Source organism: Manis pentadactyla, chromosome 4 (assembly GCF_030020395.1).
Source record: "Manis pentadactyla isolate mManPen7 chromosome 4, mManPen7.hap1, whole genome shotgun sequence".
Lineage (NCBI taxonomy): Eukaryota > Metazoa > Chordata > Mammalia > Pholidota > Manidae > Manis > Manis pentadactyla.
The window spans coordinates 72017902-72162080 of record NC_080022.1 but is presented as its reverse complement, the minus strand read 5'-3'; the positions used below and the strand labels follow the sequence as shown (position 1 = coordinate 72162080).

The window sequence follows — 144179 nt, the reverse complement described above, 5'->3', positions numbered from 1 at the left end:
ATGAGCTGCTGCTTGTGTTCATCTCATATCCCTGATGGACAGAGCTCATGATGGGATGCATTTTAGCGTCATTCTGACTGAGTACAGAATATTATTTTCCCATTTTGTAGGATGACTAATGGGAAATAACAAGCAGGGGTGACATGCAGTTGGGGTCACTTTTCTCTTACCAAAACCAACAGTATCAGAGAACAAGGCACCGATGGGCTTAAGGAATGAAGAGACAAGCAGACTTGTCCAGCACCAGCCAAAGGCTTGAGTTGCTTCTGCAGCTTCCAGGCCACTGGTGATTCTGCCCACAGTGGCTCAGCAATAACCTAACAGGCCTTCCAAAATTGTAAGTGGTGCTCAAGTGTGAATTGCCAATGCTTCCAGAATAGTTGCGTCTCTCACCCATGTAGAGATCTCTGCTGACTTCTTGGGGAATTTTAATAACGTGTCATTTAACAAATTAGAAGGTGAAGCAAATTAAATATGGCAATTCAGTGTAAAGCTTGAAAAACAAAGCAGAACTTTTCAAAGCATGCAGATTTGAAAATGTAAGGTTTCCAAACCATTAGCAAAAAAAGGAAAAAGTTAACATAGCAACTCCCAGTCTACCTAACTAGCCTCCACATGCCTTCAAATTGTTCTGCTCTGTGGAGGGGGAGAGGTGGGAGATGTCTGAAGGCAGTTTTTGGATTTTTTATAAATAAAGGAAATAAATTTAAAAGACAAAATAAGTTTAGAGGGTTGTGATTCACCTATCAATACCAGGAACAGCCTTTTCTTTTTTTTTTTTTGAGAGGGCATCTCTCATATTTATTGATCAAATGGTTGTTAACAACAATAAAATTCTGTATAGGGGACTCAATGCACAATCATTAATCAACCCCAAGCCTAATTCTCGTCAGTCTCCAATCTTCTGAAGCATAACGAACAAGTTCTTACATGGTGAACAAGTTCTTACATGGTGAATAAGTTCTTACATGGTGAACAGTGCAAGGGCAGTCATCACAGAAACTTTCAGTTTTGATCACGCATTATGAACTATAAACAATCAGGTCAAATATGAATATTCGTTTGATTTTTATACTTGATTTATATGTGAATCCTACATTTCTCCTTTATTATTATTATTATTATTTTTTTTAATAAAATGCTGAAGTGGTAGGTAGATGCAAGATAAAGGTAGAAAACATAGTTTAATGCTGTAAGAGGGCAAATGTAGATGATCAGGTGTGTGCCTGTAGACTAAGTATTAATCCAAGCTAGACAAGGGCAACAAACCATCCACGGATGCAGAAGATTTCTCTCAGAACAGGGGGGGTGAGGTTCTAAGCCTCACCTCTGTTGATCCCCAATTTCTCACCTGATGGCCCCCCTGCGACTGTGCCTATCTTAGAGGAACAGCCTTTTCTAATGCAAAAATTTCTGTAAGGGAACCTATGCCTTGTATAGGGATGATTGACCGCTTGGTGGCGCTGTTGTTCCACTGCTGGCTTCTGCAGCGGCCTTTCCCTTGCTAATGTGACATTCTCTCTTTACAAGTAGGTGTTCTTTTCGTAGGCTGCCCTAACAACCATTTATTCAAAAAATATTTTTGATGTATCAACCAGAAACTGTGGGTCTCTGGGGTAGGATGGTGAACAGAAGAGTTTGTGGAGCTCATCAGCAAGACAGACAAGTAATCGAGTGAAATAATTACATGTTGTGATTAAGTCTGTGAAGGAAAAGATCAGGCCCCTGTAATAGGAAGTAACGGTGGGCAACTGCCTTTGCACAGGTGGTCGGGGAAGACCTTTTTGATCAGTGCTTAGGCCGCACCTCCACCCCTGAGGGATGAAGAGTGTACCGAGCAGAGGAACGGGGCTCCCCCTTGACAGGGCGCAGCAAGGAAGAGACGGGTATGGAGAGGGATAAGCAGGTACAGGCCAGATCGCACAGAAACGTTTAGTCATGGTAAGATCTCAGTTCAGATTTTATTCTTAGGGCAAAGGGAAGCCTTTGAAGAATTTCAGCAATAAAGTGAGGTTATTCAACTCAAATATTTTTCTTTCCACAATGTACTGTAATTCTCGTGTTATCATCCTTATTGTAGATAAGTGTAAGCAACTTGAAAAACACATATTCAGTATTATAATCATTTTACATTGTTAGTGGTTTTTATAACAAAAAGTATACAAAAGCTTAACAAAATCTTTGCTGGTGGGGCAAAGTTTAAGAAGTTTGGTGGAGAGCATCGGGTTATGAGGTGAACCAGTCAGCTGCCCGCTCCTCTTGGCAATTCTCATACTATGTTGTCATTACTCTTTACTTTGTCTTCTGCCTCACTAGACTCTGGATCACAGACAGTAGACCCAGTCCATTTCAGACAGGGACTGCCTTTGCCATCTTAGTGACCACAGTGATGAGCTTAGGAGCACAGTAGCTGCTCAGTAGGTGTTGGGTGGATGGCGGAATGGATGAGCAGGGGGAAGGTAAGAGGTGTGGAAATGCCAATGCTGAATAATGAGATTCTACAGAATTGTAGGGACACCTCCTCAAAGATAAATCATTTTCAACTTCCAAGTATAAGACAAAGCATTTCTCTGGCCTCCGTGCATAGGTACCAAATACCAATCGAGCACCTACCATGTGTAAGGCAGGCATTGTGCTACAACAGGGACACAAAAATGAATAAGATATCCTAACAGTCCTCAAGCAACTTATAGTCAGTAAAAGAGATAAATCCACAGTTTGGGAAGTGTTATGTATACAAAGTAAGGGGTGGGTTAAGTGCTGTAGGTGTGAAAAAGAGGGAAAGAGGATGTTCAACTGTAAGAGTTTAAGGAAAGTTTCATGAAAGTAACACTGGAGCTTCATCTCAAAGGATGGGAGGTTTCTTCCTGGATGACAGAGCTCTCTGGGCCTCCATTAAGGAGCCAGGAGTGGCAGCTTGTTCCTGCATATGCTGTGCTAAAGGAGAAAGAACGCCAAGCCCTCTCCTGTCCCTGCTCCCACCTTGTGAGGCCAGGGTGCTGCCCCACTAGTGTACCCACACCACCTAGCTTCCCAGGCCACAAACTGCAGGCCATCACTGATGACTGTGTTCTGGGGATGGATATTCTGGACCACAACATTTCCAAAGCTCCCAAGCAGTCTTTGTGGCTTCCTATTAGAGTCATTAGTTTGGGGACACTCATCATTTTTCTACCTCAGTATTTTTCCATCTGAAGATCACAGTCCATTAGTGGGTCATCCAATCAATACAGTAGATGTGACCAGCATTTTAAAAATGGAAGAGCAGAGAATGGAGACTATTAAGGTACATTGTGTAGTAAGGGAAATAACATTTTGTGAAAACGATTTTAAGTTAAATGTAACTTGTGAACGGTGGCAGCTCTGCTACATTATCCTTTTCTTAGAGGCTCCAGGGGACAAATGGCCTCCCCAGAATATTGGTATCCTATTCATATGGCTATTTCAACCTTTCACAGAATTGAGGAGAGTACTCCCAGTTTAAACTTCTGTCTCCTCTAGGGTCCATGAATATGTAAATTTGTGTCATAATTTAGTGGAATCAGAATACTTTTTGTGCTAAACATAAATATGTTTTGGAAAAAAGACATATTTTTTGGAGCCACTAAGATATTCTCAATTCCCCATCTTGTGCATGTGTGTGCGCACATGTCCCCCTATGCCTGTCAAAGCCTTCTGCCAACACTCTGAGCAAGTGCCTCATCAGGCAGAACAACACTAAAGTACCAGGAAAAATTCTAGCCAGGGAGTTATCCAGAGCTCCACAAAGACTTTTAAAGTATCTCCATTTTGTTACAATTGTTTGCAGACATGTGATTTCCTGCCACTAAGATTTGAGTCAGATTCCATAAGCTACTGTCTTCCACGTCATTGATGTCTCACAGAGTCCTTCAAGTGCAGATTGTGAAACCATGGAAGCACAATTAAATTTGGATAGAACCAAGTAACTATAGCTTGGCATTAAGTTGATTAATTCTTTGATTCAATTAACACAAGCGCCCCGTATGAGCAAAGCACTTTGGAGATCCAGCAAAAGACAGCATCGTCCCACCCTCAGTAAACTCAAGTCTGACCAAAAATTCAGCAAATCACTGTGACACTCTTCATTTTGGAAATGGGATCATGGAGAATAATACACTTGGAACAAAGATGACCCTCATCCCTTCCTAGACAAATAGAGGCATTTCAGGATTGTATCACAGCATCAATAGTGCAGGTAATACCATGTGGCTATTTTAAATGGTTGCCCCTCCTTTATATAAGACCCAAACAAACTCAGGAATTAACAAAAGTACATTATATGCCGTGTGAAACACAGCAGGAGAATTTGGGGTGCAGGAGAGCCTTGGGGGACTGGGTGCAGCAATGGCTTCAATCCTCCCTCTCCCTATAATTCTTACATTCTTCCCACAAGTTGCAGACAACTTGCAGCCAGTAAGATTGCAAAGGCAAAGAGTCAGGTTCACCTTTACTCTATCAGTGTTGGCTGTCAGGGAGAGGCAGCTAACTGAAAACGTGGCAGCTAAGCTGGTGGAATGGATTCAAATGAACATTTATTCACTTCTTCATGTACAATTTCCTAACTTTATTAATTCCAGATACAGCAGCAATAATTTTCCAATGCTGCTGCTCCTGTTTAATAGCCTTTGCTGGGAAGGGGAAGGGGGTGATCGGTGTAGCTGTAGGTACAGTGACCCACAAGGACTAGGTACCCGTCACTGTGGATCATATCAGGGCTGGAGGCTGGGAAAACGCCACGGATGCCATGTCATGCCAACCCATCTTGAAGACTCTGACTCGCTCCCTGCCATTGGCCGAGGTCACCTCTATTCTAAGACTCCTGAGTCTTTCTGTTCAGTTGGAACCCGTGGATCTTAGCAAACTCTGACAGCACATCACAGAGGCCTCCCAAGCCCACCTGCTGTCTTCTCACCATTCCTAAAGGCATCAAGAGCAGAGTTAACCTGCCAATGATCCGCTCTTGTGTCATTGTCTGAAGTCTCCATCTGGATCCTTCCATGGGGTGTGCTAGAAGCCCCCTGATCTCAGCAGATAAGGTGACCTGACTCACTCAGTCTACACCAGTTTGTATCCAAGAAGCTGGGCAAAGCGGGTGTGAGTTGTGGGAAGCCGGTGTTCTCCTGCTTCATTAAGGAGATTCTTGCTGGTCTTGATGAATAGGATTACCTATGGCTGTATTCTGAAATGAAACCACAGGTGACAGAGCAGCGCTGGCCTGCCTGAGCACCCTCATTGGTGACTGGGACAGAATCACAAATTTCCTGTACACTTTCGTCAGTAAAGTCAAAACATTTTTGTTACAAAATTGAAGCTGACTGAATAAAAACTGGATGAACTGAAGCTCAATGAATCCAGAACAACTGGTTTGCCGTGTGTGGTGGGAGCTCCTGTATGGATTTTCATTTAACTCCTTGAAATCTGCCACTGAAATTCAAGATGTTAATGTGGTATCACAGCCACAGTGACTGTGGGAAAGAGGAACATAAAGGCCTGACTCCCTTTTATCACTTGGGAGGAAGGAGGGGGTGCTCTCTATTTGGCCATCAACATTCGCTTATACTTTTCCTCTCCCCTTAGCGATGCTAGCATGGCATGGACAAATTGGTACCTGTGAAAACAGGGGCCTTTGCTTTAGAGGCCCTAACCAAAAGCTCCTTCTCAGTGTTTCTGCTTCTTAGGACAGTGTCCTGGACTGGGCAACTCCCCAGTGGGTGGGTCCAGGCATCTCCAGATGGCAGCTTCTGACACTGTCCACCCCCCAGAAGGATGCTGCGGACTCACCAGAGCTGTGATCACACAAGCAGATTCCCGGACTCCCCTGAGACTGGCTGCTGATACGCTCAGAAGAGGGGGTGGTGCCTCGGGAGCCTGCGCGCTGCATGCCGGGCACGCGCCACAGGTGCTCCTTATTCCACCTGAAATTTGAAAACCACCGCCTGGTGGGAACCAGAACCCTGGCTGCACACTGAATCATCTGGAGAGCTTTGAAAAATACCCGTTTCCAGGTCCTACCGCAGACCACCTGATAAGAATTCCATAGGAATGTGTTCACAGATTTCCAAGTGATTCCTGGGAAGGTGTATAAACTCAATTTTAATAGTGACATTAAGATACAGAATTTGCTTTTAATCAAGATAAATTATTTTTTCTGTCTTTCCTTGCTGGAGTTAAATATTAGAAATAAATTCTTTCTAGATAATGAAAATAAAAATAATCTGATTTCAAAAGATAGGAATTAAGCATAAGTGGTAAACATACAAACTATTAGTCTCAGGGAGACTTGTCTTTGAATCGTTATCTTGACATTTAAAAACCTGATGGTTCTTTTAAGGTCTCACAGAATCCAACCTTGACTGGCTTACATTGAGACACTTCTATAATTCAAAATCTTAGTTATTACCCAGCAAAAATTTTTAGCACTGATTAAATGCCAGGCACTATGTCAAGCTAGGGGTATAAAATGAGCAAGACAGATCTCAGCCCTAAAGAGAATAGGGAATGTAGATAAGTAAACAAATAAATACAAAACAAGGCAAAGTTAGCACTAATCAAATATTAGGTGCTCTTAGAGATGAAGGATCTGTTCATGAATGCCTACCTGAGGCAACCAAGTTGATCTGGGTTTTGAAGGCTGAGTAGGAGTTTTCTAAATGGGCCTGACAAGACACCCCAGGCAGACAAAGCAGTATGTGCAAAAAGTACAGATGAATAGATCACCTTTGGAAAACTATGTTTTCTATTCCTGCTATTAAAAAAATTACTATAAACTTAACAGCATGAAACAACACAGATTCATTATCTTACAGTTCGGGAGGTTAGAAGTCCAACATGAGCTAAAATCAGTGTTGGTGGGCCTGCATGCATTTCTGGAAGCTCTAGGAGAAAATCTGTTTCTAGGCCTTTTTTAAGCTTCTAGCCACTGTCATGTCCCTTAGCTCACTGCCTCCCACTAGCAGGTGGACTTTATTGAAATAATGCCTCTGAACCTCAGAATCTTTGACTGTGAAATGAGGATAATAATATACATTTTGCAGAATTTATAAGGATTAGCAATAATGTACTGAGGTGGTTAAAATATAATAGGCACTCAGAAATGGCTGCCACTATTATTATTGTTACGGTGGTCATGAAGTTATATGAAGGTAAAGGGTGGTAGTGGGAGACATGCAAAAACAATAAGAAAGGAGAATAAATTTGACTCCTACAATTTTGGACTTGGGTAACCAAATGAGTGAAAAGGCCATTTGCCCTAGTAGAAAATACATGAGGAGCAGTGAGCTGGGTGTGAAGGATGAGTTTTAATTATGAATAAGTTGAGTTGAAGATGAGGGTGGGACTTCTGGGTGGAATGTTCAAGGAATAGTAAGATATACAGGTTTGGAGTCAGAAAAAAGGAAAACTGGTAAGAGCTATAGCAGTTTTTCCATAGATCTGAAAACTTTTAAAAGATGTCTTTGAACATGAGCCGCAAAACTGTAGGAATCAGAAGAACTACTAATTCATCAAAGCCTTTTTACTGCTTAAATCATATTATGTATTGTAATAATGCAAAAGTAATTACAATGTTCCTGTTTAAGTAATAACACCCTGACAATTGAAAAGCATGCTTAGACAACTGCAAGGCCCTAAACGTTCATTTTGAGCCCTCGCAGAGCTGTTCAGTTTATGATTTTACAAGTTTCCTGGAAGCAGGGTCATGAGGAGGTTAATAGCCTGGGCTGTAATTCGTCTGCGATCATTGGCAGCAGCCTGAGCCCGGGTCTCTGCTTCATACTTTATCACTTCACTCATTTTCTTGCTTTGTTAACCCAAGGCTGGACACTCCCCATGAAAGCATTCCCTGAATGGTTAGTGTGCCCTCTCTGGGGTCTGCTAATGTGGCACTCCTTCATGCCGGAGCTCTAAAGTGCCCGTTCCTTCTGTCCATGGATTCCAGGACTTGGGAAGGGGTCAGTGTAGTGTTTCTTGCTGGCGTCTGCTGACCTAAGGATGAAGTACCTCTGGGTCCATTTAGTTTCCCAGACACACTGATTCTGGGATTTGTCCTTCATTTCCAGACCTTTCCTTTCATGCTCAAAGCTTCCTTAGTCCATAACTCAGGATCACCTAACCGACACCTCCTCTACTTCCCTCTCCAGTGCCTCCAGCCCACCACCAGCAGTGCCCAGGACTGGGAACTGGGATTCCTGGGAATAAGTCCCTGCCCTCCCACCTTCCAGCTGGGTGACCTGAAACAAGACATTTAACCCCTCCGTACAGCAAGCTGTGCTCAACCCAGGTTCTCATTTTACTATCTTAGATACAAGTTCCCAGTTCAAATGATACATGAAGTGGAAGCCCAGAATATGAACAGGGAACAAGGCAAAGTGCTCTGGAGAAGTGGGGACGGTAGTCCCGGGGCCTGTTCACTTTCCCCAGCAGAGCCCCGAGGGAGCCCTGGGCATCTTTACAGGTGCCCTGCAGAAGTTCCTTAACACTCTGGGTCACTATGTCTGAAATTCTGCTCATTGCAGCTCCATACTGGAACCTGCCAGTTGCCTTCCAATGGCCCAAAGACTGTGTCTAAATTCATTAATCTCTCATTTAAGTTCCCCACAGCCTGACTCAAACTGACCTTTCTGACTTTAACTTCTATTACATCCCCCACAGCAACCCTCTGGTCTAATGACTGTCCTTAAATCATACTTAAAATTTCCTCTTTACACTCAACTCCTCTCCCTGATTTATACCCTGTATTAGTTTTCCTATTGCTGCTGTAACAAATTACCACCAACTTAATGGCTCAAAAATATAAATTTATTGTCTCCCAGTCTGGAGGTCAGGAGTTAGACACAAGTCTCTCAGGGCTCAAGTGTGGGTGTTGACAAGGGCTGCTTTCCCTTCTGGAAGCTCCAGGGGAGAACCTGTTTCCTTGCCTTTTCCAGCTCCTAGAGTCAGCCACCATTCCTCAGTCTTCAAAGCCAAAATACTGCATCTCTGTGTCTTTCTTCTTGCATCCAGCTCACTCTCACTCTCGTCTTCTGCCTCTGTCTCCTCTTTTAAGGATTTTTGTGATTATGATCACACTGAGCCCACCAGATACCCAGGACAATCTCCCCACCTCAAGATCCTTAATTTAATCACATCTGTTGAGTCATGTAACATAATCACAGGTTCCAGGGATCAGGACAACTTTGGGGCCCGCTACCCTGCCCACCATGCAGCCTTCATACATGTAATGAGGAGCAAACTCTACTCAAAGTTGGGGGAGATTGCAAGGGTGGCTTTACTGGGGCTACGCAAGCAACTTCAGATTGACTCTCAGACGTCCCCAGTTGGCCTCCCCCCGCCGCAAGTGGCTGCTGGCCATTTCACCTGTGTAGCATCCTAGCCTTATTCTACCAGTCCTTGCCCTCCCCCAGCTCCTCCTTCCTGTGCCTCTCCACTCACACCTCCCCTCCTGTCCCTGGAATCAGCTGAGAACTCCCAATTCTTCTCACTCTGTTATGCAAAATGATTTATCTTTGTCCAGCCCTGGCTTCCAAGTCAACTCCCACAAACTGGCTCAGCTGAAAAAAATGGCCCTCCTTTAATGAGAGCTACATCCTTAGAATGTGATTATGGCTGTAAATCCCAGTTCGTTCCTCCACTGTAGCCACATGGTACATGTCACCTTGCCCATGGCCTTGGTGCATTACCTACAGCCGTACCACGTTTGCATGTTTGCTTGGCGTCATTTAGGTGATGGTACCTTAGAAAAATGTCTCAGGAATCATTGCCAGCTGGGGTAAAAAAAAAGTCAGAACTTGATGCTTTTGCTCCTAATAATCTGAAAGAAGAGGCAGATGCTCATGTGAGTGATGGATCTAAATAAAATGTGGAATTTTTAAAGATTAGTTCAAAGCTATAAGATGCATCCCTCTGTGGTAGTCAAGTGGGAGCCCTCACCAGACTATTAGAATGTAAGATTGGAGGCCCTGTTATCCAATGTCATGTTCCCAGCATCCTAACAAAGTATCTGCCTGTAACAGATCCCTCATATGTTTTCATTAATATATTTAATAGATGCAGTATAAAAATATATTATTTATACATATTGGAATATAAATTTCTCCCTTAACAAATGTAGCCCTCTTTTTCTAACATGGAAGGGAGTTCTGGCATATTAGAGGATGGACAGTGTTTCTTGCCAACGGTTGAGAATTGGTGTTCAGGGAGTTGAGTAATACAGGAAACCTCCACAGGGGATGCTAGAATGGAACATTGGTGTAGTGGAAGAAGTGTTTTAAAGCCACACATTAGTATTAACATCTGTGCAAAACAAGCTTTCAAACTGTGAGCCGAAAGGATTTACAGCAGACTGTTAATCTTCATTCTCTTCCTGACTTAACAGAGATGTTTCTTCTCAACAGTGAGTCACTCACAGGCATGAGCTATGAAAAGCAGCAATCGGCAGCAGCCCAAGAAACACAGGGGAAACAACTGAAAATCAATTGTCACTCCTGTAATTAAGCACAGATCTTCCTTCCTTTATGAGGAATTATGTCCTGGTAAACCCATCATAAATGGAAAATACGGTAAATTAAAATGCACTTAATACACCTAACTTATCAAACATCATAGCTTAGCCTAGCCTTCCTTAAACGTGTCAGAATACTTAAATTAGCCTACAATTGGGCAAAATCACCTAACACAAAGCCTATTTTATTATAAGGTGTTGACTGTCTCATGCAATGTATTGGATACTGTACTGCCAGGGAGACGCAGAATGGTTGTAAGGGTGCAGAGTGGCCACAGGTGCATTTGTGAGGGCGGCCGACTGGGAGCTGGGGCTCACTGGGCTGCCCAGCACCATGAGGGAAGATCACATAGCATAGCGATAGCCTGGGAAAAGATCAAAATTCGCAATTCGAAGTATGGTTTCTACTGCATTTATATCACTTTTACACCATTGTAAAGTTGAAAAATTGCAAATTGAACCATCAGAAATCAGAGACCACCTGTGTAACATTTCACATTTTGTTGCATATGGTTGGCAAATATAGCCCCTTTCCCACATATGGTTTGTAGACCAAATTTGAAGCCTTTCTCTGTATAGTGGGGACCACTGAGAGGTCTTCAGTGGGGAATGGGAGGGCACTGCATTCCCTCTCCAGTGAGATGTGTGGTGACCAGGAGGGCCCTGCTCACAGTGGTCAGGAAAGCAGTGGCATTGTGTATGGGGAATGACAAACGCTTTCACTTCTAAAAGTGCAGCTAACTCATCACTATTCGTGCTGACAGAGAAAGGACAAAGCATGGTTAAATTCCCTAACTTCATAAAGTAAATTATTTTCATATCTTTATCGCTGGTGCCCACTGAAAGCAAAATGGGCCAATTTTGAGTGTCGCCTTCATTCCACAGTAATTGACTATTCATTCCATTCATCTATTTGGCAAATACTCATCATGCAGGTGCTGGCACTGTGCAGTGAAGGAGAGACGTACTTGGTGATGTGAACACAGAAGACTAGTACTTAATCCAGGCCCTGGGGCTGTAAGGAGAAGGTGTTACCTTGAGGTAATGACTATAGTGTTGGGTCTTAAGAGATGAGAAGAGTTGGGGTGCCGGGGGTAATTCCATACAGGAGAAGGAGTCAGAAAAGAGAAGAAAGGAGGAGGGAGAAGCTGCAGGGCAGAAAAACAACTAGATCCTGGAGAAGGGGAGGAGAGTTTGAGGTTGAGGACTCGAGACTGCTGATTGGCAATGGATGGAAGGAAGTGGTTTTCCTCAATCCTTTGTCTCTAGTAAAGATGCCAAAAAAGCAGTACTTTATGTAAAAGTAGTATGTAAGAACCCGAGGATAGAACTGAGCAGAAGTGAAGGATGGAGGAACCTCAGGAGCCCTGGGCCCCACAAGGGGCAGCCCAGGACTGCTTGGCTCACAGCGGAGAGTGGCCACGAGGGTGTGTCCAAGAAACACTGAGGGAACTAGGCGCTCAACCTGCAAAGAAGGGATGATGTAGCTAACAAACTCAAGCACAAAATACAGGTGTTCAAGAACCACTGGGCCAAATTCTGGGAGCAGCTGCACCAGAGGTTGGTCTGTGTTTCTAGGGAATGTGGAGCTAGGGAATCCAGGCAGTTATCTGCAGGCTCTGCCTCTGCCAGGCCTGTTGTCCCAGGGTCTTAGGGTCCTGCAGCTCCCCTTGCCCAGCCCCTGGGGAATTCCAACAGGAGAACCTCTGTCTCCATCCACTTCCAGCCCCAGGAGCCCCAGTGAACAAGGACCCCAGCAGGGCCTCTAGTGGCCTCAGTTCTGGGGCTAGCCTCTGACTTTCAAGCCATAGACTATAAATCAGAACCCAACATTTCTCCCAGCTACAGACTCCATCAGTGACTTCAACATGTACCTCCTCTCCATGACACCTCAGTTCCAAAGGGGGGCTGACTCTCGGGTAGAATGGCTCATCACCAGGATGTGCCTGAACTTACCCACCCATTCATCCACTGAAACAGCCTGTGCTCCCTCAGGGGGACCCTGATGAAACCCTGTGACAACCACTGTCTGAGAGGTTCCCCTGTGTAATTGTGCAACGCTGTGGATTATTTGTTTTCATTCCTGTTTGGTGTTCCACAGTGTGAATATACCAGAATTCATCCGTTCTTTGGATGATGGATCAACATTTGAGTTGTTTCAATGTGAGGCTTTTACAAACAGTGCTGCTCTGAGAATTTTTTCACCTGTCATTTGACTGACTATCTGTGGCGTGTCTGGCAGTGGGGCTGCTGGCTCATAGCACACGGGTACACTGAGCTTTGGTAGATGCATCTTGTCAGAGAGTTTTCTAAAGTGATTTCACCAATTTAATACTTTCATAAGGAATATATGAGAGCATTTGTACCCTCAACCAACATTCAGAATTGGGAAGCATAAATACTTACTGATCTGGCAATCATGTGCTTTTCATTAAGGTTTTCATTTTCATTTCCCAAATGAATTTCTCTCTTCTAGTGTGCTGATGGGCCATCAGGATTTCCTCTTAGGTGAAGTGACCATTCCAAAGTTTTGCCCATTTTTCTAATTGATTTGAATGAATTTTTCACGTATTTTAGATATTAGTCCTTCGTGTTGTGTGTTGCAAATATTTTCTTCCAGTCTGTGGCTTGTTTTTACACTTTTTACAAGCAGAATTTCTTGATTTTAATGTAATCTATTTCAGTGCTTTTCAAACTATGGCAGACACATTTTTTGTTTTTTCTGTTTGTTTGCTTATTTTTAATTTGCAGTCATAGACTGGTGTTTCTGTGACATGCAACAAAAATCAACCAATATAAAACTAAATAGAAAACAAAGATATTAAAATATTTATTTATAAGAGGAATAAATATCATTTAAAAGAAGAACAAAGAGAATTAAGGGATGCAAATGTTCCAGAACCAAGTGTGTGGTTTCAAGCTTCCTCATAATTACCTTTGTCTACACCAGACCCCAAGACCCACTGGCACAGGCCTCCCTGGCCTGGAAGCCACAGGATAGGACCAGAACACTGTCAGTCAGTGGTGGAGCCACCCTTTAAGGCTCTTGTCACCTCCCTCCTCATTCTCCACATCAACAACTCACTCTTTACCTCACTCAAGCCTCCTCTCGAGGGCTTCCCTTTATTTGGACTGAGAAAAATTGTCAACCCTCGAATCCCATGACAGTTCTTGGCAGATTTTGCCTGTGTGATGATCCCAGTCTTAAGTAGTATAGTGATTGTAAATATGCATCTCCTGGGAGAAAAAAGTACTAGGAAATGTTCCTGCCTCTGAGAATCCCACCTATACAACTTTCTTCTCTTCTTGATGGGCTGTAGCAGGACAGTATATTTCTCAGGCAGTTGTAAAAAGAAAATGGGAGTGTAGAGGCAATTATTGTCAAAATTAAACCAGTGCTCTCTATTCCTTCCACTCCCCAAACATGATTTAAGTACTGGCTTGGAGAACTATAACGTATGCAGTCATTTCCTATAACCATGACAAATAACTACTATAAGGTCAACATTATTTGGGCTGTAAAGCAAAATTCCAGAATGAGTGTGAAGCTGTATCTTCACAGTGCAGGCAAAGAAGCTAAGGCTCAAGAGGTTTAAATAATGCCATTCAATCAACAGTAATTTTTTACAACTTTTTATTGTGAAATAAAACAAAAATATGGAAAACCACACCAAACAAATATACAGCTTAGTGAAGTATTATCAGCCAGACACTCTTGTAATCAAGATGCATGTGAAGAAATAGAACTTTGCCAGCACTCCAGAGAGCCTTCCATGTGCTCTGACCTCAGAAAGTCATAACCTACATTTCTCCTAAAGTAACCATTCTATGGACTTTATATTAGTAACATCCGTATGGTTCTTCATGGTTTCTCACCCAAGTGCAGGTCCTTAGATACTGTGATTTAGTCTTGCCATTAAAAAAGTTTTGAAATAACTCTTTTCATCTATAGATCTCTCCTCCATCCCTTTCTTTTTCAAGCACTTCATTGAAGAACCCTGGACATCTGAATTACAGCAGTGGTTCTCCACCTAAGCCTGCATCAGCATCACCAGGAGAGCTCATTATAGCGCAGTTCAAGAGTTTCTGATTCAGTAGGTCAGGAAGGGTCTGAGAATTTGCATTTCTAGCAAGTTCCCAGGTGATATAGGTGTGGCTTATCTGGGGTCCCACTTTGAGGATCACTGACCTGTGGATGTTTCCACAGTTATGATTTTGCATTCAGTATGTTCCTTTTTTGTGCATTCAGTATGCTCCATTGTCATCTGTGTTTCTTGCGGACTGAGTGCTGGCTCCAGAGGCGTGACCAGTCTCAGGTTCTAACCCTTTGGCAAAGATGTGGTTGCGTTCTTTCACTGGGAGGCATGTAACATCTGGATGGTTCTTTCTTATGATGTTAGTAGTTGTTTCTTGTTGGTGTTTATTTTCTAGACCCATTTATTCATTGGTGGTTACAAATTAGTGATAGTCGAGTGATATAATTTATTTTCATTTTTTAGCTGGAATAATTTTGTAAAGTCGGGGGGCGGAAGATGGCGGCGTGAGTAGAGCAGCGGAAATCTCCTCCCAAAACCACATATATCTATGAAAATATAACAAAGACAACCCTTCCTAGAATAAAGACCAGAGGACACAGGACAATATCCAGACCACATCCGCACCTGAGAGAACCCAGCGCCTCGTGAAGGGGGTAAGATACAAGCCCCGGCCCGGCGGGAGCCGAGCGCCCATCACCCCAGCTCCCGGCAGGAGAAGAATAGGCAGAGCAGGAGGGAGACGGAGCACAGGACTGCCAAACACCCAGCCCCAGCCATCCGGGCCAGAGTGCAGGGCCCTGGATACTAGGAAAACAGGGCAGAAAGAACAGTGAGCGGGCACCGGTGGCCTGGCGCTGGAGGAAACCAGAAAAGCGAGCGTGCATTTTTTTTTTTTCTGTTTTGCTTTGGTGAGAGCTATTTGGAAGTCTTAAAGGGATATAGGGACCAAAATACTAGGGAAACAGGGCAGCAAGACCGGTGAGCAGATGCCTGAGGCAGGCGCCTGAGAATAAAGAAAAACGAGCGGCCACCTTTTTTTTTGGTGGTCGTTGTTCTGTTTTGGTGGGTGTTTTTTGGAAGTCTTAAAGGGGCAGGGCGGGACACTTAATCCAGAGGTAGGGAACCGGAGATCTCTGGGCACCCTAACCCCTGGGCTGCAGGGAACAGGGAGGCCCCTTACGGAGATAAATAGCCTCCCAGCCGCTCCCGCTCTAACGTGACTCCACCACTTTGGAGTAGCTGCTCGAGCCAGGCCACGCCCACAGCAACAGCGGAGATTAACTCCATAGCAGCCGGGCAGGAAGCAGAAACCCTGTCTGTGCGCAGTAGCCCAGCACAAGCCACTAGAGGTCGCTGTTCTCCCAGGAGAGGAGGGACACAAACCAACAAGAAAGGAAGTTCTTCCAGCCATCACTCGTCCCAGCTCTGCAAACTATTCCTATCACCATGAAAAGGCAAAGCTACAGGCAGACAAAGATCACAGAGACAACACCAGAGAAGGAGATAGACCTAACCAGTCTTCCTGAAAAAGAATTCAAAATAAGAATCATAAACATGCTGACAGAGATGCAGAGAAATACGCAAGAGAAATGGAATGAAGTCCGGAGGGAGATCACAGAAATGAAACAAACTCTGGAAGGGTTTATAAGCAGAATGGATAGGATGCAAGAGGCCATTGATGGAATTGAAACCAGAGAACAGGAACGCATAGAAGCTGACATAGAGAGACATAAAAGGATCTTCAGGAATGAAACAATATTAAGAGAACTGTGTGACCAATCCAAAAGGAACAGTATCCATATTATAGGGGTCCCAGAAGAAGAAGAGAGAGGAAAAGAGATGGAAAGTATCTTAGAAGAAATAATTGCTGAAAACTTCCCCAAACTGGGGGAGGAAATAATCAAACAGACCACGGAAATACACAGAACCTCCAACAGAAAGGATCCAAGGAGGACAACACCAAGATACATAATAATTAAAATGGCAAAGATCAAGGACAAGGAAAGAGTTTTAAAGGCAGCTAGAGAGAAAAAGGTCACCTATAAAGGGAAACCCATCAGGCTAACATCAGATTTCTCGACAGAAACCCTACAGGCCAGAAAAGAATGGCATGATATATTTAATACAATGAAACAGAAGGGCCTTGAACCAAGGATACTATATCCAGCACGACTATCATTCAAATATGATGGTGGGATTAAACAATTCTCAGACAAACAAAACGTGAGGGAATTTGCTTTCCACAAACCACCTCTACAGAACATCTTACAGGGACTGCTCTAGATGGGAGCACTCCTAGAAAGAGCACAGCACAAAACACCCAACATATGAAGAATCGAGGAGGAGGAACAAGAAGGGAGAGAAGAAAAGAATCTCCAGACAGTGTATATAACAGCTCAATAAGCGAGCTAAGTTAGGCAGTAAGATACTAAAGAGGCTAACCTTGAACCTTTGGTAACCATGAATTTAAAGCCTGCAATGGCAATAAGTACATATCTTTCAATAGTCACCCTAAATGTTAATGGGCTGAATGCACCAATCAAAAGACACAGAGTAATAGAATGGATAAAAAAGCAAGACCCATCTATATGCTGCTTACAAGAAACTCACCTCAAACCCAAAGACATGAACAGACTAAAAGACAAGGGATGGAAATACATATTTCAAGCAAACAACAGCGAGAAGAAAGCAGGGGTTGCAGTACTAATATCAGACAAAATAGACTTCAAAACAAAGAAAGTAACAAGAGATAAAGAAGGACACTACATATGATAAAGGGCTCAGTCCAACAAGAGGATATAACCATTCTAAATATATATGCACCCAACACAGGAGCACCAGCATATCTGAAACAAATACTAACAGAACTAAAGGGGGAAATAGACTGCAATGCATTCATTCTAGGAGACTTCAACACACCACTCACCCCAAAGGATAGATCCACTGGGCAGAAAATAAGTAAGGACATGGAAGCACTGAACAACACAGTAGAGCAGATGGACGTAATAGACATCTATAGAACCCTACATCCAAAAGCAACAGGATATACATTCTTCTCAAGTGCACATGGAACATTCTCCAGAATAGACCACATACTAGGCCACAAAAAGAGCCTCAGAAAATTCCTAAAGATTGAAATCCTACCAACCAACTTTTCAGACCACAAAGGCATAAAACTAGAAATAAACTGTACAAAGAAAGCAAAGAGGCTCACAAACACATGGAGGCTTAACAACACGCTCCTAAATAATCAATGGATCAATGACCAAATCAAAATGGAGATCCAGCAATATATGGAAACAAATGACAACAACAACACTAAGCCCCAACTTCTGTGGGACACAGCAAAAGCAGTCTTAAGAGGAAAGTATATAGCAATCCAAGCATATTTAAAAAAGGAAGAGCAATCCCAAATGAATGGTCTAATGTCACAATTATCGAAATTGGAAAAAGAAGAACAGATGAGGCCTAAGGTCAGCAGAAGGAGGGACATAATAAAGATCAGAGAAGAAATAAATAAAATTGAGAAGAATAAAACAGTAGCAAAAATCAATGAAACCAAGAGCTGGTTCTTTGAGAAAATAAACAAAATAGATAAGCCTCTAGCCAGACTTAAGGGGAAAAGAGAGTCAACACAAATCAACAGTATCAGAAACGAGAAAGGAAAAATCATGACGGACCCCACAGAAATACAAAGAATTATTAGAGAATACTATGAAAACCTATATGCTAACAAGCTGGGAAACCTAGGAAAAATGGAAAACTTCCTAGAAAAATACAATCTTCCAAGATTGACCCAGAAAGAAACAGAAAATCTAAACAGACCAATTACCAGCAACAAAATTGAAGCGGTAATCAAAAAACTACCAAAGAAAAAAAAATCCCGGGCCAGATGGATTTACCTCGGAATTTTATCAGACATACAGGGAAGACATAATACCAATTCTCCTTAAAGTTTTCCAAAAAATAGAGGGAAAGGCATACTCCCAAACTCATTCTATGAAGCCAACATCACCCTAATACCAAAACCAGGCAAAGACCCCACCAAAAAAGAAAACTACAGATCAATATCCCTGATGAACGTAGATGCAAAAATACTCAACAAAATATTAGCAAACCGAATTCAAAAATACATCAAAAGGATCATACACCATGACCAAGTGGGATTCATCCCAGGGATGCAAGGATGGTACAACATTCGAAAGTCCATCAACATCATCTACCACATCAACAAAAAGAAACACAAAAACCACATGATTATCTGCATAGATGCTGAAAAAGAATTTGACAAAGATCAACATCCATTCATGATAAAAACTCTCAGCAAAATGGGAATAGAGGGCAAGTACCTCAACATAATAAAGGCCATCTATGATAAACCGACAGCCAACATTATATTGAACAGCGAGAAGCTGAAAGCATTTCCTCTGAGATCGGGAACTAGACAGGGATGCCCACTCTCTCTACTGCTATTTAACATAGTACTGGAGGTCCTAGCCATGGCAATCAGACAAAACAAAGAAATACAAGGAATCCAGATTGGTAAAGAAGAAGTTAAACTGTCACTATTTGCAGATGACATGATACTGTACATAAAAAACCCTAAAGTCTCCACCCCAAAACTACTAGAGCTGATATCGGAATACAGCAAAGTTGCAGGATACAAAATCAACACACAGAAATCTGTGGCTTTCCTATATACTAACAATGAACCAACAGAAAGAGAAATCAGGAAAACAACTCCATTCACAATTGCATCAAAAAAAATAAAATACCTAGGAATAAACCTACCCAAAGAAGTGAAAGACTTATACTCTGAAAACTACAAGTCACTCTTAAGAGAAATTAAAGGGGACACTAACAGATGGAAAATCATCCCATGCTCGTGGCTAGGAAGAATTAATATCGTCAAAATGGCCATCCTGCCCAAAGCAATATACAGATTTGATGCAATCCCTATGAAACTACCAGCAACATTCTTCAATGACCTGGAACAAATAATTCAAAAATTCATATGGAAACACCAAAGACCCCAAATAGCCAAAGCAATCCTGAGAAAGAAGAATAAAGTAGGGGGGATCTCACTCCCCAACTTCAAGCTCTACTATAAAGCCATAGTAGTCAAGACAATTTGGTACTGGCACAAGAGCAGAGCCACAGACCAATAGAACAGACTAGAGAATCCAGACATTAACCCAGACATATATGGCCAATTAATATTTGATAAAGGAGCCATGGACATACAATGGCGAAATGACAGTCTCTTCAACAGGTGGTGCTGGCAAAACTGGACAGCTACATGTAGGAGAATGAAACTGGACCATTGTCTAACCCCATATACAAAAGTAAACTCAAAATGGATCAAAGACCTGAATGTAAGTCATGAAACCATTAAACTCTTGGAAGAAAACATAGGCAAAAACCTCTTAGACATAAACATGAGTGACCTCTTCTTGAACATATCTCCCCGGGCAAGGAAAACAACAGCAGAAATGAGTAAGTGGGACTATATTAAGCTGAAAAGCTTCTGTACAGCAAAAGACACCATCAATAGAACAAAAAGGATCCCTACAGTATGGGAGAATATATTTGAAAATGATACATCCGATAAAGGCTTGACGTCCAGAATATATAAAGAGCTCACACGCCTCAACAAACAAAAAACAAATAACCCAATTAAAAAATGGGCAGAGGAACTGAACAGACAGTTCTCCAAAAAAAGAAATACAGATGGCCAACAGACACATGAAAAGATGCTCCACATCGCTAATTATCAGAGAAATGCAAATTAAAACTACAATGAGGTATCACCTCACACCAGTAAGGATGGCTGCCATCTGAAAGACAAACAACAACAAATGTTGGCGAGGCTGTGGAGAAAGGGGAACCCTCCTACACTGCTGGTGGGAATGTAAGTTAGTTCAACCATTGTGGAAAGCAGTATGGAGGTACATCAAAATGCTCAAAACAGACTTACCATTTGACCCAGGAATTGCACTCCTAGGAATTTACCCTAGGAATGCAGCAATCAAGTATGAGAAAGATCAGTGCACCCCTATGTTTATCACAGCACTATTTACAATAGCCAAGAATTGGAAGCAACCTAAATGTCCATCAATAGATGAATGGATAAAGAAGATGTGGTACATATACACAATGGAATACTACTCAGCCATAAGAAAAGGGCAAATCCAATCATTTGCAGCAACATGGATGGAGCTGGAGGGTATTATGCTCAGTGAAACAAGCCAAGTGGAGAAAGAGAAATACCAAATGATTTCACTTATCTGTGGAATATAAGAACAAAGGAAAAACTGAAGGAACAAAACAGCACCAGAATCACAGAACTCAAGAATGGACTAACAGGTACCAAAGGGAAAGGGACTAGGGAGGATGTGGGTAGAGAGGGATAAGGGGGTGGGAGAAGTAGGGGGGTATTAAGATTAGCATGCATGTGGGGGTAGGAGAAAAGGGAAGGCTGTACAACACCCAGAAGGCAAGTAGTGATTCTACAACATTTTGCTATGCTGATGGACAGTGACTGTAAAGGGGTTTATAGGGGGGACCTCGTATAGGGGAGAGCCTAGTAAACATAATATTCATCATGTAAGTGTAGATTCGTGATACCAAAAACAAAACAAAACAAAACAAAACAAAAAAAGGGCAGTTCCTGTGTGGTAACCTCCAATGAGTTCTACACAAGGGTATAAAGGGCATATAAAATTGTAGGCAAAGGGTCTGTTTGCATTTATACAGAAGATCAAAGCCTAATTGGGCTACCCCGAAAATGAACTAAGATACGATATGAAAGAGAACTTCCAACATCAGCACTCTCTGGAAGACTCATGCCAGAAGATGATCATCAAAAAACCCCAACAAAGATCCACGCACTGCTGCAGCTGTAGATGCACTCATCCCACCAGCTCCTGGACTTGCCATGGGAATGAAGGAGATATCTAAGCTGGCCTGTGCATACAGTAAAACAACAAATTTGACTGGATCTATACTGTTGGAACTCAACAAAGAATTAGGAGAAGTGCAAATTGTAGCTCTCCAAAATCTTGCAACTACAGACTATTTACTGTTAAAAGAACATAAGGGATGTGAACATTCCCCAGGAATGGGTTGTTTTAATTTGTCTGATTTCTCTCAGACTGTTCAAGTTCAGTTGGACAATATCCACCATATCATAGATAAGTTTTCACAAATGCCTAAGGTGCCTAACTGGTTTTCTTGGTTTCACTGGAGATGGCTGGTAATTACAGATATGCTTTGGTTACGTAACTATACTCCTATAATGTTAATGTGTGTGCGCAATTTAAGTAGTAGCTTAAAACCTATACATGCTGGTGTTACTCTACAAGAAGATAAGGCAAAGAAATAATCAATCTTCCCATGTTTTCTTCCGCCTGCTACTTCTATAGCTTTTCTTCTACATTCCTAATTACAACACTTAAATAGAATTCATGCCTCATATCAAATTTACCGAGTATCATAATTCTTCCAAGTGGTAAAGATACCTCAAGACAAATGCTGAGCATAGAAGCTACAGGGCATAAATATGCAAAGAAATAAACAGCTAACCATTTCAAACAATAAGGCTTCTCTCTCACTTACCAACTTTACATTTCCCTGTATGGCCCCGGAAGATGACTGGTTAGCCAGAGATGGGTAAGATTCCTCAAGGGAGGAACATCCTAAGACAGGCACAGTCGCAGGGGGGTCATCAGGTGAGAAATTGGGGATCAACAGAGGTGAGACTTAGAACCTCACTCCCCCTGTTCTGAGAGAAATCTTCTGCATACGTGGATGTTTTATTGCCCTTGTCTAGCTTGGATTAACACATAGTCTACAGGCACACACCTGATCATCTACATTTGCTCCCTTACAACACTAAACTATGTTTTCTACCTTTATCTTTTATCTACCTACCACTTCAGCATTTTATTAAAAATAATAATAATAAAGAGAGAAATGTGGTATCCACATATAAATCAAGTATAAAAACCAAATGAGTATTCAGATTTGAACTGACTGTTTATAGTTCATAATGCATGAGCAAAACCAAAAGTTTCTGTGATGACTGCCCTTGTACTGTTCACTATGTAACTTATTCATTATGTAAGAATTTGTTCTCCATGTAAGAACTTGTTTGTTATGCCTCAGAAGATTGGAGACTGATGAAAATTAGGCTTGGGGTGGATTAATGATTGTGCATTGAGCATTGACTCCCCTATACAGAATTTTATTGTTGTTAACAACCATTTGATCAATAAATATGAGAGATGCCCTCACAAAATAAAAATTTTTTAAAAAGTACACACTTCCAATGGTAAAATAAATAAGTAACCGGGATGTAATGTATAGCATACAGAATATAGTCAAGATATTGTAACAGCTTGGTATGGTGATAGCTGGTACCTAGAATTGTCATGTATATAAATGTTGAATCACTACGTTGTACACCTGAAACTAATGTAATGTAATACTGTGTGTCAACTACCTTTCAATAAAAAATAATTATCTACAAAAAAAATAAATAAATAAAATTTTGTAAAGTGATGCTTTCCTTCTCTGCTGTTTGGTTATACAGGGGTAAAGTTCATATAGGACAGGCAGGATAAACATTTGATTCTTTTCACTTATTTTTCAGGTTTCAAGATAGTAATAACTGCTTCTTTATTATCCTCCAAAGGGAACCAATTACTTTTATATTTTACACATACCATTATGAGCTCTCATCAATTCAAATACATTTTATGTGTTGCCCTCATGATAGTGATTATCAGTACTGAATCTCAGATTACTCCATCTTTGACCAGTGGCAGTCTCTTGAAGCTGGCTCTGAGTCCTTTTGTTATTATAACGCTTTAGTCTGACAGCTCTCCTTGCTGTCTGGAATGACAGGATGTTCCAGGCTCATATTGTACATTTCCTGCCCCACACCTGAAAACAGTCAGTTCTCTAAGAAGAAGCAGCCCTGTTTTCTTGAAATACTATTTCAAAGCCACAGCCTGGGCACTAGGACTATACATAAGTACTTGGATTGGTCATTGTTTCTAGAGCTTTTCAGTGGATAGATAGATAGATATAGACATAGATATAGATACAGATATAGAGATAGAGATAAAGATACACACAATTTTTTTTGAAAATACTTCACAAGTTTATACTGACATTTTCCATTCAAATATTAAGACTACAAATTTCAAAACTCTTTTTTCTCACATGGGAATTCTGGTTCTTAACAGTGAGTGGTAGGATTAGAATAGCTCATAAATACTCACTTTATCCCAAAGTACAGTCTTAGAGTAACAACACTGATACTATCAACACGAATTATGACTACAGAAAACAGTTAAAATGTTTTTTGCACATGTTAATCCCCATTCTCCTTCCTTTTTTAAAAATAGAGTTGCTTTTTATCTACAGTGTCAGAGCACACAGCCATGACATAGGACACTCTCTCCAGCTTAGCCCTTATTTAGTCTCCCTTCTGCAGACAACTATATATTCTGTACTTAACCACCAGTCTATGAGTTGGTGTCTCTCAAATCATTTTGGCTGTCTCAGAGAGGGCTCAGTGGAACAATATTCTCTGGTTCTTGTATGTCGATAACAGGTTGCACCTCTTATACTTGAAAGTCATTTTGCTGGATACAAAACTCTTCACTCACATTTTCTTTCTCCGAGTATCTTAAATATGTTACTCATATTTATTATAGCATGAAGTGTTGTGGGAAAGTCTGAAGATAATCTAATCTTTACTCCTTTAAAAGGCACTGCTCTGTTTGCCTAAATGCCCAAAGGTGTTTTCTTTTCCTTTAAAATCCAATAATTTTATTGGCCATGTTGGCCGTCTTGGGCTGATATTCTCAGTCAAGTGGTATGTTCTTTCATTATGCATTCTTGATCATTTTTTATTCCAAGAAATCTTTTCTTGAATTATAGTTTTTATAATTTCATATACTGTTTCTTCTCTTCCTTTTTTTTTCTTTAGTGGCTCCTGTTATCTGTATAGATTTTTTTTCACTTGTTTTGTATTTTCTCTCCTTCTTATCTTTTTTGATTTTGAATATTTTTCTCTTTTTCACCTTCAACTTCTTTTAAGACATTATTCATTGTGTTTATTGGCTTCCTTGTTCTTCTTAGTTTAGACTTCCTATCGAAAATAACTTTCTCTTGCATTTTTCATACTGAGTTCTTGTCACCTCATTTCTGTTTTGCTGATTAATGTTGTTCCCTCATGTCTTCTGTTTTTAATTCATGTATTATAGCTTGTTTTGACATAGTAGGCTATAGTTTCAATTTATTTTAAAGTCACTATCTTTCTTATGTGCTTTATTGACTGGAGGGTATAATTCTGTTCCTTATTCTCTTTACACTTGTAACATCTTTATTTGGGATTTATCTCAATTCATATCTGTGGCTCATTTTTACTTAAAGTTAATTCACGATAGCTTTTCCAACATCACAGGGCTCCCCCTTCTGTTTATTTCTCTACTGTTTTGTTTTCAGGTCGCGTTTAGAAGATATGTTGGTTTGTTTTCTGAGATCTCCTGTCTCAGTTCCCCTCCACCACCCTTATCTGAACTTATCTGTCCTTTATCTCTGTTGTCCCTGTCCTGCTCAACTTTGATTCCACTCCCAAAAGTTTCTCCTTGGTATGAATCCCTGTCCTTTTACACCAAGTAAAATCATTGAAGAGTTTTGAAGAAAGAAGTGACACAATCTAACCTACGTTTTAAAAGTTTCAGTCTGGTTGTTCTGTTCAACAGAGATTGCAGGGGAGAAAGCCATGGGGAGACCAGTTAGGAAACAATTGCAATACCAGTATTGACAAATTTTATGCATGAGAAAACTGAGACACAGATGGTTACATAGCCTTCATTAGTCTCAGCTGGTAAGTGACAGACATGGCATTCAAATTCAGGCATTTTGACTTCAGATTCTGTTGTAAATATCTGTGAGGCTGTTCAACATGTTTCAAACACCATCTCCACATTTTGGTAGTTTTTCACATTATCAGCCCCAAAGTAACTTTTCTTAGATTCCCTTGCAGCTAGAGGGCAGAGTTATATAACTTGGGTTTCACCAGTCAGATGCATCCAGATTTAGTAAATAATATAGGATGATGCCCAGTTAAATTTTTTATTACATTAAGTTTTTATAACTATATTTCCCTGCCCTGTGAGTCCAGATGTCAGAGTGGCCAGTTCCCTGTCCACTGCCCTGCAGAGCTCTGAGGTCCTCATGACCCCTCCACAGACCTCTAGTGTCTGTCCACCCTTCACAGGTAAGGGCGTCAAATAAAGCTGTGTTTTGTGTCTGATACACACACACACACACACACACACACACACACACATGTATTTATACTTATATGTAATATATATATTATACACACACATGTATTTATACTTATATATAATATTTTATATGTATTTATATTTTTTTACATTTTTATTATCTATTTTTATTGAGATGTAATTCACATAGCATAAAATTCACCCTTTTAAAGTGTACAATGCAGTAGTTTTCAGTATATTCACAAAGTTGTGTAACCGTAACCACTATTTAGTTCCAGAATATTTTCATCATCCCTCAAAAAAACCCTGTACCCACTAGCAATCACTCTCCATTCTCCCATTCCTCCAGACCCAGCAACACTGACTTCCTTTATGTCTTCATTGATTACCAATTCTGGGCATTTTATACAAATTGTATAGTATGCACCTTTTGTGTCTGGCTTTTTTCACCTTAGCATAATATTTTTAAGGTTTATTCATGTGATAGCATGAATCAGTATTTCATTTCCTTTCATGGCTGATAATATTCCATTGTATGGTTATACCATCTTTTGTTTATCCATTAATCAATTGATAGACATTTGGGTTGTTTCTACTGTTTGGTTATTAATAATAATGCTGCCATAAACATTCATATACACATTTTTGTGTGAACAGGTTTTCAATTCTCTTGAGTGTTAAATTTGAGTTTCAGATACACAATAAATAATATTTTAATGTAAGTGTGGCTCAAATATCACATGGGACAAATCTATATTTAAAGCTATTTATTATTTATCTGAAATTCAAATTTAACCAGGAATTCTATATTTTATCTGTGAACCTTACCCAGGTGAGGCATGGATAAAGAAGTGAGAAATATGAGGCAGTGCCAATAGTGAATTCTATCAAATATTTAAGGAAGAAATAATACTAGTTCTACACAGTTTCTACCAGAAAATTTAAAAGGAGGGAACACTTTTCAACTCATTATGTAAGGCCAGCATCATTCAAAGAGATTAAAAACAAAGAAAGCTATGGACCAACACCCCTCAGAAGCATAGATGCAAAAATCCTTAACAAAAATGCTAGGAAATTAAATCCAAAAATACATTAAAAGGATAATAAATGATAACAAGATCTTGGGTCCCTCAGACCCAGCCCTTATCCCCCAACCAGGGCAGCCCTGGAATTCAAGAATGTTCAGGGTGCGTGGTCAAAAAAGGCAGTTCTAGAGTTCAAATTTTGCCCTTACAGTAAGCTACAGAGAGTGACATACTGAAACTGGATTATTTTGCTCCCTTGTAGAATTCTGTGGGTTTTTTTTTTAAGAATTAGTGTTTTAAGATATCTTATTATAAACAGTAGTGTGAAAATCATAAAGGTACATATTTCAGTGGGAATATTATTAAAGTTATTATTCATTTCATGTCTGTAGGAGTCTCAAAATCAAGGCAGACTTCTTCTCTAGACCATTTCAATTTCCTTTTACTTTATCTTATGGAGCATTCTGCATCCTATAACTGATTGGGTTCCTAGCTTTCTTTCGACCACCAGTAATACTTGGGCCAATGTGTGGCCCATCTCTAGCAAACATAAAAATGTGTGGGTAACATTTTGTGTGCTAACCTTACCTCTGACTTTATTATACTCCTATCCTTAAGAGTCTCCTATTTTTCTTATACATCTTTTCTTTAAATTGAAGTGTAATTGATATGCAATATTATATTGGTTTCAAAGTGTACACATATTGATTGGACAGTTATCTACATTAAATGGTCACCCCAACTAATGTAGTTACTATCTGTCAACATATATGATATTACAGAATTATTAACTATATTTTCTATGCTGTAGCTTCATCCCCAAGACAAATTTATAATTGAAGACTCTTATTTTAAACATATATATATATTTTTTTTAATTTTTTACTATTTTATATTTTTTAATGTTTTTAATATTTTATTTTGGTAAGAAGTATCAAATCCCTTGTAGAAATACATGATTCTGTTTCTGTGACTAGACCAGCCAAGGTTTATCTTAAGGATATACTAATGACAACTCCCAGGATATTTGAGAATTCAGATGCAGAAAATTATATGATATTTTAAATTGTTATTTTGAAGGGGAAAATAGAGTGTGATGTTATTGAATTCCAAAATTAGAATGTCAGGCCCATAGCATAGAATTAAATCTTGGAGCTCCCTGCTATATTTCAAAGTGGGTACCCTTACTCACTAATTTGTTAGTAACAAATTAATAGCAAATTCTGGTTTCTTTGTAACTTGCCATGTGGGCAAATTTTGAGGGGGTGGGAATTTCAATAAATGCAGTTTTTCTGGAGCTTTTTCATATATGTCTGTTAACTTATCCTTAAAGCCAGGAGTAATAAGAGCTATCTATGAGTTTTGTATCTTTACATTCCTAAAGAGGAAAATAAATAAATAACTCCCGGGATTTGAAGGCCACAAATGTACATTCCATTTATCCCAGAGTTAGTCTGGTTTAAAAAATAAACAAATAAATAAACTCTGTGATAGTTAATTCTATATGTCCACTTAGAGGATGTTTTGGATGAGATTAACATTTGAATTGATGAACTTTGATTAAGCAGATCACTCTCCTTAATGTGGCAGGCAGCATCATTTGAAGGCATGAATAGAACAAAAAGACCAGCTACTCTGAGCAAGAGGAAATTCTTCAAGCTGCCAGGCTTTGGAGAGCTGCACACCGGCTCTCCTGGGTCTCTGCTTGCCAGCCCACACTGCAGATATCATGCTCTTTGACCTCCATAATTGCACAAGCGAATTCTTATAATAAATCTGCTTCTATATTTATACATATCCTATTTGTTTCTATTTCTCTGGAGAATCCTGAATAAGACAAACCCACAAACAAAAACAAAATTGTATGAGCCACTTTAGAAACATTGAGCTATAATTCTACTTTATGTCAATAAAACTGAGATATAGCACATACAGATCTATTTTTCATTTTGATAGAGAAGAAAAATAATGAATTCTTCTGAAATGCTTGCGAATCTCAAAGGAGAGAAGCCTTAACATGCTTTCAGAATAACCTTACAGAAATGTTATTTGAAATACCATTGCAAGAGTAACATGTGCAAATTTTGTTTAAACAGCATATCAGTTAGAGGTTGTGTTTGGTTTGAGTAATTGAAACCTCTAAAAACAAGTGGTTTCAACAAATTAGATGTTCATTCTTCTCACAGAAACAAAATTTGGAGGTAGGGAATATGGGACCAGTAGAAAAGATGCAAAAGGCCACCAGGGACCAAGGCTCCTCCCAGCCTTAGGTCCCTGATGTTCTCAGTATGTGACTTTCATGCTCATGACCATCTCCTGGGAGATGGTGGTGGTGCCACTCCACTGTGGCCTCCATATGCCAGAGAAGAGGTAGATGAAGGGCAGAAACTACCTAAACCTACTTCCTTTTAAGAGCTTTCCAGAAGCCCTGCCCAGCAATTCTAGTTACAGTTCTAGACTAAAGTTAAAACCTCAGCCACATGGGAAATGAAGCTGGGTACATTGTCACCTTGAACAAAACTGAGAACCTCTTAGTAATGAAGGAGGGCAGAGTTACTAGGAAGGCAGTTAGCAGTGTCTGCTACTCATAATTATCTTCAGGAACTATGAGTTCGTTTCTAGGACCCAAATTGTTTGGGTATCCCTGTGCACTGAGGGCAGCGGGGGAATTAGCAAAGAAAAAAATCCAGCTTTTGTCAGTTCTTCGGTTACCTATCTTGGGACACATCCATCCTGAAGACTCTTCTGGGAACCAAAATGTCACTCTAAGCCATCAAGGAATCAGTGTTCTGTGCCTTGCTTCTATGTCCAGAAGGAGATGACTAGGAGTGAAATGATGTGAGGTGGGGCGAGATTCACTTCCTGGATCAGATGTAGGATCCAGTATGGGGATCCAGGGACTATATTCTGGGTGACCTCTGGACTCCCTAAAACTTTCTTCTATCTCCATTTTCATGATAATCTAAAAAGAAATTATTTTGTGTAATAAATATACCAATAAAACTTCTCATTTGATAATATGTAATTAAAGGGCATTTTAATAGAATCAGGCATTACTTAAGAAAGTATTTCTCAGTTTGGAGTTTGCAGACACACTCTTAAGTGGCTGTTAGAGCTGTTTTCCTTAAAGAGTCTGTACAGTATTGAAGTTTGAGCAACCTGCCCCAGGGCCTTTGAAGAGGGACCTACCTGGCATTGCTGCTGCCCATTGCCTGCTTACTATGAACAGTCTCATTGGAGGTGATGCCAAAACACTCAGCCCTTGTGCTAAGGGTCAAGGACTTCAAAAAATGCTGTCAACAAGCACCTTAAGAGAGGTACTGATGGGAGCAGGTCTTGTACCAGGCATTTGGGAAGCTGCTTCCATTAACAGGGAGCCTCTGAAGACATCTGCTCCCTGTGTCTGCTGTTGTTGAAGGGAGCAGCCAGGGGGGCTGCCCCCCTCCCCCAGTGAGTAGCTGGTAGAGTCAGGCTGGGTGGGAGGGGAACTCACAATGAATTTACTGAGGACAGGGACTCAGCTCTCATTATTGCTGAATTCGATATCGGGGCTATTGCCTTGGTACACAATAGTGTGCCTTAATCAGTGGCTTAATATTTTCAAGAATGAAAACAAATAGAATGAACAAATGAATGGTGACCAGACAAAAATGATTAATATTTGGATTCCCAATCATTTGCCACCTGCTTTCCTGAGAATTCATTTTCTGCCGGCTTAGGTTCTTCTCTCTCCCACCCTCTAAGGAGATTTCCATCTTTGACAAACTTGTTCTTCGAGCTTTTGTGATGGAAAATAGGGAAAGGGATAGGGGATAAAAAGGAAAGGAGCTTGGCTTACCCACGCTCTGTCTAATGTGCAATTCCCTCTGCTCTGCACGGGCCCTCTCCCTTCCACATCAGAACCCTCTGGGGTACTCATTAATGCAGAGTTCTATGGCCAAACCTAGATTGCTTTTGAAGTTGTCCTCCATCTCCTAAATATACATCTACTTTGTTATGAATAGTAATCACTGGATTAAAAAGCTAAAATAGTACAAATAATGTAGTGCTAGAAGGCAGAGGAGGGTTTTCTTTGTATCCTTTTACTTTTTTATTTGAAATACTAGTTGATATACAATATATATTTACTAGTTGATATACAATATATATTTGTTTCAAGTGTACAACATAGTGATTGAACAGTTATCTACATTATTAAATGCTCACCCCAGTAAGTGTAGTTACTATCTGTCAGACCAGAAAGATATTACAATATTATTGACTATATTCTCTATTCTGTACTTGCATCCCTGTGACTAATTTATATTATAATTGAGATTTTGCACCTCTTTATCCCTTTTATCTATTTCACCCACCCACCCTAACTTCCCCACCTGCCATGGTAACTACCAGTCTCTTCTCTGTATCTATGAGTTTATTTCTGTTTTGTTTGTTTTTTGTTTTGTTTTGCTTTTTAGATCCCACATATAAGTGGAATCATATGGTATTTGTCTTTCTCAAAACAGGGGAGTTTTGAGGGTTAGTTTGAGGTGAGAGACACTAGAGTGGCAGGATCTGTACAGTGGCTAAGAGAAGTGGGGATTTTACAAGTGTCAGCCTGTGTATGCTAGGATCCCATTTAGTGTTCTTTGAGAGATTTCCCTCCATATCCCACCTCCAAAATGGATAGAATTCCCTTTAGCTGTCTGCTTCCTGAATGTAAGACTGTTGTGATAGTAAACCATATAAATCTCTGGGTTTACAAGGAATAGAGAGTAAATAAATGAAGAAATGCAAGGAATGAATGGCTGAATGATAATGTCTCTCTCCCATCCTCTTTCACATCCTAGTATGAACCATCCTTGGCTTAAGAAGAGAAACAAAGATTGCTAGATTCCTGCTGTGCGGAGAGGTTAATTTTCTACCAGGTCACTGAGCTCAGGGGAAAACCTGGAGCCCAAAGAGACTCCGGGGGAGATTCAAGCCAGATGCAAAAATCCTGAATTACAACCTGGTCCATTTTTTTTCCAATAAAGGATATGCTTGAGGAAAGAAATATATCAGGAAGGCACACTTTGAAAGGAAATCAGGAACAATAGAATAGCTATGTGAAAAGAACATGACAGGAGGTAACATTTGTTTTCAATGTCTTGAAAATTCCCTGCCTTCAGAGAATTACCTGATTAATATTAATTATCTCCTTCAAACTTTCTTCCTCCACCGCTCCCAAAGCTTAATATAGTAACAACAGAAGTAATAAATAACAGTATTTTGGATAAGAAGTTAGAAAATTCAAAAGCACAGAGTCCTGTAGTCATTCAATGTTGGACAGGAAAGAGGAAAAAGGATAATTGAGTATGGATTTGGGGGATGGAGTTGATAAGTCCTGACTCTTATGAGGGGAAGGGCATGGCATGAAAAGGAGCATGTTCTGGCTCTTAAAATTAAGAATTGGGGAGTGTAAGTGTAGATGGGAGGGGTCTGTATATTACTTTGAACAATTAAGGTGTGGACTGAAGTCAAATTATTCATGTAAGTAGTCACACAGCCTTGGAGCCACTATTCCTTTGTTTGGAGAATTTCCACATTGTAATTCCCTCTTCCTCAAGCAACTACTCTTAGGCACTTCCTTGAAGCTAGGGTACAGACGTGCCCTTGCCTTAGACTGTGAGCTTTAGAAGTGAGGAAGGTTGAAGTTCAGGTACAGTAAAGAATGAAGCCATAGGTGAAGGCTATGCTGGAAACATCCCACATCTAAAGGACAGCCATGGTATCTCGGCTCCATCCCTATTGGTGTGAGCTATGTTGTCTTCACTGGAGCAGCCACACCAGTGTGGTTTGAGTCTTGTTCCTGACTTCATAGCCTCTAAGGCTGACCCTCTGAGCTGCCTAATATCCTTCAATCTTCTTTTTTAAATGAATATTTCTCCTTACACTAGAATGCATTTGCTGCTTTTACTAAGAACCCTGTCTACTTAGGGATAAATAAAACACAGATTATGTATGTATCTACAGATCCACATATAGCCATCTTTATAGCTAAATAGGTTTGAAAAATGTGAAGTTACAGGCATGATTTACATATCTGAAAATATGTTCCTCTCAGTTTTCAATTTTTTTCTCTTTAAGAGAAAAAACTTCTTGTTCTTAAAATAGTTGACTTCTAAAAATATCAATAAAACTTAAATAATGTTGGATAAGAAGGTGAAGCACAGGACTTTATAGATTAAACCAAGAAGTTATTATTATTATTTATTTTTTGGTTATGCTAATTCTAACAGCATTAAGAAGGGTCAGCTCATCCATCAGGTGTGGGTCAAGAATACTGGACCTGTTCCAGACATTCTTGGCTAAGCCTTTGAGTCACAGTGGGATGGGGGTGGGAGAGTGAGCACTGAGAGGCTAAAACCCCATAAAGCTAGAAATTATTCATTGAGAAAGAATCACCTTGGTCTAAGCAGTCAGAGCCTTCGGATCATGTCATCTCTTGCCTCCAGTTGAGAAAGAATCACCTTGGCCTATAATGGAAGAAAAAGAGAGAAGGCAAGACACTGAGTCATTGCCAAGGTACTACTGGCCAGGGGAAAGGCCAGAGAGGGTGCAGCTGTGGCCCTGCACCCACCTTACCCTCAAAACCCAGCCACTATCTTGGCAAGCGCAGCTTGGACAACACAACAAATGTGCCTGCTCCCTTCTTTCAACTCCTCCAGCATTACGATTGTGCTGGGAGTGAACATTTAGTCCTCCCTGTTCATGTGTCTATAGAGGGAAGAGAATTTCCACCCTGCCATCCAGAGGAAAGGACACAATCAACTTTGTTCTGCTCCTTCACTACCTCCTCAGAGTAGGAGGAGGACATACTAACCAGCGAATTTGGTGATGGGACTGAGCATACCTAACTCAGTCTCTTTCTCTCCCATTCTGAGATGCTCTCCTCCAGAGGTGTAGCTACCATTTCTCCTCTGTATGCTGTAAGTTACAGGTTTGTTCCTGTTGCAGAGACTCAAGGCTGCATGTCCAAGCCAGTGACATGATGGATAAACCTTTTAAAAGGAGGATCTTGGCAAGTCCGTTTTGACATAAATCTAAGGCCATTTTTATGTCTCCTATTTCTTTTTTTTTTTAGATAATTATTTTTTATTGAAGGGTAGTTGACACACAGTATTACATTACATTAGTTTCAGGTGTACAACACAGTGATTCAACATTTATATACATGATAATTCTAGGTACCAGCTATCACCATACCAAGTTGTTACAATATTTTGACTATATTCCTTATGCTATACATTACATCCCGGTTACTTATTTATTTTACAATTGGAAGTCTGTCCTTTTTTTTGGTTGTTGTTAGGGCATCTCTCATATTTATTGATCAAATGGTTGTTAACAACAATAAAATTCTGTATAGGGGAGTCAATGCTCAATGCACAATCATTAATCCACCCCAAGCCTAATTTTCGTCAGTCTCCAATCTTCTGAAGCATAACGAACAAGTTCTTACATGGAGAACAAATTCTTACATAATGAATAAGTTACATGGTGAACAGTACAAGGGCAGTCATCACAGAAACTTTTGGTTTTGCTCATGCATTATGAACTATAAACAGTCAGTTCAAATATGAATACACATTTGATTTTTATACTTGATTTATATGTGGATACCACATTTCTCTCTTTATTATTTTTAATAAAATGCTGAAGTGGTAGGTAGATACAACATAAAGGTAGAAAACATAGTTTAGTGTTGTAAGAGAGCAAATGTAGATGATCAGGTGTGTGCCTGTAGACTATGTGTTAATCCAAGCTAGACAAGGGCAATAAAATATCCACATATGCAGAAGATTTCTCTCAGAACAGGGAGGGTGAGGTTCTAAGCCTCACCTCTGTTGATCCCCAATTTCTCACCTGATGACCCCCCTGCGACTGTGCCTGTCTTAGGTTGTTCCTCCCTTGAGTATGTCTCCTATTTCTTATTTCTTAATTCATTTGAAATTCAGCAGTACCTCATGCAATGACAGATGTGGGGAAGGAACAATAATTACACCACCCTCTGTAATGGATCAACTCGGCTGACATAGTATCTGTTAACACATGCTGGTCAATAAAAAGGAAACCAGGTGGCATACTGGGGCATGCCAGAGTTTGTGGAAGATGGGATATCTGATTACTTCCATATGGATGATGAGAGAGGAGTCTAATTTAACCTTAAGTGGCCAGCGTCTCTAATTCACAGAATGCAGCTTCCTGTGCATCACCAGTCCTAAAGCAGTAAGAGAAAACCACAAGCCAGTAAAACTAAGAAGCTCCAGGAACTGCCAGTGATAAAGGCACAACCAGCTAAGACCAAACCTATAGCAGGTGTGATAAACATGGACTTTGGTGCTCTGTCAGTTTGCAAAGATTTGGAAAGACAGGAAAAGATGTCCATAATGCATCTGTTGGAAAACCAGGATGCCAGGGCTTTTCTGGTCCTACAGACAGATTTGGCAGAAAGAAGACCTAAAGTCAATTAATGCTTCTTCATCTAAGCCTAGAAACATTAAAAGAGGAATTTCTCACTTGACTTTAAACTCTGTAAGATCACTCTAATTAAAAATTCATATTTACCTGTCAAAAATATGAAGAGGATGAAGCTAGAGGCAGATTTGCTGCTTTTTCAGGGAAAGAAGAGACAGAAATGGAAGAAAGCCATAAATCTGGGCATTGAGCTAATTGGAAAAATTGAAAACAGAGTAACCTATTGCAATTAAGTCCTTGGACTGGAGGGTATGATTAAATCATACTGTTTATTACCAATAGTGTGTATAGAGCTACCTAAGAACTGTCCACTTTGTGAACCCCTGAGACTTTGTAGCTGGGTGTCTAATTTGAGGGAGACAGAAAGACTCTGAATTACCAGACCCTTTCCTCTATCAGAAAGTCTGTGGTTCTACTCCTGCAGCCTGGGAAATAGTTCCCCAATTACTTACAAACACATAGAAAAGTGTTTTATGGCTCTTGGTTAAAAAAAGGAAAACAAAATTGTTTGTGTCTTCATTTATATCTTTTCCTATGCAAGTTTTAATAGACAATAGTTTTCATCTCAAAAATGAGGTTTGAATTAAAGTGTGTCTGAAAAATAAGGGTAATTCTTATACTACAGCTTAAGTATTTGAGAAAGGGTATTTCTTCTTGCTTATCTTTTATATATTGCATTTTCTAAGTGACCTTTCCCCAGAAGAAAGTTCACCTAAATACTTACTTTGTTTAAATTTCATATGGAAATAGCTTTCGCCCCTTGACTATTCAAAAAATAATAGCAAAAGTCCAGAAATTTCTATAAGAGGACCTTTCTTTTTAACCAATGATCTGATTCATTTGGCCACAAGCCCCACAATTATCACTCATTAACAGAAATTTAACAAAGAAAATTTCAACTTTTCTCTTTGGTAGAGAAAATGCATGATATGTAAGGAAAAAGAGTGACAATTTACTTACTTTCAGTGAGCTAGAAATTCTGGAAATGTGTGAGACTGTGAAATAAGGTGACTACATGGCCTTTTGGTTCCTTAACTGTTAGATTACAATTTGTGATTTTTCTCTTGGTCTTTAACTTTGGTTAAGGACTACAAGTTCAAAGAGATGTTTGTTTTGAGGAGGAAGTTTCTCATGGGTCCAAAGTGTAATCCAGTCTGACTGTATGCTGCTTGAAAGGGCCTTGGTAATGGCAATGTATTCAGCTGTGGCAGCAGAATTTCTTTATCTTTGTTGCTCACTGGATTTGAGTTAGAATGATATTTTTTAAATTCATCAGACCACTAATAACACAGTGGCATTTAACCTGATACTCAGATGGCACAATGCATTTCATCACCATGCTCTATTCACACAGCTACACACTAATAAAGGGCCTTTCCATTCATTCTCTGCCTATTCAGCTGAGCACCACTGTTAAATGTTTTTTTCCTTAGTCACGTTTCTCTTTCCACATTCTTTAGCCCATAATAATAAAGTTTCTGCCAGAACCCTGGTTTAATGGTTTTCAAATTTGTACCCATAGACTGATCATGTTGGATTAGGATATAAAGCCCAATACATTTTGAAGAAGGACTAAACTGCCTCACTCTTAGTTGTGACTCAGTTCCTAGTACAGTGCCTGGCACATAGATACGAATATTTACTGAACGCATGAATGGATAAATAAATGAAACCACCAACATGGCATGATTTCCAAATGTACAACAGGATGAGAGGATTCAGAACAAAAAGCACAAAATTTACTTTTACTAACTTCTAAATTGTCTTTCAAAGAAAGCTGTCCCAAACCTTGAAATTCCACCTGAAACTTAAAGTGCAATTGGTGAATGCTATACGGCTACATTTCTCTTGGTCTGAGCTCATTAGCTTTTACTAATTCTATTGGGATAGATTGTAGTCTTTTTGGAAAATACTGAAGTGGGAATATCCTTTGTACCTGTAAACCATGTTGAAGAGTTCATCAGTTCTTCTGGGGGCTGAGTCAAGGGCAGACACTCAACATGATCCTCATTCTGGATATTCTGAAATACAGCCCAGGCTGTCTTTTTAAATGAGGATTTTAAAAAGTAGAATAACTCAGCTGTGTACTTTTTTCCATTCACGCATTCTTGGAATGGAAGGAAAAATAATTGAAATTCTTATGGACATATTCCCCCCATCATTTCTTTTCCCCATTTAGCCAGGTACTCCTTCTCTAATCATTGCCTCAGAAAAGGAATATGATAGGAGAAAGCAGAGCAAAAGTCATCTTTTTCCAGTATTTGAGTTTTAAAAGAGCACAGAAAGATATGTGAGGGAATATAACTGAGTAAGAAGAAAGGCTTCCCCTATTGCAAGAGAAAAAACAGTGTGGAGGGAAGTGATGGGTGCATGGGAGATTATTGGGGTGGGCCTTGAGGAAAGGAGGCCCTGCACCAGCTCCTAGGCTCAGCCTGGAATGGGGAGCCTTGGTGGTGGATGAAGCTGGGCACAACCCCAGCAAGTCTGAGATTCCAAAGAAGAGAGCATTGTCTTGTCTCTCAGATATAGATTCAGAAAGTGGGAAAATCCCAGGAAAGAAATGGCTTTGGACAGTCACAGACATAGTCCACTGTGCTGGTGTGGGGAAAATGAAAGTTCCTATGGCCAGGATTCTCTGACCTGACCCTGGTCGGCTTGCTCACTGCACACGTGTGGGTGGGCAATATGTTGTTAGTGAATCTATATAAATTCTACCTTTCCCAGATTCCGGGCCATCCAGTGTAAGAAACTGTCCCATGCCTTTCCCCCAGCCCTTATCCTTCTGTCAGTCATACTAAGGTCACCTCCTCCTCTTCCTCTCCGTTCCCAGGATCCCACCACTATCCATCTAGACTAGTATCTCAGTTACCCAAGCAGCATTTACTCTACTGTTCTGATTTTTTTAAGTCTAACAATTGCAAGACTCATGTACCACCCGTTTTTCTAAGTGCATGGCTAATGTTAGCTTAATTCCTCACAATAACCCTAAAATGCAGATACTGTTATCTAAGTTTCATAGATGAAAAAAAAAATTTGTTTTGGGATTTGATTTCTTATTTTCCTTTTTTTTTTTTTTTCTGAATTTGATTTCTTATTTTCCTTGCAAGAGCAAAAGTTTCTTTAAAATCCTTCAGCTACCAGTGAAATGATCAGGCAGGAGGAAAACTTTAGATGGAAGTCGTCTTCAAAAATACAGTTGCCTGGAGCTGCTCAAGCTCTGAACCAAACTAAAAACAAAGGCAGGGGACTGAAACATTATCTTAAGAACTCCCCCAACTGTTGGTGAGTCCATAGGGGGAGGCCAGGCCACACCGTCTCAAAGCAGGAAGCCATGTGAATTGGATCAGATCCAGTTCTGCTGACACATGCTGCACTTGACCCCAAAGCCGGAGCGGCAGAGCAGGCCTTCACTGCTGCTGCAGCTCCTTCATTCTGTTGAGAGCGCTGCCGGCTCGGAACCACTCGATCTGGGTCTCGTCGAAGGTGTGGTTCAGGAGGATGGTCTCCTGGGTACCGTTGGGGTGCCTGATGACACATATCAGGGGCTCTGGGCAGCACAGCTGCAGGAGAGCAGAGGCTGGAGTGGTGGCAGGGCCAGGATAGAGACTGAGACGGCTGTGGGGGTGGAAAGGCCCAGAGGCAGAGACTGGCTTGCTGCATTCAGACTCGCTCTGAGGCGGGCAGGATTCTAGTACTTGACCTGCCACCATGAAAATACAGCTGGGTGTAAACCCTTCCACCCCAAGAAAGTTCCATTGTCATTTTTCAGTTTCATGGAATCAGGAGGGAACTTGCCAGGTGCTGAAACCCATTGGTGAGACAGATGGGAACAGCAGTATGAGTCCCAAAGGTCTGAGCTTGATCTAGACGTGGGTTAGAGACCCTCCCAACCTGAAGATGGCCAGAGAGTGTCCACAGGTGAGTGGTTCGCATGGGGTGAGAGATGTCTCAGCCGCTGATAAGTGTGAACAGAAGACATGGAGACTCAGATAGACTCCCCCAAACCATGTTCCAACTCTGACACTTGGATCTCTAGACACCTCGGCAATTTAGATAAAGGATCTTACAGGTAAAAGTTTGGGAGCATCTTAGAACTGACAGGGTTTTTCTACCACCCTAGTAGAAAGTAGGACTGAATAACAGATTATGTTCAGTTGTAGAAAAATAGAGCTCTTACACACTTCTATTGTGAGGTAAGATTTAGACCCACCACATTTAAAAAAATAAGAACTAGTTAACATTTATTCACTCAGTATGTAGTGTGCCCAGCATCATTGTAAGTGCTTTATGTATAGTAATTCATTTAGAAAAGTGCTTCTATGTTTATGAACTTTAATTTGACTTATATAAGAACATTTAGAAGTACTACAGTATATTTTTAACAAAAATAATTTCTGTTTTATTGTTCATAGCCTGCTTATTTTTTTAAAAAACTTTTTTATTATGGATAAACTCTAACATACAAAAGTAGAGAGGATAGTATAAAGAATCACCATGTACTCATCTTCCAATTAATTATTAACTGTGGACAATCAATCATGCTTCATATTTTGAAGCAAATCTTAGACATCATATCATTTTATTTATGTATATTTTGTATGTATCTCTAAAAAAATAAGGCTTTATTTCATCAGATATCCAGGGTTCAAATATCCCTAATTGCTTCATAGATTTTTTTTTTAACACTTGTTTATTTAAGTCAAGATAGAAACAAGGTCCACACATTGCGTTTGGTCAATGTCTCATACATCCCTTTCATTCTTTAGGTTTCCCTTTCCTCTTTATTTTCTTCCTCTTATTTTATTTATTTGAAAATCCATGTCATTTGTCCTGTAGACTTGTCCACGTTCTGGATTTTGCTGACTTCCCTTTAATCACTTTGTGTGTTCCCATGACCACTGCTGATTCCTGTATTTATTGCTCATCTTTAGTTCCGTCTATTGTCTGTTTACTCCATCCTTTCAGCAATACAGATGCCTACACTATAATGGACCCCTGACTAGAAATAAAATCAATATACAACAAAGGCTTGATCGTAGGAGGTCGTCTTTATTCTAAAGCTTTCACCTGTGAAATGTGAATCTCACAGCTTCTACTGAATATTTCCCCCTTCCACTCAATGCTGTAGTCTAACCAGACATTTATTTGCAGAGAACTCACCACGTGTCTCAAAACTCTTTATTTAAACAAGGATAAACATTAACACACGTTCATTAATTTGTCCTGGCTTTTGTGTTGTACTCCTGTGTTCCTAATTTCTTTTTGTTTACCAGACAATGCCTGGTGCCCTGGGACCTGTGATATGCTAATCTGGTCCCCATTCACTGTGGGATTGAGGTCATCCCTCAGGGAACAGGCTTTCATCTGATTAGACATATTGAACGGCTGATTTATTGCCATTCAGGCTTCTGTAGAGAAGACAAGACAGTGGACTCTCCCCTGGGAGAGGGTGGGCCTGATTCTAGGCAGTATCTGACACACTCACAGCTGAGAACTCTTGAGAACAAAAGGGGGAGGGAGGGAAGGGGTTGTGTTGTATTCAGAACTCGTAGTTGTAGTTTATAATCAGATAAACTATCCACAAGCTAATGTATCATAGCTCATGTGTGTGAACGCTGAAAGGTACTATTATTATTTTATCTTTGGCCTTTTGGGTGATAATAGCATTGACTTGTATCCACTCATGTGGCCTCAGAACTGTCATCTCTAATGTTCTTTGAAACCTCTCCAAATTCTGTTATGTAAGGCATCTATGTGCTAGTCTGCTAAGTACATCTTTAAAGTGACTTTGTTATACATAATTCCCAGTGTTGCATATTGCTTCAAATCTATTTTATCTTTTTTGGAGAGTAGTTATTTTTATTGCATCTGAGTTCTGGTTTATAATGATGAATTTGCAAGCAGAAAAAAAGCTTGGAAAAATGAAAACCCAGAACCATTCTATCGGCAAAACCAATTTTCTGTTTGAATGTCAACTTTTGAGGGAAAACATTGATGTCCTCAGAAGTAGGAACCGATGAACGTTGCTGGATCCACTATCTGGACAGGGACATCAGAAGGTTGTCCCTCAATCTAAAATCCTTATGAGAAGATGAGCTTTGCTCTACTCCTGAAAATAAGCATGCTGTTTAAAGATTGGAAGGGAGTCAAAGTAGGCTGCTTGGTCAAGACTGGGTCCCATGTCCACCTCCAAATTTAGGGTCAGAATCAACACTGCTTAACTATTTCAAGGAGAGCTTGGAGAGAGGTGCTTTCCTAAGGAAATCAGGGTATTATCACCAGAAGGGAGAATAGATGCTGGGCAGGCAAAGGCAGCCTATGTTCTCTACTTTCCCATTTTCTAAAGATGGAGTTTCAGGCACCAAGACTCTTGGATAAGGGAGATATTTCTGAAGCGCTTTTTTTGGGCCCTCAAATAACACCATGTTACCACCGGCCTACTTAAAAAAGCTTTAAAGAGCCATCTGGTCTGGATTTGACTATTTTATCCATATTGCTTGCAGTTCTCGCTTGAATCCCCTGGCTCATATAATCAGGTAGCAGCACTGAAATCTGCTGAATTCTGAAAATGTTAGGATTATAAATAGTTTGTCATATTTTATAAATGCAAACAACAGTTCTGAGAACTTTAGCATCTCAAAACCTGCAGCAGGGTTTATGGGCTTTCTTGTTTTATTTTGCTTGCTTGTTCTGCATTGTTTTGTATAGATGAAAAAACATTTTATTATCAACAATTATTCTTATACTAAACAAATGATATAGCAAAACTGTATGTACAAATAAAAAATTCAAATGCTTACTTTTGTATCTTAAGGGTATGTTTGTTGAAATATTTTGGAATGTGTTCTTGTTTTTTATTTCCTATAGTAGGTTTACAGAAAGTGTGTTAAATTTAAGCCCTTATTTGTTATAAAAATGAAAAAAGAGGTGTATTAATTGTATTGTTCTAGTTTGGATATGTGGATTTGTGTTTCATGTGTTGCTGTTTGCAACATATAAATTATATTCCTTTCATCTTTTCCTAAATTTACATTACAGGACTTTGGTTTAATATAAATTCATGAAGATATTTTTTCCTGATATTATTTTGTTTTTATTATTTATATTTTATAGATGATTGGACAAGATATTGAAATTTATTTCACTGATTCCCGTCTGGTCATGGAATACAACATAATCTAAATATACTACAATCATGTTTTCTAGGATTTGTCTGCCACCCTCTTCCCCAGGATCCTGTTCCTCCTTAGGAACTATGCTGTAGGTGTCTGTTGTTTTCATTTATCCTGCATCCCTTTCTCTTTGTAACAGCATCAGCCCCTTAACTGCTCCATGTGGTTCTGGTGGGACTGCTAATCATGTCAACACCGCTCCTGGAAGAGGATTTTAGGTGATCCAGGCTAGGCCAGTTGACCAGATTCCTTAGGACCCAGGGTTGGTCCAAATAGGCAGATCATCCAAGCTGAAATATCAAATTCTCTCTCCAGATTTTCTGGAAGAGATACCATTCTCTTTGCTCTTTGGTGGCAAGCAGTAAGATGTAACCTGAGACCTACCTGTGTCCATGTTTCCTACCTCATGGAGAAATCTTGTCCACCATAGGATAGAATGAGGCCAAATGTATTGAAGGAAGCAGAGGCAAGAGGAGACAGAGTGAAGGCAAGTGTTTTTTACAGGACCCCTATCTATGTAAATAATTTGATCCAAAAATGTATATCACAAAATTCTTGGGCCTGTGCAAGGTGTAGTAATTTGTTGCTGAAGACTTAGAATACTGGGTAGAGAAGATGCACTTGCCTCTTTGTTTATTGTCAGTTTATTTATTCAGTTTACACAAAGAGTCTCTAGTGTCCAGACACCATTTCTCCTGTTTAGAAATCGTCTCTTCATCTGTATTGTCCAATGTACTGTTCCTCACTAATATCATAAACATTTATAAAAAGGTAGCATTCTCTTATTGCTCATACTGCCGTGGCTCTTTAGAATCTCAATTGTATTGAAAGAATATAGATCTTCTTTCTCCTGTACATATCAATACATCATTTATTTAATACTAGGTGCACCATGACTCACAAAGCTGCATCGTCCATGGTGCCCTCATGAATGCTGACTTCTCATAACTCTCAGAGGTGGTTCCTGGGCTACACTGAGGATGACAGCAAATGAAATCCTCACCCAGAGTGTGCAGTGAATGGTCATTTGTATTCTGGTCGTATCAAAGTTTCCATTTGTAATTTTATAGTGTTAACATGCAATAGTACTTCTTACAGCCATATGTCTCTTGAATTCTTTAGGCCATAATCACTCTATTTTAGAATGTTATCTCTTTCTATGTTGACCACATCCCTGCCTTCCACATACTTCCATCAATGTGGGCATAGGCAATGAACTCATGGGTGAGAAGATAATAGAAGCCCCATTTTCCCAGGGAATATATGTCCCTTGTCTAGCATGGCTCAGGACTGAGAAGAACACCTCAATGTATCAACTGGAGGCAAGAGACGATATGATCAGAAGGCTCAGACGGTTTTGCAGGGCAATGATCTCAGAAGCCCTCAGAAGAGAGGCATGGCCACCCCTGCAGTACTGCCTGGCATATGGTATGGAGTCTGCAGAAGGGGAAAGGTGACTGTCCTGGGTGCCAGTGGTGGGGCACACAGGTAAAGGATACCTGCCACCACCATCCCACCCGTAAGTGCTGAAGACTGCAAACAACAGTACGGTTGAAACTTGGATGGGTGATAAGTGACATGTGGGCCCATGCATGCAGCCCAGTGGGTCGTTAGTGGCCTAAAGACCTGAACTTGTCTTGTCTGCAGTGACTGAGAATCATACAAAATCAGATGTCAGCAGTGGTCTGGCAGCCACATCTCACACAGTCCCACAAATTAGCACACTGGCCAACGGGAATGATTTGCTTACTAGGCCACCTTTCTGGGACTGGGCCCAGCCTCCAAGCCCGAAGAAGATGATCGTGGATCTCATTGGGCATCTGGTTGACTCCAAACACTAGGTATCAGGTTGAAGAGCATCCCAAAGGCAAGAAACAGGGAAGGGAGCCCGCTGCAGTCCTGGTCTGGGCTCAGGTGGCTCTGCTGGCGCCAGCCGGTCACGGACGGAACTTAGAACATGTCGATGAACACATTCCTGTGCCCGGCATGCACGTGGGATCTGGTCCTGGCCTGGGATACCCTGTCCCAGTGACACTGCCAGCCCAGAGGAGGACTTGAACATTTCAAAGAAGGAATTCCAGACCTCAGATTATCTTCTTTGATCCTTTGATGCCTGAGGCTGAGGGCCAGGCACTGGTACGCAGGGGCCTGATGCTTACAACAGAAAAATTCTGATGGCCACAGACAGAACCATTGTTCCCAGCCCTTGTTCATGCCCCTCTCACTGCTCCTGGTTCCTTTTCTCTCCCCCTTCATACACCCAAGCCTGGTTTATCCTTCTAGTCCCAGGCTTGAAGGGTAGGTACTACGGATACCATCAGGACGAGAAGGGTCACAGAGAAACAACAGTGTAAGACGATATAAAGGTTCAATTCGTTATCTGCGTATTTAATGAACCTAGCCTCCAACCTTTAAACTTGTTCTGGGTGAGGAATTTGATACCATGTCTTTAATTAAGCCATCCTTTACTACTCTCCTTTCTGTATATCTTTTACTTATTAGGTAAAAACCTAAGAAATTGAACTACTTAGAGGGTATTAGATGTTCCATAGAACATGAAGGTCACTGCCGTAAGAACTGGCATTCTCGTGAAACTTATTCTCCACAACAGTTATTCCAAACCCCCATCACTGTCACCAAACTCTTTATCCCAGCTTCCCCTCACCACTCCCTCATCCTACCATAAAAATAATCCCTAACTTTGTGCCTATAATGTACATGGTGTATTAGTTCCCTAGGTTGCCGTAAGACTTGGTGGCTTGAGACAGCAGAAGCTTGTTCTCTCATAGTTTTGGATGCTGTAAGTTCATATCAAAGTACAATTTGGTGTCAGCCTCACTGTGTTCAGAGGCTTGCCTGGGAAAAGAGCTTTTCCAAACTTCTTAATCCTGTTGGCAGAATTTATCTGTGAAGCTCATAGGGACTTGCTTCTTCAAAGTTAGCAGGAAAGAAAGTGTCTGATCTCAAGGAAGGTCCCAGGCTCTCTCCTAAAAGTTTCATGTGATTAAATCAGGTCCCACTCAGGATATCTCCCTTTTAGTCACCTCAAAATGAACTGATTTGGGACCTTAATTACATTTACAATGTGTTTTCACTGTTGCCATAGGTTACTAGCTGAAAACTAGACACAGGTTCCACCCACACTTTAGGGAGTGTGTTATAAAAGATGTGATTTACTGAGGGATCTCCTTAGAGTTTTCTACCATATACTCCAAAATATAGAGGTCAGAGAAAGAAGAATAAGCAAGGCAAACTGAGCAGAATGGCAGGTGAGAAAAGATGGGGACAAAGGACATTGCTGGAGTATGGAAATCAAGTGAAGAAATGACTTCAACTATTTTATACGCTGTCTAGAAGTTGAGTAGATGAGAAGATTAGGATCAAAAAATGGCCATTGGATCTGGCAATGTGACCTGGACAGAAGATGTTTCAGTGATGAAATATAAGCCTGATTACAGGTAGATTCAAGAAGGAACTGGAAGTAAAGAAGTAGAGACACTGAGCATAGGTAACTCTGTTAAGGAGAATTCCTGTAAAGAGAAGCAGAAGAATGTGGTGGTAGTTGGAAGAGATATGGAAACAAGGGAGGATTTTAAAAAAGTGATATTTGCTTGCTCATGAGAATGATTCATTAGGAAGAGAGAATGTTGAATGTATAGGAAAGCAAGGTGGCAATTGTGAGAGTAGGGGGGAATGCTATCCAGTATACAAGTGTGAAGGGGATGGTTTTAGGCAAGAGGCTGGGCACCTCATCCATTGTAATAAAAAGAAAAGCAGAATAGACAGGGACAGATGCAGGAAGGAGGTAGATTTGGTGGTGAGTCTCTTCTATTGCTTATATTTTTCTGAGACAAAAGGTTGATAAAATAGGGGGAAAGGTGATGGAGTTTTGAGAAAAAGTGAAATCCTCAGGAAATCAAGAAAAGGAGGGAATGAGGGCCTGAGGGACGGAGATAAACAGTTAACAGGCAGTAGGGTCAAATGAACAAAGTGCCTAGGGAAGTAGAATAATTTTTTGAGCTGAGCTATGGCACGGCCTGAGCTGGAAATGTAGAAGTAAGATGCTTGAAACAGGTAATTGAGGGGATGCAGTTATAAATGACAAGGTCTAAGGATAACTCCGGGGGTTGGTGGCAGAAGAAAAGGTCACTAGAAATAAAGAGGTTGAGGAATGGAGAGGCTGTGAGATTGGACACCATTCATGATTGAAATCACCAAAAGCAATGACAGGAGAATAGTGGAGAGAAAGACAGTGAATCTGGCATTGACTTCTCCACGGAAGGTGAGGGAGTGACCAGGAGGGCAGGAGAGGACCACAGCAGGGAGGCCCAGAGGGAGGTGTGGTCTGACACATAAGCTCCTAACAGCTGATGGCCAGTATCCAGAAAGGGACAATGGTTTGGAAGTGGCAGTGAGGAGCAAGAAGAGCGCCTGTATCACCTTCTGGCCTGGTGGTACCTAATATGTGAGAGAAAACTGGCCATGACGCATGAAGTCTGCAGAGTAACCAGTGCCTTCAGGGAGAAGCCACATCTCCCTCAGAACTAGCAGGGGAAGGGACTGCTCAGAGAAGACTGTGTACAGGTATAGGGCTTTTTTCTGCTGACAGAGCAGTACAGGGGTAAGGATTTGAGTGATGCCATTTGATGCTGGGAAGCTTGAACATCTTGAGGTCATCTAAGACAACATGGGGTGTCCAGGTAGCAGCTTAAAGGAAGGGGCTACATGATTAATTCTAATTATTCTTGGAACTTGACTCAGGCCAGGAAAGTACAGGAATTAACTTCACAGAAATCCAATTCACAGAGATCCAATAATGCTACCCATCCTTCTTCCTTAACAACTTGTGTTGGTTCCATTCCAATCCCCTCTGATTGTGTCCTGACTTAGGTCCCCACTAGTTCTCCCCGGATTATTTATTACAACTGCCTCCTACTCTCTCTCACTGATCTCACCTCTTTGCAATCCACTCTGCACATTTCTGCCAGAATGCTCTTCCTAAATCATTCATTTCATCAGACATCTTTCTCCAAATCCACTGACAGCAGTCCCAGTGTTTCAAGATGAGCTCCAAATTCCTTAGCTTAGGAAGGGCCCCCGGGAGCTGACCCTTGCTCTGTCCTGCAGCCGCAGAGGCCCCTACTCTGCCCAGACTCAGGAGGTTCCCTTGGTCTGCAATGCCCAGTCCCACTTTTTCACTTGATTATCTTCTGTGCATTCTTTTAAGATACAGTTCAGATCTTTGGAAGAATATAGTTGGCCCTTGAACATGGGGGTTGGGGCTCCAACACCCCACAAGTAAAAAATCCACTTATAAGTTTTTAATGCCCCCCAGACTGAACTACTAATAGCCTACTGTTGGTCAGAAGCTTTACTAATGATATAAACAGTTAACACATATGGTGTATGTTATATGTCTTACATGCTGTATCCTTACAATAAAAGTAAGCTAGAGAAAGGAAAATGTTTTACAAATTGTCACAAATCTCCAAAAAGTTTCCCAATATATTTACTGAAAAAAGTCTGCATGTAAGTGGACCCATGCAGCACAAACCCGTGTTGTTCAAGGGTCAACTGTGCAAGAAATGGACTATCCTGGCTGTTCTGAGAACAGGTGGACAGCCTGTTGGTTGGGGGTGGGGAGGCAGGTAGAATGGAAGCTTTTCATACCTGCCCATTTTTACATTTTGAATTTTATACTATATGAGTGTATTACTTCATCTTTTGAAGTAATGAGCTTTTAAAAAATTTTAAAGCATTGAATGGACCAAAAACAAAAATTTCAGTGTGTCCTCCTCTGTGAAGCCTCCCTTAATTTGACACCTGCCTCCACTGAGCCATCACTGTGCCTTCCATATTCCTGCCTGAGAGTGCTTATCACTCTCCATCATGATTACCTGTAAACAAGTAAGAAGTCTTAATATTATCATAGCCTAGAAGCTCCTTGAGGGAAGGATTTTGGTCTCATTCACTTTTGAATCTCCAGCACCTTGCACAGCCCTGGTACACATCAGGTGTCTAGTAAAGGTTTGTGGAATTAACTAATGAGTAGAACCCTGCAGAAGGGATACATAAGTAAGCCACTTATTTTACATATGATGAAAATAAGGCCCAGTGTAGCTATTTATTAAGGACCAGCAGCAGAATAAAATGAGAATCTAAGCTTTCTAGGGCCCAATTCTGACAGTAGATAAGACTTTCACTCTAAGATAGCAGTCCTGATGTAGATTGTATCTACTTATTTTTATCTGAGGCCTTGTGTTTTCAGGAAATTTCTGATTTCTAGTGAATTTCCAGTGAATAACCTCTAAAGGACACTTTTATGTATCAGGTCATGGGTCCTAAATTTGGGTTTGGCAATCAGATAGCCTCCATATCTCATAGGCCTGGCTTCTACTGACAGACAACTCAAAGGAAAATCTTGTGGTATGTTTATCTTGAAAGCTGTGTTTTGTGTTATTGTTTTCCTGAAGCACACAAAGTATGGTAGACATAGTTACACATAATCTTTAGAGAGGAAAGAATAGCACAGGAAAAATTTCCTGCTTTGACTCAACATGTACATTCAGTTCTCATTTACTAGCATTTGCTGAATGTCCAGGACATACAGAGGAGTGGCAAACGGCTTTTTATTTTATATAGCAGCCATGTTTTTATGTGTAAAATAATAGTGTTAATGATTACATCGACCAGATTTTAAGTACCCTGGGAAGATTGGGCTTCAAGATCAATGGTCTTTAAACTTTTGCTTGCATATCTTCCTAAAAGAATTTTGAACAATTTGTATCCCTCCCACCTGTATAAGTGAAACTGAAACCTACAGTTTTTTACCTTAAGTTTGCAAATGGTATAATTTCCAGCATATTGTAATTCATGATACTTTAAGATAAAGGTGTTAGCTCACTTTTTAAAAATGTATCACGAAGAATGTAAATCCCACAGTAATTTGTTACCCAACATTCATCTTAAATATACATTAACTCACTCTTCTTTAACAAAGAAAGAAATATACATTGATCCTTCTTGAACTCATTAGTTTCACTCAGTTTTCCACAGAATGCTATCTTTTTGCGTATTTTCATGCTTGAAAATTTTTTATTGATCATTACATCATTTATTACACAGATATTATAACAATATTAACATAATTTTACTTTCTGTAACTAACATTCTAGGTGCTAAAAAAGATGTCTCTGGATGGAGTTATCACTAAACTTATTTGTAGTACACAAATGATTAAACAGTGGCTATATTATAAAATGATAACTGTTTTAAACATTAAAAATTAGGTTTTATTGAAAATACTTCTGCTAATGAAATGACAGGAGCTTTTTCTTTTCTAGTGGATCTGTGGATGAATAGTATTTGTGGACAGAATGAGACTGACTTCTGCCCCCATTCTATTCATGCATTTGACACTATTCTTACAGCTCAAAATGCTTAGTTACTCTGTTCACAGAAAAAAGTAGACTGGAATGGGAGGAATTAGTTGCAGCAGTGTTACTCAGTTCCTTGAACTCCATTCTATTATATGCCAAAAATTATGTGATGGTCTACCATTTGAATTTCTTGTAATGCTCTATTGGGTGACAGTTTTCTCCCCAGCCATCACAGTCATTCTCTTTCTCAACACTAACACAGGATTCTAATTTTCTGAGTTTTGTGCATTTGGGTCAACACCCACAGTAAGATGTAGATCTGTGAAATGAACGACTTTCTTTTGTTATGTGGAGAATGGCAACTGTGAACAGGGTGGAAAGAGACAAGCATGTTCTCAAGCAGATAAGTTTTAGGAAAGTGTAAAAATGAAAGTTGAGATGTGGAACTGATTCCCTTCAAACTGTCTATGCTCTGTACCACTTGGAGAGTCTCCATGCACCTACCTGGGCAGGGGGTGGTTACCCCAGTTTGAAGATATCTGTTCACTAATCAGCAGGCATTTGAACAGAAATGATTGGAGGGCAACAGTGATTAAGACAGTCCTAAACAGACTGGGAATGCCTTGGTGGTTAATAGAAGAGCTCTGTAAACCTTAGCTCTGAGATGTACTCAACTGTCTTAATCTGGGGCAAATTACTTCACCCCTCCCTGCTTAATTCCTAACCTAGAATAAAGGCAAAAATGGTACTTACCTCGTAATTGTGAGGATTAAATGTATATAAAGCACTTAGAATAGTGCTTGACAAGTAGTAATCACTCAATAAATCATTATCATTGATATTAGGAAATGATTATATCTGACATAAAAATGAGGATAATTCCTAAATAAGTTAAATTGATATATACTTTGCTATTACTGAAGCAAACTGGTTTAATTTGTAAATTGGATGGAAAGTACAAGTGTCCACACCAAATAAGTGGCAGAGCCAATATTCTTACCCAGGGTTTCCATTCTGAACAATCATGTTATGCTGCCTTTTGGAAAACAAGTAAAACAAAAAATAAATGAAAAAGAAGGTATGAGTAGTAAAGTTATTTTTTCCAAGACCAAAGGGTAGCCTATATTAGGCAAAATTTATAATATGCTTATTTCCAGAGGGGCAAGAAAAGTGTTTGGTGTGTTTTCCTCATCTTCTGTGACCACAGAAAGTTCCACCATTTCCGTAGGACGCCTCCCCTCCCCCTCCCCCTACACGTACACTTCTTACTAAATATATCATCCAACTTTTGGTGCTTAGAAGTCAGGGCTTTTGTCTTGCTGCTGTTACTGGGGCTTCAGGCAGATCATGTTCAACAGTTTGATCTTTGTTGAAAATTGGAGGATTTTTCTCAAAATTATTTACTTTCTCCAGTATTTATAATTGTCCCCACCCCCTAACTCCATTCTAAATTTGGGTTTTGGAGTTAATGGCATATACCAGTAGTTGCGAAACACAACAAAGGGCTTGAAAACCTTTATTTGATTCGCATCGGCTTCAGGAACAGCTGCTGAGATAAAATAAATCTAAGAGAGCTCAGCAACCACAAAGCAATTGCTCTTCTTTTTAAAGTGACAGGCGGATTCACATATGATTTTCAGTCTTAAGGTGTTATTTTAAATCAATACAGCATTTTAATTGATATTAAAGTTTTTCAAATCCAAACTTTATGTGGGTGTTTTAGCCAGTATATAGAGGATTCTATTCCCATCTATGTCAATTTGAGTGATTATCTGGTAGAGGTTTACAAGGCAGGAAATAAAATCCATCAGGAACAAAGCCTCCAGATTTCTTCTTCACCAAGAATGCAGGCAAAAAAAGACTGCCTAGAGAAACATAAATAATGAAATCAAATGGAAATTCATAATGAAGATAAAATCGAATTGCCAATTATTAGGCAAAAGGATATGAATTGTTTCATTGATTGCAACACAACAGCCTTCTGTAATCTCATTCATATTACAAAATTGCTCATTAAAGTAGTTGCACAAAAATCTGGGTTTTAAATAATAATAGATAAAATTCTTCTTTTAAGGAAGTCCAGCATATTAAAATATGATTTTATAGAATAGATAAATTATAAAGACTTTATTTGCTCTACAAAGATATCATTATTACACAAATAGATTTATCATAAATTTTTTTTTAAGCATCTTGTTTTGTTTCACTAGCACATTTATAATGTAATTTGGTTCATAGATACATTATTTACATATGACTTTTCCTAGAAAATATCTATAACAAAGCAAGTACCAGCAAGGAAACATAGCGGTGTGGTCTGAAAATCTCAAAACAGCAAATCATTTTGTGAAAAGTTGTACTTACCAACATGCTTTAATTTTTCTGGCCTAGTTAGCTTAGTAAAGAAAGAAAATACAATTTAGAAAAATGTTAATATCTTAGATATATATTTATAATTCAAAGCATTGAAACAGTCCCACACTTTCCCTGATTCTCATTTAATCATTCCATTCAGTCAGTCCCTTGTGAATAACTCTTATACCTCATTTTTCATTGATATTTTTGCTTATCTGTTTCCATTTGTGACCCTTGAGTACATGTGTGCCAATAAAATGGGAATATATCTTCAGGTCACTTCATTAGACTTCTTTTTTCAGTGTACAATCAAGATAGGATGCTTTTGGCTGGAGGTACAAACAACCTAACTATAGTGACTTAGACCAGGAAGCATCCATTGTTTACGAAACAGAAGGCCCTGAGGGCGGAAGCTCAGCGAGTTTGGGAGCTCTGTGCTGTCAGTGTGGCCCAAGTGCCCAATACAGTATTTCAGCTCAGGTAGTCTGGGCTCACACACGTATGGTATATACTTAACCTCTTCACTATGATACTTACACTGTCATTATTCTGTCTTCCTGGGAGACTGAGTTCTGTTGTGAACAGAGACCTTATATCCCTCAATGTTTGGCACATGGTAATCATTCAATATGTACTCATTAAACCATTGAGGAAATTTTCAAAAAAGAGGACTATGTGAAATAAAAAGGTGCTTTGGTGCAGAATTAAATTGGAACTATTCATTAATGCTGGATCTTTGTGCTGTGCAGTTTTTAAATAGGTCTCAGTATAACTGAAAACAATTTGGGGTTATTTATAGTCCCCCCACTTCCCTGAAGAATCTTTGTTCTAGATTTAAATTAGCAAATTTAGAAAAACAGATTGCACCAAATTGTTCTGTGTGAGAAAGGTTTAAAGACTACTGCAGTCAGCAAGGTTAGCTTTGTGCATGTGAGTGTGTGTGTGTACTGGAAGGGAAGGGGGGATTGAGCAAAAACGAGGCAGTTGGAGGAGAGACCCAAGGGGAGATAAGTATGATTGGTGAATTTTTAAAAAGTGAAATGTTATATGTTGCAGGAGAGACCCCATAAATTTTCAGTAAAAATATAAAAACCATTATACCTAGTATAATTGGATACTGAAGAAGATCAGGCTGTGTCAAGGACTTGAGTTAACATAGTTGCAGTGTTATATCAGAACTCAGGACAGTCCTCCTTAATGGTCAAATGTTCAAAATGATTGCCTATGGTGTATACTTGTTTTCACTGCATTTACTAAAGGAGATATGCTTCTTTCTTGAAAATACAGGGTTTAAGAACTACTTTGGTTAGCACCTAACTACCTTTTATGATAGTGCTTTATCAACTGAGTGATTTGTGCAAAATCAAATTCTGCATAGCATATTTAAAAATTCATAAATCAGTTTTGGTCAAAGAGGTGGAAACTAAAGTATTAGAGCTTGGTAAAATTCATCAGGCATTTTTGCTAAAAAATGACCCCTCCGAAAGAAATACTAGGGCAAAACACTCAGCCAAATCTAAAGCCCTAAGAATGGTACACCTAGAAAATGATCAGGCATTCATCTGCTGCTCTGTGTGTCTGTGTGCTGCGGGGAGGCGGTGTGGGGGGTGTTGGCAGAGGGAGGGCCAGGCACCTAATGAGTTTTCTTTTCTGGGAATTTTTCCCTTGTGGGGAGGTGGGAGGCAAAGGAAACAGCAGGGGGCTGTCTTCCAGTGAACTCAGTCAGCACTTCATAAGTGGCACAGGACTGTCATTTCAAGCCAGACTATTACTGGCCCAAATCCAAAGGAACTGGCCAGAAATGAATCATTTTTGGAAATGTAGCATTACGCAGAGAGTCACTCAGAGAGCTAGAGGAGCCAAGCCCAGGTAAGTGTAAGCCCACCATTGAGAAATCTGGAAGCTGAACTGGTGATCTGATGCCTGCCGATTGCCAGGCTTGCAGAGAATGGTTGCCCTGAGGCCCTTCTCTGGTTTTCTCCTCTGGTGAGTATTCCCTGACCACTCCAGCCCATAGGGAGGACTCTGAAGTCTTGTGGCCCCTGGAGTCTGTCCTATTCTGTTTTGTAGTTAATTACAAATAGCTTTAATTGATCTCATGAATAAAATGAGGCCATGGATATTAAAGTTCCTAGTACAATATCCAGCAAGATTTCATTTATCCACCCTGCCACCCCTGGAATAATAGTACTGACCAGAAAGCAGAACTAACGAAAGCAGGACCATTATGAAGAGGTGACTCCACCCATCTCTTCATCTGTTATAACATTCAGGCCCTGACTGGATCCAGAAATTGTTGCTGCTATTGAAATAATCCAGATGGTATGAATTACAGCAGGAAGTCTTTATAAGTTAGCCCATTATTGTCCAGATTTGAATATACATGTCAGTAGAAGCTGCATGGCCTGAATGTTGAAATGCTGGTTTCCAAGGAACACGTATGAATAAATAGGGGTAGATTATTAATACATATATTAAAGTCAGAGGCTATTTATTTTAGCAAAATTATAATATTTTAAAATTACAATAATATTCTCATTAAAATTAATATATAACAGAAGTTAATAAATTGTAAAGCAGATGTTTATTCCCTCCTATGCACTTCCCTTCCAGACTCCATCCCAGTTTGGTTAGCAGCCCGCCATTGCAGGCATGGAGGGGCTGGGGCTATAGACATAAACAGGAGCAACAAGGACCTTGCCTTCATGGGGCCAACATTCTAGTGGGAGGAAACAGACTGTAAGCAAGGGAACAAAACCAAGCCTGGGAAGGTTGCTTCATACACGGAAATGGGATCTGAATGATGAAAAGAATCAGAGTCTTAAATCTCTGTGGGGTGAGCTTTCCAAGTAAACTGAATGGCAGGTTCGAAGGGCCAGAGGACCAAAAAGAGGACCGCTGCTTGCGTAAGAATTCCAAGAGGGAGAAGGGGACCAGATTAGGTAGGAAGTTCAATTTCATGATGAACACATGAGAGGCCATTGGAGATTCTTAGTTGAGGGGAGAGGGGTGGAGGATTCTTATTTTGGGGGAAGATCTGATTTTCATTCTTGAAACACTCTGATGTAGTGGGGGCAAGAATGGAAGTCTGCAGACAAGTTGGGAGAGATTCATTTACCCATATACACAAACACATAGAGTTTAAAATACACATATATATACTTTTTCTGCAACTTGTACTGGTGAGCATTTTTAGAACTCCTTTTTGAAGTTATGATCAGTCTCAGTTTATTGTCTGTCTAGGAATCAAACACATCTTAGTTTCTGACCTTTCCATATCCACCCAAATGTAGTAACTTAGTTGAAAAATACAGGCTTGGCATTTTAACATGGCTCAAGAATGTGTTCATTAGATTTGGTTCTGAATAACTTTTGGAATGTTCCCAAAATCAGATTTGCAAAAAAGAATTCTTTTAAGAAAATTCATTGCCTACTGATGTGATACCTCTGAGCACTGGAATATGTATATAGCCCTCCACAGTGATTATTTTTAATGAAAACCATTCACTTGCAATTATGTTCATTTTATTCACCAAGTAATTATTGAGCACCAACTCCTAAGTACCAGGCATTGTTTTTAGACACTGGGTATTCATCAGTGAACACACAGATTAAATCTCTGTATCTGCTGGGCTTACATCCTAGTGAAGGGAGATGGACCAAACAAGCAAAATAAGTAAACTCTATATTATGGTTGAAGATTAGATGAGTGAGGAAAGGAAGATTTGGAAAGCTGGAGGGGAGTTCCAGTTTTAAGTAATGTTGTTAGGTTGAGCCTCACAAAGAAGGTGACTTTGGGAGACTTGAAACAGGAGAGATAAGTAACACAGATGTTAAGGAGAAGAACATTCAAACAGAGGGAATAGCTAATGCAAAAGCCCTGAGGCAGAAATGTGCCTAGCAAGATGGAAGAACAGTGAGGCAGCTAATGGTTAGTTGAGTAAGAGACAGAGTTGTAGAACATGAGGTCAGAGAGGTAAGGAGATGGAGGGCAGGTCATAAGAACCTTGTAGTCATGGAAACATTTTGCCTTTAACATTGACAGAAGGAGCCAAAGCAGAGAAGTGACATGATCTGAATTATATTTTAAAAGAATAACTCTGACAACTGTGATACAGCCTACAGAGGGACAAGGGTGGAATTTCAATGTGTTTGAAGAAGCAACATTTGATATTCACATCCCCTTACTTCTCTAACAGAAGAGAAAGTAGCCAAAATATAAAGCATTAAAAAGAAAAAAAAAATCCAGGCTTTGTCTTTCCCCTTTATCTTTCCTTTCCATAGCAAAGTTCTATCTTGCCCATGCAGGTAGCCCTGTGATAAAAATGTCCTTAGACTATTTTTCAGGCTGCAGCCAAATTCTTTATCTCGTCCTGTATGTCAGTCAGGAACTTCTTGTCTGCAAGTAACTGAATATGTGACCCAAAATGGCTTAACAAATTGGTCATTTTACTCTCTGTGGGTAACATTGCAGTATTTCCAGAATCTCTCACCTGGCTTTAGTGCATCTTTATATCAATAGGTGTTTCCAAGGGGTGAGAGGTAGACATCTCCATATCAGTAGGTAATTACACAGGTATATCTGGACCAGCAAGGTTGGGTGGGGCTCTTCTTCTGCAGCCTAGTTGAGAGAGACATGGGAAGATTGCTTGTAATAAATAAATGGTTTCTCTCAGTTTATTTCTCCCTTTGACTGATTTTGGTTTCAAAGGTATTTGGCCCCGGGATATCCCCCCCGGAGTTACACTATCCCAGGTGAAGCAGTCTGGAGGTATGCAGAGCCAGAGCAGGTTAATTTAACCATTCAGTGACTTCTGGGTCCTGGGTTGCCTTTGCTGTATTTTTCTTGCTTTTCTTTCATTGGTGCAGGAGATGCCACCATAGCTCCAAAGTTGTCTTGCTCATTGGAAGATGGCCAAGGCAAGAAATAAGGAAGACTTCTTATGGGCTCTCTGGGATAAAACTGTTCCCCTGAAGCCTCCTAACGCCACTCTTCATTATGTATTCACCAGAATTACCTCACATGCTCAGCTCCTAAACCAGTCATTGACAACTGGGGACAGAGTTTAGACCAGTGGTTCTCAAAGTGTAATCTGAGGAACCCTGAGGGAGGGGAATCCCCAAGACCCTTTCAATGAGTCTGCAAAAACATTCAAAATTATTTTTATTAAAATAATTGTGGGTAAAATTGTAGTATTTTCAGAATATCTCGCCTGGCCTTAGTACATATGCATATCAACAGGCACTCAAGGATGGAGAGAAGTATGGCTTTAGTGCATTTGCATTATTCCTCAGGGGTGGAGAGAAATTCATCTCCATATCAATGGGTAATTACCTAGGCAAACTGGAGGGCTTATCTGTACCTGAGAGGTGAGGGGAGGGGCGATTTTGCTTCTGCTGGAGCAGGAGAGAGAGCAGGCTGGTGACTGCAGTTTGTAAGCAATAAACGGATTTTAAACTTTACTTCTCCCTTTGACGGATTTCAGGTTTTAGAGGTATTTTGCCCCAGGATTTCCTTTCCCCAGACTTATATAATAAAATGTTATTTGCCTTTTTTGTTTCCATACTCTTATAAGTGTACAGTGTTTTCCAAAGGCGACCTGAAATTGTGCAACAGATTGAATGCAGCAAATATGAAAATTCAATTGTTTCCCATTAAGCCAAACATTAAAGACTTTTGCAAATTTTTTAAGTAACACCACCCTTTTTTCTATTTTTGGGGGGAAGAGTTATTTCCCACATAAATGTGCTATTTATGTTAAGGTTTATGCATTTTATTTTTTAAACAAATATTTTTAAAACATGAAGCAATTATTTAGACACTAACTCTGGAATGGTAAATATCAATAGTTACAGCACACATAAGCAAAAGCTCTTTGGGTCCTTCAATAACTTTTAGGAGTGGAAAGGGATGGGTCCTGAAACCAAAAGATTGAAAACATCTCATTTATTCAGATAGATCAGATTCATTCTTGGGGGTAGGAGAAAGGCCGAACTTTCCAGAGGTCATCCAACCTGATCCAAACCTTAAAATTCCACTCTGTTTGGTGGTTAGGTCATAAAAGGGTGTGTCAGATGCTCCTTATTCATCTCAATGCTTCTAACTAATCAAAGAGTAAGCACCTGCTTTTTCATTGGGAGGTGAAATGGTCTAAGTGTTCTTTGAAAGAATTACTGTCAGATTAAGTTGCTTCTTAAGATGGAAAGGGCGTGGCATTTGGAGAGATGTTCAGGTGAAATTTCAAAACTCCTCTTGGGGTTACGGCTAGCCACCCTCACCCCCACCCCATCCCCCATTATTGGTCTGGGTTAGGGAGTAAGGTACTCATTGGTAATACTCGTTTTCTTCCTCCCCACCAGCCCAGTGCTAAAAGAGTCGTTACAATGATGGGCCCTAACAAGTTAATGACAAACAAGTTACTCACTTCTGTTTAACAGCATCTAGCCTGGCCTCCTGAACACTTAGGCCAAAGGGAAAGAGGAGGATTTCCGTGGACTCTGAAGTCACCATGGCGTGCTCACTTTGTTGCCTTGATCTTTCATTAGGATTGGGGATATGTGCATGTAAATTGTGAGGGGGCCCTCCTCCCTGCCTTTTCAGTGTTAATATTTCTTCTTGTCTCATACTACTTTGGTTTAAAGTTGTCTCGGGAGCCTCCTTAAAATACCAAACCTGTTTTTCTCCTCTTGAGTAAATCCCTTGGCTTCACTGAAAAAAAAAAAAAATCCATCAAAGTACATCTTTGTGTTTATAACTCAATTCGTATGCCTCTGCAACTTCCCCATCTGATCTCTTTACTTTCTCCGGCCCCTTTTCCTCCCTGGAGAATTTTAGGCTGACATGGAACAGGGGAGGGAGCCGGCCTGACCCGAGCTAGGGGTGCAGCAGGCATACATTTTCATTGCACATATTTTGCCGAGTGGGTGCGGGACATTTTTGCATAAACTTATATAGTTCACGAGTGCCATTTCTTCACGCTGTCTTCTGCCTCGGTGTTTCTTTGACCTAATTTTACATGTAACTTTCTCCTGGTCCTGTTTGGGTTGTTTGCATCCACCATTTCCGACGCTTGAACCTCCTTTCCCCTGGGCCTGACCTAATTCTAGGTGCCGGCTGTTTGGTTTATTCTCTACTTTTGCTAGCGCACGTGGCTCTTCTGGGAGCTTCACTGTTGATCCTACGGTGGGTGTTGGGGTTCACTGGGGCTCGGAACACGTGCTTTAAAGCAGCCACGACTCCTCCCCCCCAAGGAGCCGGGGGCCCCGAGCTCTGCGGGCGAGAGGAGGGGGAGGGGGCCAGAGCCCGGCAGGGTGAATCACAGGGCGTAACAGGTGCCGCAGCCGCAGCTGCGTCCGCACCCCGCTCGGGCTCTAGGGATAAGGTTTTCTTTTTCTCTGGGTTTTTTTGGAAGGTGGGGAGTGGACTCCGGGACCCCCCACAGGACCAATGCATGCCACGGTTGTTCATCGCCTAGCAACTGGCGGAGCCAATGGGAGGCGGCTGAGCCTGCGGAGCAGGCGGCGCGGGGGCGGGGTGGGAACCGCTCAAACCTGCGGAGGCGAGGAGGCGGCCGCGAGGGGCGGGGCGATCCTGGCCGGGGGCGGGGAAGGCGGGAGCCCGCGGCAGAGGCGAGGCCCGGACGCGGAGCGCTGCTTGTCGCCGCGCCTGTGCGGGCCCGCGGGGCTACGCTGGCCGGTGTTAGGACGCCGGGCGGTGGCTTCCCACCGTTCCCGGGGCTGTGACGGTGAGAGCCTTGCCCCGCGGCGGGGATTGTGACGTGCCCGCCCGAGGAGGGGCGCCGGCGGGGCCCGGGGCGGGAGGGTGGGTGCGGAGGTGAGCGCAGGCACCTGGCTCGGCGCCCCGCTTCTCTGAGGAAGGTTCTGCGCCGCCGTTGGGGCCGTTGGAGGAGGCGGGCGACCTCCGACCCCGGCCACTCCTGTAGGAGGAGGTGGAAGGTAGGTGCCCGCTCGGAGACCGCGTCCGCTGGCTTGTTGCCGCGCTGCGACCATGAGAGGTTTCCGGCAAGGAGAGCCCCAAACCCTCTCCGGGATGGAGAGAGGGTGGCGCCTGCCGTGGGTTGACGAGCGACGCGGGGACGAGGAGGAGGAGGGGATGGCCAGTTCAGGACTGCGGTGTCCCCTTGGCAGAGGCTGCGGGGCGTGCGGGCTTCGTGGTTTGTTAGCGTGAGGCGCGAGAGGCGGTTAGAATGAGAGTTACTGGGTGGCCCGAGGCCGCTGCAGGGCAAGAACCCCGTTAGTGGGCTAATTAAAAACCTAGGGGAAGAACTTACGTCATCTAAGAGGCAGGCATGTGTGAAAATATTTTGGTGTAGAATTTTATAGTAAAGTACAGTAAACTGAATGGTGAGCTCCCTTGCCTATTGCTCATCGCCTAGTTATGCAAGTCACTTGGGCCCAGGAAATGGAATCTGCTAAATAATTTTTTTCTCAGCACGTGTAATATTGGAAATCTTTAGATTATTAACTCCATTTCAAGTCCATAGTTGGAATTCCCAGATTCTTATTACTTGTGACGCTTATGCGGTTCTTCTTGAATCTTATTTGAAATTCCTTTTTTTGACCCCCTCATAGGGTGAGGATTAGAAGGGGCACCCCTGGGAGAGGGGGTCAGAGCTATAAGAGTGGGGGCTTCCTGGGCTTTGAAATTGCTGGGCCCCCTAACAGTTGAAATGAAAGTCCACATCTAGAATTGGTTGTGAATGATGGATGCCTTGGATCCTTCAAGGGACAGGAGCAACTGGTTTACTGTTTAGGGAGAAGAAAATTCTGGCATTTTTGATCCTGAACTGGAAAGGTAGGTATGACTTGACCCATTTAGGAGATTGAAAAAAAATTTGAAAAGAATTAGAGATCTGGACAGAGAAAAAAATACCTTTAAAGTTTCAAGCTATACTGAAATTTAGAATTTAGAGGTAGTTTTATCAACTTGAATTTCATCAACAAAATTTAAAAATTCCATCAAATCTTAGAGCTACCAAACCTACAGGCCTAGGAAGCTTAGGTTATTCATTGAAACTAAACAAGTAAAAGCTAATAACTCATTTGACACACTGTTCTGCCTAATGTCAGTGAAGTTTCTCAAACAAAATGGTTCTTTGAAAGAGGACTAGGAACTGGTATTGAAATGAGGTCTCTCAGTGACTTGCTGGGCCTCTTCAGCCAAGTCATTTTATACCCTTCTCTTTCCCCATCTGTACAATGAAGATAATAAAGCCCCAGGATTAAGTAACATGAGTGAAGCAGCTTGAGGATAACTGCAAAGACTTAGTTATTCTAGGATGAAATGTGAAGATCTCCTCATAACACATTGCTCCTTGTGACAAGACTTGTTAAAGCACATTACATCCCAAACATGCTGAGGCAATATATGAGAAAACTAAAATGTAAACTGTTGAGCTGATTTGTCAAAGGCTCACGGCCAGCACAAAGTCGGTTTATATTCTTGGGTCTCCAGAAACCTGACATACCTGCTCTTGGACAAAGCTGGCTATGACACAAGTTTTATAAAAGTAGACATTTGGGTGCCTTCTGTGTGGTATGCACCTGGAGAAAAAAAGATGAGACACTGACACAGATTTGTGTGATAGTAATTAATTTACAGGCTTAAATTGGAGCAAAGCTTTGTATATAATGATGTTCTGTATCTTTTGCAAAGATTGTGAATATGCCTTACTGGTCTGACTGCTCAGGACACAAAGGGTTTTCATACTCTTAGCTGCTGTTTTGTGTCTTTGGCAATGGTGATCATGATTAGCTGGTAAATAAAGGTGTGAGTTATCTTGAATTCACCAATGTATGGGATGAGATGAAATAGAGAAGTGCATCATTATTGGTTGTGGAAAACCTGAAATCTTTACTTTTGATAATGAGTCACTGTAGTATCAGCAGATGTCCTGAATTATGCTTTAGTCATTTGTCTTTCGATAAACATTTATAAAACACTTACTAGGCTGCTACTTGCCAGACCTGAGGATAAAAAAGAGTGTTGCCTTAAGGAGTTTGTTTTCAGGAAATTTAGAGTATAAGGGAGAGGGCAAAATAGAAAATAAAAATTGCAAATATGAGAAGCCTCAGGAAAGAGTATCTGCTGTGTCTGTGTTTGCCTGGTGTGCATATAGTGGGGAAGTACAGTGGTGTATTGCAGTATACCATAGGGGAAGTACAGGTGGTTTGGTTTGTGGAGCCAGGCAGGGTAGGTTAGTAGTAAGGTTAGAGAACAGGTCTGTGATCTTTGACCAATAGGTGACAGAGAACCTTTAAAAGGCTTTACCCAGCAAAATTTGATTTTTACTTTAAACGAGCATTTTCACCCAAATCAAATAGAGTGATCCAAAAGTGTTCTGAACATAGACAATCCAGGTAATTACTATCTAAGAGACAATAATCCTACAAGCAATTAAAGACCTTAAAAATACTTTATTGAATCCCCCAGAAACTTTAGAAAAGCAGAAAGGATTATTCACATAACCAACCTTTACTGAGTATCTTCTATTTTTTAAGATTGGGGGAATAGGGACACAAAGATGAATACTATACAGCCCCATTTTCAAGCAACTCGCAATTCAGTTAGGAGAAACAACAATATTATAATGCAGTGTAGAATCTGAGTGTCCTAACAAGCATAAAAATGCCAGGCCCTAGCAGTGTAGGATTCTGAGATGAGAAAAGACACAAAACGTCTTCAAATTACAAATAAGTTCTTAAATAGAAATTAAACTGCAAGAAGTTAGACTGTTCACAGTTCTCATCTGTAAACACTTGCTTCACACATTGTCCTCCCAACCTCTTACTATCCTGCGTCAAACTTTGGGTTTGACCACCATCCCTCTAGCTATATGACCTTGGACAGGCATATTACTGCTTGCTCTTATCTACCCTGTGCCTTGGTTTTATCATTTGTAAATTAGGGATAATTCCACCTACTTTCTAGGATTAGATGATTAAATAAGAAAATATGTGACTATCCAGAACAGTGCCTAGAAAAATAACTTATGTTTATTGAGCATTTAATATTATTTAGTTGATATAAAATTGTTGTAATTGAATAAGAACTTAAGGACAGGATTTTTGTAGTCACTAGTGGATTTATCCATAAGCATCTAGTAAAGACTGTACATTCAGAAAAGCTAAGTACATTCTGTTAAACTAAACTTCTTGAACAAGTGATGTTTATTATTTCATTTGCTGATCCTTTCTCTGAAATCGAATTTCCATTTTTACCCCTCAGCTTTGTCACAAAGTCACTAAATGCCGAATCCAATGTATTTTTCTGTTCATATGTTGCCTTTTCTGTGGCATTTGCTGCTGTTCATCACCCCTCCTCTTTAGACTTTCTTTTCCCTTAGCTTTCCAAAGCCTGCCCTCACACTCCCGTTTTTATTTCCTGTGTCTTGGTCACCTTCACTCACCTGTTAATGTTGATATTCTTAGATCCTTTCTGCTGCTCCTTTTTTCTATATGGATTCTACTACCATATTTATGCTCACAACTCATAAATCTGTCCTGGTATCTTTTGATTCCAGGCCTTAGAGTTTATCCCTATTTGAATGTCTCAGGAGGGCATCTCTAAACCCAGTAAATTGTGCACTGAGCTACTGATCTCATTATCTCCACCCACTTAACCAAACCCAGTTTTGTTAATCTTATGCCTCTGTTCTATCTCAGTGACATCATTATGTCCAGTATCAAAGACAGATAGGAAAGAAGGAATGCCTCCCTTTTGTATACTTGTCACCGTGTTTTTTCAGTTCAGCTTCTGAAGTATTTCTCACCAGTCCTTCACTCATTGTCACTAGCTAAGCCACCTAGCCCCTAACCATTAATTGCCCAGTTTTCTATAACATTATTTTGCCAGGGCTGCTGAAAATGGAATATATTTTGGAAACATTAAACTGGAATGAGAATACTCAAAGAATACTATTCTAATAGAATTGTAACACTACATATGATTTTAAAATTATACACACAGAGATTAATGAGTGGCCAGTAGATCCTTACACTCCAAGATGGGTACCAGCCTTTGCATTTACTTTTTAACTGAAAGTTAGTAATTGAGATTATAAAGGTCCCAGCCTTGTTTGCCAGTTGATTGTGATCTGGTTGTCTGTGCTTTGCTATCTAAAAGTTGGCACCTTCAACACTGTTCTTTCTATTCTGTATCTAAGTTTTAGAATATTCCTCCACATAGGACTGACAATATAAGAGCAGGAAGACATCTTAGAAACCACCCATTATACCCCCTTCATCAGCTGTGTAATTTTATCTGAGGAGATGGGCTCAGAGAATTTCTGTCATTTGCATGGGATATTTGAATGTCAAGAGGAGGCCATGTGAAACTTTGGAATCATAAATAGCTAGTTTTATGACCATAAAGGTTAAATAACTGGGTTTTTATTCCTGTTTTCCAGGTTTGTAACGGGGTAGATTACCTAATTCTCTGAGTCTCAGGTTCTTTGATCAGTACCATAGTGTTAGGTCTATACTCCTTCCTTGTAGCCATTGTAAGGATAAGTGACAGCTGATGAGCCGCATTGGGTTCTCACAGAATTAGTTAGTGCAGGAGTTCCTAATTCCCCATCCATGGATCTTTTGCATATCTATGAATGTCTTCATCCTCTGAAACTGTAGCCAAAACTGCCTGTTTTTGCACATTTTAGCAGAGGGTCATTGGCTTTGGATTCTATGATCCAAAACAGTTTAACCCTTGAGTTGGCAGTAGTCAGTCTGAGGACCCAGGGCTCTTGGTGCCTCATAGTCAGACTGGGTACAATTTAAAATTGCTTGAAATACTTGAGGAATAGTACATATTTTTAAAAAAAGTTTTAAAGAACTTCCAAGTGCAAAGAACTAGATTGGTTATATTACTTAGCTCATGACACATTCTCATCATTGATCCATTTTTTAAAATTTTGTTTCAATATATAGGCATCGCTTAACATAAAACTAATATGGGACCTTGACTGTAACTCCTATATAACCGTTTGGGTCTCTCACTTGAGGCAACTATTAACTTAATTCTTCATTCATCATTCCTTTTTAATGTAGTTAAATTAAAATTTAACTTTTTAAATGTAGTTTTTTAATTGCATCTAAGTTTTCCATACACACATATACAATTAAAAAGTGTATATGTTACACATCTTTGTTACATTCCTCCACATCTCTAATCATTAGGGAAATGCAAATCAAAACAACAAGATATCACCTCACAGCAGTCAGAACAGCCACTATCCAAAAGACAAATAACAAGTGTTGGCAAGAATGTGGAGAAAAAGGGACCCTCCTAGACTGTTGGTGGGAATGTAAACTGGTGCAGCCACCATGGAAAGCAGTTTGGAGGTTCCTCAAACTAAACATAGAAATACCATATAACCCAATAATTCCACTTCTAGGAATTTACCTGAAGAAAAAATCTGATTTGAAAAGATTGGTGCATCCCTGTGTTTATTGCCGTATTATTTACTATAACCAAGATATGGAAGCAGCCAAAATGTTCATCAGTAGATGAATGGATAAAGAAGTGGTTCATATGTACAATGGAATATTATTCAGCTATAAAAAGAAGGAAATACTGCCGTTAGTGATAACATGGATGGACCTAGTGGGTATTTCGGCTAAGTGAAATAGGCCAGGCAGAGAAAGACAAATACCATATGATTTCACTTATTTGTGGAATCTCAAAATACAACAAAAGCAAACAAAACAGCCATAAAAGTCATAGACACTGAGAAGTGACTGGTGGTTACCATAGGGAAGGGGTAGATGGTGGGTGGGTGAAAAAGGTGAAGAGGATAAAAGCACAAAATCTGAGTCATAATATAAATTCGACATGGGGATGAAAGTACAGCATCGAGAATATAGTCAATAAAAAAGTGTGATTTAACAGTTTCTTGAATTATTAAACATATTTGAAGTCCTATTGTCTTTTAGAAACTGTGGATATAAGACCTGTTCTAAAACATTTCCAGCACTCGAAATGTGGGATCCTAAACAAGTTTTTGTAAATAATTGGATTCAAGTCAGTGAATATAGTGCCTGCTATGTGTGTGAATACAAAGGGGTGTATGTGCGGGTGGGGGGCGGGGAGTGGTTGTGTGATAGGGTGGGTAGAGGGAAAAGGATGGCAGATATAGATGAATAGGTCATTATTCTTAGTCTAGAGATAACCTGCCTATTTCAGGAGACAGGCCCATGTACAACTAACCACAAGATAGTGCGATTAGTACTACACAGCAGTGATGGAAAATGCCATGCAAGTGCAGAGACTAAAGTAGGTTTGTTGAAATCTGAACTTGTATCTCTCAGGAGAGAAAAAGTTGGAAATGAAAGGCAATATATGCCAAAAAAAAAAATCTAGCTTACATACCCTTAGACTTTTTCTACTTTAAATGCTATAATTCATCCACTTAATATTATCTTGCTGAGATTCATTCTATAATGTATGTCACTGAAGTTTTCTGATGGCTGCATATTATTCCATTTTGCAGATATGCCAGGGTTTATCCATTCTCATGTTGATGGGTGTTTGGGTTGCTTCCAGGGTTTTCCTGTTGTGAGGAGTGCTACTGTTTGTGTTCATATCTCTTGGCAGGTACTATATCTGCAAGAGTTTCTCTTGATTTCTACCGGGAAGTGGGCTTGCTAGGTTGTAGAGTAAGTGAGTAGAGTATATGAATTTCAGCTGCCAAACTGTTTGACTTTCTAAGTTCTTTCCACTCTCTAAAGTTTAATAAGCCTTAGCCAGGCATTCTCTAGGAATTATTTTTCAACCTTCATTTATTTAGTACTTTGGTATACTTTTAACAGTATTCTTGGAATCCATTCTGTAGCATATTTATTTTTATTTTTATTTTTTATTTCAATAGTTTATTTCTTAATGAGAGGGATATCTGCTGAATAAATTCAAATAGTTAATTTTATAATAGTGAATGATAAGTTACAGCTAGAAAAGTTAACATAGCATTATCTTGAAATTTCAGGGGATATAATGGTTGGCTTGAATTTCATCTATTTTTTTGAACCAAAACAATCAGCAAACTTTAAATAGAAAACCATATCTGGTTCTTTCATATTTCAAATGTAAAAGTTCTTTGATAGAGAAAATTTCATTTTTATACATCTGTTTAGATGATATTACAGTGAAAGGCAACATCTGGATCATAGAATATAGTTAGTGAAAATATAAGTGGTGTAAATTTAAGAAGAAATTAGCTTTTCCACTTCAAAATCAGTGATCAGATAAATTCAACATGATTATGGTACCTAAAACAAAAATTCCAAGTATATATGAGAGCTTTTAGTTCTTGTTTGGCACATATATTAATAAATTTTCAAACATCAAACAATATGACACCAATATCTACTAAAAGCAGCTAGCACAATAAGATTCCTAAAACACATAGTTAATCGTTAACATCATAAAAACCTAATTCCCATATGATTTCTGTAACCAAGTACACCCTCTGTGCTGTGCAAACTGGTTCAAGAACCATCTTTTTCAGGATTCCACAGAATTCCTAAATATTTCAAAGTTAACTCATGCTGAACTCCACAATTCCTTACTGAACTCAGATCTTCTGATAAGGCCTTCATTTATGCAAATATATGCACACACTGATCATAATTTTGAAAAGAATGGAAGCCCTTCATACATGTCAGTTTTTAGTTTTATCCAATCATTAATTTTCTGTAGAGTTGTTTTTTCTTGAATTAATATTTTTGCAAGTTTTTTCATTTTTTCTTCATTTCTTTCTATGTACTTTAACCCCTCCAACTGCAGCTGATCCAGCTTTTCATTTCGACTCATCTAGAGGTATGTTTTCGCACATTACAGGATTGAATCTAAAATAGGTGTCAGGAGGTAAGAGCATCAAGCATCACATGGACTTCTTCTGTGTCTGTAGCACTGTTGATGACATTAGATAGTTTGGTTTTCAAGCTTGTATATGTCATGGAGTTTCTCACATCACTCTCATAGCAGCCGGTGCCTTGGGATACTATGCACTCCAGTGGGACATCTGGCCGAAGACATTTACACTCATGCATTGCCAATGCTGAAGGGTTATTCAGAAGCAAACCTCCATCAATTTTAGTGTATGTGCTGCCTAAGCGAGCACATTCTTCTGTAGCACATTTAGATAAGAAATCCCTTTTGGTATTCTGTAACCTAAACTGCATGAGTAGCATACTAACTTACACTGAACCACAGTCTATAGGGGAGACTTTATGCATTTGAATCACGTGGAAGGATCTGTTAAAACATTTATTTCTGGGTCCACCAGGAGTTTCTGAATCTGTAGACCTGGAGTGGGTTTTGAGAATTTGCATTTTTAACAAATTCCCAGGTGCTCTTGATGCTGCTGGTCCTAGGACCGCCATTTGAAAACTGTAACCAATGACTGGATTTGGGCTAAATCATTGAAAAAACTATTAGAAATATATCATTTCTCTATTACAGAACAGATTCATAAATTATGTTTAGTTTTTTTGTTATTCCATTGCCTTTAAACCATGTTATTATCTTCTGCTATTTTGGGAATGAAATACCAATAAATGGTAGCTTTTAAAATTTTATTTGGACTTCTTAGCTGACTGTCAACCTTATAAATTAGGATAGATTTTAAAACAGTGCCTCTTTTTTGTTCTTTTTCTTAGTAAACCCCCTGTAAGAATATGATTGTTGCTTTCTCCTAGATGGGCACTGGAAGAATTTGAAATTGGTATACTGTCTAAATTGTCATGCTTCTGATTCATACTCTAGACGTTCCTGCATCTCTGAGCTGCATCAGTTGAAATTCAATTGAATGCCCTTCTAAGTTGCAGCATGGCCAAAGTGTTGATTTTTGTCTATCGTAATATTACAGTAGCATACCTCACACTAATATATATATGGTTGAACTTCGTTGACATTCATTCAGCAAACTTTACTGGATTCCTACCATGGGTTATTTATGATGCCTCGTATCAAAGCAGAGCACAGACGGTACAGTGACTGGCCTGCTCACCAGAAGTTCAGTTTAGGTGATAGAAGTTTCACACAGTTAGATCTGTAATACAACAGAGTTAATGCAAAATGTTCTGGAAGCACAGAGACAGGAATGGCAGCTCAGGGAAAGCCTGGCAGTATGGGCTCTACTGGATTTAAAAAAATTTTTTTTAATTGCTATGCCATTTAATGTTTTGTCTGCTTTTATACAGTTCACATCCTAGTTAATAAATTGCAGTGACCTACTATCTGATTGTAGTTTACCACATATAGTTACTCTGAGGTGGTAGAGAAGCAAGTACCTGTGCATATGTTCAGTTTGAAAAAACATAATGTATATTCATACCTCCTGCTGCAGTGAAGACAGTGAAAAACATAATGTGTATTCATACCTCCTGCTGCAGTGATGTAATAGTTAAATGTACAGGCTTTGAATTTTAGCTTTGTTACATTCTAGCTGTGTGACCTATGGCAAGAAAGGGTCTCAGATTCCTCATCTGTAATTGGAGGGAAATAACTATTTGGGCTACTGTGAGATTGAATGAGTTAATACATGTAAAATGCTTTAAATTGTTCCTGGTAAATGGTTTATGCTAATACATTTTATTATTGTTAAAATTATGTAGAATTTCATTTGCTGAACATTTGGTTGTAAAGATGTGCACATTGTTATAAAAATGTTTGAAGAAGAAATTTTGATAGAAATAGTTGTACTCTATTCCCTATTAGGTCTCACAAGAAATATAAAAAATTATAGATAATAGAACTGAAAATTATTTCAAGATCATTCAGTTCAGCCTCCTAATTTTACAGATGTGGAAACTTGCAACCAGAGAAATTATGACCAGCTATAGGTTGCTCAGTGATAGAAGTGGCCCTGATACCCAGAGCCCCTGACATTTGGTCTGGCGCTCTTTCTGGACCCTATGCAACATCCCTGAAATGACAATGCCCTGCAAAAAAATGATTTGGAGTTTAATTGGAGGGCTGTGACCAAAAAAGGTGAAAACATTAGCATAAAAAGTATAATAAAATATCAGATGGTGTGACATAGGCTCTAAGTCTATACATTACATAATTTACAAGCTGCCCTCTTGAAGCAGAGAGATGCAGCTTATATTAGTTGCTCAAGTCATAGAAGGTTGATGGAGTAAGAATATTCTTTTTTGAAAAGAATTTTAATGTTGAAAATCAAAATTAGCCTCTCTTCCTCTTTTCCTCCTACCAAGTTTAGAGTATAATTGAGTTAGAAAGAGAATCCCCCTTTGCTGGGTCCACCAGTACTCTGTGTCCTTGCTCTTCACAATTCCCTGATGAGCCAGATCCCCACAGATAGGCTGTGACAGAGCAGGGCATCTGAGTGAAGACTGCATCATCCTTGCTCACTTGTTGGATAGGTGCTGGAGCTGTAATTGATCCATGGGAAGAGTTTATCATTTGTCGAAGTTATTATTTCCACTCTGGGCAGAGGTGTTGTTCCCTGGGATGGAGGTCAGTCTGCTTCCACACACATCATCTTATTAACTCTGCATGAATCCATTACCTCTAAAAATTTTTACAAAATAGTACATGCCCCTAAAACACTCCAGCTCTTTAAAGGGGTGCTACAGAAGACGTGGAAACCCTGGCCCCCCCTTCCTACACCCAGCCATTCCATCCCACAGGTCTGTCATTAGTGACAGTTTGTAACTTCTCTAGACCTTTCTCCTAAATGTGTTTAGTTTGACTTAACAGCAGAAGGGTGATCATGCTATTCTCTTATCCATAACTTTTTTTCTCATGCCATACACGCAGATCTGCTTCACTTCAATAATCCCAGAGTAGCTGGCCCTTCTGGCTGTACCGTATGTGTTGGTTGTTAATTGTTTCTCTGTTGCTGGACATTTAGATTGTCTCCTGTTTCTTGACATTAGAATTAATGCTGCAGTCGACAACATCTTTGTATGTTATACTTGCTCAGTTGTATGGTTGAATATGTGGTAATAGATGCCGAGAAGTGTAACTGATTAGTGGAAAGATTCACATATTTCAAATTTCTGTAGACTGCTAAGTTGCCATCTAAAACTACAAATTACTGATCTATGGTGAAGTTCTATTTCCTTTCTATAATTGATTATCTAAATAACTCAAGGATATCTGTATAATTTCTAACCAATCGTTGCCCAGCAGGGCTGCTTGCCTTTGTGTGTTAAGATACCACAGATTGATTGATTAATCTGGAAATAAATATTTTATGTTTTTTACTCATTTCATTCTGGCATTCGTTTTGGTGTTTTGATGCTGTTCATCCCCATTGCCACTGCTTATCATGGTAATTGCCTTTTAAAAACGGATTTTTTTCTCATGAAAAACACATTCACTTAGAAAATTTAGAAGACACAAAAAAGTAATGATTACCTATAATATGTGTGTGTGTGTGTGTGTGTGTGTGTAAGTACGTGAAGGGATGGAAGTCTTGCCCTTGCTCCCTTTTCTACCTTCTGGTTGGTCTTGTCTTCCTGTGTTTTCTGTTTTTATGTAAGCTTCTGTCTTTATAGAGCAGAATTTATATCTATCCATATGTATTCATATATAGTTTTTTTTCCTTTTAATGTTAGGTATTGTTCTGCAACATTTTTTTTGTTAGCAGAATATCATGGAAATCTTTCCAAGTTGGTAAAATATGAAGCGATAGTGAATTTACTTTGAGCACTTACCATGTACCTAAGACTGTTCTAAGCCCTTTATATGAATTATTACAAATTGAAAAAATAATAAAGTTATTAAATAAATTTTAAAACTGAATGTGTTGTTTAACCACATACTAATCCCTGGAGAATAAAGACTTACTCTCCTTTTGCAGATAAAGAAAATGAAGTCCAGAGATTTCTGTTCAGGGCCACTTAGTTTGTAAGTGGTGGAACTGGGGTTTGAAACCAGCCGGTCTGACTGTGGATAGATCCTGTGCCCTTAACCTTTATACCATACTGTTTCTCCTACTGCAGCAGTAATTGGCTCAGGGATGTGTGTAGGAGTTTAAAGTATTGCATGTAGCTCCCTTTTCCAAAGCTACTTAAAGGGTCTCTTTCTAGTGGCAAATTCTGGCTTGGAGCTTCACGAGATTGCATGCCTTAATCCAAAGGGATACACGTGAAATATTTTCCCTGAATTTGTGTCTTCCCACTCTCCTGTGCAGTCTTTGCCCAGTTGGGAGGTGTGGTATAACAAGGTGCAGTCTTTATGAGCCGTAGTAAGAGCATTTGCAGAGCCTCACCCACCAAGACAGCAGCACATGGTGGCCGAGAGAATGGGCTCTGCAGTCTGCGTGGGGATGGAGGCCCTGCTCTGCCACAGCCAGCTCTGTGATCGTGGGCAAATTACCTAACCTTTCTATGCCTTGATTCCCTTACCTGTAGAAAGGAAATTAATATGCTGACACATGGGGTTATTGCGAGGATTGACCTCATAGTATCTGTAAAGCATTCATAACAGCACCTGGCACGTCTTTGTTAAATCAGTGGTATCGCAGGTATTCTTTTATTAGTCTTTTCACCTCTTACCTCCGTAAGTACCCACAATCACCCTACGGCGTGGTAGAATCACCCCACCTTCCAGAGGAGGAAACCAGGTCAGAGAAAGACTTGGTCACGATGTGACCCCCATCTGTCTGAGCCAGGCCTGTAAGGGTGGCATTCACAACTGTGAATTCTCCTCATAGCCACAAACTCAGCAAAAGGGCAGATGGCTAAAAAGGATTACCAGATTTTGAGTTTCAGCCTTGCAGATATATATTCAAATGTAATTTATGAAGAATTGATTTCTGTGGAAAATATCCATACTATTAAATTATGCCACTCAGGTGAAATCATTTAGATTTTAAATTTGTAAAAATAGATATTCTAAGAAGTTGAATTTGGTGTGTTTCTGTACTGATGTATACACCTGAATGGTTTTGTGTAAGGAAGAGAGGTATGTATAATGGAATTAGAAGATATAGTCTCCTTTGGAATGAAATTGTAGTAGAAGGTGATAATTTTTAAAAATAATCATATTTTTTGAGAGTAATAACATCTATTTGAAATATGCTGATGACTAAATTTTTAATTTTTATGACCGAATTTGTAAGATACGACTAATATTTAAAGACTTAGTTTCAACAATTTTATTTTCTTAACCCAGCAATTTGGTAACTGACAAAGACTAACTAATAGTTAGCTATTTGTGAAAAATCCAGGCAATATTTAGAATCTAAGATGGTATAATGTTACTATATTCCTGTATAATGAGAAGCTATTATATTCTGATGCTAGATTAAAGCTATAGAATTCTGATTAGGCAATTGCACCTTCTCAAGTTTGAATTTCAAGTGAAATTGAAAAGAACACACACATACTCTATTGTGTGAAGGAAATCTTGTAATCAAGATATTAATGTTTCTACTGAACTCTCAGTTGGTAGATGTTTTAGGAGAGGTCTGGGTGATGAAGAAGAGTTAATGCTTTTCTTTTAATGGACTCACATCTTTTGCATCTTTTGCATTGTTGTTTTCCTTTATCCACTTTGCCTGCTGGCCTGGCCAAGTTAACTTATCATCAGTTACTTACTTGAGTAATTCACCGATTATTCCATCTGTTAAGACTGATCAAGGGAATACAGAAATGTAAAATGTATGGTACCTAAAAGTAGCTGGGACAGATGAAAGAACTAGAGACTAGAGCTTCATGAGTGGTGTGGTGTTGAGGGGATGGTGGTGGTTGGTCTGAGCCTTCGAGAAGCGTTAGTTGTGGGGTAGAGAAAGAAGCTGGCAGAGGTGGAGCACTCAAGCTGGAATGAACATGCCAGATATGGGACTCAGTTCATTTTATAACATTCACTCTGCACCTGCTATGTTTCAGGAAGTTGGATACAAAAATGAGTATATTCCTTACCCTTTAGAAGTTAATAAGCTGATGGGGGAGGCATCCAACTATAATATGGAGTGATGAATTGAAAAACTGAATAGTGTCCTTGTCATAAGCCTGATTAGTTCAATTTGCAATGTATGGTATCACTTTGTGTTTCAGCAGACCTGTAAGTTATGGAAGGAATTCAGAAATGTCTATGTATATTTGAAAGCTGTGTATTAGTTATCTAATGCTATATAACAAATTAGTCCAAAACTTAGCCCTGTAAAAACAATAAGCATTTAGCTCCCAATCTCTGCCAGTCAGGAATCTGGGCACAGTTTGGCTGGGTTCCTTTGGCCCAAGATCTTCCGTTAGGCTGCCACCAAGATGTTGGCCAAGGCTGCAGTCATCTCCACGGGTGGGCTGGCGGAGGATCTACTCCATACTCCTAGGGCTCTTGGTAGGCCTCAGGTCCTCATTGGCTGTTGGCTGGAGACAACAGTTCCTTGCCTCATCAACCTCTCATGGGGTTACTAAAAACAATACAGCTTGCTTTCCCAAGACAGAGGGATCCAAAGGACAGAGAGTGAGAAATGACCCCAAACAGAAGCCACAAACTTTTTATAACTTAAATTTGGAAGAGAAATCCCATCAGTTATTCTGTATTCTGTTTATTATAGTCACTAAATCCAGCCCATACTTGAGTAGAGTAACCCAAAGGTGTGTATGTACACCAGGAAGTAGGAATAATTGGGGGCAATCTTAAAGGCTGCCTACCCCAAAATTCTATAAGTGAATCATATATTGAGAACCCTTGAGTCTTTTGGATAGAAGAACAATCAGCCAAAGGACTTTTCTGATGGAAAAACACAGGTGTAATTAACCTGAACCACAAATGTTTTGCTAGAGATCTATAAACTTACTTGTAATGTTGTCTTAATATTTACTGTAGGATAGAAAATGAACAAATGAGTTGTTCCACCCTCATTAAACTTTTATGCAATTGATCTCATTTCTGGGACTTGTTTTTTATGCCTTTCAAAGCAAAGTATAAACGAGAAAAAAGCTGTTGTTTGTGGTATAGGAGAGTTTATAAATGCATCTCAATTTAAGTAGTAGATAAGTTCCTTTAAGAATTGTATGCTCTAAATGGAATAATTTTAAATTAATTATGGGAACTTAGTTTTTTAGAGACTTGATGGAAATCTTTTTTATTATATTCTACCTTTAACTTCTCTATAGATATATAGATTGATTGATATGGGTGTACAGTGTTGAAAGGTTGAATTGTGATAGAGGGAAAGAGCAGTTTTGACGACTGGGTTTTGTGTCCAGGCTTTGCTACCAATTAGAAATGTGACCTTGAGCAATCCTGTTGATCTCTCTCGGCCCAAATCCCTGTCTACAATGTAGATAAATACATATGAAAGAAAATACTTTGACTTAAAGAATAATAGATTTAGAAGCTTATTGAGATCTTCCTTTTTTTTTTCAAAAAGGGTACAATTATATTATGTTCAGATGTCTCACTACTTCCCAATTTTCTGTCAGGCATCTAACCTAGAAAATGCTACTAGATAATTCTTAAGCTCTGCATAATCATTTTACCCAGAAAAGACCAGTGTCTCCTTATTTATTTATACTCGGTCTATATTGCACTGGTACTTCAGGGCCCATAGCATCAGGAGAGCCAAAGTAGTTCTTCAGAAATAGTAAAACATTTTTGCTGAAATCACTACAACTGGACAGCAGTTAATACAGTTTTCCTTTAGGAAGTCTTACTTATTGGAATGTACATCGGTAAATACTTGGAGCAGGAAGTTTATTAGCAGCCTGTGTACATGTTATCCACCAGGAAGGAACAAAATTTTGGCTCTTTCATGTAGAGAATAGGAGAAGTCTTACTTTTGGATTATTTTGTAGATTTTTTTTTTGCTTCAATTTATTTCAAAATTGGTCCCCAACAATATTAGATTAGTGAAAAGATTTACAAGATGTTTAAATTTTTTAATCTTCGTGTTTTGCTCATAATATTCACTCATGAATTTTACCTATCTTGGGATCTAGAGAGCTTCCCTAACCAATGGTATGTATATAGAGAGAACTGGGGGTAAAAGGAAGCTAATAGGTTCATTCTTTTATAATGCAACTATAGTAACAATGCTAGTATCAATAATAGTAAGAGTATAATTTTGTTCTTACATGACTTGTCATGGATTATCATGTCCATTATATAATGTTTTGCTATGACTTGATTAATCTATAATGTGGAGCTTAATTCTCTGCTCCAGTCTCAGGTTTTAATGGAGTCCTTGGCTGGTTTTGAAGCTTTCACGTTGAAATGCACTTGTGATGGTATTAGGTTTATGCAAAGCAAAGGTTGCTTCTGTTACCTTTTTTCTTTTTCTTTTGAAATTAATATTGACTAATATCTTTATGAAAATAATTTTTAAATTTCAGCAATAAAATTTTAGCTATAATTGAGCTAAATAGAATACTTTGCTTAAATTAGTCTCTTGGTTTGGGATATATGGATTAAGACTCTTCAGCCTTCTTTCTTGAAAAGCTAGTTGGGTAACTTTTATCACAGGCCTCATATTGTGTAGTAATTTGGTGCATCATTGAGTAGAAGAGGATATCTAGAAACTTTTAGATGGCATGAAATAATAGATTGTTACTTAAAATTTTTGTTTCATAGTCCTTCAAAACCATTTGGCTTTTCACTGTGAATGTTCAACTAGACCTGAATATTTTGCAGTTGGTTGGGTTTTTAAAATTTAATTAACAGGGCAGTGAATAATTGACTGTCTAAATCTGTAGACACTGGAGAGCTAAATTCACAGAGAAAGAGTAACTGACTTAAATTACAATTAGAAAGCATGGATGTGTAGTAGACACATTTTGGTGTCTGGTGATCTTTATGAGAAGAAAAGGCACTTGGGGCACTCGTATCTTACAAATACCTTAACAAAAGAAAAGGACTTGGAAAGGTGCCTTTTTCTGCTTACTTCTGATCTTGCCCCTCCCCATAGCCTAGGGATTGCAGAGAATTAGCCCACTGCCTGATGTGGTTTTATAGGGTTATCTGTCTCCAGATCTAAGAATTGATGTTGAACTTTTTTGAGAGCAACAGTACATTTTGTTACAGGTTTTGAACTCCTGTCATTTATACTAGTTGGATTTGTGTCTAGATGATAATGATAACAGATATTATTTACTTGTGTTGCATATGCCAGGCAGTGTGCTAAGTACTTTATGTGCATTATCTCACTTAATCTTCAGGGGAACTATGAAATAAATGCCATTCTTAGGGTAATTTACCAGTGAGGAAACTAGGGCTTGTAGAGGTTAAGTAATTTACCCAAAGGGGAGTGGAATTAGAGTAGACAGTTTTATTGCTCCTTGTATCCTATTTTGCTTACAGCTGCTATCTTTGAAAACCAAGTTAAAAAAATTGTCTTTCTTGATGCAGACTCAGCATTTATCCTGTTCATCCTGTTGCTGAAGGCATCCATTTAAGGACAGTGGGAAATGCAAGATAGTTCAAGATACTCTTACCAAGGCACATGAGTAGAAAATTGGCGAAAGATCAATGCCAGACAGTATAACCAACTACCTGTTGTGTATGTGTGTGTGACATAACATGTAATATATAACACATGACATCATTTAGTACATATTTCGTTGCTCTATGACCTAGGAATCATCCTGAATTTCTCCTTTGCCCACATTTCCTTCCATTTGCAAGTCCTAAAGGTTCTATCTCCAAAACTCATCCCTGATTTCCACCTGTTTCTGCTTCCACTCTTAGAGCTGTAGTGTCACACAGATCTTCTTGCCTGAGCTATTGCAGTATCTTGATTTCTTCTAGCCTCCCTGTAGTGTCACACAGATCTTCTTGCCTGAGCTATTGCAGTATCTTGATTTCTTCTAGCCTCCACTGTTGCCCACCTGTAATCTACTTAGAAGGGAGATTACCAGAGTGTTCTTTTTTAAAGCCTAAAGAGGACCATTTTGCTTTCATGTCTAATCCCCTTCAGCTTTTTACTGCAATTCAGAGAAAATCCAGCCTCCTACCCTCTGTCCTTGCTTACTGTGCTTAACACATACTCACCTTCTCCATGTTTTTCATACTTTATTGAGTTCATTTCCATCTTAGGTCTTTGCACCTGCTGTTTCCTCTTCCTGGGGCACTCTTACAGAGGAAACATTGATCATCTTGTAGATGATTCTGTCATTTACATCTCAGTTCAAACGTCAGCATTTCAGTGCAGCCTTCCTTGACTAATCTAGATGCCCCCGTGCCAATATGCTCGTGTTATTATGTTGTATTTTCTTTATAGTTCTCATCACTTTCTGAATGTTACATCAGTTTAGTTTATTGCTTGCTTCTTATCTATTTCTACCCCCGCTAGAATGTGAGCTTTTCAAGAGCAGAGTCTCCTCTGTGCCTAGGAAAGTGTGTTTGGTACATAGTATAGCCCAATTACATATTTATTAAGTGAATGAAGTTTTTCATCGCACTTTAACATTATACTGTGAATATCTCCCCGCAGTCCTAAATATTCAGAACAGGGGTTGTAAACTCTTGAGCCACAGTCTAGATCCTACCTAGTCACATTTTATTTGGCTTATTAAAAAGTGTTGTTTTTTGAGGCCTAACTTATATCCAGTCAAGTACACAGATCTTAAGCATACAACTTAGTGAATTGTACTGATGTGTTTGCCTCTGTCACCTGCTCTGAGGTCATGATGTGAGAGCTCCCCTATAGACCCTCTGCCACACCCCCTTCCCATGGGGTGACTTGCACAGTTCCTTTCATTAGTTTCTAACATTTAAAAATTGGGAGATTTCTGATAAAAATCCAGAAATCCAACATCTCTTAGGAAATGGGAAGGACCCACTTTCTCTTCTGGCCACAGTTTATTATAGCTGAGAAGCAGCTCTCCAGAGTGTCAGCCTGTGTGCTCCAGTTTGCCCGCAGCCTTCACCTCTGCTGCTCCTGTCCCTGTCCCTGAAATCAATTTCTAGTTGCCATTTATAATTCATTTAAATTTTTTCTTATGATAGAGAAATATTTTCAGTTGACCCCTTGAACACAGGTTTGACTGCATAGATCCACCTAATCATGGATTTTTTTCAATAAATATATTGGAAATTTTTTTGGAGATTTTCAGCAATCTGAAAAAACATTTTCTTTTCTCTAGCTTACTTTATTGTAAGAATACAGTGATACATATACAAAATGTGTTAATCGACTATACTATCAGTAAGACTTCTGATCAATAAAAGTATGCTATGAGTAGTCAAGTTTTGAGGGAGTCAAAAGTTATATGCAGATTTTTGTGCTGGGTGTCAGTGTCCCTCACCCCTGTGTTGTTCAAGAATCAACTGTATTTTTTCCATTATCTCTATAAACAAGCAGAAACATGAAGGGTAGCTTGAAAAAGTTATGTGTTTCTTATTCTTAGTATACTTCATTCTGTGTATTTCTGGTGTTTTATGAATTTGTTAGCCACCCTAATTCCACATGGTTGTGTTGAAAGGTCATATGGTGTTCTATTGTATAAATGTGCTACTCATTTAACCAGTCTGCTACTGTGGAACATGTAAGTTATTTCCAGTTTTTAGATAATGTAAAGAACAACTTGTAGATGAATCTATTAGGATGCAGTTCTTAAGTTTATAAATTATGTCAGTGTAGTTAGTAAACAAACAAACACAAAAAATGGGAGTGCCAGCCAAGGAGCTTTTATTTATGTATTTTTCCCCTCTTCCCCTCAAAGGAGTTTTTAATCTTGTTTATGTAGATGACAATTGTAGTTTATTTTAGAGGATATAACATGGAAATGTTTATTACTTAGAGTCAATGCTGTTAGATTCATATTGCACTTCGTATATGAAGTAACATGGATGACCTTGGTAGAACTAGAAAACCTTTCATCTTGATCCTTACACAGATACACACACACACACACACACACACACACACACACACACACTTGTTATTGAGCTCTACCATGTTCTATATGGGAGCACCTGGGAGTAAACAATGCAAAATCCTTATATTTTGAAGGACATACAGCTGATCCTTATACATTGGTTTTATATTTGCTTTCATATTTTTAATTGGATACTATTCTATAATTTTTTTTTTAAGGAGATGCCCACATAGAAGAGTGACAGCAGCTGGACTAAATGTTTCACTGCTGAATTGATTCCTCAGGTATTCTGGCTCTGGCAATTGCTATGGGAGAGTGGATGACTGTTACAGATCCAGGTCTGTCTTCAGGTAACTGAGTCTAAGTTAATTGTAAACTAAAGCAGTAATTGTAAAGGTGAAATTTTCAGTGATACTATAAAATAATACCACAGATATTGAAGATGTAACTAGAAAAAGACATTGATATTTCTAAAATGCCTAGTTTTCATCGTCAGAAGAATCAGGGAGGGCTAAGTAAGCATTGTGCCATAATTAGTGGAGTTAAATGCTTCAGAAGGATAATAGCTTACTTGATGCATTTGAAGTAAATTCATTGACTACTTCAATACATTTCTTTGATTTTTCATTTGATCACATCAACTTTGAATGGCATAGTTGTTTTTGTGTTTTTATAAATCTGAAGTACTATAAATTATGGTAGTATATTATAGTTTAACATGCTTACATAGAACATCACTTTATAGTTGTATCTTTTTGGAAAAAAGTATATCGCTTTCATACAAAAATTAGCTTTGTCCTAATTTGAAAATACTTAACATAATTCAGAATCTTTGATAACGGAGATTGTTTGCTTTGCATGCATTTTTATAAATTATTTACAAGAATACCTTTTACTGATTCTTTCAGAAAGCAAAAATCTTTCTCAATATACCTCAGAAACAAAGATGTCTCCATCAAGTTTATACTCACAGCAAGTGCTGTGTTCTTCAATACCTTTATCAAAAAATGTGCACAACTTTTTCAGTGCCTTTTGCACAGAAGAGAATATTGAGCAAAGTATTTCGTATCTTGATCAGGTAACATTTTTTTTTGTAAAATGCAATAGCAGAAATCATGTTATATAATAGAACATATCAAAGTTATGAGAAAAACAACTGTGAAACACAAGTAGTATGTTGTTGTATATTGGCTCGGAACTTGTAATATATTTAGTTTGAGAAAACCTTTGTGACCACCTAGTCTAGATTCAGGGTGAGTGTGTTTGTCTGGAGCTGGCTGGCTCCACATCACCCTAGGGGCCCCTCCACTGGGGGTCTCCCCCTTATTTTATTGGCGCAGAAGCCTGAGTGCCTTTCTCCAGGTCACAAGTGATTGCAGAGCAGAGGTTAAAAGAGTCCAGTTTGCTCAGTTCTTTCTCCTTCAGGGTATTTATTTTCTTAACTATCTTAAGAAGATTTCCTTTGTTTCTTTACCAAGTTGTTCATTAACCAACTTTGAGGAATATGTTTTCTCCTATTAGGAATTGACTACTTTCGGCTTTCCTTCATTATATGAAGAATCCAAAGGTAAAGAGACAAAGAGAGAACTAAATATAGTTGCTGTTTTGAATTGTATGAATGAGCTACTTGTACTTCAGCGGAAGAATCTTCTAGCTCAGGAAAATGTGGAAACACAGAATCTGAAACTTGGAAGTGATATGGACCATCTACAGAACTGCTATGCAAAACTTAAGGTAGAAATTGCATATCAGTCTATTTCAATGCCATTATTATGTAATTTGATACTGTATATTTTTTCATTGGTTTTATCAAATTCTAATTTTCTTAAGTTTTAGGGTTTTTTAACCTGGTAAGTAAACGTGAACTTAATCAATCATACCACTTCCTTATATCTATGTTGAAGGCATTGATTTTATGAACTTTTCAATGACTTGCTGAATTTGTAGAAAAATTGGGAAATAGTTATAGTTATATCTGAGGAAAATAAACCCCTACCACCACCACCACTCAATCTTGCCTAATAAAGTAGATGCTTAATTTTCAAAAGTCTTACTCTGAGAGTCTATATCAGTTAATTCCAAGAAAAATATTCTTGAGGGCATCTATGCCAAAGTTGCTAAAGCTCACTAGTGCATGACAGGAGGCCAGTTAACTTGTGACTCTTAGAAGTCCCTAGGGCTCTGGAGAAGACCATAGAAGAATGCTTTTGTAAACTTGCTTGATTCCCTGAGCAAAGGAAATATTTTTTTATAGGGCCATTGATCTGCTACCTTAAACTATAGAATATTTGTTGCTGGCTTCTGCTTTGCTTCCATTCATTCTTTTATGTTTTCCAAAAAAATTTTTTCTTTTTCATTTATTTGAGAAGGTGAGGGAAGAAGATATTCAGAGGCACATTATGGTAGGGGCTTATATTACGACTGTATAACATGAAGGATGTAACAGAATCCAAGGCAAACTTTTTCTAAATACACTGTTTTACATTGGGTTTCCTTATTTGTAAAAATAAAAGCCTTTGAATATGCATACTCTACAAGGTCAGCTGCATTTTGGTTTTTCACCTGTTAGCCATTCCTACTTATTTTTTTCCCCCCTCTATATCCTCTCCTCACCCAGTTCCTCCAAGAACAGATAGCAATGTAGGAAACAACAATAAAAGCCATTAGAGAATAATAGGATCTCCTGTATAATATCTTTATATATAATATATGAAAACTATATAATATATGTTATATATATAATAAATACATAATATCTTTAAATCCTCTCGTCGGGATTGTACTATAAACAAGTAGCCTAGAGTTGACCTATGTATGAACACATAACATTAGGGATTGACTTAGAGAGGCACCTTAACTCCTCAGCAGCACCTAACCATACCAGCCTGTCATTACCTAATGCTGTTTTATGTTGTCTTAGTTCATAGACAGTGATAACAGTATGTTTTCTCTTTAATAATATATTTAGGTTTTGTACATCCTATATACTTAAGGGATAGAAATTATCCAACTATGTATCTTGGCTGACTGGGGAGCTGCGGTGGGAGGGAAGGGTAGTTGTGTAGTTGGAACACTCTAAATTTACAAAAAGGCTGTGGGTTGTGAATGATACTTGAATCTTAATCAGAGAGACCAATGGAAGGCCTTAGGAATTAGGGTGACCCAGAGTTATAAACCCTAAATGGTGGTAATTTGACATTAAAACTTTTTATATCTGGGTACTCGTGGCCAAGTGTCTTGTTTAGTAGCTAGTGAATAGTTACATAATGATACTGGTAATATGGCTAGTGAGCTTTTGCTCTAAGGAGTGATCACTTATTAGGACTGCCCGGAGTGTAGAGTGTTTTCCAGGATATTTTCTAATTTGGGATTTGAGTGCCAAAGTTACATATTTTTCTGCAGGTACATATGTGTATTTAATGGGAAAAGTTGCTGACCTATCCTTCCAGAGTTTCTAGGTCTAGCATATGACTCATTCATTTCAATTTGTTGAGCAAAATTTATTATTTATGTGCTAGGCACTGGGTTTCAAAGATGAGTGAAACTCAGTCCTTGCTTACAAGGAGGTTGTAGAACACTGGTAGGAGACACATTGAACCATAATTATTTGCTTCATTAATTGTTCTTAGGATGGAGAGTAGGAAAGGCTTCACAGAGAGGTAAGACGTGATCGGAGATTTGAGGAATGAATAGAAATTTGCTAGTGTTTGGAAAAGACATTCTAGGCAGAGCATATAACCTGTATAAAAGTATGGAGATATGATAGAATTTTACTTTCAGGGAACACTCAGTAGCTCTGTGGGAGCTAAAGTATGTGATGAGCATTAAGAGGTAAGGCTGGGACCCAGGCTGCAGATGATATGAGAGGCATTGAACAGAAACCTGGAGACACTGAAGAATGTAAGCAGGGGGAAGCCATCATGTAAATATTAATCTGACAGCAGGGCAGAGAAATCATAGGGGGATGTGCACATTTGTATTTGGGATGGAGGTAGGGGGCTCAGAATGCCTGGTGGAAAGGACAGCTGCTAGCAGGCCGAGCAGGTGCCTGGGCCAGAGAGCTTTGGGACTCAGAATTAAGGCAGTGTCAGGGAAGAGAGAGTGAGATAGGAAGGAAACATAGGCAGCAGAATGGGTAGAATTTTATGAAAAATTGAATTTGGGGAATAAGTCATGGTCATGAATTTAAGATACCGTCCAGGTCTCTGTCTTGAGTTTACTGAGAATGATGGTATGATTCACTGAGATAAGTGTAGGGGTGGTGTACAGATTTGCAGACATGCTGATAAGTTCAAGTAAAGTGTTGATAATCACTTGGAATGACTCTCTGATTTGACATATGGGACATAGCAGCTGGCCCAGAACCTTTACATTCATCTATGTGAAGTGGTCTGGCAGGATAGGGGGTTTTAAACACTCCAGAAAGAGGATGCCAAAAATTATGACAGCCTTAGAGTAATCTGAGTTACATTCCTAAATTTTCTCTGTCTTCTTGAGATGCATTGTTGCAGAGATTGTGCAAATTGTTTGTGGTAAATTATGACATAACGAGTGGTTTTTACATTTTATAAAAATAAAGAGGATTTGAAAAACATTCCAGCAGCTTCATGCAGAACTTGGTTTTCTCAGGAAATGTGTGGAATGAATTGAAAGTGAGCATCTCATCCCATCCTGTTCCCCGCAGTACTGCCGTTGCTCAGTGGGAAACAATGTTCAGAGGCTTTACCACCTGCGAAGGAGAACTGGTGGTGTGTTGTGTCACCCTTTTGACCTGAAGAGTTGCCACTTTGCTTGGTCTTCTTCAGATTTAGTTCTGAATCACTTTTGCCTCCTTCTCAAATAATGTGCTAGAGAACTGTTAAAAAAAAAAAGTATTAAAAAATTTTTTGAAATGTCCAGTATCAACATCACTGGAATAAATATGAAGACACTTTCAAGGGATCCACTTTGAAACTCTTCTACATACTAAAATATATTTAAATAAAATTTGATATTTAAATTTAGATTTTGTAACTTTATAGTAAAGAGCTTAATAATAATTGCTTTAAACATTTTGTGTGACATGAAACTTCAATTTTAGCTAACAAACTCTAGTATGTATAAGTTTTTTTACTAATGTTTTAAGAATTTAGTTGATCTGAATCCTATGTAAATTTTAATCAAATTGCACATGAATGTTTTAGGAACAACTAGAAACCTCCAGGAGAGAGATGATTGGACTTCAAGAAAGAGACAGACAGTTACAATGCAAGAACCGGAATTTACATCAGCTATTAAAAAATGAAAAAGATGAAGTGAGTGTCAGTTACTGTGAAGAACTGATAAAGTTCAAGTGAAGTTATGTGTTTTTTTTTTTATAATTTGAGGTGGCCATAAGAGCCACTTTAAAACAGGAAAGAAACTTTTATTCATCCTGTGTCAAATTTGTATGATGGACCTCTGTGTACAGTAGTGTTTCGTATTTAATTAGGTCAGGGGCTCTCCCTGCTTGCTGCAAGTGGATCCACTCAGCTTGTCCATATAGCCTGTGACAACCAGTGTCCTGTACTGTCTGTTCTTGACTCACAGGCACTATCACTTTTTCTTAGGCACAGGGGTGCTTTAAATGCACATCTTTTATTCTTTGCCATACCTGTGTGTAATAGCTGGCATGCCTCTTCTTGCACTATCTTAAATACTGACATTGTTCATCCAGTCTTGCAGTTACTTGATTAAATGGGCACAAGAGTTACCATTAAGGAAAGCAATATACTTTAAAAATCTCATGTCTGAAACTAAAGATATTAAGTTATAATCTCATTTCTGCTTTCGCGGTTACATAGTATTGGAGCCTATAGAGTTAATGCATTGGAAACATTTTTTTTTATTTAAGTAAGAAAAAAACATTGTTTTTTATTGCTTTCCAGTTGATCTCTGACCATGTGATAATTGTAAAAATATAATACTTATTTTTAGTGTTGTATATGCTATTTTAACTATAATTGAGGACTTTTAGGGAAGCATATTTCTTTAAGGACTTTACAGTGATTTAAACACATTTTACCATATTTGATTATTTAACAGTATAACATTATATTTAGTGAGTAATGAAGTAACTGAATTATAAGGTTGCTTATGCATTATCCTTGAGATATTTCACAGAAATTTTGACTTGTCTATTGATTACAGTTAAATAGATTGAATATAGTTCATCTTTAGTAAGGATTAAGTTAAACATGATCATCTCCAGCAGAGATTAAGAATGTCTATATAGAATAGACATACTTCCTATCAAGGACTGCCTGAGAAGCCATAACAGATATAAACATTAGATAATTAGTACCTGGCATGTAGTATGTACTGAGCAAATATTTGAGCTGGTTCTGTCTGCTGTTTGGACTTACTCTGATTTGGAAACTATTTATGATCAGAGAAAAACAAACCTGTTTACCTGTTGCCATGTGCCATGGCTAATTTGCCTTGTCACAAATTGATGAAAAATGGAGAGATTCAAATCTGTATAAGGAAGTCACCACGAATGAGCAGATGAATTTTACTTTGTTTCAGATGAAGTTTTAATCACTTTAATACTTTGCTAAGAGTTCCTGGTTTCTAAATGATCAGAGTCTATATGTAGGGTGAAAGATGTAGAAGATAATTGAGAAAGTTAGCAGCTCTGGAAATTTCAGAATTGAAAAATAAAAACTTTATGTGATTCATTTGATAATATTTTGATGAGTGATTTCCAGTGGTTATGACAGAAGAAAGAATAATCCTGAATTTTTAAACTATCTAATGGAAAGGTAAATGCTATGACTTCTTTTCTTTTGTGAAATTGTAAGTCTTTAACTGGGTGTATCAATCCTAAAGGGACTCATTTGATAGGAAATGCTTTTTTCAGGTACAGAAATTACAAAATATCATTGCAAGTCGAGCTACTCAGTATAATCATGATATGAAGAGAAAAGAACGTGAATATAATAAATTAAAGGAACGTCTACATCAACTTGTTATGAACAAGAAGGATAAAAGAATAGGTAAGAAGCAGCTGGTTTAGATAGAGCAAAGAGAATAAATAAGCTAATATTTTGCCAAGAAGTAAATGTAAAAGATCCAGCCCATTAACTCATGAGTGTTATTGTCATGCTTTATGCAATTGTTTTTAGATGGTGTATAGACATATAAACCAGAAATTTAGACATCTGTTTAATGATAAATTTTGCTTTACTTAGCTTCATTAGTTGCTTATAAGAATTGTGTACTTCTTTTTAACATGACAGGGGTAGAATTAACCCATAGTGAAACACTTAAGCCAGAGGACATTAATCTTCCATAGTAAAAAATCGGTAATATTAAAAGTCAGGATTTGTTTCTGAATATCAAAAGAAGTATGATTGTAGTTAACTTCATAATGTCATTTATGTCTGTTTGAGGTCCTTTAAATAAGTTTAGCTTTGCATTTTTGAAGCCACTAGTCAAAAGGATGGACTATGAAAGTTATATTTATGCCTAAGGTATACTTTTACCTAGTATTATTCTTCTGAAAATTGAATAGCAACTTATGTCATTGAAGTGTGTGCGTAATTCAAGTAAAAGTATACGCATACGCACAAAAGTACAGCTTCACAAAGTTTTGCTGTCCCGATAAGACTCAGGGATTAGGAAATCTGTGCATTTATTTATTGAGGAGTGGTTTCCAAGTGAACTGTAGGCTGTCCTCTAACCTACATTATATGGCGATACCCCTGAATTGCCTTTCCTAACTTGAACCTGGACTTGCTGATACAACAGCTGATGAGCAGATGTTTCAGGCTGTCACGTGGTGTTGGCTTGCTGTCAGCACACAGTTCAGTGTTGAGCATGTCGCGGCTGTTCTGTACAGCAAAGCTGCTGCAGTTATTCAAATATTTTATTTTAAAAATCAGTAAAAAATGAAAATGTCATAAACAGTTAAGACAAGGTTGGAAATCTTTAGGTATTCTGACATAATAAATCTTAAACTTCACATGGGCACTCATTGGTTTTTTTAAGGTTATTTAACCCCTTGTTCATTCATTGAGCAAATAACAAAATTGAAGAGCAGGATGAAATGCTGGAAGTATAAAATGTAGCTAACACCTAGTTAGAGAAGTTTATTTAACATTTAACCTTGATAACAGCCTCTGTTTTATGGGGGATCTGGTTGTTCTGGTCCAAATCCAGTTGTAATTGACAGGTTCATAATGATTTTATGAGCTCTAAAAATTACAGTGATTTTATTCTCATCTTACTCCCTCCTTATGCCAACTGCCTCCATCTCCACCTGGGGCAGGAGAAATATTAATTCTGTCAGGGGCCTTGACTCCTCCAATGGTGATGGTGATGGAGCTTGGCAAACTTTTTCTGTAAAGATTCAAGTAATAAATATTTTTGGGTTTGTGGGGTCAGTGGTCTCTTGCCACACCTATTCATCTCTGCCAGCATAGCACAAAAGTAGCAGTAGATGATATATAAACAAATGGTGTGGTGAATGTGTTCCAATAAAATATTTACAAAGCAGTCGTAGTTTGCCAATGCCTGCTGATGATCATGCTAATAAAATAACATTTATTAAGTACGTACTGTATTAAGTGCTTTAACATTTCTCTTATTCTTCACAATTCTTTGGTAGATACTTTCATTATTCCCACTGTATCTGTGAAAAAACAGGCTTAGCAGTTAAATAGCTTGCCAATATCTCAGTGCTTATACATGATGGAACTGGAACTTAAAAGTGTAGGCTGGTGGCACTCAAATCCTAATCCACATACCAGGTTCACTTGTGTCCCTAATGTGTACTCAGTCTGTTAAGGTTTGAAACACTTAAGCATGTATGGTAAGAATTGGTTTTGTTTTGTGCATTTATGTTTGTAGCTATGGAAATTCTAAATTATGTTGGGAGAGCTGATGGAAAAAGAGGTTCCTGGAGGACTGGTAAAACTGAAGCCAGGTGAGTTCCGATTTAAACTGACAAATTTAACCAGACTTTTCTTTCTATACTGCATTTTTCTACTGACAGTTTCTTTCTCAGGAATGAAGATGAAATGTATAAATACCTCTTGAATGATTACGAATATCGTCAGAAACAAATCCTAATGGAAAATGCTGAACTTAAGAAGGTTCTTCAGCAAATGAAAAAGGAAATGATTTCTCTTCTTTCTCCCCAAAAGCAGAAACCTAGAGAAAGAGCAGATGATAATACAGGAACTGTAAGTGGCTCTTTCCTCCCTCATACAGTTTCAGATTGCTAATTAGAACAATTAAAACAGTAGTTAGGTATTCTCAATGGGACACTGTTGATACTTTGGGCAGGACACTAACTGCTGTGCCACCTCCAGTCACTGTGACAACCAAAAAAATGTTCCTTTATGTTTCCAGATATACTCTGGGGAATTATGGAGATGATTTTCAGAGGACTTAATCTGTACCAGGCATTGTGATCAGTACGTTATAAGAATTGTCTCATTTCACACTCATGATATGATGCTGTTGGTATTAAAATTATCCCTATTTTATAGATGAGGAAATGGAGGCACAGTAGTTATCTCAGTATCACACATGACAAAACTAGGATTTGAATTCAAGTCTGTCTCCAGAGGTCATGCTTTTAATGACGGTGCTGAATAGCCTTTAAATAGTTTAGTTTAAGTCTTGGGAACTTCAGTAGGCTCTACTTTTCAGACAGAGAAACTTTGGGCACTGAACAAGCATTTGGTCCATGAATTTATTGAATGTACATTACCTTCTAGTCCCTGGAAAGAAGAAGCTAAAAGGATTTTTAAGTTTTTCCCTTGCCTTAGTTCTTAGTTAGGCTGCCCTAACACAGCACCATAGGCTGGGTGGCTTATAAACCAGGGAAATTTATTTCTCAATGTTCTGGAGTCAGGGTGCCAGCAGGGGTGGTGTCTGGGGAGAGCCCTCTTCCTGGCTGCAGACTGCTGACTTCTTGTATCTTCACCTGCTGTAAAGAGAGCTCCAGGGGGTCTCTTTCATAGGGATGCTCATCCCATTCATGAGGATCCCATCTCACAAAGGAAGGCCCCACCTCCTGATATCATCACACTGGGGCTTAGGATTCAATGATATGATGCTGTGATATTAAAATTATCCCCATTTTTATAGATTAGGAAACTGAGGCACAATGGTTATCTAGAACTAGAATTTGAATTCCATCTAGAACAACAGAACTAGAATTTGAATTCAAATCTTATCTCCAGAGGTCATGCTTTTAATGACTGTTTAAATCATACAATTTCAGTTTTGAGGGAGCACAAACATTCAGTCCATTGCATCCCTCTAGAAGCTGTCTTTGTAAGGCAGGCATGTAGAGAAGTAATTGTTACATATGTTAAGAGCTATAATGGAGAGGTACAATGTATAAAACAGCAATTATGGCAATCAAAGGAAGCCGTCACAGATAAAGTGACATTTGAGTTGACTCTTGAAAAATAAGTATGTGTTTTTGAGGTAGAAAACATGGGGAAAGCACTTGATGCAGGGGGAATAAAATTTGTGCAGAAGTCTGAAGAAACAAATTGTAATGGTGAAAAATTGTTTTAACTGTTTTATGTGTTTAGATTTTAGATTCAAGCAAGTGACTAAAATCTGAAAACAATATTGATTGAAAATGCTAATTACCAGCAAGTCTCTAGAATTTGGTTTTTAAATCTATGTTTAAGGATTTAATATGTTTGTATTTATATTTAAGGATTTTTATTTTGTAGAATCACAAATCAGTCCAAGTGATAAGCCCATCCTTCCTGTTTTTTTCTTGTTTCCAAAAAAAATAAAAGATATAAACCTGAATGTTCTTTTAAACTTGCCAGTTTGGGTCCTGCCCGACCTCTTTTATTTAGTTGGCCTTTTCTCTCAAAGTCTGTCACTTTTAGTCCTTAACATTCAACTAATGCCTCTCCAAGGGTAGCATAATTTGTTACTTAAGTGGTTTCTTCTGTTTTGGGCCCAGCCTTTACTAGCCTCTCATTACCAACTTTCAGTCAGAGTAAGGAGATCTTTATCAGATATTTAAATTTTTCTCTTATGCCTGTTACTCAGCCAGTGGGTAGTATCCTGTATAACTGTTCATATTTCGGATATTTAAATTTGGAGAAACAATCTTTCAAGTATATTTGCTGTTTTTGTAGATCCTTTTTCTTTTAAAATTTAAGTACTTCAGTCATTCCTTTTAAGGATTTGGAGCATTATAGCAAGAGGAATAAAACATAACCTTGGAATGCCTAGATAGCATCCAGGTCTCATTTACTCATTGTTTTGCTATTTAATTGGTCCTGAAATATGTATACAAAGTTCAAGTTAAGCGAATTTTTAAATTTTCTTTTTGTGGTTTTAGAGTTTAAGTTTGAGAAATGTGCAGCAATTATTGTTAATTTTTTTAATAATGGATCTGTCGTATTTGGATATGCTTTAACCCATATAGAAGGTGTAGTTTCTTGGAAATGACTGGCATGTAGCTCCAAAGGATTGATTAGCAAGCCGGGGAGTCACAATGAACCAACATCCTAGGCCTTTCCCTGCCTACTCCACCTGGGAGACCTTGACCCTCTGCCAGCCCATCCCTGATTTCAGACTATTTATAGATTTCTTCAGACCAAGTCACTACCTCGTTTCTACTGCAGCTACTTGTCGGAGCAGTCTCATAAGCCCTTCTTTTCATCTTCTATCTTTTCTTCTTTTTTTGTCAGCAAGATATCATTCAAATTAGTGAAGCATATCCACTTTACTACATGCTAATAACCAATGAGGATCATTTTATTAGATGTAGATTATTGTGTCATGTACATTTTATTTAGTATTGTTTCCCTTTTTTTTTTTTTCACCTGTGAAGGTATATTTTATTTTATTTTATTAGTTTTCACATTTTTTTATTAAGGTATTGATAATACACTCTCATGAAGGTTTCACAAGGAAAACAAATTGGTTACTAGAATCATCCATATTATTGAGTCCCCCCCCATACCTCATTGCAGTCACTGTCCATCAGTGTAGTAAGATGCCACAGAGTTACTGCTTGTCTTCTCTGTGCTATACTGTCTTCCCCGTGATCACCCCCACATTAGGGGTACTAATCATAATACCCCTCAATCCCCTTCTCCTTTCCTCCCCACCCACTCTCCCCCAACTCCTCCCCTTTGGTAACCACTAGTCCCTTCTTGGAGTTTGTGAGTCTGCTGCTGTTTTGTTCCTTCAGTTTTTGCTTCATTGTTATACCCCACAAAAGAGGGAAATCATTTGGTACTTGTCTTTCTCTGCCTGGCTTATTTCACTGAGCATAATATCCTCCAGCTCCATCCATGTTGTTGCAAATGGTAGGATTTGTTTCTTTCTTATGGCTAAATAGTATTCTATTGTATATGTACCACATCGTCTTTATCCATTCATCTACTGATGGACACTTAGGTTGATTCCATATCTTGGCTATTGTAATAGTGCTGCAATAAACATAGGGGTGCATATGTCTTTTTGAATCTGAGAACTTGTATTGTTTTGGTAAATTCCTAGGAGTGGAATTCTTGGGTCAAATGGTATTTCTATTTTTAGTTTTTTGAGGAACCTCCATATTGCTTTCCACAATCATTGAACTAGTTTACATTCCCACCAGCAGTGTAGGAGGGTTCCCCTTTCTCTGCATCCTTGCCAGCATTTGTTGTTCTTAGTCTTTTCCATGCTGGCTGTCCTTACTGGTGTGAGGTGATATCTCATTGTGGTTTTAATTTGCATTTCCCTGATAATTAGTGATATGGAGCATCTTTTCATGTGCCTGTTGGCTTTCTGAATTTCTTCTTTGGAGAATTGTCTGTTCATATCCCACCCATTTGTTAATCGGGTTATTTGTTTTTTGGTTGTCGAGGCATTGAGTTCTTTATATATTTTGGGTGTTAACCCCTTGTTGGATATTGTCATTTACAAATATATTCACCCATACTGTAGGATGCCTTTTTGTTCTGCTGATGCTGTCCTTTGCTGTACAGAAGCTTTTTAGCTTGATGTAGTCCCATTTGTTCATTTTTGCTTTTGCTTCCCTTGCCCGAGGAGATGTATTCAGGAAAAAATTGCTCATGTTTATATTCAGGAGATTTTTGCCTATGTTGTCTAAGAGTTTTATGGTTTCATGACTTACATTTGGATCTTTGATCCATTTCGAGTTTACTTTTGTGTATGGGATTAGACAATAATCCATTTTCATTCTCTTACATGTAGCTGTCCAGTTTTGCCAACACCAGTTGTTGAAGAGGCTGTCATCTCCCCATTGTATGTCCATGGCTCCTTTATCATATATTAATTGACCATATATGCTTGGGTTTATATCTAGACTCTCTTGTCTGTTCCATTGGTCTATGTATGGGTCTGTTCTTGTGCCAGTACCAAATTGTCCTGATTACTGTGGCTTTGTAGTAGAGCTTGAAGTTGGGGAGCGTAATCCCTCATCCTTATATTCTTTATCCTGCTTTGATTCTATAAGATCATATGTCAGTGAGATATGTTACCTTTATCTGTAATTTAATGTCCTGAGAGAATACAATAAAAATCATCTCATTTTATAAAAGAATTATATAAGGAAAATAAGACCAACAGCTGCTTTTAGTTTGCAGATCACTTCACAGGTTTATTTATTTAAATGGCTAAGGATTAGAGACAAGTTGATGTAGTTTCAAACCTCAATTCTACTTTTGGCTGTGTGACATTGGGCAAGGCCCTCCACTTCTCTAAGCCTCAGCTTCCCCACTGTGTAATGTGGTATGAGGACTGGCTAACCTGTGAAAGCACCCAACACATTAGGTAGCAAATAACTCCCTCACACAGCTCCATGCCTCTTGTCACTAGCATATGTGGATATAAATTCATGTTTGAAGAGACCTGAATTGGGGAATTTGTATCTTCAATATTAATTACTTTTTCTCAAATATGTATGTTAAGTAGTGGGTCATATATATTTAAAGTACAACACAAAAATGATTTTGATAATTAGCTCTGATAGTCCATCTGATTACTACCAACTGGGTATCTAAAGCCATTTTAAGATACTGGTCTTTCCTTTTCATCTCTCACCTCTTGTAGGTTATCTCTGATGTTGAGGAAGATACTGGGGAACTAAGTAGAGAGAGTATGTGGGACCTTTCCTGTGAAACTGTGAGAGAACAGCTTACAAACAGCATCAGAAAACAGTGGAGAATTTTGAAAAGTCATGTAGAAAAACTTGATAACCAAGGTAACTACTGCCTGAATGCATGCATAGTGAGTAATAGCACTCAGTAAGCTCCTAAGTTTCAGCCACATTATAGGCTCCAATCTGCAATACTTTAGTTTGGTGGTTTGAAAAGCAAGGATCCGTCTATTTCTAGTTGTAAGGTTTGAGCCTCACTGTGAAAATACTTTGCTCTCAGAATGACTCTTCTCTGAAAAGAGGACGTCAAGTATCCATCTGTTCTGAGAGCAACATAAAATTGAATTAAGCGAACTAAGTCTCTTACTACATCTTGGAAATCAAGAAATATTAATCATAATATGAACCTTTTGCTTATTACTAGATACTTGCTGCATATTCCTAGGTTTGTTATAATTCATTTTAAAATTGTTTTCAAAATAATAAATGTGCAATGCCAAATATCAGAAAATACATGAAGTAGAATATTCAGGGCTCTGTTCCTTATGTGTAGCACTTAACATTTTGGTGCATATCTTCCTAGACTTTTCTCTATGCATTTGCAAAGTATTTATTTAAAATATATAGAAAACAAAAATTGAACATTACAAACTTTTTCTGCACTTTTTTTTTTCACTTAACAGTGTATTTTAGACACCACTTCCTGTATAGGTAGTATTGATAGATCTGTGTTTATGAATACATCCTTAACATTGTTTGTTGAAATTTACATGCTTTTAAATCAAGAAAATTAATGTTCCTGCTCAGTAAATGTGCTCTACTTAATGAAAAAAAGTATATTCTGAATTGTTAAAATTATAAACTCACTGCCAGTTGTCTTTAGTAGTAAAGAGCAATCAGCATAATTATTATAGTGCCAAAATTATACAAAATTTTATCAATTTCAGTCATCACTGTCTATTTAGTGAATAGCAAGTATGTTTGGATTTGTTGAATTTAATGCCACAGAGCAAGATTTTTAGTAGAGCATTGATGTTTAAAGAACGCAGTTTATGAATTTATTTTTCTCTTCTGTGAATATAAGTTGTCCATATTTAATTAGGACTTAGTCTTGAATAAAGATTACAAATTAAATGTTCTTCACAGTAGAGCTATTTGTAAGGATATATTTAGTCCAAAAATAGTATGAATTTATAGCTGTTATGAACTCCTTTTATAGTTGCTTTACTTTTTAAGTTTTTTCATAGTGTTAAAAATATGGATTTAGTTTTATTATAGCTTATGAAATTTTTATGAAAGATGAGAGTCTGGGAAGAGAAAAGTTCTGAGAACCTTATTTTAAATATAAGTCCAAAAAACACCATAAACTAAATGGTAGCTGTAAAACCTGTCATATTACTGGGTTTGTGTTAGTTTCAAAGGTACACCTAGAAGGTTTTAATGATGAAGATGTAATCTCACGACAAGACCATGAGCAAGAAACTGAAAAACTCGAGTTAGAAATTCAACAGTGTAAAGAAATGATTAAAACTCAGCAGCAACTTTTACAGGTACATTTGAATTATCTTTTTCCCTGTGAAGGGCCAGAATTTTACTGAATCTTACAAGATTTTTATTCCTTTGTTTCATAAGATGGGTAGTTTTGGTATTTTTCTGCTGTATTCTGGGTTCTGCTTATAAAGATACACTGCATGCCATTCCTTAGTTGGTGCTCTGCCAGTTTGAAAATGAGGGTCCTCAGTTGACTTTCTGATTCTTCATAATCTGGCCTTGCACTAAAGTTTGAGCTGCCTTCCCTTGCTTTAATTTCAACTTGGAGAGTTGCAGGGACTCTCTGGAGCTTACTATGTTTTAAAATTTAATAGCAGCAGCTTGCTACTGCATGTGATGACGACACCACTTCACTGCTACGAGACTGTTACTTGTTGGAAGAAAAGGAACGCCTCAAAGAAGAGTGGTCTCTATTTAAAGAACAAAAAAAGAATTTTGAGAAGGAAAGACGAAGCTTTACGGATGCAGCTATTCGCCTAGGGTTGGAGGTATTTTAAACCATTAGCTTTCCTTGTAGAGCTTTTGAAAGTTCTAGAGAGGCCTCAGTACAATGCATCTAAGTTCTTCTTTTCACTGTTTTTTTGCTAAAATATCCAGTTTTTTGCTAAAATATTTGATTGATGATCTCATAAACAACTTGAAGTGGAAGGGATGCTAAGCACATGAGCTGTTGTTACAAGGGATATTGTTTTGCCTTTACCAGGTTTGGGAATTGACACTTAATTTAAACTATCTATAAGCACTTATCCCTTTTGTTTTGGCTTTCTGCTCTTCAGTGTTAGCTTCACACAAAAGATTTCTTTTGGACATTTGTCATCTATCCACTGTCAAATAGGTGTAGTGTTAGAAGACAGTGCAACCAAGAGCATGTTTGTATTTTAAAAAAAAAGGAAGTACAATAAAAAATGTTCTCCCTCTCTGCCAACCTTCACCTAGGGAGGTATGTGTTAACAGTTAACATTTGGGATGGTTGTGTATACACTTCTGTAGCTCACTTTTTGACTTGTTTAGCAGTGTACTATCTATACATATTTCTATCTCAAAAATTACATAAGTAACATCTGAACATGGTTTAAAAAAATAAACCCATACTAAAAGCTATCAAATGAGAAATACCATCCATTCATATCTCTAGTTTTATTCCTCCGAGGTAACCCCTGTTAAAGTTTGTAATTCTTCTTGTAAGTACTATTTTAACTTTATATTACAGTCTTTTTTTCTTGAGATCAGTCTATTGAATCCCTGCTGTGAAAGATAAGAATTTAGTGTCCTTATTGTACTTCCCTTCTACATATGATTTCTTCACAGTATTGTCACTTTTGTAAACCATGTTTTAAAAATTTGTTTCTTTTGATTGACTTTTTTACTTTAGGTAAGTAATATGCTCAGTGCTGCAATGTTGATGTTGGCTCAGCTTCGCACAGTATCAGTTTATCCCTGCAGTGAAAGATGGGGGCACTCTTACAGTTACCCTTGTCCCACTTTTCTTGCCCCTTTACCTCCCAGTTTTTGTCTATGATAATATTTTTCATTGTCAAGTCTTGTCACGTTTATTCTCTGTAACATAAATCAGGTATGAGTATTTTGCCTAAGGTTGAGACTTAAAAAATTAAAAACTGGGAAAGAGCATTGATAGTATCAGGAGTATGTAAATAATATTCATTCTATAACCAAGTAAGACATTTGTACACATTAAATGTACATTATTAAGACTTTGCCACCTGAAAGAGAACTTCCATTTATCACCATGTAGTGAATTCTTTTACTTTCTTTGTAGCTTCCTTTATGATTTTCTGAGTCAGATTCAGCTTATATTTTATATTATTCTCTTTCTTGGATTCCTTTTTCAATTTGCTGTATTACCATCTTAAATAATTCTCTCATAAGTAGTGCATGAGTGAAAAGTATTCTGAACTCTAGAATATCCAAAAATATATTCTTACTGCATTGGTTTGGCTGGATATAGAAATTAGTTTCCAACTTTTTCCTCAAAACTTCATTATTTCATTTCTTCTAGTTTTTGTTTTGTAAATAAGAAGCCTGATTATCATATAATTAACATTATTTTGCAGATACCTGTGTTTTGTTTTCTACCCCTCTCTGGAAGCTTTGGAAATTTTATATTCTTAAAGTACCTGAATTTTACCATGATATATCTAGTAGCTTCATTTAGCCTGAAGGCACCATACTTCTTCAGTTTAGGGATATTTCCTTTGATTCTATTTTTTCCTTCTTTGACTTGTGTTGCCTTCTGGAACTTCTCTTAGGCAAATGTGTGACTTTCTGGGTCTATCTGTAGATTAACCTTATTCTCTGAATTTAGAGAGATTCTCTCACTTTTATCTTGTGCACTGCCAACCTGGTATTAAACAAGGTCAGTTTTATTATTTATCCACTGAGTTTTTTTCAGAATTTATCTCTTAAGTCTTCTAACGTCCTTACTTTTTATTATTCTTTGTATAACACTGTTATTTTACCAGAAGTTCACAAATCTGATAATTCATGGTCTAGTTTTTTTAAAAGATTACCTTGAACTATTATCTGTAGTCAGTTCTCTCTATTCATCTTGGCCTTTTTCTTTTATGCTGTTGGTTTCCTTCAAATACCTGGTGATGCATGATTTTGCATTAATATTTTATGAATGAAAGACTGTATGCTGTTTATTTAGCTGACATGGATTTTCTCCCCAATTGTGAAAGTCATTCTCATCAGTAGCTATCTCTGTGAGGAAACAAAAGCCGTTTGCACCAGCATTTTCTCCCATCATACGGGATCACCTGTTCCTGAGCCTGTATCTCCCATCCTGCTCTAAGAGATGTGGAACGTCTTGCCTTTTTCTATACCACTGCCAGTTTGCTGCCTCTGGTCACTGGGGACAGTGAGGCCAGTGAAGGTTGGGAAGGAACTATAAGACCTGAGGGGAGAGGGAGGAGTCAGTGTAAGATTCATCAGCCGTGCAGAAGCGGAGGGGGCATATGCCCTCTGTGGTGTAGTGGTGGGGCTGCTGATGCTGGTGACTGGTATCCTTGAGGAACAAAGCAGTGCTTGAGGATGTCATAGCTCCTTTTTTTTCAAGTGATTAATTTACAGCAGAGTATTTTTATTGAAATTTTATATTTATAATGTTCTGTATGTTCAGATGGTATGCTGATATGCTATTTTTTTGCTGTCCATTTGAATTTTTGAAAAATTTATGTGAAAATAATGGTCAGTTAGTTTATTTAGGTGAAAAGGGTGAATTTTTATTTTTTTAATATTTAAATGAAAATTTTCTTATTTTTTCAGGTTAATTCATTTAACTAAATATACATGATAGCGATAGCCAGAATGCAAATATAAATACTAGAGCAATCATGTGAAATGGCAACTGTGTGAATGTTGAAATATTGACCGGTATTTCTTTGGCTTGCTTGTTATGTTAGAGAAAGGCATTTGAAGAAGAAAGAGCCAATTGGTTAAAGCAGCAGTTTTTAAATATGACTACCTTTGACCACCAGAACTCAGAAAATGTGAAAATTTTCAGTGCCTTCTCAGGAAGTGAGTACCTCATAAACTTCTTTAATCTGAAAATGCGTTTAAACACATTACTGTAAATACTATAAAATTTTGGAGATCACCAGTAAGAGTTCTCTAATTGGAACTAAAAAAAATCAACATTTATTAAACTAGTCAGAATGGGAATGACAGGAGGACTGTGCATATCAAAAACAACTTTTGTTGTGAGTGTAATAATATCAGGTTTTTGAAAATTGACGATCTAGAAATATTTTTAAAATGAGATTCTTCTAAATATGGAATATGTGTTAAAAGAGTGACAAGATTAGGTAGACTAGAGTCAGGGCCAGAGCAGGTATTCAGATTAATTTGTTTGTCTCATACCAGACTCAGAACTGCAGAGAAATCATCCTAGCTTATTACCTTCACTCCGTTTAACACCTCACCATATGTACTGCCTTTTTTCCTTCATTTTTAATCAGGTTCTGATCAGGACAATGTCACAGCGCACTCGAAGCCACGGCAGAAGAAGCTTCACAGAATGTCTAACAGGTCTCCAGTCTGCACGTCTAAACTGACTAAATCTCTTCCTGCTTCTCCTTCGACTTCAGACTTTTTCCAGATGTGCTCCTGTGCATCTGAGCATAGGTATTGGTCCCTAGGCGATCCTCTCACATGTCTCACACGTCCATAATGTTGCAGGAGTTGCACTGCTGAGGAAAAGTCAGCATGTCTTTAGTGTCAGCAACAGTGGAGGCTGTGGAGAGGAAGTTTGTAGGTTGATTCATTCATTCCACGAATTATTTTTGGTATGGGTTCCATATAGACCCCTGTTAGGTGATGGGAATACAATAGTAAACAAGGTGTCTGTCCCTGTCTTCTGGGAGCTAAATCATATAATGTGATTCTTTTTATTTCATACCTAAAATGCAATTTAAAATGCAGTTTTAATTACATGAATCACTTACTATTTGGAGTACTTTAATTTTGTTAAGTAGGAGGATATTGTTTAGACAATTCTTGCAGAGCACAATTTTAAAGTTTCTTTTGGTGTGCTATTTTATCAGTAGAGAAAAGACTCTTCATCTTTACTCGTAAAGAGGATCTGTGCCCAAGGATAGTAGGGAAGAAATTTGCTCCCCACCCCACCCAACCCCAGGAAACCCATACATTGCTATTAATACATTGCATTTTGGTATTTTTCTCTGTCTTAAGTTGGTTGCTAAAGCATTTTCTAAGGTATAATATCATTTTCCAGGATTAATTTTGAACTAAGCAGATAGGACATTCCTAGTGAGATAGGAATAGAAAAGAGCAAAGGGCTATGTTGGAAAGTGTGGGGTGATCTCTTTCCCCTTAAGTAGTAGGAGACCGTGTTATGAGGTCCTGCCAGTTTGGCAGGAACCTCAGAAAGCAAGAGTCGGGGCTCTAGCATGCTTGGCCTCTTACAGTGAGGAACAGGCGTGGAGGTAAGTGTTGAAGAAACCAGCTAGCCCTTGGGCCAAGAATTGCTACAGATGAATTTTATAACAAAAATATGAAGATTTTAAAAAGGACAAGACACTCTTAGTTAACTTTTAAAAGAATTAGGACTCTAAGTAAACACTCGGGGGCAAAAGAGCTGGGGCAACAGCTCTCTAGGCAAATGTCATAACCCTGGTGTGTTTGTGGATGGCGAGTGTTATTAGTGAGCCAGACCAGGAGGCGGGAGATGCTGGTGGGACGTGGGCAAAGGTCACACCTTATAAGGCCCTGGGTGAGTAGATTGGGGTTAAAATCCTTATGTAAAAGTTCAAATATATACAGTTGTGGAGAGAATGAAGTCATGAACCCCTGTGTACCCATCACCCAGCTTCAGCAATTATCATCTCATGACAGGATCTTTTGTATATAACATCACTCAGCTGCCCATCCCCAACACACACACATTCTTGAGTTGTCTCTTATAAAATATTTTAGTCCGTTTGAAGGTCAGATATTATTCTAAGGGATGGAAAAGTATTGGAGACTTTAAAGCAAGAGAGTGAGCAAAATTCTTTTATTATGTGGAAAACATTGTAGGAGCCAGTAATTTAAGCCAGGAGATCCAGTTAGGAAGCAGTAGTGGAGTTGAGGGGAGAGAGGATGGTAATTTGGACTAGAGTCATATAACTATAGGAATCCTTGGATTTAGGATATATTTTGCATCTAAACCCAGTAGATTGACCAATGGGCTGAATATGGGAAGTGAAAGTTTATTTAATTTACAGTAAAAAGATTTTATAAGCTCAAAGTATTTTCTTACATGGAATGTTACTGAAACCCCCAAATTTGACCAATCAAAACTATCTTTGGTTAGATAGATATATCTATAGTTCTGATTAGATAGAGACAAGTTACAAATAATGCAGTCTGTATCTGAGAGAGAACATAGCCTAGTTGCTTCAGTTATTTTTATGTATTTATAATTTTTTTACTTTTTTACTTACTTATTTTTAGTTATGAAGTATTTAACATAATATTCCTTGAAGACATTGTTTTGTGTTTAATAAAGATAAAAAGTCCAACACTTAGTACCCACATCATACGGCGTTGCAAGATTAAGTTTCAACATATGTAAAGCACTTAACACAGTACTTGGCCTATTATAAACCTTCAGTAACTGGCTGTAAAAATTAAAATATATGTGAACACAAATGGATCATAAAAATATTTTTCTGGTTCTTGTATTCCAGGGGCTACACTAAGGAATATTGTTGGCATAGAAACAATTTTGGAGTGTAAAGAAACTCTACTAAGCTATTTACAGTTACTGATCTCTGAAGATCAACATAGAAAAGAGTTGTGTAACCGGTTATTAGGAAAGAAGCTGTGCTAGACAGTTTTTGAAATTTTAAATTACTTAGTAAATTTGGATTCCTTGCTCCTGAAGCCATCTTGTTTCTGGGTTTGTAATAAGATTATAGCAAAATAATTAGGAATATTTGCAGCTGACTTCTACAACATCCTCATTGGTCTTTCACTATAGAGAATTTTACATAAACACTGTGCCTGAATCCCATGCAAAGTAACTCATGTACTGAATTACTTAGAGAACTTAGTTGATCCTTGATGTCATCTCATTGGAGACGTGGGGATTCTGAAGGCTGAATGATAAATAAGCAAGCTCCTTTTTTTTTTTTCCCAAAGTATTGGCAAATAAGTATAAGTAATTTGTTAAATTGTTTTTGGTTCATATTTTTAGAATTAAAGCAAGTTTATTTTTTAGGATTGCCACATTATGAGGTTAAGTTAGTAAACCAGTCACAAAAAAATGTACATTTAGGGAAAAAAAAATTTGTGAAAATATTGCCTAAGATACTCAGTTGATAAAAATGTATTGTTCATTCGCTTATCCCTATAGTTTTGAAAGTAATTACTTAACCAGATTCCTTTGATTGGAGGTTGGTTGCCAAGTATAGCTCTTAGTATGTCACTGCAGATGGGAGTCATGTCTGTTCAGACACTAAGATTGTTAGTGTCTGACTCTTAAAATCGGTGGAGCAACGTTGAAAGTGCTGCTAGCGTGTGTTTAGTTCCCACCTGACCCTATGATATAGGTGCTGTTACCATTTCTGTTTTACAACTGAGGAAGCTGAAGAATGGGGAGGTTTAACTTGGTGAAAGTGACATCGTTAGTGGTCCAGCAGGGATATGGATCTACACCATCTGACTTTAGAGTCTGGACTCTTAGTTAACCACTTTCGTAGGCACTCATTAAATGTGTCAGTGAGACAGGTAGATGAAAACATGCATGTGTGAACAAATGGATAAGTAAAGAAAGAAACCAAAAAGAGATTAGAAAATAGTAGCAGGAAGATGGGGATATGGGGGCTTGCAGAACCCACCTGGTTCTGTATTTATCTAAGGCTTCCGTTGGGCAGCCTGCTTCAGAGTAGACTTTGAGATAAAGTAAATAAATGGATAAACATAAGTAGATGGAGAGATAAAAGTGATAAGTTTAGGCCATTTTGAAACACTTCTTGATCTGTATGTCCTCAAAATTTACTTAGCATGGGACAAGGGAGCAATCAGATGTAGATACTCAGGCATATCTAAAGTATAAAAGGAGGAGGGGATGATAATATTAAGATCTACCTTTTTTTCCCCAACAGTTCAATCAATGTACTGAATATGACTCCTGAAGAAACTAAACCAAGTCAGGTTGAAAGAGAATGTACAAATCAGAAATGGAGCGTGGCATCAAGACCTGGCTCACAGGAAGGTTGCTGTAGTGGGTGCTCCTTGACCTCCACAAATGCTCATGTAGAAAAAGATGATTTACCTTAGATACTTGGACTGGAACGTTTTTCACGAACATGTTCACCACATTTCACATCTAAGTTGAAACAGGGTGTGTCATAAAATCAGTCATCTCTAATAATGTAAGATGGTCTGAGTTGTTTGTTTGGATTTCCCAGTTCCTCCCCCAAAGAGCTAAATATTAAATCTATTTAAAAGGATATAAAAGCTTTGGATATGTATTTTTAGTAACAGAAGCATCTGATTCTGTGAATAAAGGAATGTATAGGTGTTTGGATGGACACAAAAGCACTAGAAAGAGTTTCCTCTTATAGGTATTAAAAATAGCACTTTTAGGAAACTGATTATTATAAATGTTTAATTTTGTTTCATAAATAGTTGGCATTGGAAATTTAGCCTTTACTTGAATGTATACTGTAGATTTTTAACAAAGCAAGTTCTATATTTATTATGTTTAGTGTGATTTGGAATTTCCTCTTTCATATGTTTTAAATAAAGTAAAATTTATGTATGTTTTATACATAGATATACATGATTATGTTAAGAGGCTTTGAGATTTAAAGTTTTACACATCCATAATTACAGTATTTCATGCCAGATTTTTTTTTTAGTGGTATTCTGTTTACAGATGTGTTAGAGCCATTACCACATCTAAGAATTTTTTGAACCCATCTGAGCAATAAATACTCAAAAGCTGTTCCTGAGGCTGAGTTCTTTAGATAATTGACATTACTAACATTACATTTTTGAGATTTCTACAGCAATAGAGTTTTATATATGTAGGATATTATAATTTTTCAAAGGACTTTTGTTTGGAGGGTAATAAAGGCAAGACAGCAAAAGTACGTTTGATTAGAACAATATAAGAATACTGGTTTAAGATATTTGGATGATAGAAGATATTAAGATATTTGGATGATGATATTTTCTTTACCAAATGGGTACCAGTACTGTGACATCTCTACTGGCTAGGGCTTTGTATAGTTGCCAATAATTTTTTAATATTTCACTGAGGTATTTGCCACTAATGTTAAGGAAATCTGACAATGTAAAAACATCAGATCTTATAATCTTGATATTATGGTACTCTGGACAAACTTGTATCATTTCATTTTCAGAACTTATGACATTTCTTCATGTAAGTTACTACTATTAATAATTATATAATATACATTAATATATAAAATTATATAAACATATACATTTTTATATAAAATGTATAAATTAGTATAGGCCCATGCTCCTTCCCAGGGTTTTCATCAACCTCATTCAAGTGCCTAACCCTATTTGTCTCTGTACATAGAAGCCTACACAGATCAGTCCTTGCTAGGTATTATAGTTGAAGCCCATCTGCCTTCCCGTTTTCTAGCAGTTCAACCACTTAAGCACCCTGTTGTAACTGTTCCATTTAAATTCATCATTTTGAAGTATTTTTGTTATCCATTCACCATATAACTCTTTGGAGTTATGGAGCAGCAACCATTTTTCCGGGGCTGATAAGACATCATTGAGTATCTTATAAGACATTAATGAGACTACTCATAACAAAGGAACCATGTTATAGTCTCACAAACCTGGGTCTTGAAAAAAAAGCAAGTTAGTCACTTGGCCTTCAGCTTGTTGCATGGTCACCTCTTCACCATTTACAATATTAGAAATGATACAAAGTTTCAGAGATAGTACTATATACCGAAGGAGGGAACAGTTGGAATACATAATTCTTTGGCTTTTGAGCAATGATGTGATCAAAGAAAGACAATCAGAAATGTTGAAAATGAAGTCAGTGTTTGTTGAGAATTTCTCCCCCAAGGGGTTCCCATAATATCCTTTACCAGAAACAAGCGTTCTAGTTCTTAAGGTAAAACTCCCACTTTAGGGAATATTTTATTCCATGACATTGATTTCTACAAGGCAGCATCTCTGTTTTTTGTTGTTTTTCCATTTTAGAGTTGATTGAATTATCATATTGGAAAGAAAAATTCCTTGAGACTTACTTTGAAATCTTAAGTTGAAAGAAACAGTCAAATGAAAGCCAGATTCACTGTACTTTGGATAAAAGTCTTCATAGATCTGCTAGAAATTGATGTTACATAACAGCATCAATTTTGCTTTACATTTCAGTCCAAAATGATTCCCAGTCATGCTAAACTTACCAGAATGTTGGAATGGTTTCCATGTTGGAAAACCGACTCCACTGCATAAAACTCCTAGGATTTTGTCTCCCTCACCTTCCTGGATATTTGCAGTGTACTGATCCAGCTGTGCTGTATGTAGTCTTACATTTAGCCATGATTGGATAATGGTAACACGTTGTACTTTAGCTTGAGAGTCTTGATACTCTTAAACAGTTTTCTTGTTTACCAGTATGTAAATGTGAAATATTTTGTACCTCACATTTTCTTTTACATGACATATCCATTTTGAATTTTCAAAGCATAAAAGTGGAAAAGAAAATGAGTAAAACTTTGTTTCCTAGCCTCAATTTTTTTAATCTTCAATTTATGTTGATGAGAAACTTAATAATCATATCAGAAAATTTAAATAGGTATTTTCTTGTAGAAGCAATATATTAAATACTTAGACTCACAGAGCAGTCCATAGCCAATTGTTATCTCCTGGTGTAAGTAAATACTTGTTACTTAGGAGTTGTGTATTTCCTTCCTTACCTTACCAGACATGTTCACAGGTTTTTGGTAACATGGTTTTTGTGGAAAAACATTCTATGGTGCATGATGGGAAGGAGAGCACCCTGGAAGCCAGTCTTGCCTCCCCCGGTGCAGTGTTTGAAAGCATCTCAGGATGCCAGGAGAGGTTTTGCAGTGTGTATACCCTCATGTGATTGCCTATTAGAAAAATATTTAAAATATGTTGCCTAATGTAAACCATGCTCTTATTTCTAGATTGGATTTAAAGTAAGTATGGGTCATGGAAATCTAGTAAATATACTTTTGCTTATATTTGTCCTTTTTTTTCAATTATTTTATGAGCATTGATAAAGTACCTGCTATATATACATCAGGGCTTACAACATACTGGTCACTGGGGCTGGGAAGACAAGTACACTCTACCACCAAGAATCTCTGAGTTGAGTAGAACACCAGCCATATAAACCTAACTTGTAATAAGGAATGGTAAATGCTGTTCAAACATTCAGTCTGTTAATAAAACTTGGGGTGATTATTCTGCTCCAGGACTACATGTCCATTTTGTGACAGTGAGTGGCATGGCTAGTCTTCCAGTTGGTCTTTACATTTTTTATATGGGAAGTACTATGTAGTTACATGTTACTTTGTTTTTTTCTACATCAAAATACAGCCTTGCAAAGTAGTATAAGATTTTCTGTCATGAACATGTATTATCATCTAATAGAAAAAGCATTTGTAAAGATTTGGGCCTTGTTGATAAAGATAATGAAATAGGTCAGTCTAATCCTTTTCCTAAATATGGCATTGAAGCTGTATGTAAAAGTGGAGGTGCTTTTGATTAAATTATTTGATTCATATAAAAGCTATTTCACTTGGCTGCTTAAGACTTCTTAAATTTTTTTTATATTTACAAAACATTATAGAGGGCTCAGAGGGATTGTAATGCCAATGATTCATACTGGTAAAGACCCACCTCAGCATTCATATATTTAAGATTCAGCAATATTTTTTACCTAGTTTAATGCTTAACACATAGTAAGCATGTAATATTTGTTAATGAAAAATAGAAAATATTAATGAAACTTAAGTAGCATGTTGCTTCATTGGCATGAATGGACTATAAATTTCCAGTCAGGATCCTAAAACTCTTCATTCTTTTTCAAGAGGGTAGGAACCTTGTTCTATGAATTTTTATTTATTGGGGGTATATTATCAACTCTAATTAGCTTGGTTCCCTGCAGAGAGAATAGGCCATGCTTCAAATAAAAAGCACTAAGTTGGTGTGGCCCAACACAGAAGTTAATCTTTTGGCTCATGTCACATCCAATATGGGTTTGTCAGTCTTCCTCCATGTTTAGCTATGGTGCTTGGAACTCGTGGCCCCCAAATGTTGTCAAATCAGGGAAAGAGCAGACTGGTAGGTGGTCCTGGATGTTTTTAAGTGCCAGATCTGAAAGAGACATGCCTTCTACCCATACTTCTTTGTCTAGAAGATAGACATAAGACCCCAGCTTGACTACAAGCTACTAGGAGGTATAGGAAATAGATATTTGGTGAGCACACGGTTTGGAGCTGGTACTTAACATTTCATCCCTCAGTCATTTATTTAAATAACCTGAAAAACACTGTATGTAAGGGATTTACTGCTGATTACTAGAGCTTCAAGTATGTTAATATTTGGAAGGAATATACTTACTGCTTCTCTAAACTTTTTATAACAAGTTTTAAAGTGTTGAAATGGTAGTTTTACAGTTTTTGAACTATCTTAACATTGCACAGAACACTAATTTCTTTTGATTCTTTGAATAACTCTATGAGAGAATATTAACCTTCCTATTTTTAAGAGTTGGTAACAAATGTTAAATGATGAACTCAAGGTCATATAAGTAAATGATAAAATCAGAACTTAAAACCCAGATCTTCTGATCCCTAAATTTCCAACTTAACACCAGACTGCTACAGTGTCCTCTAGTATGACTTTAGTAAAACTGTTCAGTTCTTAAACTATAATCTGCCACCCTATAATCTTCTACACTAAAGGTGTTTATCTTTCAGTCCACCTGCAAGGCCCTCTCTTGTTTTGTGAATGGTTACCATGGCAATCCCATTCAGAGTTGGACATCTACCTTTTCAACATTGGGCATCAAGGATCTAACTGAAATAGCTAATAGCAAATATATCCTAGAGGCTGTTGAGCAAACCCAGGACATACCTTGGCAGCCTGCTTTTTCTGCTTTTTTATTCTCTCTTGGCAGTGTTAGAGTGTGTGTGCCATGTCCCTCTGTGACTACAGTCACAATGGCCAGGGATGCTTTGTTTTGTCCAAAGGTCCAGTAACATTTTATAGTTAATTCATCATGAAAAACAAATGTTAAAGTAGTGGAATTAAGTATTGTGTATGAATATTTTAACTCAATTTAAAAAGAACAACTCCATGCAGAGCAGCTGGAGATCTCATTTCCCTGCTGTGTGTGCACTAGGCATTTGGTTTTCTTACTTCTGGTCAAAACTTTTTCATTCCTGGTTGTAGTGCACCATTACAGCAAAGCACACTTCAGCCCAGTTAGGGATTAGAAAAGATTTCTGCATATTCCCTAAAGTCCTTAGACTGATACAGAACCTGCCCTCCATTCCAGTGCTTTGGATCCAATTCTCTATTATATCTGATGTCTAAACTGAGGTGGAGATTGTTCGTTCCAGCCAGGGATGGGGCCAGACACTGCTAGTTCTTAGCCTTGACAATAATCTGCAACGATACAGACCTCTCTTAGCCCCAAAGTATAGTTATTACTTGAGCATAATGTTATTAATTTATTTACCTGAATACCTTGAGATTTTTTCTTCTGTAATTCTCAGCCTAGAATTGCCTCTTTCAGAATAAACTTCTGTTTTTCTAATTTTTTATTACTAAAGAGATTGAATCAAAGGCAGTTCTCAAAGATTCACCCAGGAGTATAATGCTTTTGTGAAATAATCAACTTAATTGAACGCTAGCCTTTTTCCTTTACCAGTTGCTTTTACCTTGAAGTAACTAATTGATGCATTACTTTGGGTAGTTTTGTTCCTTTTTAAACAAAAAGCACTAATAGTGAAAATTATTTGATCTCAGTGAAATTGAACTTTTTCAAACACATGCTTTTGGAAAAATGGCACCGTTGAACTTGTTCAACAGTGTTGCCACAAACCTTAAGTTTGTTTTAAAAAAAAGCAGTATCTGTGAGGATCAGTAAAGCAACAAAACAAGGTGTCCCTGTAGTCTGCTAAAATATATAGAGCCCTTGCTATGTTCCGGGTACTGCACTAACCCTCTTTTATTTCTTCCAGCAACTTTAATTAGGAGATATTTTTTACTCACTTAACAGATAAAACTGAAGCAAGAAAAGGTAAAGAAGGTTGCCTAACATCGCAAAGCTAGTATGTGGTAGGGCTGACATTTGAACACAGGGATCATAGGAAAATTACTATATAGCATACTCTCTCAATCTGATCAACACCCGTTTTCCTTTAATATCAACTTAAATGTTCTTACTTCTGTACAGCTTTCCCTGATTCTATAAGCAGGCAGTCACCTCTCTGCTCCCAAAATTAAATTTCCTCTTTAATCATTCAGCAAATGTTTATTGAGCATCTGTTAGGATTGCCAGGTTAGATGCTGGGTAATTAGGCCATGGTCCTTAGAAACTGATGATCTACTGGGGGAAACAAGTGCATAAAATTTAAGGCAGTTGGATAAGTGCTATGATAGAAGTGTCAGAATGCTCTGAAGCACAGAGAAAGGGGAGCAGCATCTTAAACTGGGGATTTGAGGACCAAAGAGGATGTTTGAGATAAATATTGAAGAGTAGACATTCCAGGTAAAGGAGTCAAAACAGTGAAGGTCAGAAGTGTGGAACCACATAACCTTTATGAAAATTACAAAAGATTCTGTTTGCACAAAGTGAATTGTGTAGAAGAACAGTGGGAGTGGTAGGCAGGAGCCAGCCTAAAAGGTTCTTGGGTACAAGGGACTTTGAATTTACCTTGAAGGCTTGGTGATGCTATTGAGTATGTCAAGTGTGAATGTAACAAGAAGACTTTCCCTTGCTCTCCTGTCATAGCATCATGAGTATTCCTCTATAACAGCATTTATTGCAAATGCCTTAATTGTGCATTATTTCTGTCATAGTATTTTTCACAATTCTAATTCCCAAATGGAAAAAATATGGAGAATTGCTGGAAGGAAAGCAAAATGGAGATGAGACCAGGTTGCAGTAATTGAGAGAAGTAGATGGATTTGCAGGGAGAATCTGATTGGATTTTGGAGTTAAGTGAAGCAATCTAGGCTGATTTCTGGCTTACATAATGGTGGGTTACAGAGTGTAAGGAATAACAGCTAAAGAGGTTGTGCAGGAAAGGGTTAGCTTAGAAGGCAATGTGGTTTGCCTACAGATTACTCCCAATAAAGTTCTGTCTTTAGGATTGACCCTAGGCTGGCTCCTGTGTAATAACCTCTGAGCCCTTGGAATTACCTGCCTGATAAGTGTTCTTGTACATCTGAGGCCTTGAGCCATGTGGTACCAGTATGACCATTCGAGTTTATCTTCACAATGCAATGTATGGTGAATGCTTGTTTTTGCCCTGTGGGGCTAGCACATCTGAGTAGCTGAGGTCTGCCACATGGGTGTTACAGACCTACATGACTTGACTCCTAATAAAAATCCTGGATACCAGGGCTCAGATGAGCTTCCCTTGTTGTCATTTACAGGTGGTGTCACACGTTGATGTCACTCCGCTGGGAAAGGATACCTACAAACTTGTTTTCTCCTGTGCCTTTGGGTTTGCCCATGTGATTTTGCCCTTGCTGATTTTAATCTATATCCTTTTGCTGTAATGAATCATAGGCATGAGTAATAACAGCTTTTCTGAGCCTGTGAGTCCTGGTGAATCATCAAGCCTAAGAGTAATCTTGGGGACCCTTGACATAGGAATAATGAATTGTTCTAGACACATGGAATTTGGGGGCTCTGAGATATATACTTTCATGTGTTCAGGAGACAATTGGAATAAAGGTTTGGAAATCAACAGAGAGGTCTAAGCTTATATTAAGATCTGAGAATCAACACATATGTGACTATTGAAGCTGTTCGCATAGATGAAGTAAAAACTAGACTAGGATAAGAAGCGGTATATGTAAAGACTTGGATATCACTGGCATTTAAAAGACAAGTCAGGAAGGAAAGGCTTATTCTGTGGACTGAAGAGCCAGGATTTTGAGAGTGAATATCAAGTAGTTGTCATCAGCCATCCATATGAATGACAGAATTTCAAGAGGTTCAAGCAATGAGGTTTAATTAAGATACCAAGTCTGCAGCAAAAGCTAATTTACAAAGCTATCCAGTATAATAGTAGATGATAATGGTTCCTCCTGTTTAGAAAATGTTCGGTCTCTGTCCTAAGCTCAAAAAATTACCATGAAACTTTACCAGTGCTAAGCCATCAAATTGCTGTATGGCTAGGAAGGTTGGGACATTCAGCTCCTATGTCTGTCAAACATTCACAGAATTGACAGTGGTTAAGTCCATGAGAATGAAGGAAATTCAGCATTGTGACCATTGGCTCAATAACACAGCTACAGTGTCATTGAATGATAGATTGAAATAGAGCCATATCTTTCTGCAAAGTACCTGCTGCTCCACACATTACTATTACCATCAGATGTAACACATCTTAGTAGATTCTACTTCTGATTGTGCTGAGTTAGAGTTTTCTCAACATCTTTGAAAATAGTCTCACCTGTAGTTCTTTCAGGCCAACTATCCATAGAGGCTAATACTCTGTCACTCAAATTTGTCATTGACTCCTCAAATAAACAAGTGAACAGTATCAGTAACATCCGTTGATTCACCAAGAGCCAAGGAAAACCACTCAAAATTACTTGCTTTGGTTTTATAATGACTATGGATGTTGATCTCAATGTCCTCAACTCTTTGAATGATTGTTCTTGTCAAAAAGCTACTAGTCTTAAACAGGTTCATTTGCCTGAACACAGTTCTTCAGCTGCAGCAATTAAATACTATTTAATTCACTATTGATAAACAGTTTTTCTTGCTTGGCTAACAAGTGAGCCCTTGGAAACTTAGTTCGATTGTAGCCTCATTTTCATTTTTCATTTTTGTGAAAATTCTGCCATAATGTATTCCATTTTAAGTTTTCAATTTTTCTGACTACTACTTTGCTCTAAGTTGAAAATACTGTGAGAAGTGCTTATCTAATTATGTTAACCTACATTGTGTTCTTTCAGCACAGTGATAGTATCACTGCATACTAAAACCATGCTTTGATACCTAATATATTAAAGTTCTATCATACTTTTAGAGGACAACATTTGAAGTCCACTAAATGGACTTGCATTGTTTTGCATGATGGTTATGCACAGGTAATAAAATTAATTTTTAAATATCACTGCATGATGAAACCTGTGGCACTTGAAATGTAAAGTTATAACTGCAGTTTGTAGTGCACAGTTATAACTGATCAGTGGTGCAAAGCAACAAGAGTGTCTCATACGGTCCCTGTCACAATTCTTGACTCTGCTCTTTTAGCATTAAGGTAGGATATTGAGTATTTACTTTCTGCAAGCTGCCTATATATGTCACCCTCTTAGCAGACTATGGCAGAGTGAAATGAGAATGGTGGCAGTGTTGCCGATGGCAAGAGTAACAGAAGCAGCCTGGTGATTTTGCCTCCAAACCCCATCTTTTGCTCCGTCTACATGAAGAGGGGAGAAGAGAGCTACTTCCTCAGTCACCTGTGCAGAAATCATATCTCCAGCTCCCTAGGGCTGAGCAGATTTTCAAAAGATGGATTTTTGTGGCTGAATTTAATGTCTGAGAAAATGAGGAACCTAACAGTGGCTTGTTCTGGGAGCCTTATTTTCTTGTCTCCCCAAGGGCAGGATAATACTTGATGATGTCTCTGTGTCAGCAGAGTTCTCTCTCTCACCTCTCACCAACTGCAACTAGAGAGGGAGCTTGGAAGAGGAGGGTTGCAGGACGGATCCTGAAGATGGCTCAAGTTCCATTCGTGACTGGGCGTCCAAACTGGTCCTTGAACCTGTAGTCACAGGAACAGGAGCCATAGCTGTCAAAGATTTTCCACAATGGAGCACTTAGCAGTGGAGAGGAAAAAAGGTGTCTATCCTTCTCTGCACTTAGGAGCTTACATTTTCTCTTTCAAAGAGAAGACCCAATCCTAAATCTGAAATAAACAGGAAAAAATAAAATCTCAGAATTCAGAAAGAGCTCTCATTTCTATTTTTGCTCCCAGGGCATTGCATTTTCACCTTGTCCTGTTCCCCAACAGTCGTCTCTAAATGTTCTTGTTTACAAGTTTGGAGGACCTATCTGCCCCCTGCCTAAGTACAGCTCAGGAGAAACTTGGGTGTTGGGGGCAGGGGGCAGAGGATAGGTGCCCTAGAAGTACAGTTTAACCCCTACGAGGGGTCTGTCTGGCCTTTTAGAGTAGATTATGCTCACAGGAAGGATGAAGTTCTCATGTTTGAGTGTGTACTATCTGGACAGCCAACATGCACAAATAAGAAAACGGCAGAACATGAACTATGTGACTTCAACAGAAACATTCTTACTGGTTCCTCAGTCAAAATTAGATGACCATCTTCTGGGAGGTTAGGTACAAATATCCACATCTTGCAGATGGTGTCCATGTTCTAACCCAGCTCAGGCTCAGTTTCTGAAACTGCTCATAAAAGCTGAAGTCTGCAGACCAGAAGTGTTTAGTGTTAAACTGGCCATTCAATATTCGCAAAGGTTTAGTTCACTGTATCTCTCCAAATAGTCCCTGAGAGAGGGAATCATCCAATTGGTTCTAAGAAACATAGAAAGAATCTGAATTTCAAGTGACTCATTTAAAATAGAAGTGGCCTACTAAGTTATCTGCTTTGAAAAAAAATTTTTTTTGGTATCATTAATCTACAACTACATGAGGAACATTATGTTTACTAGACTCCCCCCATCGCCAAGTCCCCCCAACATAACCCATTACAGTCACTGTCCATCAGCGTAGTAAGATGCTGTAGAATCAGTACTTGTCTTCTCTGTGTTGTACAGCCCTCCCTGTGCCCCCCCACATTATACATGATAATCATAATGCACCCTTTTTTTCTTCCCCCCCTTATCCTTCCCTTCCCACCCATCCTCCTCTGTCCCTCTCTCCTTTGGTAACTGTTAGTCCATTCTTGGGTTCTGTGATTCTGCTGCTGTTTTGTTCCTTCAGTTTTTTCTTTGTTCTTATACTCCGCATATGAGTGAAATCATTTGTTACTTGTCTTTCTCCACCTGGCTTACTTCACTGAGCATAATACCCTCTAGCTCCATCCATGTTGTTGCAATGGTAGGATTTGTTTTCTTCTTAGGGCTGAATAATATTCCATTGTGTATATGTACCACATCTTCTTTATCCATTCATCTACTGATGGACATTTAGGTTGCTTCCATTTCTTGGCTATTGTAAATAGTGCTGCGAAAAGCATAGGGGTGCATCTGTCTTTTTCAAACTGGAGTGCTGCATTCTTAGGGTAAATTCCTAGAAGTGGAATTCCTGGGTCAAATGGTATTTCTATTTTGAGCATTTTGAGGAACCTCCATACTGCTTTCCACAATGGTTGAACTAATTTACATTCCCACCAGCAGTGTAGGAGGGTTCCCCTTTCTCCACAACCTCGCCAACACTTGTTGTTTGTTTGTTGGATGGTAGCCATCCTTACTGGTGTGAGGTAATATCTCATTGTGGTTTTAATTTGCATTTCTCTGATGATTAGCAATGTGGAGCATCTTTTCATGTGTCTGTTGGCCATCTGAATTTCTTCTTTAGAGAACTGTCTATTCAGCTCCTCTGCCCATTTTTTAATTGGATTATTTGCTTTTTATTTGTTGAGGTGCGTGAGCTCCCTTTTATCGGATCTGTCATTTATGAATATATTCTCCCATACTGTAGGATACCTTTTTGTTCTATTGATGGTGTCCTTTGCTGTACAGAAGCTTTTCAGCATGATATAGTCCCACTTGCTCATTTTATCTGGGGAGATATGTTCATGAAGAAGTCGCTCATGTTTATGTCCAAGAGATTTTTGCCTATGTTTTCTTCTAAGAGTTTTATGGTTTCTTGACTTACATTCAGGTCTTTGATCCATTTTGAATTTACTTTTGAGTATGGGGTTAGACAGTGATCCAGTTTCATTCTCTTACATGTAGCTGTCCAGTTTTGCCAACACCAGCTGCTGAAGAGGCTGTGATTTCCCCATTATATGTCCATGGCTCCTTTATCATATATTAATTGACCATGTATGCTTGGGTTAATATCTGGAGTCTCTGTTCTGTTTCACTGGTCTGTAGGTCTGTTCTTGTGCCAGTACCAAATTATCTTGATTACTGTGGCTTTGTAGTAGAGCTTGAAGTTGGGAGTGAGATCCTCCCCCCACTTTATTCTTCCTTCTCAGGACTGCTTTGGCTATTTGGGGTCTTTTGTGGTTCCATATGAATTTTAAAACTATTTGTTCCAGTTCATTGAAGAATGCTGTTGGTAATTTCATAGGGATTGCATTGAATCTGTATATTGCTTTGGGCAGGATGGCTATTTTGACAATATTAATTCTTCCTAGCCAAGAGCATGGGATGGGTTTCCATTTGTTAGTATCCTCTTTAATTTCTCTTAAGAGTGTCTTGTAGTTTTCAGGTTATAGGTCTTTCACTTCCTTGGTTAGGTTTATTCCTAGGTATTTTACTCTTTTTGATGCAATTGTGAATGGAGTTGTTTTCCTGATTTCTCTTTCTGCTAGTTCATCATTAGTGTATAGGAAAGCAAAAGATTTCTGTGTATAAATTTTGTATCCTGCCAGTTTGCTGAATTCAGATATTTGTTCTAGTAGTTTTGGAGTGGAGTCTTGAGGGCTTTTTATGTACAATATCATGTCATCTGCAAATAGTGACAGTTTGACTTCTTCTTTACCAATCTGGATGCCTTGTATTTCTTTGTTTTGTCTGAGTGCCATGGCTAGGACCTCCAGTACTATGTTGAATAACAGTGGGGAGATTGGGCATCCCTGTCTTGTTCCCATTCTTAGAGGAAAAGCTTTCAGCTTCTCACTATTCAGTATGATGTTGGCTGTGGATGTGTCCATATATGGCCTTTATTATGTTGAGGAACTTGCCCAGTATACCCATTTTGTTGAGAGTTTTTGTCATGAATGGATGTTGAATTTTGTTGAATACTTTTTCAGCATCTATGGAGATGATCATGTGGTTTTTGTGCTTCTTTTTGTTTATGTGGTGGATTATGTTGATGGATTTTCGAATGTTGTACCATCCTTGCATCCCTGAGATGAACGCCACTTGGTCATGGTGTATGATCCTCTTGATGTATTTTTGAATTCAGTTTGCTAATATTTTGATGAGTATTTTTGCATCTATGTTCGTCAGGGATATTGATCTGTAATTTTCTTTTTTTGTGGTGTCTTTGCCTGGTTTTGGTATTAGAGTGATGCTGGCTTCATAGAATGAGTTTGGAAGTATTCCCTCCTCTTCTATTTTTTGGAAAACTTTAAGGAGAATGGGTATTATGTCTTCTCTATATGTCTGATAAAATTCAGCAGTGAATCCATCTGGCCCAGCGGTTTTGTTCTTGGGTAGTTTTTTGATTACTGATTCAGTTTCATTGCTGGTAATAGGTCTGTTTAGATTTTCTGTTTCTTCCTTCATCAGTCTTGGAAGGTTGTATTTTTATAGGAAGTTGTCCATTTCTTCTAGGTTTTTCAGCTTGTTAGCATATAGATTCTCACAGTATTCTCTAATAATTCGTTGTATTTCTGTGGGGTCTGTCATGATTTTTCCTTTCTCATTTCTGATTCTGTTGATGTGTGTAGATTCTTTTTTTCTCTTAATTCTGGCTAGTGGCTTATCTATTTTGTTTATTTTCTCAAAGAACCAGCTCTTGGTTTCATTGATTTTTTTCTATTGTTTTACTCTTCTCAATTTTATTTATTTCTTCTTTGATCTTTATTATGTCCCTCCTTCTGCTGACTTTGGTCCTCATTTGTTCTTCTTTTTCCAATTTCAATAATTGTGACTTTAGACTATTCATTTGGGATTGTTCTTCCTTCTTTAAATAGGCCTGGATTGCTATATACTTCCTCTTAGAACTGCCTTCGCTGCATCCCACAGAAGTTGGGGCTTTATGCTGTTGTTGTCATTTGTCTCCATAAATTGCTTGATCTCTATTTTAATTTGGCCATTGATCCATTGATTATTTAGGAGCATCTTGTTAAGCCTCCATGTGTTTGTGAGCCTTTTTGTTTTCTTTGTACAATTTATTTCCAGTTTCATACCTTTGTGGTCTGACAAGTTGGTTGGTAGAATTTCAATCTTTTGGAATTTACGGAGGCTCTTTTTGTGGCCTAGTATGTGGTCTATTCTGGAAAATGTTCCATGTGCACTTGAAAAGAATGTGTATCCTGCTGCTTTTGGGTGTAGAGTTCTGTAGATGTCTGTTAGGTCCATCTGTTCTAGTGTGTTGTTCAGTGCCTCTGTGTCCTTACTTATTTTCTGTCAGGTGGATCTGTCTTTTGGAGCGAGTAGTGTGTTGAAGTCTCCTAGAATGAATGCATTGCATTACATTTCCTCCTTTAATTCTGTTAGTATTTATTTCACATGTCAGTGCTCCTGTGTTGGGTGTATAGATATTTATAATGGTTATATCCTCTTGTTGGATTGACTCCTTTATCATTATGTAATGTCCTTCTTTGTCTTTTGTTACTTTCTTTGTTTTGAAGTCTATTTTGTCTGAAATACAAGTACTGCAACACCTGCTTTTTTCTCCCTATTGTTTGCATGAAATATCTTTTTCCATCTCTTCACTTTTATTCTGTGAATGTCTTTGGGTTTGAAGTGAGTCTCTTATAGGCAGCATACAGATGGGTCTTGCTTTTTTATCCATTTTATTACTCTCTGTCTTTTGATTGGTGCATTCAGTCCATTTACATTTAGGGTGATTATTAAAAGATGCACTTATTGCCATTGCAGGCTTTAGATTCGTAGTTACAAAAGGTTCAAGGGTAGCTTCTTTACTATCTAATCATCTAACTTAACTCGCTTGTTAAGCTATTATAAATGTAGTCTGATGATTCTTTACCTTCTTATTCCCCTCTTCCATTCTTAATATGTTAGGTGTTTTATTCTGTACTCTTTTGTGTTTCCTTTGACTGCTTTTTTGAATAGTTAGTTTTATTTTTTGCCTTTAGTTAGTATTTGGTTGGTCTTCTTTCTTTTCTGTGATTTTATTTTCTCTGGTGACACTTATTTAGCCTTAGGAGTGCTTCCATCTAGAGCAGTTCCTCTAAGATACCCTGTAGAGGTGGTTTGTGGGAGGCATATTCCCTCAACTTTTGCTTGTCTGGGAATTGTTTAATCCCTCCTTTGTATTTAAATGATAATCGTGCTGGATACAGTATCCTTGGTTCAAGGCCCTTCTGTTTCATTGTATTTAATATATCATGCCATTCTCTTCTGGCCTGTAAGATTTCTGTTGAAAAGTCTGATGATAGCCTGATGGGTTTTCCTTTGTAGGTGACCTTTTTTCTCTCTCTGGCTGCCATTAAAACTCTGTCCTTGTCTTTGATCTTTGCCATTTTAATCATTATATGTCTTCGTGTTGTCCTTCTTGGGTCCCTGGTTTTGGGAGATCTGTGGGCTTCCATGATCTGAGAGACTGTTTCCTCCCCCAGTTTGGGGAAGATTTCAGCAATTATTTCTTCAAAGGCAGTTTCTATCCCTTTCTCTCTTCTTCTTCTGGTACCCCTATAATGGGACTATTGTTCCGTTTGGATTGGTCACACAGTTCTCTTAATATTCTTTTATTCCTGTACATCCTTTTATCTCTCTCTGCCTCAGCTTCTCTGTATTCCTGTTCTGTGATTTCTATTTGATTAATGGTCTCTTGCATCTCATCCAGTGGGCTCTTAAGTCCTTCCAGAGATTGTTTTATTTCTGTATTTTCCCTCCTAACTTCATCCTTTTGCTCTTGCATATTTCTGTGCAGGTCCATCAGCATGGTTATGACCTTTATTTTGAATTCTTTTTCCAGTAGATTCATTATATCTCTCTCCCCAGGCCCTCTCTTGGGGATTGTCTGGGTAATTCTGGACTGAACCAAATTCTTCTGCCTTTTCATGGTGATAGAGGTAGTCATAGGCAGGTGGCACGTGTGTCAGCTGGAGGAACGAAGTCCATTCCTGCTTGCTGGTACCCCTGCCCCTCTCCGCTGCCTGTGCTGGTTCCCTGCACACCGGAGCATCCCTCAGGGTAGCTCAGAGCCCTTCGGGGAATGGCAGGTGTGCCAGGTGTGCTCTCCTGTGAGCATGGCGCCTCTTCGCTCCCTGCCCTGGATTCCTCTACCTGCGCCAGGCAGCTGCATGCCGGCGGTGGCCCCTGGGTCTTGCCGGGGCCATTGCATGCTGGGAGGAGACTCTGGGCAGTTGCTGTGGGTGTGGCTGCTCTTAGGCTGCTCTGCCGCTGTGGCATGGCTGCGCCAGAGGGGGAGTGAATGGCAGGATGTTTATCGCCGTGAGGGGCTTCAGAGCTGCACTGCCTCCCAGGGGGTGGGGTGCCCAAAGCTCCTCAGATTTCCCATCCTGTTAGGCTGAGTGTGACAGGATGATTCCGTCCAGCTGTGAGGCCCCTGTCCCTTTCAGACTTTCAAAAAGCACTCACTTTTCTTTTGTTCCAGGGGAGCTGGCTGCGGGGACCTGCTCGCAGATTTTACTCTTCTGTTTCCCTAATATCCAGCACACCATGCAGTGTGTGTCTGGGCTCCTGGTACAGATTACTAGGGCTGGTTATTTAGCAGTCCTGTGCTTCCATTCCCTCCCCACTCCAACTCCTTTCTTCCTGCCATTAGGCTGGGGTGAGGGGAGCGCTCGGGTCCCGCCAGGTTGAGGCTTGTATCTTACCCCTTTCGTGAGATGCCAAGTTCTCACAGATGTAGATGTACCCTGGCTGCTGTATTCTATCCTCTGGTCTCTCTTTTAGGCATAGTTGTATTTGTTGTATTTTTTAAAATATATATGGTTTTGGGAGGAGATTTCTACTGCCTTACTCATGCCGCCATCTTGGCTCCTCCTGTTTTGAAATTTATATTTAAAAAAATTTCAGACAGCTTCTAAATGCATGTTCAGTTATGACATGTAAAGAGCATTATTAAAATGAAATCTATTTTAACTGAACAAAGAACTATGGGTTTATCCTCCCACTACTGAACATTTAGAGCAGAATCTGAGATCCTCTCTTCCTTTCTTTGTGTCTCCTGCATGAGATAGTCTCAACCTGGAACAATTCCAAGGAAACACTCCTTTCCTATCTCCCATGGAAGAGGGTGTAAGGACGGGTTGACTCTGGGCTATAGTCCAGTCCAGGTCCTGTCTTGTCTAAGCTGTATGTCTCTGGGCAAGTTGTTCAACTGGAGACTCGGGTTTTCAATTGCAATAAAGATGATTCCAGTTCAGTCTTTGATTAACAGGTATGAGGCACTGCCACTACATGGTGGAGGGATGGTCTAGTTCAATGTTGAATCATGTACCCTCCTTCAGACTGTCCATGTTGCCAGCTCAGAGGCTTCAACATTGATGCAGGAGTACCCAATGTAAGGAGGTAGAGTGTTTTCAAGTTTAGTAAATTTTGCAAACGCACCTTATAGACTCATCTGAGTCCCACAACCATAGACGCATGACCACCAGGTAGTTTTACTATTCCCAGCTGTCAATGCACAAACAGATTAGGTGAGGTCCTTTAATCCACAAATAGGCACAAAGCATAAGAACAACTCAGGCCTTTAACTGCGGGTAACTCAGACTGTCTTTATCTCATTGATTCTACAAAAAAGGCCAATAGTCAGATCAGGCATGGCCCAGCCAGTGTTCTCAGTGTCATCTTGGTGGTAGCTTTTACTCCTGAAGAGGTATTTTCACTGAAGCAAAACTTGAAGGGGAATTCAGCTCTTCTTTATGTTTCCACAGAGGAAAATCTACTCTACTAGGCATCATCGAACAATGTCATTCTCATGAGATTTAATTTCAATTCACAGGGCGATGAAGGCCTGAGAATGGGATCTTGTACCCCCACATCCCACAACATCATCACCTCCACAGACAGGTCTTTCCCTGTGTTATTATCTCTCTGCCTCAGCCCTGTGCCAGGTGGCAGGTGACCCAGAGAGAAGAAGGGAGGGAGGGAGAAGCACCTGTGATGTCACCTGTGAACTCTGAAGAGCATTCTCCAATCCCAAGTCAAGGACTGTAATCCAGAATCTAACCACAGCCAGCAGAGAGGGACAGCTTCAGAATTTCCATAAGGGAGTGTCTTGCTTGGGGACCCCAATCTGGCTGGTTGTCTTGTAGCTGCATTTGCAAAGCAAGTATACTGCTCTCCCTTAGCTTGCATGCTTGCATGGGGAGACTATAATTACTTGACAAGGTGTTTGTGTGGAGGAAAAAGAAGACAAAGATAGGGACCTCTTTAGAGACTCCAGTATTGTTCCTGGAGTAAGGAAAGGGCCCTATGGCCCTGAAGAACATTCCTGCAGAAGGGGACTCGCAGCCTAGAGAGGGAGGCAGGAGACTACACCATACACCAGGTAAGCCCAACAGGGACAGGGAAAAGCATGAGACCAAGTGAGGCGGCAGGAGCTGGAGCCGCACCACATTTGAAAAATACCCTTATAAACTTCTAGTTATTTAAAGCTAACAGTCAGACCAATTTTCCTTTCCTTCCCAGTCCCACTGGTCACTGCCCCCTACCTGTCCCCAGTAAAGGGGCAACTTTAAGTTTAAAGACAAGCTTCATAGGGTTAGAGTAATTGGTCTGCCAAGCCAAGAGTAGCCTGTTTTGTTAGGACAGGAGGCCCTTACTCTGTCTTCTGGCCTTTCTGTCTCCTCTTCCACAGGGTCAGTTCAGCACCAGGCCATACACCTCACATAGCATTGCCCAGTTTGTTTAAATGCATACTTACCATTTTATCTATAGTTGGTTATAGAATAAAAAAAAACACAAGAAGGAGAAAAATACTTTATACCTCTGAAAGATGGGATTAAAGGTGTTTCATTTATTTTCTTTATGATTTTCTGTGCTAAAATTTTTTACAACGAGCATTACCTTGGAAAAAAAAATAGTTGGTGTTGCAAACAAATAAAAGGAAAAAAACCCCAACGCGAGTGGAGGGGAATATGGATGGACAGGCAAGGAGGTGGAAAATGAAATCCAAACCCTAACTAATCAGACAACCCTGGAGGGCCCCAGGAGACGTCCCACCTCTGGGAGTCTAGGCCCCGCCCCCGGCCCTGCGCCCGCGCTCGCGCCCCATGGCCCCGCCAGAGGGCGCCCGGGGCCGCCGGCCGCAGCGGCCTCACCTCTCGGTTCCAGCGTTGCTCTTGCGCTCTACTACCAAGGAGGGAGCCCTCCCAGGGCCGCGGGCGACGGCGCGGAGGTGAAGCCCCTGTGCACAGCGAAGCTGCCTCGGGGTGCAGCTGTTATCATCAAAAGCGCACCCACACCTTACCTGCTGAGCACCTAGTACACACCTTGCGGCCCAGCCTCTCGCTGCCGGGTGCGATTCCAGCGCCGAGTGTGACTCTCCGCTCCCGCGCCAGATTCTGCCTCCCTGGGGGCGCCGGGTCACCTCTGTGCTCCCAGGGCACGCCTAAGGGAGCTCCTGAGGAGACCCCTGTTCCCAGCAGTGATTGCATGGGCTTTTACAATGAACATTGATTAGTGAAGTAATACATACATAGTAATATGTACTTGTGAAAAATCCACATGAGAGTGTATATTAAAAATTCAGTCTTCCTTCATCCATTTTACCAACCTCCCTCTCCATAAAAGACTACTAGTAATAGGTTCTTAAATGCTTTCATATGCATATAATAAGTATATTCTTGTGGATGTATGTATGTTTATCCTTCCATCTGCCTGTCCGTCCATCCATCCATTCATCCTTCCATCCCTGGAGGAATATTAATCACCAAATACTACAAAGAGTATTACAATGGTAATTTTTAGGTAGTAGAATTAGAATGATTATGATTTTCTGAATGGTCTGCAATGAAAATATAGGTGTGAAAGGAGAGTTGTTAGTATTTGTAAATCCCATCTATGGTTAAGGCAGTCCTCATCTCTACATAACCAGATGACCTCCCCAGGGGCAGCTCGGGGAACCTTGCTGGGAGAGATTCTTCTCCATCATCATCATCTTGGCTTTCACCAAGCAGCACGTGGGGCCTCTAGTAACAGAGCTGGAGGTTTATGTCTGGGTGATTAATGACTATAATGGACTTGGCTAATGCATACATTATTCCCAGTTTCAAGAGCAGATTAATAAAAAATGTTTGCTGTTGGCTTAGGGGAAATAATAGAATTATGTTGCTGGTTTTATCAAAACTGTGGATTAAGAACCTATACTAAAAGGGGCTTTTTTTTCTTTGTGATTCTTGAAAAGTGATTTTGAAAACTGTCTATGACTTTTGGAGGACAGAGAAACCAAGTTCTGATTTAACAGCTTATTCTTATCAACCTTGAATCTTTATTGTCTTCAGGATTTATGAGGTGATTACAAGTCTCTTCCTTTTCTGAAAAGTCAGGCAGAAAAGGGTTTGGTGCTCTATTTTGCACGCATGGAGCCCAGCCAGGCCATTCAAGGACGTTTGTAAGGGGCAGATGTGCAAAGCCTGAGATGCTCCCTTTTGAAGCTGCCATGTGGGGTGGTCTGATTTGACTTTTGTATATGTAACTGATATATTAAAAATATTTATATTATAAAAGCATGATTTTAGAAGTAATGAAAATGTTTTCTGACATTTTTGTAGTAAATGGAGTAAACAAACAAGCCCTGTCGAAGCCTTATGCAACCTGTGGATCAACCATTTCCAATAAACTCCTGTAGAGCACCTACTTCATCACCAGGCAATATGATCAGCACAGGGAAAGCGAGAACAGAGAACCAAACCAGCCCAACTCCCAGGAAACTGACAGAAAGCCTAGTTTGCTTCCAAGTTCATGGGAGATGCATGACTCCAGGGATTCCCAGACTTTTATATGTTACCAACAATAAAATTCCAAAATACATTTTGAGACAACAATGGTGCACCAACTTTTAACTTCACCAAGGTCAGTCAACAAGCACCTGTCATCTACCAGTACTACTGTTTCTATAAAAGAAAGGACATGATCTCAGAACAAAGGACTGTCTTCAAGAATAAATTTTGCTTTATAAAATGTTTTACCATATTTTCCTTGACTTCATTTTTCCAAAGTGATAATGTTGCTATCAACTTGCATTTTGCCCATTTTCTTGTGTTAGTTACCAGGGCACAAGGACTGAAATTAAACCTCTGTTTGATAGGGGCTATTCTTACACTATTTTAGGGCCATCATGCTGAATATTAGTGAACACTGTGAAGTACACTGAGGTGAGAAATACTACCTCAGTTGACTGAATTTACACTAATCCTGTTTTACATTAATGCTAGGGTTCTACACTAATCCTGCACCCAAACTTTCCAGTTTAGACAAATAAAACACCGTTTACTTTAGTTTTAGATTGTTTTTGTTGGGTTTTGTTGTTTAGTATTTTCTAGATAATTAAAGATCCTTTTACTTGGTTTCCTGTCAGCTGAGGGCACTCTGCCAGAGAGAGCCCGAAGAACTGAGCATTTTGGTATCATATTCAGTGGCCTAAAGTATTTTCCAAATTATAGTAAGTGAATTTTAAGAAAGCAATGCTTTGAAGGTGGGTTATACCTGCCAACTGCTTAAAGTGAGAGGAGGAAGAGGAGCTGATGGAAGTGGGGGCAGGAGAGGGTGAGGGCGAGGGAGAAGAGGGGAAAAGGTGTGCAGGCAGAGAAGGGGAAGGACAATAAGAGTCAATCAAAATGAAAGGGGTGCTATAAACAAACAGATTTGTTTTAACCTTTTCTAGAACTGAAGCAGACACTGACACCGACCATCGACCTCCTCTCTCTTGAAAACCATCCAAGAGGGTGTTTAGTCACCCGGAAGTTGAAAGCAGTTTGTGGGAGAGGGCTCCCTGATCTGTCTGCTCTTAATACATGTACCTCAACTTGCTGACGTTGTCCAGCCCCAGGCCTGGGTGAATAATTACAAGCTCCCTGGACATGAAGGAGGCAGGAGGCTTTCTGAGCACGGGCTGGGCTGTATTACAGAGCAGAAGTGGAAACCTCAGCCTTAAATAGGACTTTGTCTCCAAACTTAAAATTAGCTGGCATTACTTGATGTCTATGTTCTCTTTGCTTTTCAGACAGTCACTGTGGCTTTCAGATAAGTGTGGGTCACCACACAAAGTAACATGTATTATTCTGATTTATGGAACACTCTGGTGCTTCAGCTTCCAAGCCCCCATCCTTTAAAATGACCCTGGTTACAATAAATCATAGAGAATTGCCAAAAAAAAAAAAAAATTAGCTGGCATTAACTATTTCAGCCAGGGAAAGAAAAACCTTTTAGCGGTTTTACCCTGTCTTGAAATGAAGAGATTTGACCCAGGTCCTGGATCAGATCTGGGAAAAGGATGCACTTGTAGCCTCAAATTTTGTGAGCTGTAATTGTCAAAGAACCTTCCATCAGAATGGACTTGGCAGAGAATTCACACAACAGTGTCCTCCCTGGTCTTCATCTTTGACTCTGCTGCCTCCTCCTTCCCTGGTCAAGCCACCCCAAAACATGTCTGCAGCTGTCACTTAGACCCACACACTCCTGAATTGCCACCTCTCTCCAGAGCTCCAGACATATATTTTTGTCTGATTGCTGAACATCTTGCTTCACACAACAGGCCTTAAACTCAGTATATCAGAAGACAAGCTGAGCGATCTCTGCACCACCAGCAACAGCCTCCTTCGCCTTCTGTATCCCTTTCCTTACTCTGGCTAGCCACGTGGTCCTTTCCCAAATCGCTCACGTGGAAAACCCTGGTGTCATTCTAAACTCTGTGTTCCTCCTCCACCCCTGTTTCCAAAAGGCCACAGAGGTCGGCCCCTTCTACCGCACCATGTCTCTCTCTGCACTCTCCTCTCTGCAGCCCTCTGTGGCTTCCCTCACCTCCTCTCACTGGCCTGGGGCAGCTGCTGTCTAGCTGGTCTCAGGGCCACAGCACCACCCCACCAGAACAGGAGCGCACAGGTGCGAGGAGACGTCTGTGACACAGCTCCATCTCCGTCTCCCTCCTGCACCGGCCTACCTGATGGCTCCCCACTGCCAGCAGGGTGACGTCCAAGCTAGCTGCCATGTCACATCAAACCCTTCCACTCTGGCTCCCATCCAACCCGGGGTCCTGCTGTGACACCCCCACCATGCATCCTGTGGGAGGGACCACAGATGGCTCTCCTCCAATTTACATCCTCTCCTTCCCAATTAAGATACTACCAATTGTTAATCACATGTGCAGTCTTTCTTACAGTTAGATGTGGCCAAGTATGAAGTTCTGGAGAATGGGATGTAAGCTAAAGTATCACTAAAGAGTTTCCAAGAACTTCTGCAGGAAGGAACTGGCACACATCCTTTGCCCCTTTTCTTCTGCCCTTCCCCCCATCCTACAGCCAGGAACACAGAGGTGATGGCTTCCATCCCGGATGATGAAGATGAGGGACACAGGGGGAAGAAGGAGCTTCAGGCCAGGAGGCTCCCTGGGGCAGAACTGCCACAGCCCTGACCACTTACCTCTGGAATTTCCTGTAAGAAATGAACCTCTAATATGGTTTAGCCCCTGGTGTTCTGAGTCTCTGTCCCTTAACGCAGAGCCTATGCCTAGGTCCACAAATGGACCTTAAGGGCACACACAGATGGAGAATCTGATACTAAGAGGGGATGCTGCAGCAAACCTATGCTTGCCTTTTTTTCTTTATGCTACATAGGGACTCAAGAAACCAGCCAACCCCACAGTCTTTGAATTCATCACTCGTACCATAAAGGTTTATAACTCCAGCCACCTGGCCTTCAAACATTTTGGTTTCCATAGATACTTTCTCCCCAGGTGACCACAAGTGATCATTTAAATAACTGTTCTGCTGCCGCGTGCTGCAGACTGCTAGGTTTTGCATCGAAGTGCATCTGATTGGCAGTCACGTCCAGAACCATGATTTCATGGCATCTGGAAATGTGGCCTTATTTCTAGTTCTACAGAATCAGGCACCCCGGAACAGCTATAGAATGAGTCCAATCCAGCCCCATGGGGCAACTCTTCCTTCTGCAGACCTGCCAAGATGTTCATGCCTCCTTTACACCATTTCTCAGTTTCCTCTGCCTTGAATCTCGTCCTTCTCCTTCCCTCATTTCTCTGCCTGTGAGTTGATGCTTCTCTCTCAAGATCCACATCAAATGTCACCCCTGGCAGAGCAAATGCATCCTGCCTGCTGTGGGATCCAAGTAGCATTTTGAATATTCCTCAGTAATTGTCCTTCACTGAGCCATGCTCGTTGGTTGACAGATCTCTGTTCTCTGCTAAATTGTCAGCTCCTCAAGGGCCTAATTATAAGTGACTGTCGTATCTGAGCCCTTCTCTGTATTCCTATTTGTATTCACAGTCTAGCACAGAGCAGGTGCTGAGGAATATTGGTTGAACTAGTGAATATTGATAACAGCTCCAAAGAAAGCTACCTTCGCTCTCAGACCTTAGGGTTAAGTGTACAGGTGCTGCAGTAGAAAGGCCACTGGATGAATCTCGGCCCTGCTGGGGGCACCTTGGTCATATTATGTGACCTCTCTGTGCCTTAATTTCCATCTCTGTTAAATGAGTTCAATAACACGTATAGAGCATCAAATGGCATGGTCCCTGGCGAAGCACTTAGCACAGTAGCCAGCACAGAAAGAATCCAATAAATTGCAACTGTTATCATTTTGTCACTGTGTCTCTTGCACACTCTTTGTTTTCCCTCTTTTTCTCTCCTCTCTCTGTACTTTGCTTTTCAATAACATTTCTACTCACCAAACATTTCCTAAGGCCCAGCACAGTCCCAGGACAAACACAGGTGCTACCTTGGGAGCCTGCTGGCTTTGGGGGAGGCAGACACATTAGCCATCAGCTGCTCAAATCATGGTATGTGAGTGATGGAAATTCTTACCAGTTTCCGTGGAAGCGCAGAGGAGAGAAGCAGTCACCAGGGCTGAGGGGAGAGGGCTGCTCAGGAAATGACTTACAGGTGGGGTGATCCTTGAGCCGACTCTTAAAATGGGAGTAGGAGCAGAGCAGCCTTCTGGGCAGAGAAGAGGCTGTGTAAAGGCATAGAAATGTCCAACACATGGTGTGGCTCGGGGACCTGCCAGTGGTTCTATAAAAATAGTGTTTCAAATAGAGCAATGGTTTCACCCTGGGCATTGGAGTCCCTTGGAAGCCTTGATAAGATGCAGATTGCTGGGGCCCCTACTGGAGTTTCAGATTCATTCAGTCTGGGGCGGGGCCTGAGATCGTGCCTTTTAACAAGTTCCCAGGTGGCACCTGTGCTGCTGGTCAGGAACCACACTCTGGGGGCGCTGGGAGGCGAGGGCACAGAAGGTGGGGGTGCGGGAGCAGGGGAGCAGGAGACTGTGCGCAGCAGAGCTGAGCTTCACAGGCCAGCTCAGGGGCTTGGATTTAATAAACAGCAATGCTAACAAGAACTGCAGGAGAAGAGCATGCGATCAGACCTATGTGGCACAAATGGACCTTAAGGGCACACACCTTCAGAAGGGAAGACACATGAGGGGCTGAAACCAGGTGAGTGTGGGTGGTCTGTGGCTAGCTGGGCACAGAGCCGGACCTGTGGGAGTCCCAGCCTCTCAGCCCAGGCCTCTCTCCCCTGGCTGCTCCTGTCTCCTGCTCATGCCCAGGGTTAAAACTCCCGCCCCTGCCCTCCCTCCCACCCAGCCGTCTCCTCTGGACATTCCACTTCCAAACATCTTCAGCCTTTCTCCTCTGAGTTGAAGCCAAACCTTCAAAGACATATGAGTTCTCCAGAGTCACAGTACCCAGGTGCTCTTTTTGAGAATTTTTTTTTAACCCAAACCTTGTAATGACAGGTCATTACCACCATGATATCCTCACTCCAGGTTCTTACCACCTGCCTCAAATAGCAACTTGTCTTCTTCATTTGCCCTAACAGCCTACCCCTATTACCATTACCACAGAATATCTTAAGAGAACCCATATGAAAAGCTCCAGTAAAGTTAATAGATGTTGAAAATGCCACAACAGAATCAAATTGTTAAGCCTCCAAGCCTTTATTCACATTTCCACTTCTAAACAGACTACAGAAAATCTGTATGTGATGGAATATATTATTGTTCCTGGGTTAGGCAACAGAATCCAATTTATCTAAACTGATGAAATTGAAACAGAATTGAGACTTACATAAAGTATAATTCCATAGAGACATGTATCTTATACTCTCCTGGTCTGTCTAGAGCTGTGTTCCTGACAAACAGGGTTTGCATACCTTTGCATCGATTACTGTCATGAGGTGTCCATGAACTGCCTGTCATTGGTTTCTACACTTCAAATTTTTAAAAGACTTGAGATGAAAAAGGGATCTGTTGGGAACCAGTAGCATAAGCAAAGTCTACTCCTATTCAAAATTTGTAAGTGAACTTGGAATACCCATTAAATTCAGTTCAAGCTCTTGGATGTATAATGGGGATTGATTTATTTCCTGAATAGGCAGTTTTCTGAGCATTCTTTATAGTCAGAGACCTAACATTTCTGTTTTGAGTTTTTCTCTTTCTCCTGGACCATTTATATTTCTGCTATAAATCCTTGATGCCATATAGTCTTTTAACAGGTACCTTTCAACAGTGAGAGAGCTAAAATATCTCCAAAATAAATTTCTGACTCAGGCAGGGTGCTTTTTATAATGGCAATGAGTCAGGAGACCTAAGGAATTATAGAAACCAGAGAGGCCCATTTCTTATCAATAAGTTTGCTCTTTTTGAATGTTTTTCCTCCACTTTCCTACTGTTATGGCTTTGCAAAAAATCCACAGCTTTCTCAACTGTTCATAGTCTTCCCATGGAGTAAAACTAATGATTTTACTTTTCTAATCAGCGAGAACACCAGCAATTCTTCCACCATTATCAGAATCTTCTCAGTAAGGGCTTCTCTCTTTTCCAAACCAGCAACTTCCTCTTTTAAACACAGTTCTGGGTCCATTTATTTGATTAGGGGGCACAGAGCAGAGAACTATGATATTAACCTCCATATTCCCCTTCCCTTGAGCCCCCAGAGAGCTCACACTGGGGAGACTCCCCCAAATGTGCAGGAAGAGCCAGGCCTGCACTGCACTCCTGAAGGGAGGCCGGAGAAGCCAGTGACATGAGTGGGGCTGGGGCAGGGAGAAGAGTGTCTCTGTGCCCCCCAACTCCAGCGGTCACTCCTGAATCAGAAAGGCAACTGGCCATGTTATTTTACACTTGAGGCAATCCAGTGAAATCCAGGGTTATCTTACCAGTCTAGTTGTTCTCTCAAGTGCCAAATACTTTAGAGGTCACTTAAAAACTGTCACAATATTTGCTTCTTCACCCTGGCTCCTGTCAGCTTGATCAGGAATTGGCTTTCTCAGTTCTCCCTTTCATCTGGGAGGAACCCAGCCAGATTCTGCCTGCAGTCAGTACAGCCCCACCCAGGTCTGCTCTAGATCTGCCTCTCCAGTCCAGGCTAGCAGGCTGGCTCAGGACAGTGGTGAGCACTGCGATCACTTGGGATTCTCCCCAGGACAACTAGCTTGCTTGATGGTCTTCCTGAAGGCTCGCAGTTTTTCAGAAATGCAGTGGTAGAGAACTGGGGAGAAATTATAGTAAGTGAAGGCCTAAAAAGCCCAGGAAATATTTTCAGGTATGACATCATGGAAATATTCTCCAGCTCACCAAAAGTTATCCCAAGGTTTGGTACATCACAGGATGAATCAAAGGAGTAACAGAATAGTTCATAGAATGAAACAGTCATAGAATGAACTAAACAAACACTTGATAAATGCTAAGAGCATTCTTTATATTTCTTTCAAGTTTTTATTTGAAAAATCAGCCATTTACCATAATCTTCAGATTTAGTCTCTCCAAATTGGTCAATATAAAGATTACTGGCCTGAAGTCTCCTTTGTTCCATCAGCAAAACTAACTGCTACAATGGCATCCCATTTCTCTTTCCCTGTTAGATTTGAGCACACCAAAGGGAAGTTTGGAAACATTTATGCTCCTAAAAATATGTCAAACACAACCATGTTCTGAAGATTCTACATGCTGCCTGTGACTGTCAAGAAAACAGTCTATGAGCTGCAGAGGGAGTGTGAACATCCCCCTAGGCTTGCTGACACTCGTCTCAGTGGCCAAGTGTAGATGATCACATGACAAAAGGATTGTTCTCTCTTCTTGTCCACAGTAAGCATTTTTGGAGTTTGCCCACCAGACATGCTATCCAGGAAGGCTTAAAGCACAACTGTGTAGTTGTAAGCAAGACTAAGAACATCAATCCTTGCCAAGAGAAGGTTATGAAGATGAGTGGGACTGTGTGCATGAATGGCTTCCCAGTGTATACTCAGGTGGGACCCAGGACTAGAGCTCCCAGCACCTACCCCGGTCAGCACCTTCAGGGCCATGGCGCCAGTGCTTACTCTGAACCAATGCCATGCTGCTTTGATTGGTGGTTTTCAAGTGTGTCCTAGCGAGGCAGGAGGGGGATCTCTTAGGCGTTTCCCATCTATAGTCTATGTTATCAAAATCGTAAGCTTTGGAGATCATCTCCTTATTGGATACCACACTTTTACAAAAGTTTGACAGACAACAAAACACAAAACTTAAAACAATTATACAAAACAGAAGAAGTGACATGACAATCCCAAACTGTGTGATGGTCTTAAGCCAGGACTCTAGTCTGAAGGTGGACAATTGGAAATATTCATTGGCACTTATTTTGACTTAGGCTAGAAAAGATCTCCCTACAGAGGCAGCCTGGAGTCACTTAAGCCCCCCGGAGGTCCAGCATAAACACTGCATTGCAAGCAGAACTATGAAGACTCAAGAGCAAAATACCAAAAGTAATTAACCAAGCATTTGGGTACATACAGAACAGGTAGAAACATGAAGCAAATAGCTGATGTTGCAAATAGTTTTGTGAGAATAGCAAAACTTCAAAGAAGTATTAAAACAGAATTATTATCACAAAAGAACTGTTTGGAATTAATTGTATTACCAGTAATACACCCTATAAGGTTCCAATTTCAGAGACCATGGATTTGGATATGAGTCCAAGGTTAGTTAATAGTTTAGATGAAAGAAAACTTCTGGGAATTCTGGGCCTTCTAACCTTTTAAAAGCTCACATGAGTGTGATGAAGTCATAAAGGCCAAAAGGCCACAATCAAAAGAAAAGTTCTCCCCTTTTGCAAGGATTTGGGAAATGAGGACAATGATAAAAGGAAATACTTTAATATTATGAAGGCCTAGTGGCTTCCATTAAAAATAACGATGTTTTGGTAGAGCAATCTTCTCGCAGTGCACTCCCAGGAGTCGACAGCCTGACGCATCACACCCACCCTGGAGATTTAGTCTCTCGGAAAAGACACCTCCAGAAAGACTCTTCGACCCTGATGGGAAGATCCTCATCAGGAACTGCTAACCAGCTGCTTCCATGGAACAGAAGTAGCAAACAATGAGAAAAGGTATATAGGGTTGGTCCAGACATCTTGAGAAAGCAGTGTTTCCCAGTGTTGTCAGCTTCCATTCTGGGAGATGTTTCTTTCAGGTCTCTGATGGAGCGCAGGCACAGTCAGGGTCTGTGCTTTCTTTAGATGTGTCACCTGGACCCGAGTCCATTCTCTGGACTCTGGTGAGCGCAGGGTTGGGGTAGCAGAGACTTGCCGTCTGGGACATGCAAGCTACAGCAGAACCATAGGCATCTCTGGAAAACAAAAGAGAGGAACATTCGTTTATATTAGCCAAGTTTAGGGGGGCTGTTTTTAAGAAAAAAGTCCATTGGAGTGAACTGGAATCTCATTTATCATGGCCTCTCCTTGACTGGGTTGACAGTGTCTCACTGACCGGGCCATCGCGTGGAGCCAGAGGTGGAAGCCTTTCTTCTTCTTGCCCGGGAAACAGAGTAGCTAAAGCAGTATGGCATTTGTTTCCTCTGGGGAGGTCTGAGATTTATGAGGGGTGGTGAGCATGAGAGCTTCCCCTGTAGGCCTCCCAATGCCATGTCAGTGAAGTTTCCCTTAATTCATTCTCATAATTCTGAAGGACATCACATTTTTATGAAGTTAAGTTATGCTATGCTTTGTTTTTTAGAAGTCTGGGGTTACAATGGGGGGAAGTTTCTGTTTGAACATTTTTTACAACACAAGCTAGGGAGAAAGTCTGGCTCTAGAGCTTTACTAACCTGCCTCTCCCTTACTAAGTGCAGTTATAGCTTTCAAAATTGCCCCGTGAATATTAAAACACTTTGTCAAGTGCCTTGCTGAGAGCCAGATGCAGTCTGTCTGCTTTATTCTCTGACCTAGTATGCCTATGAGAAGTGGGGATGAGCAGCCCTGCTCTGAACTGCAGCCAGTGAACCCTTGCTGGTTTTGAGTGATTATCTCATACAGAGGTGCTCGGAAACCATCAGCTTCAAAGTCCATTCCAGATTTTTGTAAGGGATGCATATTCTGCAAAATCTCCCAGATTTTACCTTTTACACATGAATAATACTTGTGATATTTGCTGTCTCTGGCACGTCTCCTGCTCCCATGATTTCTCAAAGCTCACCAACAGTGTTCTGTCATCCTTTATGTAAGATTAGTGACAACAGTTTAGCACATATTGAGTTCCTAATATAAGCCAAGCACTGTTCTGAAAATGTAATATTGAACCTTATGAACTAGGTAGTATTGTTACCCCCATTTTCTAGATGAGTCACACAGTATATAAGACACAGTACGTGAAACTTGTGCAAAGGCACAAGATAATAAGTAGAGCAACTATTTAAACCTAGGCAATCTAGTGTCAGATCCTATAAAATGAGCCATTATCACAAGACCTCTTTAAATATGCAGGGTTGCCCAGTAACCTGGGGCAATTGTTTGACCCTTAACCCTTATACATCACCCCCTCCATAGTACCTGCTTGTACAGTTTTATCTCCCTCCACCTAAAATTCCATGAAAAACCCTCCTGATATGTAGCTGAATTTCCTTAGAAACACATCCATTCAAATGTCAAGAAACACATCCATTCAAATGAATTACAGATGGTCATTCATTTGTAATCCATTTAAATGAATTACAGTGGATGATATTTGTCAAGATCCACTTTCTTGCCATTTATGCTTTACCAGGTTTCAATCTGTAATTCATGGAGTCCTTCCAGTTCTGATTGTATAATGCTAACACAACAATGAAACTCAATAAAAATAACATCAGGACATAGCCATCCTTGTAGGTATTCGTCAGAAAAGCTAGTGTTTAAACTACATCATCTATATTTCCCGGTTTGGAATGACCAGGAGTGAGCCACTCAAGGCCCTGCTTTAAACCACCCAGCTTCCTTCTTGTTGGCAACTGGTGACAATGCCACAAGTTTGGAAAGACTTCGCTTTTCACATACAGGTTCTCTTGGGATATGAATCCTTCACGTGCAAGCATTGTAAAGTGACTTCTTCTCTCCTCTGTTCTTTAGGTAAGTGGTATCATTCATGTACCAATCACATCATTTTTAAAGCAGTTGTGAGTCTTTGTAAATCCAAACGTAGAGCTCCAAACTTGCTTCATCTCAAGAACTTTGCTATGAGTTTCCAGAAACTGGAAGCTCAGGAATGTGTTTTCTGTTCTACCAAATTTGTAGCCCTCACCAAATATAGCAAAGGCACCCCATTTTTAACTAATTCTGGAACCAACCTTTAGTTCTCCATGCCAAGAAGATCAGAGAAAGCTGGGTTTTGCCTAAGATATATGCATTCAAAGACTTTCACTTGTAAACACAAATTTCTATGAGCAACAAACAGAAGCAGGAGATTTGAAAATTTTAGGTTCCTACTTGATTTTTATTTCCTCTGTCTGTATTTCTACCATTTGCTCTAAATGCTTCCTAATGTTTTAAATTATATATTTTCTTTAACGGGCATTGAAGGAGAGGGGGTGCATGTTTGTACATGCACACACACACATGCACTTCACAATTGCTGCCTTGAGTTTGGGAACTGGTCCTGGAGCAAGACATCATTTGGTACCTACCTGTGCTTAATTGTTTTCCAGAAAATCTTTTATTTATTCTTTCCTTCTCCAAATTATAATCAGGATCCATCAGAGCCCTAGAGACACCTGCTGGCAGATTCTGATACTATCTACGTGCTTCCCGAGACAGATGGCCTAAGACAAGTCACTCACAACTGAGCCACAGGAAAGCTCTGGAAACAGGGCCTGGGGGTATGTTTCTCCACCAAGTCTGTGACTGTGGAGCCACAGCGAAGACTCCTGACCTGAGAGGGATTCCAAATGCCAATCCCTCCTTTTGTCAATTCAGACCCAAAACACCACCTGGTGTCTTCCCCCTCCCCCACCCCCCACCCAGCACCTAACAGAGTGCTGTTCTGTGGCTAGCAGGAAGCCCATACTGTTTATTTTGAATAATACTCAGACCCATGTGCTAACTATGGGTATTTTTAAGGCCTTTTTAGAGCATCTAAGAGGGGATAATGATAGCATCTACTGAAACAGTAGCTTGTTTTTGTTTTTGTGTTTTATGACTAAATCAATAGCACTTGGCACATAGTAAGTGCTGTTAGGATCATCATTATCTTCTATTCACATGCTTGATGATTGGAATAGGCTTTGCAGGTTCCCATACTTTACAGCTGTGAATGGATGCTGTGAGGAACACGTGGTCCTAGTTTTGAAGACCATGGGCAAGGCTGGGCAGCAGCTGGCATCACACGCATTCAGAAGTTCCTCTGTGGGTTTGGGTTTTCTTTTCTTTATCTTTATATTTATTTATTTATTGGTTACACACATGGCTTTATTGTGAGGAGCAGATGGAACAATTCTAGCAATAGTAAAACATATATTATACAAAAACATGGATTCAGTGAATCTGCCTGGCTGGAACCTTGGGAGCTCATGCTCAAATGCCAGCCCAGAGTAGCAGGAAGAGGACACCGGAGCCGATGAAGAGCAGGGCACCAGGGAGATGGACGGCTACTTGCAGATATCCTGAGTGCGCTCGGTGGAATTACCCTCATACACAAAGACCTAGGCATTGGAGAACATGCCAGCAGCCAGCAGCACCAGGCCATATGGCCGAAGACAGCCTGTGTCCCTGGGCTGGTGAATCTCCTTGTGGCCTCATGCTCCTATTTTCTGGACACAGGGTATCTGCCACTCCACCCCAGCAGGCTTTTCATTGGCTGCTTTGGATCTTCCTATTGGGGTGCAGGCAGAGGTTATGGTGGCATCAGAAGACTGGCCAGAATGAACCCCCAAAATATAAGCTCTGGATGGGGAAAGAAAGTGGACAGCGCTAAAGCTGTCTTTCAGTGAGTTGTTTTTAAAATCCATAAATGTATTCCTGGGAACCTGAAAAAAGTGGAGGATTTCCACAGCAATTTTTTTTAAAGTCTTAGTAGATGTAAAAACTCACAACCTGGTGTATGATCTCTCTGCAGACCGTAATGGAAATGTGATGGTGAGAGTGATCTCTCCACTCACAAGGGCCTTTTCTTGCTCTGGGCACAGCCATTCTTAATGCTCACAATGGACTGAGTCACTCCTACTTGCCTGGGACTTCCCTGCATCAAGCTTGCATTTCCTTGTCGTGAAGGGATGTACATGAGAAACAGTCTTTCTTTGCTCCTGAGGGTTGCCACGTTTAGACAGTGTTTTCTTTTTTTCAGTTAAGTTTAAAACATTCCTCTTGATCCATTAACATTTCTGCCTCTCAGCTGTTTGTGGCTGCTATGCATATGCATTTTTATGCTACTTCAAGTTGAGGAGAATTGGGGGCATTTTCTCCTTGTCTTAAATGATTTCCTGAGAGTTTTAAGAACACCATGGTTTATTCATAGACTCTACATCTAATCTAGATTTAAAAACTGCTATTTTCTATGTGGTTTTAGAATTTGAGGGGACTAGATTAGCTTAAGCTCCTGAGATAGAGGATATTATGTATATTTAAGGTACGGTGGTGTTCAGTTAAAATTGGGTCAAAATGTCAGCAAAATATTAAATTTTTAACATGATAGGCCATCTTTTTTTTCCCCTTAAGTTTACATTGGCACACCATTGCAACCTTACCTGTCAACAAAATTGACCTTTGAACTTCATTAAAAAAATACAAGTAATTTTGCCCATGGAATTTGATGCCAAAATAAACATGCAAACAAAGAATTTCAAGAACATGTCCCCAACTCGACATAAAATGGAGTTAATAAAGTCAAGGTGCGAGGTGTTTTCAAGTTGTACTCTTGCCTTTAATAAGCCTAATTTGGTTGGTCTCCATGAGATGAGCAGCAAATCTTTGGAAAAGACCTTAGAGGAGGCTGTTTTAGACCTCTGCTTGGGGCCTGCATCAGAGTGGTTCGTGACCCTCACTGTCAGGTTATTATTTCCTATACCTGGGAACCAGTGGTGTACTCTCAAAACAAAAACAAAACACCAAGAACAGCTCTCACTGATCTGTGATATTTGCCAAGTTCCATAATATAAATACTCCTACTGTAGCCAATTTTGAGTTACTAATGGTTACTGATTTGCAGAATTCCTGGATACTTAATTCTGTCTGGTGAGCTGGCGCAAGCTGCCTCCAGGGCACCGCTGTGTGTGCTTCCCTTCCATGCTGTCCTTCTTCCCCGCTTTTGCTCTCCCTGTTACATCCGCCCAGAATGCTCCAGGGACCGTTCCCCTCACTTTGCAAACTGGTTCTTCAGTAGGTATTACTGGAATCCTTAAGTTAACTAAACAGTGCTAAAAAGCACTTGGAAGAGTGTGGTATACTGGCTGCTATTTAAGGGATGTTTTTAATATTCTTTTCCTTCAATGACTACCTGTCACTGAATTAGGTGTGCCTCTTTTGTCAAACCCAGAACAGGGAAAGATACTCCCAAACAAGGCAACAAGACCAGAATAGGCTGTGAGGACTTCTTATCTCCATGTGAGGGTATGTTCCAGGCCCAAGGCACACTCTTCAGGAGTTGTGCAAAGTTGTGAAGCTGCACATGACCACCCTTCTCGGCACATGTTTCTCTCTTACTAGCCGTGTTGATCAAATTATTAAACCTTGCTGAGTTCAGTTTTCTCATCTACAAAACAGGAGGTAGTAATAATAATGATAATAAGAATAGAGTTTAAGGATTAACTAAGACAATGAAAAAAGTCTCTAGTGTTATGCTTAGCACACAACTGCTCAGTAAAGGCTACCAGAAAGACAAGGAACTGAACTTCAGTCTGCTCACCTTGTGGTGGTTCCTGGGGGGTGGGAGCCAGAAACTTTCATTTAACCATTTCACAAATATTTATTGAGTGACTTTTTATATACTAAACACTATTCTAGGAACTTAGAGACAAATAAGAAAGTTAAATCTGTGCTCTCGTGGATTTTCCACTGTAATAGTTAAAATGAGCCACCAAAAAAATAAATATAATGTTGGGATTAATGAGTGCTTAGAAGAAAAATAAGGCAAAGTAAGGCGTGTTAGAGTGAGGAAGAGTATTTCTGAGAGTCTGATCAGGAGAGATCAATGGGAAGGTAGCAGATCTGATCTGTGGGGATCAGGAAATCTGTGGGGAGCAGACCTGAGACAGTGGTGGAAAAGCCATGAGAGGCTTAGGGAAGAGGGTCCCAAGCCGGGGGAGCAACAGCCACATGAGCCCTGAGGCAAGGACGGGCTGAGGTGTCAGAGTGGAAAGGCCGCTCAGTCAGCAAACCTGAAGGTCAGTGACAGGCTGAAGCCAGAGCTCTAGAAGGCGTTGGAGTCCGTGGAGAGGACTTTGGGCTTAATATAGAATGTGCTTGAAAGTGGTAAGATCTGACTTACAACTTTAAAGATAACTCTGGCTGCTTTAGAGGGGATAGGAACAAAGGAAGTAGAGATTCAAGTAGGGGACTATTAGAGCAGGCAGGAAAGTGATACAGCTTATTTGGACTAAGGTAGTAATGGAGGAGGTCAGAAATGTTTTTGGGGAAAAGTTGGGAGATGATAGATTAGATATGGTATGTGACACAGAGCAAGAGAGAAGTCCCTGGCCTGAGCAATTAGGTGACTGAGTGGAGGACTGCTGAGATGGGGAGCACGGATGGGATAGAAATCAGGAGCTCAGTGTCAACAGGGTGAGTTTGAGTTACCTGTTAAACGCCCAAATAGAAATATGAGTAGACCATTAAATGTGCACATCTGGAGTCTGGGCGAGAGGTTAGGGTAAACATGTAAAACTGGGAATCATAAGCATATAGATCATATTTAAAATCAGGGGACTGGATGAAATCACTCAAAAAGTGAGTATGGATTAAGAAGAGAAGTCAAAGACTGAGGCCTGGGACACTGGAGCATAGAAGTCAGGAGGCGAGGGCGTCCAGCAGAGAAGGCTGAAAGGAACAGTCATTTCCCCATTTGACTGTAGCCCCAGGAATCCTAGCAGCAGCTTCTGAGCCCTAGAATGGGTTCCTTCTGAGCCCCACGTCCCATGGCCCTTTTCCAGGCCTCAGCCTAATGCAGCCACTTCAGCAACCAGCAATGAATGTAAAGGGATTAATGTAGAATAAGCTTAGGACATTGCAATACTCAACACATATTCGCTGAATAGTATGTATGAATGAATGAATAAATGAATACTGACAGAGTTTATTTTATTCCTCCTTAAATGCTTACTTACAAATACTTACTTGCTTTTGATTTTTCCACCTGAGGAGAAGATTGCATTTGACTCATTTTAAAGGCCTATCAGAAAAAATTTTTACTAAAGCCAGAAATCTTTTCTATTAGCTTTGATGATAAAAACCTTCCAGAATTTTATAAACTAATAATGAAAATATTTGGTTCTCATATAAAGAGTTATGCTAATTTTAAATCTTACAATTTCACTAGCTATGACCTTAGAGGTGCCATCTATTTAACTATTAATGGATAATATACTATAATTATTATTATTATATAATTAATAATAAAATAATATAATCCTTATATGTACACAGCATAATATTTGTTGTGTGTCGGATATTGATACGACAGTAATAACAGTAATGAAAATTATTAATATGTGTCAAATATTTTACTGTGCTTTACATGCATTTCCTTTTTTTACATGATTCTCATAATATCCTATGAGAATGATACTATTGTTACCTGTGTCATAAAAGAGAAAACAAAAATTCAGAGAGTTAAATCACTTTCTCATGATCAAATGATTAGAATTGGGCAGAACAATGATTTGAACCCACTCTTATTATTTCAGAGCCTGAACTCTTAATCCCTTTGCTCTATGACCTCTGTTCATTGATCAGCATCAGCATCATGATAAACATCAATGTTACTTGTAGCATAAAAATAAAACCAAGCTTGACCCACATAAGCATGTGTCTCCTAAGAAAAACATGACAGTGACTGAAATTCGAACTGAAGCTGGAGGAAAACCCCATCCAAGTCTCTCCAAGATGTTAACATTTTCTATAACATCTCTTTCCAAGGGCAAAAACCATCTTCTGTAGGCTGGGACATGGGCCTCCAAACAAAGGCCACACAAGGCCAGGGCAGTGTGAGCAGTGCCCCAGTGGGGACCAGTGTCCCCTTGCTTGGTGGGAAGACCCACAGCAACAAAGTGGCAGGCCTGGACAGCCTTCAGCATCGCGCAGCAGCAGAGCAAAACCAGACACACTTGGAAGGAAACAACGCCCAACACAGAACCGGTTTGGGGCAAAATGAACAGCTGTACAAAGAGCAGCGATCGCAGCGGTGCTGCCCACGGGAGCAGAGCAGCCTCAGTGGCGTCGTGCACGGAGCCGAGGCGCACAGGCAGCCTGGGCCGTGGGAGTGAGGAGAAAGAGGGAATTCCTTGAGGCAAGGGACTGCAGTTGGTGGTAATCATGCCATCAGATCAAGGACTGGGTTTCAGAAACCTATTTGGAATACACTAGACAGACACTATGATCTGAATCTATGATTATTCCCTGGATGTGTCTTAATGAGATAATGAAGTGCTTTGTAAACAATAACATGGCAATGAAAAATAATCGTGTGTACTATTGCTATTAGTGAAATAGTGATGGTCACAAATATTATTAGTCATTAATTGAGAGTGTTAAATATTTTACTCCATACCAAATAAGCCTTTGGTCATTCTGCCATTATTAATTCAATGCTTAATTTAAATGGGCCCTATTTCCTATCCTTTTGATTCTATGAATCATCTCCATATGGTAAGATACTCACCCTGAGGATGACCAGCTGGACTTTATCAAATAAATCTGGGCTAAATAAGGCTAACCATTCTGTATATGATTCCATTAACTTGCTTTGCCCCATTCCCATGCTTTCTAAAACAAGTCTGCCTGTCTTCAGAATTCTTCAAATGGTTATTCAGTTATGTCCTATTTTAGCTTTTTTGTTAGATGGCATTTACTGACGCTTCATTTCTTATTATAGAGTGGACACTATTTTTAAATTTTACTTGTTTCTTTACTTAAAATCACAATAGCTTAGAGTTCTATTTACCAGAAACTATTATATTTAGTATCTCTTAGTTCAGAGATTCCACCAGAGACCAACAATTAAAATTCAAATTGTCCCACCCACAAATATCAGACAGGTCTTATTTCTCAAGTGAATTCTAATTCTGCAAAGAGCACATCTTCCACTGATGAGGAAAGCGAGCTGTAGCTAGGATCAGCCAGGCCATCAAGATAGATGGCAGGAATGTACAATGACAGCCATTGCTGTCCAGTTCTTGTTTATGCCAGAACAACTCTTGCTACTTTTTTCTTGTGCTGGGAAGGAATGTGAAAAAACAAAACAAAACAAAACAGCTACGAGCCAGGATTGGATAACATATTACTTATTCAAATTTTTCAAGTATAAAAAACACGCCCTTTAAAACTGGTTTTGAAACAAAAACAGTATGATGTAACATCATAAAATATTTGCATTGCTTAGTGAAGGCAGACCATAAATTATAAACTGTTTCTAAAGGTTTGATCTTAATCAGGAAAAAGCACAATTATTTTCAAAGAATGTCTCCATTCAAAATAAGAGATAAGTTCTCAAAGCTTAAAAAAGCCCCTTCCGGACATGCACACATAAACTGTGTCAGAGAAACTTTTGCAGACTGTTAGAGGAGTTTCTGCAAATTCCAGGAAGGATTTTGTCTCCTATCATCTTCTCGAAATGTATGCTGGTTGTTTAGGACTCAAATATGAGAGAGACAAAAAGCAAGGAGAGCGGCATAGTGATACCTTGACACCTCAGGCCCTGACACCCCAGAACTGCCCCCCAGCCATGGACACAAGCCCAATGCCATCGCAGCCCAACAGCCACAGCAGGAGTGAAGGCACATCCTTCCAGGGGTGGCATGGGAGGAGGGGCTCAGTCTGTGACAGCCTCATACTGTCCAATACATGTAGGCAGGTGGCTTTAAAGCAAAAGATCACTTATAAAACCAAGAGTTGAAAGATGGTTTGTAAAACTGAGAGGGTGCCCAGTCATCCTGTAGTTTTCAAATTTTATTCTTTAATTAGTGAAAGCACATTTTATATCTAATATTTCTTAACATATTGAGACATAATAGAGAGTATTATGAATAGAATCCAAATTTTCTACTTGAACTCGTTTTCTTCCTCATTACAGAGAAAAATGGTCTCATAAGAACAGCCCCTGATCATGTCATTGAATTTTTTTGTTCTAGAAAATCATGCAAGGCATTCCTTTTTTGCTATTACCATCACCATTATGATTAAATATTGTCATTATTGTGGTTGTCTGTTTATTAAAATGCATAATCATATTCCTTCTCTTTGTTCTTTTTTAAAAACAAAGACCCAAGTTTCTTTTCAGAGACTGGAAAATCCTATTGGGAAACTGATGCCGAAAAAAGAACTTCAAATGCCCACTAGCTGCCTAGCTAAGGATGCAGTGACTTTGTTCAGTCTTGTATGTTAGTGGTAGGACGTCTTGTTCAGCCTCCAGTTGTTGCCAATATCCTGAATGCCTACTTTTATACCAAGAGCAAATTAACTTTCCCGAGGAACATTAGTTTAGCTAATGTAACAGGGTCCTGCTCTATTTGTCACTATGAACTTGTCTCACGTGCTGACAGGATATCTTCAGCACAATTCACTGAAAGAGGTGCACCAACAGCTTACAGGCAACACCCTCCGGACAGAGTACCTCCCTGGGGCGGAGATGGGAGTAAAGTCTCGCTATCATCTTTAAAAATCCCACCAGAGACTTAGGTTCAGTGTCAACAAAGGAGACCTGTCTCCAGTCAGGCAGGGTCAGAGCGGGCAGGTGGGCGACAGCTGCCCCACACCCGGCCTTGGCCTTCCTTGCTCCTGCCTCGGGGACTCTGAGTGAACAGGTTCAGACGACTGACTCCTGTAAACTGAATCCAGAAATGGCTGATGCATAGCTTAGAGGGCCAATGTCTTTCTATTTCTGCCTTTCATTAACCAATAAGGTTAAGTGATTTCCCAGGGGTCACATAGCTGGTAAAAACATACCTGGGTGTAGAATTCAGCTGTCTTGATTCTGTCTAAAATCTAAAGTGCTTAAAGAGCAGCACAGATACCAATGGAATCACAGTGATGATCAGGATCAAATCCTAAGAAGCAGAAGTGTTATCACTAGGACATGTTCACTCCCTACAAAATTAAGTCTGATTAGTTTACCGGTCCCTGACTTGTGGGGATATATGTTTTTGGCTGTGGAAACACATGGAACGTGTTAAAGCATGAATTATTTTA

General features: G+C 39.4%; 1 protein-coding gene across 7 annotated transcripts; it reads left to right on the top strand.

Moving 5' to 3' along the window:
• Positions 1–59899: 59899 nt before the first annotated feature.
• On the top strand, positions 59900–106740 carry SSX2IP (SSX family member 2 interacting protein). Of its 7 annotated transcripts, none has more exons than XM_057500378.1 (14): positions 59900–60040; positions 80327–80446; positions 81017–81186; positions 81630–81842; positions 85292–85402; positions 86989–87124; positions 88980–89055; positions 89125–89314; positions 94182–94332; positions 95641–95777; positions 96093–96266; positions 99201–99315; positions 99756–99921; positions 103407–106740. In XM_057500378.1, exons 2-14 carry the CDS (start codon positions 80416–80418, stop codon positions 103579–103581), a joined length of 1845 nt encoding a protein of 614 aa, XP_057356361.1. In that variant the 5' UTR covers positions 59900–60040; positions 80327–80415; the 3' UTR covers positions 103582–106740. The 7 variants fall into 7 exon arrangements, with proteins under 7 accessions (XP_057356361.1, XP_036746153.2, XP_036746151.2 ...); XM_036890258.2 differs by having other exon boundaries at positions 80327–80458; positions 89137–89314; positions 96096–96266; XM_036890256.2 differs by having other exon boundaries at positions 80327–80458; positions 89137–89314.
• The last annotated feature ends 37439 nt before the right edge of the window (positions 106741–144179 follow it).

What these genes read in the sequence shown, in the direction of transcription:
- SSX2IP (XM_057500375.1), top strand. Translation starts at nt 80,416, where the DNA reads ATGGGAGAGTGGATGACTGTTACAGATCCAGGTCTGTCTTCAG. An exon ending in TAAAAAATGAAAAAGATGAA is followed by an intron (nt 85,403 to 86,988) that starts GTGAGTGTCAGT and finishes TGCTTTTTTCAG; the next exon opens with GTACAGAAATTACAAAATAT. An exon ending in TCCTGTGCATCTGAGCATAG is followed by an intron (nt 99,922 to 103,406) that starts GTATTGGTCCCT and finishes TTTCCCCAACAG; the next exon opens with TTCAATCAATGTACTGAATA.